General features: G+C 30.2%; 15 protein-coding genes and 1 non-coding gene across 27 annotated transcripts; 11 read left to right on the top strand and 5 right to left on the bottom strand.

The window, feature by feature from the left end:
- Positions 1-265: 265 nt before the first annotated feature.
- Positions 266-4,306, top strand: LOC8277469 (COP9 signalosome complex subunit 7). Its single transcript, XM_015727315.3, has 9 exons — positions 266-644; positions 769-844; positions 1,036-1,124; positions 1,477-1,566; positions 1,655-1,699; positions 1,797-1,867; positions 2,626-2,764; positions 3,406-3,506; positions 4,021-4,306. Exons 1-9 carry the CDS (start codon positions 483-485, stop codon positions 4,061-4,063), a joined length of 816 nt encoding a protein of 271 aa, XP_015582801.2. The 5' UTR covers positions 266-482; the 3' UTR covers positions 4,064-4,306.
- Positions 4,307-7,598: 3,292 nt separating this feature from the next.
- Positions 7,599-8,742, bottom strand: LOC8277470 (ethylene-responsive transcription factor 2). Its single transcript, XM_002532315.4, has one exon. The coding sequence runs from the start codon at positions 8,630-8,632 to the stop codon at positions 7,778-7,780; it is 855 nt and encodes a 284-aa protein (XP_002532361.3). The 5' UTR covers positions 8,633-8,742; the 3' UTR covers positions 7,599-7,777.
- An 11,765-nt stretch (positions 8,743-20,507) lies between these two features.
- Positions 20,508-27,516, bottom strand: LOC125369996. The gene is made up of 2 exons (XM_048373545.1): positions 25,278-27,516; positions 20,508-20,698 (listed from the first exon to the last, which is right to left on the bottom strand). Exons 1-2 carry the CDS (start codon positions 27,514-27,516, stop codon positions 20,508-20,510), a joined length of 2,430 nt encoding a protein of 809 aa, XP_048229502.1.
- Positions 26,885-26,991, top strand: LOC112537002. Its single transcript, XR_003080923.1, has one exon. It is a non-coding gene; the product is annotated as a small nucleolar RNA R71 (small nucleolar RNA).
- A 16,288-nt stretch (positions 27,517-43,804) lies between the features above and the next one.
- LOC8260991 (ethylene-responsive transcription factor 5) lies at positions 43,805-44,982 on the top strand. Its single transcript, XM_002534344.4, has one exon. The coding sequence runs from the start codon at positions 43,883-43,885 to the stop codon at positions 44,816-44,818; it is 936 nt and encodes a 311-aa protein (XP_002534390.2). The 5' UTR covers positions 43,805-43,882; the 3' UTR covers positions 44,819-44,982.
- Positions 44,983-54,091: 9,109 nt separating this feature from the next.
- On the top strand, positions 54,092-55,140 carry LOC107262234 (ethylene-responsive transcription factor 5-like). The gene has a single exon (XM_015726776.3). The coding sequence runs from the start codon at positions 54,239-54,241 to the stop codon at positions 55,034-55,036; it is 798 nt and encodes a 265-aa protein (XP_015582262.1). The 5' UTR covers positions 54,092-54,238; the 3' UTR covers positions 55,037-55,140.
- A 1,826-nt stretch (positions 55,141-56,966) lies between these two features.
- Positions 56,967-57,928, top strand: LOC8286622 (ethylene-responsive transcription factor 6). The gene has a single exon (XM_002531428.4). It carries the CDS (start codon positions 57,137-57,139, stop codon positions 57,863-57,865), a length of 729 nt encoding a protein of 242 aa, XP_002531474.1. The 5' UTR covers positions 56,967-57,136; the 3' UTR covers positions 57,866-57,928.
- A 5,047-nt stretch (positions 57,929-62,975) lies between these two features.
- On the top strand, positions 62,976-69,639 carry LOC8286621 (plasma membrane ATPase 1). The gene is made up of 21 exons (XM_015726775.3): positions 62,976-63,319; positions 63,931-64,028; positions 64,384-64,503; positions 64,631-64,729; positions 64,823-64,960; positions 65,057-65,191; positions 65,327-65,506; positions 65,673-65,879; positions 65,983-66,102; positions 66,300-66,419; positions 66,647-66,769; positions 66,850-66,954; positions 67,042-67,351; positions 67,432-67,670; positions 67,767-67,799; positions 67,894-67,975; positions 68,049-68,209; positions 68,387-68,599; positions 68,735-68,917; positions 69,023-69,201; positions 69,318-69,639. The coding sequence occupies exons 2-21, from the start codon at positions 63,975-63,977 to the stop codon at positions 69,409-69,411; spliced, it is 2,895 nt and encodes a 964-aa protein (XP_015582261.2). The 5' UTR covers positions 62,976-63,319; positions 63,931-63,974; the 3' UTR covers positions 69,412-69,639.
- Positions 69,640-78,701: 9,062 nt separating this feature from the next.
- On the top strand, positions 78,702-83,048 carry LOC8286619 (nudix hydrolase 8). Its single transcript, XM_002531425.4, has 9 exons — positions 78,702-79,309; positions 79,672-79,952; positions 80,471-80,536; positions 80,727-80,864; positions 81,146-81,223; positions 81,324-81,374; positions 81,510-81,544; positions 81,850-81,958; positions 82,484-83,048. The coding sequence occupies exons 1-9, from the start codon at positions 79,168-79,170 to the stop codon at positions 82,688-82,690; spliced, it is 1,107 nt and encodes a 368-aa protein (XP_002531471.1). The 5' UTR covers positions 78,702-79,167; the 3' UTR covers positions 82,691-83,048.
- Positions 83,049-86,049: 3,001 nt separating this feature from the next.
- LOC8286618 (deSI-like protein At4g17486) lies at positions 86,050-90,757 on the top strand. 11 transcript variants are annotated; one of them, XM_048374726.1, is made up of 6 exons: positions 86,050-86,331; positions 86,416-86,467; positions 86,645-86,880; positions 89,269-89,556; positions 89,912-89,998; positions 90,274-90,757. In XM_048374726.1, the coding sequence occupies exons 3-6, from the start codon at positions 86,718-86,720 to the stop codon at positions 90,417-90,419; spliced, it is 684 nt and encodes a 227-aa protein (XP_048230683.1). In that variant the 5' UTR covers positions 86,050-86,331; positions 86,416-86,467; positions 86,645-86,717; the 3' UTR covers positions 90,420-90,757. The 11 variants fall into 11 exon arrangements, with proteins under 11 accessions (XP_048230683.1, XP_025015268.1, XP_025015267.1 ...); XM_025159500.2 differs by having other exon boundaries at positions 86,051-86,331; positions 86,651-86,880; XM_025159499.2 differs by having other exon boundaries at positions 86,051-86,331; positions 86,627-86,880.
- Positions 90,758-92,144: 1,387 nt separating this feature from the next.
- On the top strand, positions 92,145-93,674 carry LOC8286617 (putative RING-H2 finger protein ATL21A). Its single transcript, XM_002531423.4, has 2 exons — positions 92,145-92,967; positions 93,297-93,674. The coding sequence occupies exons 1-2, from the start codon at positions 92,382-92,384 to the stop codon at positions 93,524-93,526; spliced, it is 816 nt and encodes a 271-aa protein (XP_002531469.1). The 5' UTR covers positions 92,145-92,381; the 3' UTR covers positions 93,527-93,674.
- A 1,426-nt stretch (positions 93,675-95,100) lies between these two features.
- Positions 95,101-100,692, top strand: LOC8286616 (palmitoyl-protein thioesterase 1). Its single transcript, XM_002531422.4, has 12 exons — positions 95,101-95,627; positions 96,846-96,930; positions 97,097-97,148; positions 97,224-97,244; positions 97,334-97,387; positions 98,227-98,277; positions 98,477-98,539; positions 99,148-99,213; positions 99,359-99,397; positions 99,613-99,735; positions 99,845-99,937; positions 100,165-100,692. The coding sequence occupies exons 1-12, from the start codon at positions 95,531-95,533 to the stop codon at positions 100,492-100,494; spliced, it is 1,074 nt and encodes a 357-aa protein (XP_002531468.2). The 5' UTR covers positions 95,101-95,530; the 3' UTR covers positions 100,495-100,692.
- Positions 100,693-101,003: 311 nt separating this feature from the next.
- Positions 101,004-104,465, bottom strand: LOC8286615 (phosphatidylglycerophosphate phosphatase PTPMT1). The gene is made up of 6 exons (XM_002531421.4): positions 103,803-104,465; positions 102,998-103,120; positions 102,684-102,777; positions 102,468-102,550; positions 102,297-102,386; positions 101,004-101,767 (listed from the first exon to the last, which is right to left on the bottom strand). Exons 1-6 carry the CDS (start codon positions 104,025-104,027, stop codon positions 101,381-101,383), a joined length of 1,002 nt encoding a protein of 333 aa, XP_002531467.1. The 5' UTR covers positions 104,028-104,465; the 3' UTR covers positions 101,004-101,380.
- A 2,092-nt stretch (positions 104,466-106,557) lies between these two features.
- LOC8286614 (pentatricopeptide repeat-containing protein At5g47360) lies at positions 106,558-110,983 on the bottom strand. 2 transcript variants are annotated; one of them, XM_048374837.1, is made up of 3 exons: positions 108,595-110,983; positions 107,656-107,785; positions 106,558-106,945 (listed from the first exon to the last, which is right to left on the bottom strand). In XM_048374837.1, the coding sequence occupies exon 1, from the start codon at positions 110,278-110,280 to the stop codon at positions 108,856-108,858; it is 1,425 nt and encodes a 474-aa protein (XP_048230794.1). In that variant the 5' UTR covers positions 110,281-110,983; the 3' UTR covers positions 106,558-106,945; positions 107,656-107,785; positions 108,595-108,855. The 2 variants fall into 2 exon arrangements, with proteins under 2 accessions (XP_048230794.1, XP_048230793.1); XM_048374836.1 differs by lacking the exon at positions 106,558-106,945 and having other exon boundaries at positions 107,352-107,785.
- A 12,079-nt stretch (positions 110,984-123,062) lies between these two features.
- LOC8286613 lies at positions 123,063-125,196 on the top strand. The gene has a single exon (XM_002531419.4). It carries the CDS (start codon positions 123,302-123,304, stop codon positions 124,997-124,999), a length of 1,698 nt encoding a protein of 565 aa, XP_002531465.2. The 5' UTR covers positions 123,063-123,301; the 3' UTR covers positions 125,000-125,196.
- A 12,062-nt stretch (positions 125,197-137,258) lies between these two features.
- On the bottom strand, positions 137,259-139,673 carry LOC8286611 (homeobox-leucine zipper protein HAT4). Its single transcript, XM_048375002.1, has 4 exons — positions 139,202-139,673; positions 138,538-138,857; positions 138,190-138,269; positions 137,259-138,066 (listed from the first exon to the last, which is right to left on the bottom strand). Exons 1-4 carry the CDS (start codon positions 139,365-139,367, stop codon positions 137,694-137,696), a joined length of 939 nt encoding a protein of 312 aa, XP_048230959.1. The 5' UTR covers positions 139,368-139,673; the 3' UTR covers positions 137,259-137,693.
- Positions 139,674-144,179: the final 4,506 nt, after the last annotated feature.

The following is a 144,179-nucleotide window of genomic DNA, read 5'->3' as shown; positions in this document are numbered from 1 at the left end:
ACATATTAAAAGTAATAATTAATAAAATTTATCAAATAATTTAATTTATCAATTGTATCATCCACCACCGATTACGAGTTGTATTGATCAACCAAACCAACGTATCCTTAATTATATAACTATCACAAATTTATCATGAACAAATAAATATTCATGCGGTTAATAATTTAATTTTTAGTTTACCAAATGCCACTTATTCTTAAGAAAGAGATCAGAGTGTTTTTTTTTTTTTCTTTTTTATAAATCCCTAATTATTTCCGACGACAGTCGTTTCCGAATATGCAAATGGAAAAGACTGTACAATTCATCATTATTCATACCACATTACCCCGGTATCACCCAGAAAACATCCCACACAAACAACCCTTACGTATATATATGTAGAAGGAGAAACTTAACACTCTTCTTCTCCTCCGAAAAAAACCCTATTCTATTCTCGGGCTCATTTACTAATTTTGTCAAATTCTGAATCAACAGTGTCAATGGAGATAGAGCAACAACAAATCCAATTAATACAAGAATTAGTTTGCCTAGCATCATCCACTTCAACCGCCTCCTCTCTTACCACTTTCATAACTGAAGCCACTTCTCATCCCTCCCTTTTCTCTTTCTCTGAGATTCTTTCTGTTCCTAATTTCGTTCAGGTTTTAATGATTTTTTTTTTAAAGTTTAATCTTTATTGCGTGTTATGTGCTTTTTCTTGCACAGATTTATTATATTTTAGCTATTTTTTGGGAATTAAAAAAGTGAATATACTTTGTGATGCAGCTTGAAGGGACTGAGAATTCTGGGTATCTTCATTTGCTTAGATTGTTTGCTACTGGAACATGGCGTGATTACAAACGTAAGCACTTTTCTCTTTTGAGGTTTTGAGGATGTCTTCCAGTTACTCCGTTATAGTTATTTAATATATAGTTGTATCCTTGATGCGATTTTATTCTTTTGTTTGTGTTTTTTTTTCTTTTGGATCAATATTTGCTTGTTAATTATTGAATACTTTCTTATGACTTTTAATGGTTGAATTGAATCTATAAGGTAATGCCTCCGCTCTTCCAAAGCTGGTACTTGATCAAGTCCTCAAGCTGAAACAGCTTACTGTGCTCACTCTTGCTCAGGCAAACAAGGTGGCGTGGTGGATTAACATTATATTCCTTGAAATTTTACTGTTAATTGAAACTCTACATATCTCTTTAAATTAACGTCCTACTAGATTTATTGCTGTGACCACAGATAGGGTTTTCTTTATTTTACTTTTTCCAATTTGAGTCGTTTTAGAGTCCTGATGTTTATATCCCTTAAGAGAATTCTTTTTTTTTTTTTTTTTTTTTTAATTCTCAGTGTGTATGGGTGAACGGGCTATAATTTGTGATGCTTCATTTTCTGTGATTTTGGTAGAATCACATAAAAACATAAAAATATTTTTGTTTAAATTTTTAGTGGAAGATGTGATTTTGTTCTTGGTGAACTCTCTACCAGGTTCTCTCCTATGATGTTCTTCTGGAGGAGCTTGAGGTTTCCAATGTGCGTGAACTTGAAGACTTCCTGATAAATGAGTGCATGTATGCGGTACGTCCTATTATGTTTGTAATATTTACTTGGACTATGAATTTATTTGCATGAAAATTATTAATGGATGAGCATGGACTGTTTACAGGGCATAGTCAAAGGAAAGTTGAATCAATTGCGGAGATGTTTCGAGGTTGAATCTTCATCCTTATAAAATATGAAACATCTATTTAATTCTATAAGTTTGCTTCTACAAATTGTTTAATACTCTGATGTTATTCTATTTCTAGGTGCAATTTGCAGCAGGGAGGGATCTGATACAGGGGCAACTTGGAAGTATGATAGAGGCCCTGAATAAATGGTATGCTTTAGTTTGTTCATTTTAGTAATCTTATCCCAGTTCAAGTCAAATAGTTGATGTTCAGGTCATTCACTTTTTCTTATGTCCAAAACTAAACTTCACAAATTGATGTTTTTCTTCGCATTGAGCATATTGTATACATTGCCCAGTTTCTCAGTACCATGTTAGATAGAGGCAGGCATGTTTCTATCTTCTTAAATGTTGCTTGACTATGCAACTGTTTTTGCTTGTGGCTTTATATTGTAAGAGTAAGAAAATACTTTTCGCAATGTGGGTCCCGTAAGAAGTGCCTACACAGGTTGCTGATTAACGATGACACTTACCAAATTATTGAGCGGGTGTTGGCTGTTTCGAGAAGCTCAGAGACATTTATTTGCTCTTCTTTCATGATTAATTCATCTCCTGTAGGAACCTTAAACTATTCTCAAGTTACCCCACCTTTTGATGATGACCTCACAGAGTCTTTTGTTTCTTTTTATTTTTTATGCCTCCCACTGCTGGTTGTATTTTTCTATCTCTCCTGTAACTATAAGAGTTAGTTGATTATTGAATTAGGTACTGCCATCTATCTTCTTGGAACTTTACCTGTCATACAAGTGATTATCACTCTCTAAGTCAGTATATATATATATATATATATATATATATATTGAGAAAAGGTAGAAATGAGCTTCCACTTACCATAAATAGATTGTTTCATTAATCATTCATCTGTTTGATCTGAGGAGTATGACAGTTAAGTCTCCATTAAATTTCAGGCAAGCCACTTCAGAAAATATGCTTTCCTTGATTCAAGAGAAGATTGAATGGGCAAATACAATGTCTCTGCTGGACAGGAATCATCAGAAGGAAGTCCAAGATACAATCAATGAAGTGAAAAGTTCTCTCCGTTCTGAGGTTATTTGAGTTTACCTTTGTAAATTTTTTTTGCTTGCACCAGCTGTGCTTGACTTCTATAAGCTGGCCATTTCAGATCCTTCAAAATATTGGAGCCGTAACCATTTATGCAGGAGGTCTATATGGGTTATAAAGCTAATTGTTTAAGAATAATTAGTTGCATGATAAGCCAAGATAAGAAATCACATTGACCTTACAGGAGCATGGTGGAAACCATTCTGATATGTTCTTATTGGATGCTTCACATGATTGGAATTCTTTTTTCTTTCGTCTTTATCTTCTGTTTCCCTCTCTGATTATAATTCCTTTCGTTACTTCTTCTAGGATATACCTGAAGGTGCATAATTATTCCTAAGAGTGAAGTAACAATCATGGAAAATAGCCAACTATTGCTAATTGCTTATGTGAACTACTAAAATCATCTTTTTCAAATCTGTCAAGCAGATCCATTTCGATACTATATGAATTAGAAATTTTCATTAGAATTCAAGAATACTTTATAATTGGACATTGGGAAAAAGAGATTATGTCGTCCTTTGTGTATCAACCTTTTAAGCAACAATGCTAATTGGCTACATCGTTCATACCAAGAGAGTTCCTCATTAAGTGCTGTTTTAATTTTATATTGCTTCTGCTGGCAGAAGTCACACCATAAGGAGGGCCATCATTTTTTGGCAAATGATGATTTCCTTGATTATGACGGAAGAGTGCTCAATCAAGAGACTTATTTTCGATCTAAGAGGTAGTAATTCCTTTTTTTTTTTTTTTGCATTGCGTTGCAAACTATATTTACTGATTTCATGTCCTAAAACTGCCTTTCATGGTATACTAGACCAGTTGCCATGGGAAGTTCTTCATCAACTAAAGTTGTAGTATTTTAAATCATGTCATGCTGAAATGTTAAGCACTCACTTATTAGTTTCTAAGAAATGGCACTTTCAACCAAACTTGATCAATGGAAATGGTGAAGATGTGGAGAAATCTGTAAATTATAAACGAGTATGGATAGTGCAACTTTAATTTCTTTCTTACCTGGGGGCTTGGGGCTTTATGATTTGATCTAGTCTTTACAATCACCTGATAATTAATATTTGTGCTGATTATACCAGTATTCTTAGATCACATAGGGAATATGGCAATATATCACAGCTTGATCAAATTGTGTTCAGTTTGATTATTTCTGATTAGAGATGAGTTTGGCACGGGGAATGATCAATTGTGTTTCTAATTCAATCTCATGAATTTCCAAATTGCAGGAGACGATCACCAAATTTTTCTAGGCTGGGCAGGGCAGAATAGTTCAATTGTGATGATATCCTACTGGATTTTGTTCATGAAATATTAGAATTAGATGGTATCCAACTTGAGTCGTAGGCTGTGATTATTCTATCCAATTGAATTGAATCATGAAATATCAATTCAGCGTTTTGCTAATATGGCTAGAAATTTATAGAATTTACGATTTACAATAGTAAGCATACTGCAACTTACTGATGATATTACTCTTCTTTTATGTGGTAATGCAGCTTAATTTTCTGATAACCATGTGTTTATTGAATTGTTAGCATGAACATAAACGGGCACATGCTTTGAATATGCTATGTTATGCTATGAAATTTTTGCTCATTGTACCATCTGTTGTGCAATTTTTCTGTTTTATATTTATGATAAAACCACAGGGATTGTTCTACATTATTCTTTGGTTGTGGTCTTGCAAAGTGAACAGATAAGTCTGGGTTCTTTGTATTTGGTTGTGTCTGCGGGTCAGCTGTTGAAAATGACTCCAGTAGGCAGTAGCAAACTCTGAATAGAACATTGATATTTATTGCTCTTTTTTATTTAACTCTTCTAAGTTGTATGATCCCCTCCCCCTTTGACAACAGCTATGGTCCCATATGTTTATGATCAAGACTTTCTCAAATATTATCTTTTGGTACAGGTATCATTTTTAAATGAAAACAGACTGTCAGGATACCCCCTTGACCCTCTTGTATTATTATAAAATAAACATCATATGGTTTGGTTCCATTTTAGGCTATGATAGTGTGAACCAATTAATTAAGGGCCTGGAGAAATGAGAACAAGCAAACAGATAGTAGCAAGGAGTGGGTCAATTGCAAACATCATGTCCCCTTTGAAATTGTTGAAATCTCAAATTTGAAGTTTGAGAAAAGTCTAGAGTCAAAATTTCAAAGTCAGAGGATAAGCCTCCTGCTGCTTGCCTCTGCTCATGCATGGGTCTTTACTTGTGTGCACGTGTGCCTCTTGCGGTTTGCTTTGACGCGACTTGGTTGCTGGTTTGGTGTACTGTAGACCTCCAGCCTCGATCTAAACTATATTATAATAACAAAATAGTGCCCCACAGGCCCCTCAAGTATGGGCCGGGGAATACTTAAGCACTTATCATCTTTTTTGGTTCCACGTAACCCCTTTTCTGTTTCAAATCAGAACATTGAAGCCCTTCTGTTAGTGTCAGTGAAAGCTCAAATAGACGTCTATTTTGCTTTCGTGGACTAATGGGATCCACATCATTTGATGAGTCCGATGCTGACATGTACTCTTGGCCAACTTCCTCTAAATAAAGTGTGATTTTTTTTTTTTTTTTGACTTACGCAGGATTCATTCCTTCAAAAAATACTATAGTTTGAATTATATAAAATCTATCTTTCAAAAATGCCACTATTTGGCTTAAACAAAAAGCATAGTAACTAAAGTAGGGATATAAATTAACCATGAAAGGACACTTAGTTTGACGGCAATATTCAAGAATCAGAAAAAAAAAAAAAAAAGAATTCTTTTATGTACATTGAAATTGCAATTGTAAATTTTTGATATTGTTGATAGTTGTTTGGGATTTGAAGAATATTATGACTTGCAATGATTAGGAAAGGCTGTTTACGACTTTGCCGAAGTTGAGACCTATAATGTAGGTGGTAGTTCAGCATTGAGATTTAGCTTGAATTGTTGCTCTTGTATTGCCATGGTGGGAGCTAAAGAGTACACGTCTGCATTACTCATTAAATGATGTGAATCCTATTAGTCCATTTAAGCAAAGTCGACGTCTGTTTAAGCTTTAACTAATAGAAGGCTTTCAATGTGCTGATTTTTGAAGCAAAAAGGGCTACTGAGAACAAAAAAGAAACAATAAGTGCTTAAGTAGCCCCCAGCTCATACTTTAGGGGCCTGTCTGGCTCTTATTCCTAAATAAAAAGTGTGATACATATACATTGATATTTTGGTAATGCCAAATTGGCGGATTCGGTGAACATATGAACAAGCTTTCCAATTAATTGATTTTATTTACTAATTGAAAATACATATTGGATTATATAATAAGAGTAACGAGTCACTTATATTTGTTAAAGGTCCTATAAATTATGAATTACTCAATAAAGGTAGTTAGAGTATTTTTAATACAAATTTTATATATGTCGAATTCTATATTATAAAAGCTCATTCTATAAAATAAGATTTTATTAAATTTTTTTATTTTTTAAATATAAAATAAAGAGTTGGTTTGACTCTCTACAAATTTCATTCTTTATTTTAGTTTTAATAAATGCATTAGAAATTTTATAAATATTTAATAATAAAAATCAAAAGAGAAAAAAAATGAAAAAAATGAGACCATCAATATTTATAAAGGAAATATAATATAGAAATAAATATAAAAAAATTATTGAACTTAAATAATTCTTTCTTTACTTTCTGTGTTTAAATACATTTAAAGATATTTTTTAGACATGATTCTCTCTAAAATGAAAAAAAAAAAAATCATTGAAATGCTCTTAACTATTTATATTGGTCATAAAGTAATAAATTTATATTAATATTAAGAAGTGTGATAATTCTTTTCTATTTTAAATAAATGAGAATAGTAATTATGACACTTCCATTATGAGCAACTAAATAACTTTAGGCCAAATCTGAGGGGTCCCATCTGATCTGAGAATCAATACTTTTTTTCATAAATTAAACTAGTGGATAGTTTTTTCTGTGACATACATTTGTACGCCGTGATTACTCGAAACTTTCGACAAATAAGCCATGTGATTAAATAGTATATTCGATTCATCTGCAAACGTTAACATATTCTAATTCCAAACTCTACTCATCATTCATTGGAATATCGAAACCTAACAAATTGAGTGAGGAAATGTGGGCTAAATTGACAGTTACAATTGTTATTGTTGGCTTCAATTAATAATGGATAAAGATTGCATCACTTATAATAATTTTCAAAAGGAAGACGGAATTGTCTACTTGTTACTGTATCTTAATTTAAAAAGTTCATTATATAAGATTAACACTATTCAAACTTGTTACTGAAAATCCAATCTGCCGCAAAATTAAAAGGAAGAAACCATGGCTGCAGTCAAGGTTACAGGGTATGAACAGTCCAATCATCCTTTTATAAAATTATGCATTAAAGTGCTGAAAATTCTTCTTTTTAAGCTTTGAATTTTGTCTTTTTCACCCAAGTTTCTGCCAATATGATCTTAGTGATTAGCTTTAAGAGACCCATGTGTATTTTCAAGAGAAATAAATGGTTGTAGTCCAAGTTTGATGGCATAAATTACTTAATTACATCTTACATTGCCATGACAAACAACATATTAAACTACAACCTAACATGAATTCAATAAATTCTTTTTATCAATAATAGAAATAATCTTGTCCTTAGAGATGTGTTTTAAACTTGCAAAAAATTATTTGGTTCGGCTCTTGTAAGTAGTTAACTTTTTTTAATAAATTAGAGAATGTAGTATAAGATGTATTTTTTCAGAACTAATTAAATGACAATAAATGTGCTTGAATAAGATGACAAATGATGTACCCAAGATAAAGAATAAACTATTTGCATTCAGGAAAAGGACAAACCCATTAAACAAACACCAAATCTTATATATTCACAAACCAAATTAAAACTCTCTTTCCTTTCTTTTTTTTTTTTTTTTTTGACATTTTCCCTCCCTCAATAACTTCAAAACTTTTCTTTTTTAACTTGCATTGTTATTGGCTAACCAATTGCTGCTCACCATGTGTGCCATTAGCCACTTGTTGGCATCTAGCAACATTCCCCAATTGCACTCCAGCTTGAGCCTTGACTGAAACAGCGGCCTTCTTTCGCCGCTTGGGCGAGCCACTCTCCGAAGAAGAAGAAGAGGGTTCGGGTGAGGACCTTTTGGAAGTGACTCTCACAGGGTCAGGCTCACCATTATTAACTCTCAAAGGAAAATTCAATAAAGCTCTGGACCCACGCATTCTATAAGCCGCTCTATCATAAGCCAAAGCCGCATCTTCAGCCGTCTCGAATGTTCCTAACCAAACCCTCGCTCCGTTCTTCGCCGGATCACGAATCTCCGCCGCAAACTTCCCCCACGGCCTCTGCCTAACTCCTCTATAATGCTTCCCTTTCGCCACGGCCGGAGAAGCCACCGGCGGAGACGGTTGAGCAGTTACCACCGGAGGAGGTGTAAAAATCTCCTCGGGCATCGGCGGAGGAAGAGGAAGAGAAGAGAGAGGGAAATTGTCTAGTGGTTCTGATTTGACAAGGGGAAAATTGTCTTGTGGGACCCAGCCAACGGTGAGAGCGTCGCGGAGGACACCGTAAAGAAGCATATCTTCATAATCGTCGGCTTTGAGAGGTAAATCACCCCAATTTTCTGAAAGACAAGGGTACAAGCTGCTAAAGCTTGAGCTCCTGCAATACACTGGTTTTGGACCAGTAGTAGCAACAGCAGGAGTCGTATTACTAATATTACTACTAAAAGATGACATGATCGATTCTCCTCCTTCCAGTAAGTGCCTGCGAACCGATTCAATAGCAGCATAATTACTGTCGCCTGTGGCCTGTTCGCACATCATATTTCTTGAAAGATTGAAGAGAAGATGGAGATCTCTTTCCTGAAGGTATGTGTTTTCTTTTGTTGTTTCTTTTTCTTTTTCTTTTTTTTTTCTCTGGCTGAGTGGATATTCTGGAGGCATTTATAGGGGAAATGGTGCATGCACTTGTTATTAAATTAAAAGGTGGGCCTTGTTTTTTAATTATTTATATTATTTGTGACTGGGGGTTGCCTTGAAGTTTCATTTGTTTAAAAAAACACGTGCCAAAATTGGTGCAATTTGTTGATGTTGTATTTTGATGTACACTCTCCACTGCTGTTGAAAGGGAAATGTTAGTGACGTCATGAGTCTGAGGGCAGCAATTTGTTGTTTGTTTTCTTTCTTTTGTCTATGCTCTCTATCTCTAACTTTGATCGCCGATTATTTCTTATTTATTTTCTTCCTTTAATTACTAATCTTGAAGTTTAGGCCTTTTCTTTTCTCTAATAGAATCACACCATCACCTTCTAGCATTATCTCACGGGGTGGAAGATTTTAATTAGATTGAGAAAGAAAAAAAGGGTACTTTTAGATTAATGGGTTAAATTAGGTTAATTTTTAAAAAAAATATAAAAATAAAATTATTAAATAAAGAGTGCGTAAATAAAACGGTGACGATCTATTCTAATTTAATAAAAAATCTGAGTTAATATATCAAATATGCATCAACATTAAAACTTTTTAAAATAGTGTTTTATTATTCGCTGAAATTTTGTCATACATCTTCTAAATTACTAAATAAATAAGTTAAGAATTTATTTGAGTTATTTATTTATACACTCCAAAAAAGTATCCCATTGAATATCTAATTAAAAGTCGAAATCAAGTTTGTTCATTTTAAGTTAGATGTTGTTTATAAACTACTTTGGTTAACCATTTTGTTTCAAGTTTAATAATAACACTTTGAAAAGAATGGAACCTTGAAGACTTTAGTTAATTGCAGCATTGTTCATGTTTGTTCTCACACAATTAGAAGAAGAAAATACTTACTATGAGTGTTAATAATTAGTAAGTAACAATATGAAAGTTGCATTTTCATCTTTATTCTCATATTGTTAACTCAATTGATAAGTGGACTAACTCATGATTAAAAGCAGTATTTTCATTTATAAATTCTTAATTATTTTTTTTAAAACAGTTAATATATTATTAAACCATCACTATTGAGATCTCTACAATAAAAGATAAGAGATCTCTATAATAATATTTGCACTATCAATTTTGTATATAATTAATAAATCTCTTCATAAAAATTTCAAGATATTTCATATTTATTACATTAATAAAATTTTAAAATATAAGATTTTTTATTAATGGCTTAAAATAATTTTCTAAGAATGTAAAAAATAATTATAAAATATTAAAATATTACAATATTTATAAGATATTAAAAATGTGATAAATAATTAAATGTTATTTATAAACTTATTTATATGTTTGTAAATAATTATAACAACAGTTTCACAACGTGTGGATAAACTATTATATTGGATTTAAAGTTTGAAAAAGCAATATAACTTAAGATTAATTTGATATTATTGTGGAGTACCAACTTTTGAGATTTCAATTTTTATTTAAAATTTTTTATTTCTTATATTTGTATTTCCCAATTTACTTTAGCATTTTTTATTATATTTCTCTAAAAAAATCATATTTCGAAAGTAGTAATAAAGAAATTATAATTAAAAGTAAAAAGTGTTAAAAATTGAAAGCAAATGGCAAAACTCCCCTTGTACAGAAAATCTAAATTTAACTAAATTAATGCTTTATCTACGCATTATATGGCTCGACTGTATTATTGTTTATAAATATTTTATAATTATTTATAATATCTTAAGATATAATAATTAATTAAATACTTTTAAATGTTAGTTTCAGAAAATTTACATTTTAAATTTAATTATAACAACAGTATAAATATTTCTAAAAATGTTTATTAATTGATTTATAATATATATATAACTAATATTAATAATATATTTAATATTTACTATTTTTAAAATAAAAATTATAAAAAACCTAACTTATTAGTTTATAAAATATCAAAAATATAATTTAAAATATTATATTCTAGAATTAGAATTATTATCTTATCAAAAATTAATTTATTAGTTAATATAACATCAAATTTAAAATATTATTAGAATCATCATTTAAATAAAAATATAATTTATTAAATAATAAATTAATAATAATTATAAAATTATATATAAATTTAAATTCTATATTTAAACTCTATACAGTAAAAACAAGTACACATGTAAACTAAAAATTTTATATATTAAAATATTAATACAAATTAGAATTATTTTTAGATCTCAGAATTTAATATACAGTAAAACTCTTATATAGCGATATTCTATATCATAATAAAAAATTTATGGTCTCAGTTTAGACCAGTTATAAATAGAGATAAAATATCTATTATAATAAATTATAAATATTTTATATTCTACTCTAAAAAAATATTTCTCTATAGTTTTGTCTCATCAATGTTATTTATGTAATATAAGGAAATATTTACATATTTTATCTCTGGCATTCATTATTTTTTAAATAATATTAAATATTAAATCTAAATAAAAAATTCTAGTACTTATATTTTTATTAAATTATAATATTTTTATAGTTATAAATTTTATTTGGTCTGAAATAAATTACTATAAAAAGATTTTATTGAATGTATGGATATTATATAGAATCAGGGTAGAGACGTGGATAGAGATAGAACACCTTGGAATTCTGTTGTATGTTTCTTAAAATCTAAACTAATAAACTTAATATCATAAGTAAAATAGACTATGATATCTAGGCAAAGTATATATGTGATATTGGCGTGATGTAGGGTTTAGATTAAAATCCTTATAAAAAATAATAAAAAATCAAAAAGTATTTTTGATTGAGAAAGCCAAGGATATAATCGGGAAGCCTGACGGAGAAAAAAAAAAGGAAGCGAAGAAAGCGAAATGTTGTTGGAAGCAATAAGGATACATCGGCTCTAGACACATCGTAAATTTGTGGATAAGTCTCCATAAAAGTCAATCTCCCATTAAACAATATGCCACGTGGGGCCACTCCCGCAACTACACCCACCCTCTCCTCTCTTCTCTCTTCTCTTTTCTTTCTCAAGTTGCCTGCCTTCTTTTTGTCACCTTCACGGAAGGTTACTCCTATTACAATGACACTCTCTTTCTTTATACCCTTTCTTCTTTCCCCATTATAAATTTGGATTTTGCCTGATAAATTCTTGATTTTAATATAATCTACATCTAATTATAATTTAGGGATGTAATCAACTCACGTCGAACCCAGTCGAGTCCAACTATGTTGAATTTGAATGTAAAATTTAGAGTTCGATTTAATAATATATTTAATATATTCACATTCGGTTCAGTTTAATTCGGTTACTTTTTTAAAATAATAAAATAATAAAAATTTGAATTTAGTTAGATTTTATTTACAGGTTTGATATGCTCAAAATCTACCCACTGAGTACAGAAATAATAAAATTAAAATTAATTAAGCACATAAATCAGTCGAAAATAAATCAAGATTGTTAGAATCAATTAATACCAAATCAATTTTTAGTATTTTTTAAGTAGATTTGGACTAATTTTCTATTGGACCCTATTGTATTAAGGCATCATGTGGAAGCAACCCTCCAAATCCAGAAAAAAAAACTCAAGTTCGTAGGTGATGTTTCAAAAGCTCAATTTGCGGGTAATGTTTCAATAATAATTATATATTTCTATGGTTTCTAACTTATCGCCGCATATTTAGAGTTCATATTACAACTCCATTTGATTCTGTGTTAAATTTTAATCATGAAAAAGAGTTGTTAGCGATTAAATTCAAGATGTTTAGTATAAAGCCAAGATTTTGGGTAAGATTTTATGTCTAATTATCTTGTTTAATATCTAATCAGCACAATTAATAAAATATTTATAAAGATAGTGAGCTTATTGGTTGAATGAAAATGATATATAGCCACTTGTGGCCAATCGTTCTCATCTTATGAACATTTGCGGCCTTATTTTAATAAATATTATTTATGGATATCATTCTCATGATTACTACTTGGTAGAAAGATATTAATATATTTAGAGTTTGTCATATGAATGTAAACCTTGCCTCATCTAAAATGAATTAATTAGTCAGAGCCATACATATTTTAAATGAAGCATTTTTTTCTTATTTGAAATTTAATTTTCTTTTTACTTATTATCTACAGAAAGGGATTTATAAATGTGTCTGTATATATATAATTACTAAAATCAGTACTTTGAATAAAAACTTATATGTTATAATTGAAATGCATGGTAATATTTTCGTGCTGTTATCAAAGTTTTTAGTCTTTAATGCACTCAGAAATCCTGATGCAGAAGGTTTTCTTTTCATATAATATTTGATATTTATTAAAACGCCGCCATCTACATTTTTATTCTTTATATTATTGGACAAATTACCTTATCCTTAAATCTCAGCGCATTTAACACTTTCATCCTTGCAACTTTAAAATGCTACATCTAACTCCTTTAGCAAATATCATGACTATAACTATTAGTGAAGGCTATCAGTAAATCAAAAAATTACTACGACACGTCAACATCGGACTGTGAAAAAACAAATGTTACACTAACAGTAAAGTTGTTTAATAACAAAAAGATTAAATTATTGTCTTTGTGTATTATTTGAATATCTGGGACTATAAGGTAAAGTTTTTTCAGAACAAAAGGAAAATAGGGATTAAAAATATTGAAAATGTGGTGTGTAATTATTCTTGTACGAATTTCCCTGATAATTAAAGAAAATGGCACATTCTTTAAGAAAATGGCTAGCAAAAGGAAAACAGAAAGTTTGAAGCTGACTGCATCTTCTGTTCCCGCTCCGGGTCAAATTAGACTCGGACCAAAGAATTTTCCAAGTTTCAGTTTCCATTATTAGAAACTATCTTTCCACGTGCCACCCACCAGCACGTGCCGTTGGCTCAAAGATTCCTCTCTAAACGACAAACTATATATATATATATATATATATATATATTACGATTATTTTTTGTTGGTAGAAATTCAAACTTGTCTAACTTATATTCATAAATATATAACAAATTTTCACTCGTGCTTTATTAGGATGTTGCATGGATATTTCTGCAGACTAGTTTAATTTGCGATGAGTGTCACAACAGCTTCTACCAGTAAATTATTTGTTTATTAACAACAATAATTATTGTAAACTTTAATTTTTTGTCGTATTATTAGATATTAAAAGAAAGCTGTTGAATGGAATGGAAAATCTAATCAAAAATATTGGCTATATAAAAATGTATGAATTTTCTTTTATTCAAACAAGTTGTTTTGTTGTTTTCTTCAGCTACTTTACGACATTCAATAATTTAATTTGGGAAGATAAAAATATCAATTTGTTTATAACTTATCGACTGCATTTTATATATTAATATATATTGTTAAAAGGTATAGCGAAATTTGAGCCTTTTATATAGAAAAATGAATTTCATTTCATACAAAGATTTGGTAAAATGTCTGCGCACATTAACTATTTTTATTTTTTATTTAGGTTTGTGTTTGTTCTTTAAACTAATTATTAGATGTGCGGCCGTGTTAGGCTATAATTCAATGGATGTCATTAAAATTCCATTAATTATCTAATTAATTATTAATACATCGGTGATATAAGTTTTCTAATTTTTATAAGTGAAAAGAGTATTTGCATAAATACTTCATGTACTAGTTGTAAAGAAGTGATGATTCATTTAAATTGTCAGACTAACCCATTGAGACTTATGATGCACCAATTGATCCATAAAAGGATTCATAGGTCAGACCGTATATAATGATTACAAAAAATAGAAAAAGAAAAGAATCTTATTTGATGACATAAAAATATAAATGTAATTAAGGACGCCGAGATTTTATTTTATTTAGCAAATAAAAAAAGTCTAACTATGAGATTATATAATATACTTTGTCAAATCTAAGATTTGACGAATAATCAATCTTCAGGTCAAAGAAAACTTATTCTATATGGATTCAAAGGGCAAACGAAGAAAATGTCAGCTTCAAAGATTCAGTAGGGTGCTTGTTAAAAGAACAAAGAACAAAAGGCTTTGGTAGAGTGCATTGGATCGAGTCTGACGTATTGCTTTAATTACAGGTATGGTGTTTCTATGTTATGAATTAATGGTTTTAATCCAAAAATGTGTAAGATTTATTCTAATTTAATTAAGATTTTAAGTTTAAATTTTAAACATGCAGTCTGATACGCTCTAAATTAATTTTAGATATATATATATATTAATAAATTAATAATTTTATTTATTTATTTTATCCTCTTTCTAACAATAAATTCATCGCATTAAATAAAAAGTATATGACACCTTATAGCCCGTAAAAGGTAACATATAAACAAGATATATATAAGAAAAAGGCTCTTAATTTTGATGAAAAGTAGAAAAAAGTGAAGAAAATTATACTTGCGTGTTTGTGTTTTTAGGGTTTGAGAGCGTTTAAAGTGACAAAATAAAATAATGACGACGAGGACACTAAGTTGCAAATACTTTCTCATTATAGATTATTTTAATATAAACTTTGCTATAATTAATTAAGTAATTTAGAGAATTGAGCTAGAATGCTCGATGCATTTTCATTTTGTTAACGAAGTTATAATACATTATGTGTTTATCCGTATGTTTTATGATCATTATTATTATTTTAATTATAAAATTATATTGATATATATAACATAAAAAATTTTAATATTTAATATTAACTAGTCGTTTACTCGTGCATTGCATGACTCATATTATTATTTCGATTATTATAAAATTACGTTGATAAATAAAATTTAATAAAATTTTTAATATTTATTTATTTATAATATTTAAAAAATAATAGTAAAATAATTATTTTAAAATATTTATTTAATTTTCTAATTTTTAAATTTTATTGATACAATAATATACAATTATTTTAAAAGCTTTTAAATTAATTTTAGTATTATATGACTTGATACTATAACTGATATAAATATTTTTTAAGGCTAAAAATTATTATATAACTAAAAATTAATTTATTGTTGAATATAATATTAAAAATATTATTTAAATATTATTTTCTAAGACTAGAATTATTATCTAATTAAAAAATTAATTTATTAGTTAATATAATATTATAATATAATTAATATGCTATTTTTTTAGAATAAAATTAGTATGCTATTTTTTATTGTTGAAATAATAAAAATTATTTTAAAGATATTTAATAATTAATTTTAATATTATATAAATTAATACTATCAATATAATTATATTATTATTTGTAAAATTAAAAATTTTATTATAATTAAAAATATAATTTATTATTAAATAAAATATTAAAAATATAATTTAAGATGTTATTTTTAAAATTAAAATTACTATTTAATTATTATTAATTAATCTAATATTAAAATATAATTAATATGTTATTTCTTAGTATAAAATTAGTATATTATTATATGATTAGAAATCTATTTATTAGTTAATATAATATATTATTTCTTATTATTAGAATCAGTGATCAATTAGAAATATGACTTATTAATTAGTTAGTTAATATAATATTAAAATATAATAATATATTCTTTATTATGATAGAATTAGTAAAATTATCCAATTACGAAACTATTTATTAATTAATATATTATTTGTTATGATTGTAGTAAGTATTTAATTAGATATATTACTTATTAATTAATAAATTAATAGAAAAAGTTATAAAAATTACATATAAGCGTTAATTTGATGTATCAAATGTCAAAATAAAAATCTTATATATTAAAAATAAAACATTCATATCAAAAATTTTACATCTCATAAATTTATATATATAGATTCGTGCTCTGAAAAAGAAACAAATATAAACACATATATTGTGATTGTTGATATATCAATAATTAGATAAATTTACTAAAAATATTTTACTAACTTTTATAGTTAATTCAATTAATTTAGCCATTCATCAGTTTAATTTCATAACATATATATAATATTTTTAATTAATAATTTTAAAATTCTAACTATATTAAAATATTATATTTTAATTTTAAATATAGCATATTAACTAAATTTTTAATATTTTTAAATATTTATTTTAATATTATATTAATTAATAAATTAGATTTTTGATTATATAATAATTTTTAATCATAAATAATAGCATGTTAACTATATTTTAATATTAATATGATAAGTAAAAATTAAAATAACATACTAGAATAACAACAACAATAAAGAAATAATATTTTATAAAGACAATTTATATAATTTTTACATGTAAACTTATAAATATTTATAATTTATTATAATAAAAATAAAACAAGTATGTCAAGATGATACCATAGATCTATAACATAAATTAATAGTAAAAGAAGTTCATTAAAGAAGCTAAATGCATTATCAATAAAAACTGAGTATTAATATATTATTATAGCTTTATTATGGAAACACAAAATAATAATAGTAATAATAATAATAATAATAATAATAATAATAATAATAATAATAATAGTTGTCTAATTAAATTTTATTAACTCGGTGGTTAATTAATTTATCTAATACTAATTTTAATTAAAATATATAATAATAATAAAAAATTAATAACTAATCTAATTCAATTTTAATTCTATCATAAATTCATATTCATTTTTAATTTTATAAATAATTGATTATATCATCCTATATATATCTATGAAAAAAGTCAAAAAGTTCAATACAAACTTTTATAGAAACTGAAGATAATAGATAAAGAAAGATAAAGAATTAAAATATTTTTAATTTTATTTATTTACATACATTAATTCATATATTTATTATTATAATACTTCATTAACATAATCAATTCAAGTGATTTAATATATTTTTATTATTTTTTAATTTTAATTTATTATATAATAATTTTATAAATATGATGTAATTAATAATATTAGGATTATGTAATTTTAATATGCTATAATTTTGATGTCCTTCTTTTTAGTTTATATTTACTGAGTTTGATTTTAAAGATTAATTATGTTTAACAAATTATTTACAAGTTTGTCAAAAACAAAGATTAATTTCGTCATGTTATCAGAAATCCGAACTCGCATCATATACTTGAAATATCAATATCACTTCTAAATAGTTTGAATCATTAATCAATGGAAATATGGCTCATCTTTTGTTTACTCAATATATTATAAAATTGGTTAATCAAAACACTTCTCTATTGTAACTTCCTTTTTTAGACATTTAATAATCTTGCATAATGTGTTTACAGCGAAAAATGTGAACTTTTTTCAATAAAATATATTAATAATTAATTAATTAATTAATATTATTAATAAACCTATATAAATTAGTATTAGAAATAATTATTATTTTTTATATTATTTCATATTATACTAGTTATCTTTTAATATTTAAATATTATATTTTTTTCATCATTCTATTATGTAATTTTATAATAAAAACTCTTTCTATCATTTTGTCCCCTAATCTTTGATGTAATACATAATTTATCTCGTATAGTTACACTAGATATTCCTTGTTTAATTTTTGTACAAACATAAATTTTATTCTCTATATAAAAATAATTAACTTGTATTCTTTGATTACTCTAATTCTATAATAGATAAATTCCAATAAAATATTTATATTTATCAAAATATTAAAAATTTATTTAATTTAACTATAATTTGTTAAAATAAAAAAGATATTATTCTTATTTTAAATTTTATTACATTAGAATTGTAATTTTGATAAAAAAATTTTGAGCATCAATATTTTTTTATTAATTTATAATTGTATCGATTTTTCAAACATGAAAAGATTTTAATACAATAAATAAAACATTAGAGGTCATTTATATATTAAATAAAATATTAAAAATAAATAGTATAAAAAATTAAACTCAATTAGCAATTGTTATATTATAAAATCATAAAATAAAAAAATAAATTTTTTAAATATAATATGAAAAAATAATGGAGATATATAGTACCCTTAATATTAACCTCCTAAAATGCCCAAGATTGTAAGCTGAATTATCGATAGATGGAATATATGACTAAAACAACGTTATTAGTTGGAGATTTGATTAAAGTGAAAAACATGACAAAAAATTAGAAAAATGAAGTAAAATGGAGATAAAGGAATTTTGAATAAATATTTATCAGAAATTAATATTTAGATTAAAATAAATCTATCTATAAATATATATATATATATATATATATAAGTAAATTTTTCAACTTACTTTTCTTTCCGTGCTTGTTAAGTTTTTTTTATGATTTTTATATATTTTAGTGAATTAATTTAAAATTAAAATACTTAAATAAAAGAATTATATAACTCTTTATTAACTATTATTTAATAACCATAATCTCAATTATCTATTGTAATTTATTTTGTTATTAAATATTCCAATAATGGTTAAAAGAATATTTACATGATCGATTATATAACTCTTTATTTGAAATATTTTCTCTTCTAAAAAGATGAATGATTTTTTAAAAATATATTTCTATTAATACTCGTAAAAATCTTTTTTCTTTCCTATTATGTTTTTAATTTAGTTTTTCTATGAATTCTCTAAAAATATTTAAATCTATAAATTAGATAATCTTTTATTAACCATCAAATAATAACTATTTATTTTGGTCTATTTAAATGTACTTTATTTTTAAATACTCTAATAAGAATGAAAAAAATATTTACATTGTTAACTATATATAACTTTTTATTTGAAGTTTTTTCTCTATAAGATAAAATATATATTTTTTCTTTGTATTCTTATCAATGCTTATAAAGCTTTACATATATATAGACACATACTCACAACTATTGTAAATCATTACTTCTATTTAAAAAATGGAAATGATATATTTATCGAATTTTTTATCAAATCAAAATCAAATAGAGTAATTATTATTATTGTTATTATTAATTTAGTTAAATTACTTTACCTACGACTCCATTTATTTATACTTATTTACACGATATGTATATAAATTTTTAAATTGCTTATCATTTGAAGTAGTTAAATAATATTAATTAATTAAAATTATTTTAGTTAATAGATATTTATTTATTATATTTAAATCAATAAAATTAATAATTAGCAAAAAATATAAATCTCTCTATATATATAGTATATTATTTTCATTTGATGTCTTAAAATTATACATATATTTTATCATTGAATGTGAAGAATGACGTAATACTCTTGATTTTTAAATTTATTTTTTTTTATTTTTTAGGGGCAGTTTGATAAATTAATAAGTTCCACGGGCAAGCGAGCATCATTTAATTTAATTTAATATTACCCTATTAATAATTCAAGTATATTGATTTTGGTAAATCTTAAATTTAGATTTGCGGTTTTAAAAGAGTAGTCAATTTTATTTACATTTATATTAACTTTATTTATAATGCTTGTTGTCTATTTAATCGGATTTAATCTTATACTAACTATTAATGGTTTATATATTTTATAAGCTACTGTTACTATTGCAAGTGGAAGTCTAATTAGTGCCAATTTATGAGAGTAGTGGTTGAGTGAGAGTATAAGTATATATATATTTGAGATGTTACTGTAGCTACTTTAGCGGGGGCCTAAATATATATTTTCTCAGCTTTGGAGAATTGCAAAGAGACCCTTGTGCACTCCTCTCCTTCCTTCCCCTTCTTCCACTCTGCTACCCTCTCTTCCTCCCCATTTTTCACCATTTCTGATCACAACCCCGCTGCCCAGTCACCAAGCTTCCCTCCCCCTTCCTTCTTTTCACCGACAGCTCTCTTTTCCCCTTCCCTCTCGTCATCTCCTCACCGCAGCAAGGAGAAGAAGTTGCCTCCCACGCTGCCACCGCCGATGTCCCTTCGCCGATCTGATGCTGGAAATGGATTCCTGGACGCCAAAAACACCAAGGCAGCCCTTCTTTCCCGTTTTTCCCCCGCCGGCAATGGTGTGTGAGCCTTTCTGGAGCTGAAACTTTTCGGCCTCGATCCAGTGGCTTCTAGCAAGTTTCCGGCATAAGCAATTGCATATTCAGACTCCCCGCAGCTCAAGTAGGCGTCTTCGGATTAGAATTCCGACACTATTGACGGTACCGGCTTTCGAACCCGTGTTTTCTAGACTCAAATTTTATTTGGACCTTAAGATTATTTTAGAATTTTAGAATATATTAATTCTTAATTATAACTAATTTAATTTAATTAGATTTAATTAATTGATAATTTAATTATAAATATTAGGAACTAATTATTATGATAAGTTATTATTTGGTTTTATGATCATTATGGTTGCAAGTAATTAAATCAGATACTATAATTTATTTGTGAGTTGATTGTGAAATAATGTTAATATCGGATTGTCTGTTACTAATTGAGATATGTGATGTATTATGGAGTCAGAAAAATAATATAGTTTTAGGTGACCTGACTTCTAATAATTATGTAATGAATATTTGAAGTGTTTTTAGCAGGTTTTTGGACCCATTTTACGGGAGGTAAACTTCCACATTCTAAGGGAGGTTTTGCCAAATTTTCGGTAAAATTTCTGAATCGATACTAATCGAAATTTCTTTAGGCGGTATAATCTAGGAGTCTAGGCCTAGAAAAATTTATGAGATATTTTATTAATTTAATTATTTTCGTGAATAAATAATCCGTCAGTCCAGCAAGCTCCACCCAAGGCATAGGAGCTGAACGGGTTGTCGAAGCCCTTCAAAATAAATTACTGATTTTCCTAAACTAACTTGTAGAAATAGTGAAACCAGGTCGAATCCCAAGGGAACCAATGTGGATAGCTTCTCAAAGTAAAATAAAAGAGGGGGAGAGAGGGGTTTTGAATGTTTGAATCAAAATTATAAATAAGCAGAAAATAATGAAGGCTGAATAGTAAATAAAAATCAATCTTAACAAATTTCCAATTCAAGAGTGCTAATTCTATCCAATTGTAATCATGATCATAGGCTAAAATATTAATTCTTCTATTCAAGTACTTAGTCTACTTATTCGAAAAAGCCGCAACAAGTGTAATTCTCCTAATATGATTGACTCGAACCTAACATCCAAATCAAAACTTACCATTAGTCAACTGGGCATGATAGCGTTCCATATCAACTTAATGATAGCATTAAGAATAATGAGAATGACTAAACCAACATTAATTTAATTGAGATAACTGCAATTGAAATAACCTTGTTCCTTTATTTCCCTAGAGCCTATCATGCAAGCTATGTAATTCGAATAAGCCGTAATCACACATATATGAGCCAGCTCCTTGCTACTTGTGTCAATCGTTCATGACAATTACGGATCACAAACTCAAAGTTTAGCAATAGAAAAATCAATATCAAAGTTGAGTCGTCAGTTCAATCAATATCAATAATTCATAAATAATAAGAACAAGAAATAAAGAATACTTGAATTAAAGAAGAATTCTGTTAAGCTCAAAGCCTCACAAAATCACAATTGGAATTTATTCACTCTTGAATTAGAAACTAAAAACTTAGCTACTCATAGTGGAGTAAGAATTCACAAGAATTGTAGAGAGTATAAGAAGAATAAGAATATGAATATGAATTTGAATTTGAATCTGAATCTGAATCTGAATCTAAATCTGAATATCTCTGCTCAAAGTATCTAGCTGTCCTTATATAGGAAGTAAAACCCTAAACCCTAATAGAATCCTTATCAAAAAGAAATAAGCTTCCTATTTAATCTTATCCTTACAAGAAAGGATAAGATTAAAAGTGATCTAAATAAATTAAAACCCTAAATACATGGAAGAAAGTTCTATTAATCCAACACTTCCAAAAATAGGAGGAGATTAACTAGGGATAGGTCCACCACAATGAAAACTCTGAAAATTTCGAAGCTCTCCTTAGCATCTTTTAGCAGCTCGTAGGGTGCAAGGCGTGGTCACGCCTTGCTGACAGTAGTTTTCTGCACAGATTTTTGCGGAGCTTATGGGCTGTAAGGCGTGGTCACGCCTTGTCGACAGTGATCTTCTGTGCAGATTTCTGCACTTCCTCCAAAAGACTTGGTTTCTGATAAATGATGACTTAAAACATGTCTTTAGGCTGGATTTTGCTCCATCCTTGATATTGCATCACCTAAGTCAGAATAAATATAATTTCCATAATTAAGTACATTATTCAACCAAATTGCAAGGAAACTCAACACGACAAATATAACTATTTGTGACTTATCAAATTCCCCCACATTTAATTTATGCTTGTCCTCAAGCATACCTCAATTCAACATACCAATTCTCCTTTTAACCTTCCTTTCATCTCTTTCAATCTCCTCAAATTCTAAATAAATTAAACATACATTAATGAGCTGAATAATAATGACAATCAAGAGATTAGCATTCATAGTATAAATTTTATAAAAAGAACAAGCATCTCAATAATTCATCAAAATCAAAGCAACGAGACTTAACACCCTTACATAGTTTCACTCAATACTCTCAAAGTGTTTAGGGTGCATTTACTCTCGGAATCAAAACAAATCATGTTATTACCATAAGCTTGCTAATGAATCAAGTCTCCACCACTACACATGAATTATATGCAAAAATCAAAGGGACTTTACAAAGGTTGTAATGGGGCTTAGAAAAGGGTGTGATAAAGGAAGAGCTGAGATGTTTCATAATTAAGACAAAAAGATTAGATTCTTGCATGGTAACTTATGCCACATCCACGAAACATATTACAAAAACTTTGAGATTTATTCCCACATTTTATATTAGCACTAAAAATCTTGGAGAAATAACATGTAATAATTCAATTCAATATATTTGATGAATACTTCTCCAATTATCCTCTTTCATGAAAGGAATAAATATCAACTTCCTTTCCCCATTTTTTTCTTTTCTTTCTCTTTTTTTTTGTTGTTGTTGTTGTTATTTCATTTGTACCATGCAACACTTCCCTTTTTGCCTTGACAAGGGTAGAAAAATAGAGGTAGCAAACGAAAGGTCTTGGGTTAAACAACATGTGTTAAAAATAACAAAGAAAATGGAAAATAGGCTCAAGGTGGCTAACTAAAAAGGAAATCAACACGGTAGGTATTTTAAGAGTCTAAGAATAGGTTAATCCTAGTTGGCCTTATCATATTAAAGCATCAATCCAAAAAATGTGGTCTCAATATGAATTCAGAAGCAAGTTATAGAATAATCATACTAGTTTGATAACACTCAATATCAAAAATAATTAGAGCAAAACATATTGAACTGCTCTTTGGCTCAAAAGCTCACTTGAATGTTTACATTTGTATCAAGTCTTGTGCATTTTTCAATCAATAAACTAATGAGATACCTTCGGATAGTTTTAAAGAAATACTAATCATGCTTATCCCCTTTCATGCATTGAAATTCAAACCAAAAATGTATTTCTAACTTACATGGTATTCCAGGTTATCAAAATAAAACTCAAGGTTGCAAAAGAAGAATTAGAACATATGAATTAAAGCATACCTAATTATAAGCATAAAAAAAAATATTTTGAAAAAGAAAAGGAAATCATGTAATTATCATATTCCTCCCCCACACCTAAACTATATATTGTCCTCAATGTATCAAAAAGAAAATGGCTCACAAAAGAAATGAAAAGAAATATGAAACTCCCCTGATTTGCGAGCAATTCATACTGAATAGTGAGTGGTGATGGTGGGAAAGGAAGTAGAACCGCCTAGTAAAAATAGAAAGTTTTGGTGATGGCTGCTGCAAAAGAAAATAAAACGTTGGTGGCTATGGCAAAATAAAACGTTCTCTTTTTTTTTAAGCACAAAAATAAATAATAAAAATTAAAAATTAAAAATAAATTAAATTAAATTAAATTAAATAATAAAAAATTAAATAAATTAAATAAAAATAATACAAATAATAATAAAACAAAAACAAAATAATAATAAAAAACAAAAAGAACAAAAAAAAAAGTGGTTTAAAGTAAGGCGTGGTCACGCCTTATAAGAAGTGAGCTTCTGTAATTTTTTGGTGCAGTTTTTCAAAACAAAATAGAAGACAGCTTGGAACAAGGCGTGGTCACGCCTTGTAAAAAGCGAGCTTCTGTAATTTTTTGGTGCAGTTTGTCAAGACAAAACAGAAGACAACTTGGAACAAGGCGTGGTCACGCCTTGTAAGAAGCGAGCTTCTGTAATTTTTTGAATTTTTTTTTGTGCAGTTTTGCAAAACAAAACAGAAGACAGCTTGGAACAAGGCGTGGTCACGCCTTGTAAGAAGCGAGCTTCTGTAATAATTTTTTTTTTAAAAAGAAATTAAAAACTAAAAACAAAATAAACTAAGTGAAAGAAAAATAATAATAAAAATAATAAAAATAAAGCAAGTATTTGGGTTGCCTCCCAATAGCGCAATTGTTTAACATCGTTATGCTCGACGGAATGATAAAATATTTGAGTCATCCAAATAAGTGAAGTGATCCAAAGGAAAACTAATGGAACATAAAGCAATTTCACCCTCATGGAAGATCTTTAATCTATGACCATTCAGTTTGAAAATTTTATCCGAATCCAAGCTTTTAATTTCCACTTCTAAATTAGATTGTGCATCTAATTCTTGCTCATTACTAATATTTTCTTTTGCAAATACTTCCTGCACAATTGGATTAATTACATCAATATGGCAAAGAGAATGTAAATTATTAGGATATTTCATTGCATCGAAAATATTAAATTTAACAATCTCTCCATCAAACTCTACGGAGAGAGTACCCTCATCTACATTAATCTTTGTCTTAGCAGTTTTCATGAATGGTCGTCCTAATAAAATCGAAGCTGATTTTAATGAGGAATTACCATCCATTTCCAAAATGTAAAAGTCGACAGGAAATATGAGCCCATTAACCTGCACCAAAACATCTTCAACAACTCCAAGGGGATGAATATAAGAGTGATCAGCTAATTGAATCATTACACCAGTCTTTTGCAAGTTATTTAGTTTCAATTCTTGATAGATAGAAAATGGCATGACATTAATGGAAGCTCCTAAATCTAACATGGCACGCTCAATTTTTGTATTACCAATAACACAAGGTAATGAAAACATACCTGGATCCTTGCATTTTTCGGGCATATTCTTTTGCAAGATGGCCGACACATTCTTACTTACCACCACTTTCTCCTTTTCCTTCATCCTTCTTTTGTTTGTGAATAATTCCTTCAAGAACTTTGCATATTTAGGAATTTTCTTGATAGCATCCAATAATGGGATATTTATCTCCACCTTCCTAAATGTATCCAGGATCTCCTTTTCTTGCTCATCTTCTTTTGGCTTAGCTAATCTGCTAGGAAAAGGAGGTAATGGAGTGTGAGATGAAAGAGATAGAGGAGGATCGAATTTCACCCCACGTGATGCTTTAGAGGAAGCTTCTTCTTCTTCCTTTTCCTTGCTCGGTTCACTTTTCTTAAGTGGAATCGACCCTGAAGAAATATCCTTTCCACTTCTAAGAAAAATTGCACTAACATTCTCCTTTGGATTTATCTCTGGTTGTGAAGGTAGTTTTCCAAAATTTTGAGCCTCCAATTTACTAATCGACGTAGCCAGTTGAGTAATTTGATTGCCTAAACTCTGAATGCTTGACCTTGTTTCCTGTTGAAATTGAAGAGCATTGTTAGCAAGATTTTGAACAATATCTTCCAAGGACATACCTGAATTAGAAGCTTGAGGTTGTCTATTGAAATTCTGGGAAGGATACTTTTGTTGTCCTCCTTGGTTCCCATAGCTCAAATTCGGGTGATCTCTCCATCCAGGATTGTAATGATTAGAAAAGGGGTCATACTTCCTTTGAGATTGACCAGTAAATCCGCCTAGAGCGTTAGCTTCTTGCATGGAGTCTTGTTGCAATGTTGGACACATATCGGTGGGATGTCCTTGCAACGAACATATTCCACAGACTTTTGCCATTTGTAATTGCCCTACAGCCATTTGACGAACCAAAGCAGTTAAATCAGAAATTTGATTTTCAAGATTTTTAGTGCTAACCTCATTAACTCGCCTTGTAGCTCCATCAGCCCTTGTACCAAATTGCTGAGAATTTTCGGCCATATTTGAAATTAATTGCTTGGCTTCTTCAGGCGTCTTATCTACCAAAGCTCCACCACTTGCTGCATCAATCATACTCCTATCCATTGGCAATAATCCTTCATAGAAATATTGGATTAGGAGTTGCGGAGAGATTTGATGATGTGGGCATTTAGCACACAGTTGCTTGAACCTTTCCCAATACTCATACAACGTTTCTCCAGTGAACTGTGTTATGCCACAAATTTCTTTTCTGATGTTGGCAGCTCTTGTTGCAGGGAAAAACTTGTCTAGTAACAATCTTTTCATCTCGTTCCATGTTGTTATTGAACCGGAAGGTAGATAATAGAGCCAATCATTTGCTTTATCCTTCAAAGAAAAGGGAAAAGCTCTAAGATTTATTTGCTCTTCGGTCACACCATGTGGTTTCATTCCGGAGCATACAATATGGAATTCTTTTAAGTGTTTATGAGGATCTTCACCTGCACATCCACGAAAAGAAGAGAGTAAGTGAATTAAACCACATTTTAATTCAAAATCAACTGCAATATTAGGAAATGTAATGCATAAAGGTTGTTGATTTAAATCCGGTGCAGCTAGCTCTTTGAGAGTTCTGTTCGCCATGTTTTCTGTAACTTCTTGAAAAATAGATACGTCGCCAATAGCTATATCTATTTCCTCTATGAGACAATTTTTTCTTTGCTTAGTCTCCTTTCTTAATTGGCGCGCCGTCTTCTCAATTTCAAGATTAAACTGCAAATCAATATCTTGAGAAGAACGAGTCATAAACAAATAAATTAATCAATGAGAAACTAAAATAGGTTCCCCGGCAACGGCGCCAAATTTGAACGGGTTGTCGAAGCCCTTCAAAATAAATTACTGATTTTCCTAAACTAACTTGTAGAAATAGTGAAACCAGGTCGAATCCCAAGGGAACCGATGTGGATAGCTTCTCAAAGTAAAATAAAAGGGGGGGTTTTTGAATGTTTGAATCAAAATTATAAATAAGCAGAAAATAATGAAGGCTGAATAGTAAATAAAAATCAATCTTAACAAATTTCCAATTCAAGAGTGCTAATTTCATCCAATTGTAATCATGATCATAGGCTAAAATATTAATTCTTCTATTCAAGTACCTAGTCTACTTATTCGAAAAAGCCGCAACAAGTGTAATTCTCCTAATATAATTGACTCGAACCTAACATCCAAATCAAAACTTACCATTAGTCAACTGGGCACGATAGCGTTCCATATCAACTTAATGATAGCATTAAGAATAATGAGAATGACTAAACCAATATTATTTTAATTGAGATAACTGCAATTGAAATAACCTTGTTCCTTTATTTCCCTAGAGCCTATCATGCAAGCTATGTAATTCGAATAAACCGTAATCACACACACATGAGCCAGCTCCTTGCTACTTGTGTCAATCGTTCATGACAATTACGGATCACAAACTCAAAGTTTAGCAATAGAAAAATCAATATCAAAGTTGAGTCTTCAGTTCAATCAATATCAATAATTCATAAATAATAAGAACAAGAAATAAAGAATACTTGAATTAAAGAAGAATTCTGTTAAGCTCAAAGCCTCACAAAATCACAATTGGAATTTATTAACTCTTGAATTAGAAACTAAGAACTTAGCCACTCATGGTGGAGTAAGAATTCACAAGAATTGTAGAGAGTAGAAGAAGAATAAGAATATGAATATGAATTTGAATCTGAATCTGAATCTGAATCTGAATATCTCTACTCAAAGTATCTAGCCGTCCTTATATAGGAAGTAAAACCCTAAACCCTAATAGAATCCTTATCAAAAAGAAATAAGCTTCCTATTTAATCTTATCCCTATAAGAAAGGATAAGATTAAAAGTGATCTAAATAAATTAAAATCCTAAATACATGGAAGAAAGTCCTATTAATCCAACACTTCCAAAAATAGAGGAGATTAACTAGGGATAGGTCCACCACAATGAAAACTCTGAAAATTTTGAAGCTCTCCTTAGCATCTTTTAGCAGCTCGTGGGGTGCAAGGCGTGGTCACGCCTTGACGATGAGTCTTCGCATTCTGCGGAGCTTATGGGTCAGGCGTGGTCACGCCTGTCGACAAGTGATCTTCATGCGATTTCGCACTTCCTCCAAAAGACTTGGTTTCTGATAAATGATGACTTAAAACATGTCTTTAGGCTGGATTTTGCTCAATCCTTGATATTGCATCACCTAAGTCAGAATAAACATAATTTCCATAATTAAGTACATTATTCAACCAAATTGCAAGGAAATTCAACACGATAAATATAACTATTTGTGACTTATCAGGAGCACACAACGGAACTCCACAGAACTGTAAGTTAAAGTCATATATTCTATTGCATATGCCAAATCTGAACCTAAATGAAGTTATTAAATGAGTAATTAGTATGGTTATTGTTAATAGTATACATAATATTAAATTTATTTTCTTCACTATTTGTACTATTATTATTATTATTATGTAGGCCATTATCTTTATTATTATCATTATTATTATTATTGTCATTGTTCAACTATTATTATTATTATTATTATGAATATTGTAATTATTAAATTATGTCATTACATCTTTTGTAAATTAATCTTAGTACCATATTACATATTTTTATCGAGGCTAATGTATATTATGGCTCGAGATGAGATAACAGTAAAACGTGCCATCTAATGGGTTGCATCAGGACCATGTGCGCATCAGTGGAAGTCTGAGTTAGGTATGGTCGAGCACAATAGGCTTATAAGATTTTAATTTGCCGGAGAAAGATCCGTGGTCAAGCGTTGCTCTCTGAGCGTCGGCCATATTGAAGATTAAGTGTTTAGGCTGAATTTAAGGATCTTGATTGAGCTTCGCTCTCTGGGCGCCAGTCTTATTGGAATAAAAGAGCCGAAATGCTGCTAGAATTGAGAGTTTAAGATTCTACTGAAGTACTTGTTTCGTATGTGCTAAAAATTACAATTTTCTAAATTACGATCTGACATGTATTTATTATTTTGTGATATTATATACTATTAAATAATTATTTTATATTTATGGCTGTTTTAATATGAGTATATGATTTTAATTCACTTTTGTGACTGACAGTCTTAATTTTAATTTTTCAGGTAACAACTAGGTTCTATGCCGACTTTTTTTGGACAACCCAACTTTTTTTTTTTTTTAGGTTTATTATAATTAAATTCCATCTTTTGTATTTTAAATTATTTAAAAAATCTAGATCCTTCACACTAGTGGTTCTGAAATATTAACATTTCTTTTTGGCCTGTTTAAACTATGAAAATTATCAAATAATGTTGTTGACGGATTTAATTAACTGTGTTGAAATTATGTGAATGAGTTGGTGGCATGTCCAAGAATAAGTTATATTCTTTTAAATATTCAATTTTTGGATACTGCATTATTTTTAAATTAAAGAATTAATCATTTACAATTTCAATAACAATAAGAAAATTGTTCTGACTAACTGTACTTGTCAATCTAATAAAAACTACTTATAAAATACTGAGTTAACAAAATTTTAAATACAATATACTTTAAATTTATGAGCTTAAAAATATAAGAAAACGAGTCATATATAATACGAAACAACCAAATAACTGTTAGGAGAATAAATATATAAAGTAATAAATATACTGAAATTACATAATAAGATTTATAGATGGTTTAAGTAGCAATTTGCCACAGGTCCAAATCACCTTAAAGTTAATTTCTTAGTCCAATTGATCCATATATTTAATAAATAGGTCAATTTACTCTAAATTTAAGAGAGCAGAGTTCACACACATTTGTAATAAAACAAGATACATTAACAAACATAAAATAATACTAATTTCAAATTTTTTCCATCTTTAATCTTTTTAATTTTAAATTTTTTTTCATTTCTTGATGAAAAATCTTTTCTTAAAAAATTCAAAATCATTTATCTACAAACCTATAATAAAATTGGATCATAGACAATTTGATTAATATTTTTACAAATATACAAAGAAAATAAAAAATTTAGTAAAATAATTGCAGAATTTCTTTCAAAAAGATTTGTACAATTAAAACACAAATCAATAGCAACAAAAAAAAATTAAATTCAACAACGGTAACAACAAAAACAAAAATCAATGACAACAAAACACAACCACCGCCACCTACGTCCTCGACAGACATTGAAACATCGGAGAACTAACAATAACAACGTGCCTTTTTCTCTTCTTCTTCTTACACAGTGTCCTTCTAGCTTTAGCCTACGCTTTTTCACCTACCAAAGCAGAAATTCAGAACATTGATGCACAAAATTTCATTATTATTTTTCTATAGGTAGAAATTTTAAAAAAATTAATATTATTAATGTTTATGGAAATAAAGACACTTCTTATTAAATAAAAAAATTCTTTAAAATAGAAATTACTATTAAAGATGCTTGCTTACTATATGTTTAATATACTCTTATTTAAATAAGTAGAAGTCGGCTAATGAATGTATTTTACTTAGATATCTAAAAAATTAATACTAATTTTATTATAGACTTTATAGTTTTTTTACAGTACATATAATAAAATAATAAAATTTTCATTTTTTAAAAAGTCAAACTATATATAATATCTAACACTTCTGATTTTTAAGAATAACCTTTTTTAAAAATATTACCTCTCATAAAGTATGTACACCAAATAAGGCCTTAAGTATCTTTCATAATTTCCTTGCATTCTCCATTTTGACATTTTTTTTAGTGACAGAATTAGTTGCTCAATATATTTCCACAATCCCTATAACGTCTACGTATCTGCTTCAACAAATTGGCCATCAAAATCCAATATATATGTCAGGACTTTTAATCCATTACAGATTAGAAAAGCGATGTTCATGTGGAAAAGGAAAATGAAATTCCAAGAAAATGCATGAAGGAGACCATAATCTACAACTAATTATTCATAATGTGAAAAGCTGAAGTCCTGCTGATGTATACTAGTCAAATGCATGAACCTTATTAAGTCATGATTTTACTCATGGATGCATATTTTCTGATTGTTCGAGTTTAATTTTCTGAGAGAAAAATCTGATTTTTCTCAACAAAACATTATGTGCCATGCATGTGTTTTCCATGCTATATCATGTTCACTCATTTACTTTTCTTTTAAACTGCTCTATTACTTTTCTCCCCTTCAACTCTCTCTTGTTCCATGTTCATTGCAAAAGATTCTAACAACATCAACATATATTCAACTGCCATCTCAGAATTTTAATTCAAACTCAAATAAAAACGATATATATATTTGTCACATTAAGTTCAGGATAATAATATAAATAATTATTAAATTTTATATTTAATTTTATTTTGATTACAAAATTTTAATTTATTTTGTTTCAACCATTTTTTTTAATTTGATTACAATTTAGTCACTTTATAAATAAGAAATTGATATGTAAGATTTCTTTTTTTTTATTATTATTTTTTTTCTTGTTAACTATTCTTTTTAGATGTCAATCTTTCATTTATGAAGCGGCTAATCGAAACATAATTAAAATTGAAAGATTAAAATAAAATAAATAGAAAAATCTATTATCATTTCTAATATTTTGTCGACTAAGTTGTTTGTCCCGAGGTTACAAATCATCTATCAGTCTTCTTTGATTATTTATTTATTAAGGCAAAATAGGTATAAGATGATTATTTGTTTATTTAATTATAACATGATATAATTAGGACCCTTTGCCCACATAAAAAGGCAAGAGAAGTAATTTTTTTTAAAAAGGGCATGATAAGTAATTAAACTTCAAATTTTATGTCTATATTGGCGGACCTTATTCTTACGCTCTATATATCCAATATGTTTACTAAGACTTATTCATTTCCATACAAGTTCTTGAAATTTTTACGAAAATCTAGTCATTTTTAAAATCTAAACATACATTCACTATATATAAAAGAAATAGTTGGTTAGATGATGTAATATTTATATATATAATTTAAAAAATTAAAAAATTAATTTTACTTTTGATCAGTATTTATAACTGCATATTCTAATATTAAACTTTTCCTTATTGTGACTTCTGTCAATTTCTGATTGTATCTTGTCCAAAAAGGATACCTCAACTTGAATGGAAAGCGCTTATGTTTCCTTACTAGCCTTATTCTTTTGTTTACATCCTCCATTTCTGACTCTGACTCTTCATTTATTCTAGATTATATATAGATGAGCATCGATAAGAAAGTGTTAAAAATATTTTACACAGAGTTAAAGAGCATTTTATTAAATAATGATGAATATTAAACATAGAGTTAATGAACATTTAACATTTATGTAATGAACATTTATGACAGAATGGATGAACATTACAGATATGATTAATGAATAATCATGACAGAGTAAATAAACATTACAGAGATGATTAATGAATAAATTTTTAAATTTTAATGATCATACTCATTAGAGATTTTTCTATCTTCAGCAGATTATTTTTCAGCAGTTGGTATTTGTGGTTCATCAACTCTTACTTGTGGTGGATCTTGTGCTTCCGAAGGTTCTTGAACATCAGAAAATGCTGCATTATTGAATATTTCAACATCTTCTTCATTCGGTTGATTTTCTCCACTCTCTATATGTGGCGTAATTCTCAATGAAAATGTAGGTCGGTCAACAATAATTCTCAATGAAAATGTAGGTCGGTCAACAACTTTTATCAATTTCATAATTGCATTTTCAATCTCTGCTGCTGCTTCAAGAAATTTTGGATCACTGAAGAAATCATCATCTTGATCTTGATTTCTTGAAGCAATTAGATTTTCTTTCTGGGAGCTTGTCAAGTTATTGTACATTTCTGAAACAAAATTGAAAATCTTCTTGAGAATATCATTTCCTAGTTCCACCCTCCTGCTTCTGCCATAGCTTCTCTAAACTCTACTATTGCACTTTCATTTTCTTTAATGCAGTAGCAACTTTGTCCACAGACTTCTATAGATAAATTTTCTGTTAATGAATATTTATTCTATAACATATGAATACTATTATATCTAAGTAATGAAAATTTACTTTTCTGACATTATCTACAGTTTTTTTTTGTTCTTGATCAATGTTATCATCAGCAACAATATTATCTTCAATCTTTTCTTTTTTCAAAGATTTTTTAAAGGCTCTTACAACCTTTCCTTTTTCAAAAGAGCATTCTTCCATTTCTTTTTCACTCTCTTTAAAACAGCTTTTAATCCCAATTCATCAGTACTGAAAATTTTCTATCATCTTTTCCTTTGAATTCTACTCTGTCTAGGTAAGATAACTGTTTATTGAAAAAATAATACAGGAAAAATATATTATTATACTAATGAACATTTAACATATTTATAATGAACATTAAACATATATGATATAAATATTTTTTTGATAGATAAATGAACATGAAAAATAGTGTGTATGTACATTTAAGAACAAGTTAAGGAATATTTATGGACGTGTTAATGAACATTCAAACACTATAAATATAAATACTATCACAATATACCGCGAAAGATAAGCTAAGGAATGTTTCTTTGATAGATAAATGAACATGAAAGACAATGTGTTTGCACATTTCAGAACATGTTAATGAACATTTATGGAGGTGTTAATAAACATTTAAATGTTATAAATATAAATTTCATCACAATACAACAAAAAAATAAGCTAATGGGCATTTATTTTGATAGATAAATGAACATGAAAAATAGTGTGTATGTACATTTAAGAACAAGTTAAGGAATATTTATGGACGTGTTAATGAACATTCAAACACTATAAATATAAATACTATCACAATATACCGCGAAAGATAAGCTAAGGAATGTTTCTTTGATAGATAAATGAACATGAAAGACAATGTGTTTGCACATTTCAGAACATGTTAATGAACATTTATGGAGGTGTTAATAAACATTTAAATGTTATAAATATAAATTTCATCACAATACAACAAAAAAATAAGCTAATGGGCATTTATTTTGATAGATAAATGAACATGAAAGATAGTGTGTATGCACATTTCAGAACATGTTAATGGACATTTATGGAGGTGTTAATGAACATTCAAACATTATAGATATAAATATCATCACAACACACAACAAAAGATAAGCAAATGAATAATGTTGTTTAAACTATTGAACATTTTAACTTTTGAGAATGAATAATAATAATAAAATAATTTTTACCAGTAAGAAAGTGATAGGTCCACAAAAGAAAGATGTTGGGTTCTTCTTCCAACATTTTACAGAATGCACCAGGCTGTTTATGATGTAACGATACAAATTCATCTATTTTATTTTGAGAGAGTACAAGATCTTGAAATTATATTGCCTGTTTTGGAACCCCTTTATCATAGAAGAGACAATGAAAATAATGAAGTCTCGTTTGAATTCATCTTCTTAATCTCCTCTGTTTATTATTTCTTTTGATATTTTACTTATGATAGGACCTCCGGTTGTCACATTCCATATTAATCTCCAATTTTCTAGTAGCTAATTGTAACTTTTACTTTTTACCATCTTGCTTGCTTTAAGAACTGTTATATTTCCACGATGAAGACTCATTGTAGACACAACATCTTCTTCGTTCAATGCAAGCTCACCTTTTTATAATTTTATTACGCATATGCAATTGTTGGAATTTTAAATGAGAAATTTAGTTATTTCACATCACATTCTGATAGTTTCATGTCCAGCAAACTTTCAAACCTAATTTGTTGAACAACCTCTTTTTGTTTTGTGAACAGTCTCTCAATCAATTTTATCAAACCTGCTGGTGACATTCTAGTAATAAAATCTGGTTTGGTATACTCCTTTTTTATTTCTTTCTTCTCACCAACAGCAGCATCATCCATACTTCTATTTTCATTTGAAAAGTTATTCTCTTATTGTTCATGTTGTTCTTCTCTTTGTGGTTGTAGGATTATGTTTACTCATATATTTTGAAAGCGGTTCATTCCATGTGACACTAGTTTCAGTTGGAGAAGCTTTCTTTTATTTTCTTTTGCACATAATGTATTCTCTTCTTCTCTTATTTTTTTTCTCTTTAGTTTAGGAGTATGCTTTATTTGCATTTATTTTAGTCATGATTTGCATTTAAATAAAAATCATTATACTAAATTGTAATTATTTAGAACAAAAATCAAATAGGAAAATGTTCATCCAATGTATAATAATCATTATGCTATACTGTAATATTCATTATGCATAATATAAATGTTCATTTTAGATTTTGCAGTACGATGAATGTTCATTGCATAAATATACAATGTTCATACAATAATAATAGTAATGTTCATTTAAAATCTATAAAATGCTAAACAAAATTAATACAAACTTGTTAATTTGAGAAGATAATAACCCAAATAGCATGAATGATTACATTCATACATAAATGAATATTAGTGATTCAGTAATGTTCATATTAAATAACGGTAATATTCATTATAAATGCATAAAATCTTCAAAGAAAATTATACAAATTTGTATACAGATACAAATTTTTCCCTAATTTAAAGTTTCATCTTTATAATCCCCTATCTCATTTCAGGAGACGATAATCCAAATAACATGAATAAATATAAAAATATAAAATAATCATAATCATTAGTTTTTTAAATCATATAATGAAAACCCAAACAACATATTCAAATGAATATTAGTGATTCAGGAGATGTATTTTTCATAATAACAGAAAACCTTAAAATTATGAAACTTACTTCTTATCTATTACTAAATAGACTTCTCTAAGTATTGAATTTTAATGAATAGAACAACTCTTGATCTGAGAGAGGATTATATAGTATTATTTGAATTATGAATTTGAATCAATTGCCATTAGTGGAAAGGAAAGTGGGTGTATGCACCGATGAAATAGGAAGTGATGTTTGAGGAGATCGTGGTTTCTATTACAAAGCTATGTTCATTTATTTTTTAAAAATTTAAAGTTAAATTTTTGTATTTTTGGATGGTGAAAAGTTATTGATATAAGACACATAAAATATGCTGGTTTTTTTGACTGAAAGTGTGTGACTCTTTCTATTTTTCTACTTTCTGTTTCAAAACGCAAGAAGATGTTGCGTTTGTTCATTTAATGAAACTCACATTTTGAAACTTTTCCTCTCACACATGTTTATGGACCTTGGATCCATAAAGCTACATGGAGCAGAGTCCATGTTATAACACTTGAATAAAATTAGCAATGGGTGTGTTCTGATTCTCTTGTTTTTTTCTTTTCTTAACCTTCACCTAATTTATATACTTTTGATGAACTTATTTTAGGTAATTTCCTGGAGCTTGGAAAATCAAGAGTTGGTTAGCTTATAGAAGATGGAAGTGAAACCAAAATTAGAGAATTGAATTCCATTATTTAAGTAGAAAATTGCTATATAAGTCGCTTTTATAATAAGATGCCATAAAAGTTAGGTAAATTTCATCACCGTTTACTACGAGAGGATTGAAGGTTCCACCTCTGCATCACATGCCTCCACTATCAATATATAAAATTTATGGCTTATTTCTTTGTATCAACTGTTTTGCGTCACACCCCATAATCCAAATTCATAACAATTTCTAGTTTTTTATTTTTTGTTTCATCCACTTTTTTTGGTAATTTATTCTAAAGATTTTGGGGTTGAAAAACGTCAGCTCAAGATTTTTGGTAGAGATATTCATTGAATAGGAGTTACTTTTGTTTTCATTATGTCAAAGCTTAAGTTATTTATTTTCTTGATCTAAGAAATAAATACGTTAGCCTAAGTCGCATGTAATTAATTAGCCATCTTATATGAACTTTGTCTTTTTCTTTTAATAATTAAGATTAATTTTATAAAATAGAACGGTGAAAATATGAAATTATCCATAGTCAGAAAGCTATTTCAGTACACTCGAACTGATTTCTTAAATAACTTAATTTCATGTGAAAAGATTCAACAGATTAAAAAGTACAAAAAGAGCATATTATAACAACAAGGTATGACTCTTGTATTTAATCAATAAAACACACTTCTTGCTTACCAAATAAATAAATAAATAACAACAAGGTACAAACAAGAAAAATACCTTAAAAACTGGCTTGGAGGCAAATAAGCAGACATACATGAATATGACCATAAAGAGAACAATAAGCTCAAAAGCAGCCCCTCCATGCATGGATTGCAGCAGCAACATCCAATGATGATATATCTTGTAATGAATGCTTGTTCTTTTTTACAATTTTCTATTGCTTTCAATTATTATTTATTGATTAGCCACCAATGATTTTATTTGAGGTAATACATTTATAAGGTTGAATTATTAGATACATTATCTATAGTTTAATGTTGATTTGAAGTTAATAATTGTTTCATTGCATTGAGCAGTTAGGTTTGGTAAACAATTGCATTCATAGTTCTTTACTTAATTTCCTTGGGAGAGTGTAAGTACAAGGTGGACAGCGAAACTAAATACTGTTTGCATCCATATCAAGTCAATTTAAGTAATTTTCATCCATTTGCATCTGTGTTTTTAACTAAGCTCTCTTAATTTAGTTAATTAATCTAACAAAACCTAAATCATTGATGAGAATGTTTACATTTAATTTGATAGTTGATAACTAATTAGAAGAAATTTGTGTTTATATAAACTCTTTTTAAGATCGAGCACGTTGTGACTTATTGCTAACCTTCTATATATATAGTTCGTTACTTACGACAATTACCAGACTTATAGAATTTATTAAGCTAAATACATCATGGTTAATCAAGCAAAGAATTAGGGTTAAAAGACAATGATTTGCTAGCTATTTTAGATTTAATTAGGAATGGTAACAAAAAATCAAGTCAAGCTTATGCTAAAGTATTTAGCCTATATTTGCCTTTAATATTTTACTCTTTCTTTTTTCTTTTTGATGATGATTATTATATCAATAAGGCATAGAAAAAGTATAAATCGATCCCAAGCATCATAAATTGACATTGTAACCTGAGATTTGATAACTTTCCGTCACTCTTTCCTTATTCTTGAAATTTTTTATTTGGATGATTAGTATGTTAATCAAACTAGCGGAAGACCAAACTTTGATTACAATTCTTTAAAAGGAAAAACAAAAAAGAATTTCCAAACCAAAAACAGGAATCTTACATTCCCAAGTCACAATTGTTTAAACTTTCAACAAATGTTGCAGCATGCACTGAGGGAGAATAGGGCATGGGACAAAAAGAGTACAGCATCAAATTAGATATACAGGCATATAATAGCTTGAATTATAATTAGTTTAATTTTCTCTAGTTTTTACAACCTAAATCAGATGAGTACCAAAGTAAGAACATAATAAAGAACAATAATAGGTTGTATTGGTAGGGTAAATTACACTAAGATGTATAATGAAAATCCATTTTAAAGAGTGAACTTTACATGGTTAAGAGTCGAGTCCTTGTGCACCAAAATTGCCCAGTAAGATCACTGCACCTTACTACACGTCAACATGAAATTCCTTGCTGCTTTGATTTTTTTTTTTTTAATCCAGTCGAACGAGACTGTGCTATATAATAGGAGTAGTCATTTCCTTATATTCACTATAAATCGAACTCTCACAATTGGAGGCTTAAATTCAAAACCTCTAACTCTCAAGAACAATCAATCTTGCCATTTGAATTATATCTCAAATGTCTTAATTATCTGATTAAATGAAGAAAATTCTCATAAATCAAAGACTTTTTTTTTTCATTTTAGACAAATTAATAAAATTTATAATTTATATAAATTGAGATAAATAATATTTTTACAAATCAAACATAATTAATACATTTGGAAAATTTGTTTACATAGTATTTGAAATAATATATTTTGCCACTTGAAATAGTGAGACATAAAATTAATTAATTTCTTTTTGCCAAGAGAAGATATAAAAAATAAAAATAAAAATTGTTCCCCTACTGTCCCAATATTTGAAATAGTGGAAATTTACATTTCCTTACCACATGAGCTAAAATCACTCTAACTTGATAAGATTTTTATAAATCATGCTAAATTAGAAATCACCTTTAAAACTACCTAAATTGATAAGTACCCTAAAATTGAGAAACAGTTCAAAGTATCAGGTTGCATAATATCCATCGACTTCTTTGGTTCTAACAGAAGACATCCCACAGAAGGGTATCAAAATGTATGAAGTTTAAACGGTGCAAAATAACACTGCAAAAGATTCATGAATTTCAAGTCGCCAGAATGCATACAGAGCCTCAGACTGAGATCATCATGAATTGTGTTTAGTAGCCCTCATCAAGAAGAATATAGCAGAGCAATTCCCTGAGCTTCTTTACATCGAATAAGGTACTGTTTGTCAGTAACAATGTCAGACGAGTTGACATGATATTGTAATAAAGGCCAGATCCTTGAGAAATAAACAGTTGCCCATCCAAATCTAAGAGTTCGCATCTTACGTTGTCCATCCCAAAGCCGGGTGGCCTTTGAGATAACTGAGGGCTGAGGCAGCTGCCTCAAATCCCCAGAAAATTAATACATTTTAAATACATTAAAAGAATAATAATTTATATTAATACATTTTTTTATAATCATAATTGAACCGTTTCAATTGACAAATTGTACAATCACTATGTTTAAATCTCTAAATTTTTGCCTTGGAGTTATAATCGCTCGATCTGCCCTGGGTCCATCCAGTTGCAAGACAATAACAGACCCTCTGTTGTACCATGTCAACTCTTTACAATTTTACCCTTTCATTTTGATGATATCATTAGCCTGATTCCAATCATAGAATATCTCCAGGAAAATTGCTTAGCAATCGCAATTTCTGATTTCAGCTTTTGTAGTTCCTCTTTTCTTAGGTTGCGCAGAAACAAAATCGAGAAACGCGATAGAACACGAGGATATGAAATTTTTAAAAAACTAGCAAAAAAATTAAGAAAACATTATATATATATAATAAACTAATATCTAGAAGTCATGTTAATATTCTTAATAAAACTTAAATAAATAATTATTTATTTATAAAAATTAAAATAATACTGAATAATTATTTTAAATTTTTTTACTGCATTATTATCTTTATCATCATACAAGATACAAATTAGATACAATTAATATAATTAATATAATAGGTCATGTTGGTATCCAATAAATATTATATTGTGTGATTTGTCCATTAAATTACTAGCTAATATTTATTAAATTTTAAAAAATAAATACTATGAACCAAGAAAAAATAATGTTTAAAAAAAATTATGTATATTTATAATTTTTTAAATGTAAAATAATTAAGAATTAAGAATATTAATATAATAAAACTTATTAATAGAAAAAAGTTAAAAATCATCTACAGTAGAAAGAAAAATAAATAGAAAAAATTAAAAGTCTTTCTTAAAATAAAAAAATCCCAATTAAATAGATAATATTTTTTTATGTTTTTTTAGAATTTTTAAAAATTAAAAAAATATAGCAAATAATAGAAAATGATATTTAAAGTTTCTAAAACATATCTCAATAGAATCGATGTCCGAAACGTTCTGACACAGAAACGTAACTCATTTTAGAGTTTCCATACAACCTAGCTGCTCCCTATTGGAGAAAGCAATGATTCCTGGAAAAATAGTGCCTGTGGGATTGTGTAGCAGGCCTCACACAAAAGAAGGAAGAAGATGCAGCCGCAAAGTAAGCCTTTTGAATCATAAATCCAGGCTCACTTCAATTTATTTTCCTAAGAAGCTATCACTCAAATTATTTTATCAATTAATCTCTGTAAAAGATAGTTTTTAGGTTCTATTTCTTATCCTGCTTTTCTTGAATTACTTAAACCCACTTTAAGGATCCCCAAGCAAACTTGTAAACTTGAACGGAATATCATTGTTCTAAAAATTCTGTCTTTTCCTCTAATCTAAAAACCCATGTACAAATTTCAGAAGTAGCTCCGTCTTGCCAATCCCACAGCGCATATGCAAAATAAACAAATAAATAATAGATTGCCTAAGATGGCGGCAGAACCTATCCACCACTAAAACCCAATACCTCCAAGAAAATCCAGCGCCTTGCAGCTCCTTCATTTTCCCAAGCACCAACTCTTTTCCTTCCAACTTCTAGTGACTAGTGCTAATAACTGAATTCTAGCTAGGTTTATAGTTCATTCATGGAATCGTCACATTCTTTCACCTGGTTGCTATGCATGCATTTCAGCAGGTTCTGTCAGGAGTATCAATAACTTTGCCAAGAACAATACATTCTACAGTGGTATTCATCCTGTGCGAAATCCCTAATTTGCATGCAAAGTTGCAATATTCTGTTCAAGTTATTTCACTATCCAAATCTCAGCACCTATCAGGAAATATGAATACAGACCATTGTCAACTACTTCTTCTGTGTGGTTACAGGCTGGATTGGTAAACTATGTTTTCTCACATAGCAGAGCGGTGATAAAAACTCACGAAAGTAAACTCAGTCAACAGGTTTAAAAAAAATAAATAACAATCCATATATATCTTTCCCACCTATCAGAAATGAACTGCATGCTTTTAATTTCTTTTGTTTATCTTAATGAAAGAAAAATGATCTCGGACTTAGTTCAAGCTTCTTTTTTTTCTTTTTCTTTTTCTCCTGGAGATAAAGATGCTTCCTGACTATTCTGTTTTCATAAAATAATGAGAGTGGTTGAGGCTGTCTGGCGTCTAAGGACGTTGAATAATTAAACCAAATACAGCAATTGACTGCTTCCTATATTTTTTGGTTATATTCATTGGCCCTACGAATTTAGGCATAAACAAGTTTTTGCCAGTTCCATAACTGGCGACTAACTTGCACCATAACCGGATATAATTAATGTATGTCTAACATGTTAATGAGAAACTCCCATCATAAAAAGAAAACAACAAAAAGGAAGTAATCATAGAATTAACTTGTTCTTGGAATTTATATCAGGATGCTTGTTAGCCATCTTCTGATCTTATATTCAAATGAATTGAGGACAATAATAGAAATTTTTGTTTACATTTTTAATAAACAAAGTATGAAAAACCCATCAGCATCAGCAATTCTTCCTCTATTTTACACAAATATTGAGAAACCTATATCAAGACAGTGATGTTAGACCAAATTAACATGATCTAACCCACGAAGAGCCAAGTTTGTCTTATGACATAAATTAGTCGAAAACACTATTGAAATCTTTAATAGATTCCATCTCAGAACCTTTTTCCATTAAACAATCCCACAATTTGCTTAAACTTAAAATACATCTTTTTTAACTTTCCAGAATAAGAATCTTTCGATAACTATAATCTTCTGATCAGAGGAGAATGCTTACCCTTTAATCTAAAACTATCTGACCACTTCTAAGGAACCGTTTCCTAGTGCAATGTACTTACAGTAACCCCGTACTTTAATACATTACTTAAATTAATTATTTAAAATACACTCTTTAAATAAAATTTATAATTTTTAGTATTAATATTAATATACAAAATTAGCCTGAGACTCCGTATTTAAAAAGCTAAATTATTATTAAATTAAGCGCTTTTGCTGCTGATACGTTGGATGCAAACGTGCGAGGCAGCCTGGAAGAGTTGAATTAAATCCGAAACAGTAAATAAACAACTAAACAAACAAGAATGGCTGCAGAAAACGACATATCAAAGACATAATAATAATAAACTAAGTTACCTTTAGCAGCCATCCAATTCATTTCTTCAACGTTATCCAACCCTGTGATAAAAAGGTATTACTCTTGAAATAACCATTCTCTCAATAAATAAACTCAACTCTTAAATTTTTCAATTTAAGTTTTTAATTTTTATTTTTACCTAGATTAAAAATTTATCATACATAATTAATTATAAGTTTATTCATATTAATTCATTTATTTTATATTATTAAAGATTATTGTTGACAATTTAGTAAAATGAAAATTCAATAAAATAATATAAAAATAAAAATAAAACAGAATGTTCAGGAATATATTTGGAAATGGAGAGAGAGAGGATGCTTCCTCGTTGGGTCAAAAGAGCTACTTTGAATAGTCGCAGATCAGCTTACAGATACCTTTCCTTATCCTATATATATATATATATATATAACCATTTCAACTCCATCTTCCACTCTCATCTATCCTTCCACAACATTTCAAAAACTCCAATTCCTTAAACAGCAATGGCAGCGCAATCTGAAGTTGCATCTGCTTTAAATCATATCAAACAGCATTTACTCGGTGATCTTCTTTCACCTGTTGCTGCTGCTACCTCATCTTCTACTTCTAATTTACACCTATCCTCTACCTCTCAATCCGACTCTAATTGCTCTTCCGCCATTGACTCTGTCATCCCCATTAATATTATCGATGATGATTTTTTCGAATTTGAAGCTAAACCTCAGATAATCAGTCTTGCTACTTCAAATTCAAGCGACTCATCCACCAGTTTTGAATTTAACTCTAAGCCTTCACTTCTCGAATTCGAATCAAAACCTCAATTCGTTCCTCAATCGAGTAACGAAAACTTCTTCGGCTTCGAATCAACCATCCGTAACAATTTATTCCATTTCGAAACAAAGCCTAAGATTAATAGAAAGCCATCACTTCAAATCTCGCTACCTAAAAAGACCGAATGGATTCAATTTGGTAAACCGAATCAGCAACCGGCAATTCAAAGCAATGACGAAGAGAAAAAGCATTACAGAGGAGTGCGACAAAGACCGTGGGGTAAATATGCAGCGGAGATCCGCGACCCTAATCGGAAAGGAACTCGGTTGTGGCTCGGGACTTTTGACACGGCTATTGAAGCTGCCAAAGCATATGATCGGGCCGCGTTTAAGCTGCGTGGCTCCAGAGCTATTTTAAACTTTCCTTTGGAAGCTGGAAAGTGCAGTACACGCCCTGACGACGGAAGCGAAAGGAAACGAATGAGAGAGAGTGAGGTTGAGGAGAGAGAAGTGAAGAAGGTTGTGAAAATTGAGCAAGTTGAAACGGAGACGGATCTTGCGTTGACACCGTCGAGTTGGACGGCGTTGAATGAGATTTTTAATGTTTCGCCGTTGTCTCCCTTATCTCCTCATCCTCCCTTAGGATATCCTCAGCTTATGGTTTTATGACCAGCTGCTGCTTTTGTTCATTTTTTTTTCTTTTTTTCATTCTTGAATTTGATCTTTCGAGCTTGTACAGTAATGGTATTAAAATTTCGGATCCAGTTTTCTTTCTCTGCCCAATGTACTTTTTCATGCATTTACCAGAAATAAACCTAAAACAATTTAGATAACTTTTGCTTCTTCTCGATAGGCTTAATTGTTAAAAAGGATTTTATATTTCTCATATAATTTTTAAATTTTTAATTTCAGTATTATATTTTAAAATTAATTTTAATAAAATTATCTGTTATAGAGTATGAATTTCAGTAATGACTATATCATTATTAAAATATTATCGTTCAAACATATAAATTATTTTTTTTATTTTAAAATTTCATTAATTTTATATGTTTAAAGAGTAATATTTATTTATTCAATTATTTTTTTGTCACAATTTACATCCGATCAAAAATTTAGTTGATAATATTATTGGCAGTTATAATTAAAATTAATATTAAAATATAATATTTAAAAGTAACATACTAAATTTGATAATAAATATGAACTATAAATTCTTTTCGCAATTAAACTATTTTAATATTATTTTATTCATTAGAATTTAATGAGGCAAAAGATAAAGATAACTCTTTGAATTTTTAGTTAGGATATAATTAAATTTTAAAATTTCAAAATAGCTTAATTATACTTTTAAAGTCTAAAATATAAAATAATTATATCTTTTAAGCGAATTCGATCTATCTTGGATGCTAAAAAAATTATTTTAACTCTCTAAATTATCTTTTTGATGTGTGATGAAATGTTAGTTATAGGATTACAAAATTATAAAATAATAATTTCTCTTTCATTTTGATTAAAAAATCAACATTATTATCTTTAGTTAAGCTCTAAGAATATAATCGTTATATTTATCAATTTGTATAGATATAATTAAGCTACTGTAGAGTCTAAGAAATTGTTGTTTGGAGACTTATCCATACCTTATGCTTTAATGACTGTAATTTTATTGGATATATTTCTACTAAGTGAACAGATGATAATAGATATTTGGATTTAATAAAAGTAAATATCTTTTTATAAATAAAGATATTAAATAGATTACTTTCATTAAGGCTCTACTTTAAATAATTGTAGTTTCAAGTTTCATTTTTTTTTTAATGATCATGTATACTTAAAATAAAATTTAAGTATATATTAAATTAAATTAAAAATTATATTCATTTAATACGTCTAAATATATTATATAAAAGTGTTTAAATGTTATTAAATAAATAAAATTTAAGTATATGTTAAGTTAAATTGAAAGTTATAGATATTAAAAAAAAAAGTAAAATTTAAATATATGTTAGATTAACTAAGAAATTAAAGTGCCAAAAGTGGCTAATCCATACAAATTCAATAACATAAATATGCATTTAGGCCATTGATTGAATCACACTCGATGTGTTTTGAATTTATCATGTGGATTAGAATTTAGAAATGCTACTGAAATTCATTGTCAGCTGGTCCTTGTATAACTTAGTTTTCTAAAATCAGAACTCGTGCAAGTATACATCGTAAATATTGAAAGAAGGTCATTCAAGTGGAGACAAAAATTGAGTCGTATATTAAAATAAGGAGGACAGAAATTAATTGCGTACTTGATTTGGTCACCTAAAATGGAACTTAGGGTTCACACTTATTAATTTTTTATTAGAAAAATAATAAAAATCAAATTGAATGAAGAAAGCACACGTGATGATGAAGCCTGCCTTTCTTTTTTATTCGATTTTATAAGATATGATGAAGTTTACTTGGAACCGAGAGAAACGGTAACTTTTTTACTGTTTGTTAATGGCTGGTAGCGATTCACCTCATGGAAACGCAGGCATTACGTAAATATATATTAATCTGTTCCCACTCAGAACAAGAAAATGAAAACGACTCCTTCCTAATAAAAATAACCTATTCACTGACTTTCCCTTATGTCAATTGCTGAACACTTCATCAATTTATTTGATATCCGCGTCCACATTGTTGAAAATCAAAAGGGTTTTCTTTCGTCGTTACAAATATATTATGTTTAATTAATCGTGCTAATACAAAATATTATTAAAAAAAATCACATTATATTCATTTTGAATATTTAATTTCACATCAAAAGTAAACTTTATTTTAATTTCATATCGCATCATTTAAACCCGTCATGTAACCGCCACCATGATTTTATTATATGATTAAATAGATTTAATTTGAATAAACAAAAATGGGCACTTGGTTTTCAACTATCATCATCAACCCTAAATTAAATTAAATTTCAAGCCGTAAATTTCTTGTGATCGATGTTCAAAGTTTGTTCAAAGCCGTAATTTCACTTGGCTTCTTTTTTAAAATTAAATCAAGAGCTTTCGTTTAGAGATTGATACACATACTTTTCTTTTTTTGAAATACTTCTATCTGACTAAGCATGTAACAACATTTGTTTTGTTTTTTCTTCTTAATGTATAACATGAAGTTGACGACTTCTGTATCTAAAGAATGGTAGCAGTTCCCAAGAACAAATAAATAATCAGTAAGAGTCTTTTTTATATTAATTAAAATTTTAAATTTAAATTTTAGATATGCAGTTATATTTAAATTTTTTAAAAAAATATTTTAACATTTATAAAAATTCTAAATTAATTTTAAATAAACATATATAAAAAAATAAAATGGTAACAGTATATATATATACGTAGACGTAGAACTTATTTGTATCTAGTGATTCTAAAATTTATGGATTTAGCTAGAAGATTTATAAATTTTAGAAATATTTTTCTTTAAATTAAATATAAAAATAAAGATTCTACCATTTCTTTGAAATAGTGAATTTTTTTAAATTTTTCACCTCTTGTTGGGAAATTAAATCCTGAAAAATGATTGATTTTGGAGAAGAAAAATGTTAAACATTCCATCTTTTTTTGTCTTTCCTCTTGTTTACATGATATGGCATCCACTATTTTTTTTAAAATTTCAAAATACCATAAAATCAACAAATATATTATTTTTACTATGCAAACTTTTTTTTTAAAATAAAATTTATGGTACAATTGTTTTTCTGTTATTTTTCAATTGTTCTTTAGTTATTTTATGGTTGTTTTACCCAAAAACAATATACAAAAATAAAAAATAAAACCATAGTTTTTTAAAAGAAAAATAAAAAAACATACATTTATACTTTAACACAGTAAAAATAAAAAAAAATACTATGAATTTGTTAAAAAAAATTAAAATAGTATTTTTTTATATTCCATATTTTTATAAAAATAGGATATCAAAAAATTATTTTATAAAAATATTAGATGTCACATCATATGGATAAAATGAGGTAAAGCAAAAAGGCTATGTAGTAATACTCTTTAAAGAATAAGAAATTTGTTACAATCTTAATAGATTTAGATATTTTTATTTGCCAAGATAATAAATTTAAGTTAAATTCATAAATTTTACAAAATTGATCCTTTAAAATTCGTCAATTCAAACCATTTCATAATATTTTCTTTCAAATATGATGTATTTGACTTTTATACCATTCCTTTTATTTTTAATATAAAAAAAATGGTTTATAGTGTGAAATTCCTGAATTGATCGCATAATTAGCATATTAACTTATTTAATTGAAATGACATATAATATTACGAATGCGACTTTGTTTTGAAGCTTCGACTTACAAATTTGAGTTTTTATTAGGAGTTAAGTAGTCAATATTAGTGCAAATATATATATAATTAATTAATTTAGAAGCTTTGAGACGTGCCTAAGTAGAAAGCTTTTTCTTCTTTGAAAAGAAAGCCCAGTTTCTTATGTTATCTTCTAAAACAATCATCGGTGATCTTCAGGAAGAATTATATCCGAATAAACCAATTAAGTCAACTCCAAATAGTCAAAGAAAACACAAGCATGTGTTTATTAATTTGACTGATGATATTAGCATCTTATAGTCTAGAAAAACCCTAAGCAGTTTTTTGGTTCACAAAATAAAATGGGATTAAAATAGAATTATAAGCAAGCAATACTCGTTAGTATTAGTACTTAGTTCGTTCAAAATTATTTTAAAATTAAAATTAAAATTTGTTCATAAATGAGAATCAAATATTCTCATCGCTATGAGATAATGTACTTTTCACTCTCATAAAAAATCAAATCAAATGAGTATAAATAGTTAAACAATAATTTTATTTATTTATTTTATCTTTATATATTTAATGCATAAAAAATAATGATTTTCATTCTCATTTTTTGTTATTTTCATTTTTATTTCTATTTATAAGCCAAATAAATCCTCAGTTATTTAATTAATTAATGAACAACTAGTTTTGGATTAGACGTCGGGTCAATTGATCTACACATTCTTCACTTTACCTAATCTTAAAAATAGTTAAGTAATCAAAAGTAATTTTGGTAGAACTAGAATCACCCCAACCCCCGGTTCTCTTCACATTTATTATAGCTATAGGGAAAAATGACTATTTCTTTGGCAAATATTAAACAATGCAAATATAATTAAGTTGAATCAAAAGACGCAGTATGAATAAACATTATAACAATTCCCATCCCAACAGTCAAAGTCTTGCGGGCTATCCCAAACAACTATCATAAGAAAACAAATGAATAGATCTTCCATTAAAATCACTACTTATCTATCTCCATATGTGTAAACTCTTCAATGAGAAAAAGATGGGATTATCTGAAAAAAAATTCTTAGTCTACCGTGTCATTTATAGAAAAAACTAATTACATATTGATAATGGTATATTATTTATTCAGTATAGCATTTCTCTTGGCTGAGCGGTAATATTAAGTAACTCAACCAATAAATTTATAATCATAAAATCATAACATATATAAAAGTGCGAAAAGAGAGAGAATATATAGTAATATTCTTATTGATTATTTAGTTAATTAAATTAATTAGGTTATTTATTAATTAATTTTATTAAGTATAAGTCTAACTCAATTTTGTTAAACTTTCAGCAATATTTATATCTATTTTATTTTAAAACGAATTTTTTATTATAAAGATTTCGACCTTTTATTTCATAAGTATCCAATTCAATTAAATTATCCTGAACTAATTTTCTAATTTAGTTCACACGTATCTATTCATTTTTCAGGACAATATCACAAGGAATGATTCTACTAGAAATCACCGGAAAAAGCACGAAGGAAATTGCTCAAGATATTGGTTATCAGGTAATTAATCAATTAAACAACAATCCTTCTTAAACTTCAATCTACCGGATCTTAGCATGGATAAAAAAATCTAGAAATGAACTGCTGCAAAGAAAGGCATGATTTATTTAATTCAGGTGGTGAAAACTAAATGTTCAGGCAGTTCTGGTAAATGTTACAAAACAATTTCGTCGGTTTGCATAGAGCATTTCTTGCATGTATGTATGGATTTACAAATTAATTAGTATATATAGTCATGTATATTCTATTATCAAAAATATAATATTTATATATTAAATTTCTTATTTTAAATTAAATATTTAATAATATAATTTAGAAATTTATGAATGTAACGAGTCATGCAGTACATAAAATGTATATTAATTTATATCAAGTAAACAATTTAAATTTTATTAGATGAATAATGAGCTTGATTATTCATAACTATATGCGGTTATGTGAGACAATAAAAGAAATTAATTTAAAATCTATAAAAAAATATACAATTAGTAAAATATACTGATGCCAACAAAATTCAAATAAATTCATTAATTATTTAATATTGATCATTTAAAATACAATCTGATTATATTTAACTTATTAAATCATTATTTTATAATTATTTTTATTAAATTAATATACTTTTATAGTATATGTAGATTTTAAATTTTTTATAATATATGAAATTTATTTATTATTAGATATAAAAATAAATTAATATAAATTTTATAAGTTATAAATTGATTCATCTGTAGATGAACTTACTGTAATAAAAATATATTTTGTTATTATTTTAACACTATATATATTTATGATGCTAAATATAAAATATAATATTATTTTATTTTTGAGTGATAACGAGTTAAATATAATATTCATATGTAACGACAATCAATAAATAAACTAATATATATAACTACTATGCCTAATAAATAATGTCAAATTCTTAATATGTAATTAATTTTACTTACGAAATATGATAAATCAAATCTACCGAATTTTTTTTCAATTATTAATTATTTTATTTTTTAATAATATTTAAACACTTTTAAATGTTGCATATTGAGTATTGAAGAAAGCTACCTATTAGAAATGTGTGTAGATATTATAAAAGAATAAATATATTTATTAAAATATAAAAAAAAAATTAAGGTATTAAAAATAACTAAATAAATAAAATGTAAATATAAAAACATGACATATGCCCTAATAATATTGACTTGTGATTTGTGTATAAGAGAAAGAGAAGATTTAATATGGTTTGTGGCTTTTAAACTTTCATTGCCGTTTTGACTTGCAAATGTTTAGGTTTGAACTTTTAAATTGATAATTTCAAATGTTTTTAGATGAAGATAATGTCAAAATGTTGAAGAACTCTTTGCTTCCATGTTAATTTGACCAAAGGCCACACACCAATTGCTGTCTTTGAATTCGTAGAGTAGTGAATATAACTGTTGGGACACGTGACCATATGCCAGCTCAATGCTTACATACTGGGACATATAAAGACGGATGTGTATTGATTTTTTCTTTTTTAATAACTTTTTTTAATTTAATATATTATTTTTAAACCAAATAATAATCTTAATTTTGAAATAATAGATATTAATTAATAAATTATTTTTCTCATTAAATAATAACTTTTACTTTAAAAAAAATATCAATTATAAAAATATTTAAATATTTAAATTTAACATAATTTATAAATTAGAAAGCCAATAACAAACTGCCAGCTTTTCTTGGACTCTAATAGTATAACTCCCTTAAAGATTAGATGATTGAAATATTATTAAAGGATGAGAGATTACTTTGAGACCATGTCATCTTTTAGATACTGTGTTAGGTTTTTTTTTTTTTATTATAAATATCAAGCTTCCATTCATAAATACTTTATGTATAATTTCTGAAAATTATTTATATTTATCGTAGGTAACTTGATAATTTAAAATTATTTTCCAACTTTACAATATTATTACAGCATAATTTTAAAATATTAAATAAAAATAATATGCTATATATAGAGATTTATTTTCTAATTTAAATATTAATTAAACTAATTTTAGTTAGTTGATATAATTGGAATACTTTGATCAATAATATTAATTAAAAATCACGATATAAGACAATCAAATTGATATAAAAGAATATATTATATAAAAGTAAAATATAGTATGTTCTTAAAAAGTTCTAAATAAAAAAAAAAGAATATGGTACTCTATTGATATAAAAGAAGTATGTATTTATCTTTTTAAATATAAAATATCAAACCATAAAATAATTATATATATATATATATTATCCTTTAAATATAAAAATATCAAACCATAAAGTGATTTTTTAAATTTAAATTATTAAAATATAAAGTGCAATAGAAGTAATAAAATAATTTTAAATATATTTTACCAACTATGACACCGCAGTTTTTGTTAAGTTATAAGAGATTAATCCATCACTAAATTTAGAAGTGCGGAATGGAGTGGCTGCTTGAATAAAAGCTTAAAATACTTTTTATAAAATCTTATGGCAATTTAAATTCTTTTAGAAAATCGATTACCACATCCAAACATCTCAATTTGAAAATCAACTTTTTTAGTTTTCTATTTTAATGTTTATTTTTTTTATTTAACAATTTATGGCATTGTAAAGGCAACGCCATACAATTATTATAACATTCAATCACTCATAGTATCTAAAAAGCTCACAGGGTAAAACATACACCTTTAATTTATTTTATGCATTCCTATATTTTCTTCAATCTCAATCATTTTATAATATTTGATCAATTTTAATAATAAAAAAAAATAAATCAGTCAACCACATTTTTTTATTATATTAATATTCTTTTAAATTTTAATAAAACTAATTGCTACTCATTTCATTTAGTCGAAGGAGTAAACTAGTAATTTAAAATTATAATTTGATTCTTGAATTTATTATCAAGTATCAAACTCGTCCAAAATTAATTTTATTATCAAATTAAAATAAAATTTTATTTTTAACATAAGTTAATTTTAGTATCTAATTAAATAATAAATTTTACTTGTTTATATCTTTTATTTCTTTTAGTATAATCTAATTCTTAGAAAATTTAAACGTATTAAAATATTTATTTTTTATTTAATATTATTAAATTACTATATGATTTAATTTTAAATTTTTAAATAAAATAAATTATTATAAATTATTATTTTTACTAGACACTAAAATTAAATTATAATAAAAATAAAATTTTTATTCGTATTAATCTCATTTGAATAGTTGATAAAAAATCTCATTTTTAACATACAAAATTAACACAATCTCTTCATTGATAAAGAATTTATCACTTATTTAGTGTTTAGATTATTTTACTAGATTAAGACATAATTATTTAATTTAATTTATACTTTTAATATAATTTAACAATAATATATAATAAAAACAGCAATAAAATAGTATTTTTTAATAGAAATATTTATTTTATATTAATAACTAAAACTAAATTATATAGTAATTTACTAATATTATTATAAATATAAGTAGTTTTAAAATATTTTAATTTCTTGAATTAAATTGTATTAAACATAAAAAATTAAAGTAAAAAAATAATATTAAATTTATTATTTTAATTAAACACTATAATTAATTTGTGCTAAAAATAAGATTTTATTCTAATTTGATAATGAATCAATTTTGAACGTTTTGATTATTTGATAATAAGTTTAAAGATTAAATTGTAATATTAAATTATTAATTTAATTATTCGACTAACAAAAAAAATAATAATTAATTTTATTAAAATTTAAAAAATAATTAATATAATAGAAAAAATACAGAAACCAACTCATATTTTATGCCAAAACACATCAGCATATTACGCCATTTCATCTCTAAATTGTTAGTTCATTTACTTTTTGTTGTCGTTTGGACTTTTCTACTTGGGCTATTGGTCGTTTTGATTTTAGAGCATTGGCTAAGGTGAGGTGATGCGTGAATGACCGAAGGGAAAGAGAGACGAAAGTGGAGGCAGAGGATGCATCCTTCCTTGTTTGTTTTGGGATAAAAAAGAAAAGGCTCCTTTGAAAAGTCAACTGTTCTTGTTTTCCTTTCCTCTCTCTATATATACCCTCCTCACTCCATCTTCCACTCTCATCTTCTTCAATAATTCATTTCGCTCTGTGTTTTTGCAAGGATTCACAAAAGTTCCAAAGTCAAACGCTTCAGCTCCTCCATTTTCTCTTATTCTTGAAAAGGATTCTAATGGCAGCAGAAGCTGAATTAGCATCTGCCTTAGATTTCATCAATCAGCATTTACTCGGCGATCTTCTTTCACCTCTTCCATCTTCATTTTCCACTTCCAATTTGGACCTTTGCAGTTCTAACTATGACACCAGCTCAACATCTGATTACTTCAACCCTATTGATGATGATTTCTTCGAATTCGAATCTAATCCTTCATATTCTAATCCCACAACCGATTTTGAATTTCATTCCACCAGTACCGGACTTTCTGAATTCGAATCAAGAATAAGTTCAAACCGCAAGCCATCTCTCCAAATCTCACTACCTAACAAAACCGAATGGATTCGCTTCACTAAACCGGACGACCAAAAACCGGTTCAAAGAGAAGAGAAAAAGCATTACAGAGGAGTCCGACAAAGACCGTGGGGCAAATATGCAGCGGAGATCCGAGACCCGACCCGGAAAGGCACACGTCTGTGGCTAGGGACTTTTGACTCGGCCATTGAAGCTGCTCAAGCTTACGACAGAGCTGCATTCAGGCTGCGCGGTTCTAAAGCTATTCTTAATTTTCCATTGGAAGCTGGGAAGTCGAATACACGCGCTGAGAAGGGCAGCGAACGGAAAAGAATGAGAGAGAGTGAGATTGAAGAAAAAGATGCGAAGAAGAAGGTAGCGGTGAAAAGAGAGGAAGCCGAAAGTGATTTTGCATTGACGCCGTCGAGCTGGACGGTGTTGCATGAGATTTTCAAGGTTCCGTCGTCGTCTCCGTTATCTCCCCATCCATCGTTAGGATATCATCAGCTTACGGTTATTTGAGAAGTAGCAGTTGGAATCATCTGTAATTTTGTTTTGTTTGTACAAATGGTGGCTGTATTTGGAAGATCTGTAAATGCATACATAATTATAGTACCCTTTTCCAAGTGATAAAATTTATTTATTTTCATAAAACATAATAATGGGAATGGCCCTTTTTAAATGATTAATCTTAAGGCAAGGTGTTGTTGGATTCGGAGTGGGACATAACAAAAGCTATAACGGTGTATTCCTGTTCTTTTCTATATTATGTTCTTACATAAAAGTGCCTAATATTTAGGAAATACAGTCACCATTGCAATCATACTCGGAAGCGAGTGATGCTGAGGATATCTCTTTTCTTTCTTGCTCCTTCCATTTCTTCTTTGCTAGTAGAAGCTGGGTTTTCTTTCTTAAGTCTCTTTGTTTGCTTAGTCTAGGAGAGTTCTCTCATCAATTTGTTGTTTTTGAACAAGTTATATTTTTCCCTCGATGTAATAATATGAATAATATTGCTCATCCCCCAAAGAAAAAATTGACTTGCTCTGTTCTCGCCAATGCCATAACTCATCATCGCCTACAATTGCAGAATGTATTACTTCTTTCGTCGATTTTAAAAGAAGTAAGAGTTTTCTATAAACTCTGCAATTAATTGGAACACAAACAATCCTACATCTCACGTATGCGGGTTGTTGTGGAGGAATTCCAGTTGGCAGTGGCAGGCAACGAGGGTTTGCAAAACAGAGGTTAATTGGCACAAATCTTATGTGGGGTCAACTGTCTTGTTTACAAAATAATATTAATACCAGAGATAAGCTTCTGAAGTGGAGGAGAAGATTGTAGATGATGACAGAAATATCTGTTACGTGTGGCCTCTCCCCAAAATCTATCCCACATCTTCTAATTAAGAAATATTTCAATATGAAATTAGAACAAATTAATAAATTTTATTCTATACGTACAGAATATGTGCTGCTGCCTATGGCACTAAGCGACCCTCAACCGCAGAACAAATGCTCCGTTTCTTTGGTTTTGAAAAATATTTTCCATCGCAAACAAGCAGAGCCAAAATCTAATAGTCAATTTTTTAAAATATTTTATTTATTTATAATAATTGATGTAAAAATTAAATATTAAAAAATGTTAAATTTATTTTTTTAATATCATCAGTAGTCAAAATTCGATAATTAATGCATCGGTCATTAAAACTTAGTCATCGGTCATCTAAATTTTATTGATTGAAAATATTTAAATAATATTAATAAAAAATATATAAATTAAATATATGAATAAATTATAATTACATAATTTTATTCTTATTAAGTATCACATTAAATTAATAATATTTAATTTAGATAATATATTTATTATTATATTATATCAATAAATTATTAATAAATAAATAAAGAATATATATTATATAATATTCATAAAAAAATTCTGCATGTTCATTTATAGTAAGTTAATTTTCAACGTTAGATTTCATTCATGTGTTTCATTTTATCTATGAAAATTGATTTTAGTGCACATCCAAATTGTATTGACTTGCCTTATATATAGTAATTATATCAATTATTAAGTTTATTTATTTTTCATCAAATTAAAAGAACAAATTGGAATGACCGAACATATTTAAATAATTTTATTTCAACTCAAGCATAAGTATAATTTTTCTTCATACACCAATCTGGGTCACTTATTTTTAAACAAGAATGTTTATGTTTCTTTTAATTATTTAACCATATTACTTTCTAATTTGTGTTTTCATCACATCGTCAGCAGTGACTGAGGTTATAACTGATGTTTAATTTAATAATTGTTTTTAAAACCTTTTGCTATGGGGGCGGGCTTTTGTCGTTTATTAATTTAGAGCGTTATTATTTGTTTGGATAAGATGGTGCATAAACGAGAGACAGAGATGAAGCAGGCAAAGGGAAAGAGAGGCGAACCGACAGGGAGAGGATTTAGTTCCTTCCTCATTTGGGTCAAAGAACCACCTTGGAAAAGTCATTATTATTATTCCTCCTCTTTTCTTTCCTTTCCTTTATATATACCCTCCTCCTCTGCCTCCTCACTCCATCTCCCACTCACTCTCATCCTATCAGAACAAATAAGTTAAAACAAATGGCAACGGAATCTCAATTAGCATCTGCTTTACATTTTATCAAACAACATCTACTTGGCGATCTTCTTTCACCTGCACTTCCATCCTCATTGCCCCCTTCAAATTTCAATACCAATATCGATGATGATTTCTTCGAATTCGACCCTATACCTCAAATCATCCATCCCACCGCTACAGAATCTATGATTACCCGGTTTTCCAAACCCGAACCAGAGATGCCCTCGAACCGAAAGCCATCGCTCCAAATATCACTGCCTGAAAAAACCAAATGGACTCACTTCGCTAATCCGGACCAGCAACCAGTTCAAGCTGAAGAGAAAAAACATTACAGGGGAGTCCGACAGAGGCCGTGGGGCAAATATGCAGCGGAGATCCGAGACCCGGCGCGGAAAGGTGCGCGTCTGTGGCTAGGGACTTTTGACTCAGCTATTGAAGCTGCTCGAGCTTATGACAGAGCTGCATTCAGGCTGCGTGGTTCTAAAGCTATTCTTAACTTTCCTTTGGATGCTGGAAAGTCGAACACACGCGCTGACAAGGGAAGTGAACGGAAAAGAATGAGAGAGTGTGAGGTTGAAGAGAGAGATGCGAAGAAGAAGGTAGTGGTGAAAACTAAGGAAGTCGAAAGTGATTTTGCATTGACGCCGTCGAGCTGGACGGTGCTGCATGACATTTTTAACGTTCCGTTATCTTCTCCATCGTTAGGATATCATCAGCTTATGGTTATTTAAGAACTGTATAGTTTTGTTTCTGTAGCTGTATATATATAAACGGTGACAATTTTTGGAAGACAATGCGAATCAAGTAGTACATATAATTGATTAATACTTCTTTGAGTAATAACATTTATTTTCTAAAAACATAATGCGAATTGGCCTTTTAGATAATGCATCTAAATATTAATTTAAGTTTCCAAGCTAATGTTGAAGATAATTACTTTTGAAATTGTATATTACAAGTAATTAAGCTTCAACATGAATCAATCACATCATTTGAAATGCATACCCAGATAAGTTTTGCAGAGTACAAATTAATATAATTATTTGAAATCATCAATCTATTTAAATATTTAAAATAAAAAATAAAATAAATATAAATATAAATATAAATTTTCTCTTAAAAACGTACTCTTAAGAGAAAAAATTTAAAAAAAATAACAGAAAAAATTATATTTAAGAATCATTTTCTTTCTGTTTAAATTTAAAGAGACAGAATATAGCTTTTAGATTATTTTAGAAAATACCGGATGAATTAGGAGTCTCTTCCATTAGGAATGCTCTTAAAGCTAGCTATAATTATTGATTTCATTAGAACATCCCAACAAACTTTTAAGTTATGCTTATTTTTTATAATTATAGAGAACATATGAAAAATATTAAACTTCTAAGAGACTCGCTAGTTTATTATTCTTTTCTAAAATGATTTAAAAATTATTATTTTTTTTCATTTTTTTTTAAAATAAGTCATATTCTCTTCCATTAAATTTAAAGAGGGAGAAAGTTGCTCTTAAATGATTCTTAAGCATATTTTATTATTTCTATTTCTTACTTTTTTTTTAAGAGTTATATTCTCTCTTTACTTATTTCTTTTTTTTTATTAATAAAAAAATTAACTAGAAAGAAGTATTATAACACATACATATTTCAAGATAAATTAAAATAGAGAGTTAATCATTTATAATATCATCAATCTTTTTAGTCTTATATTTTGAATATTAAAATTATTTTTAAAATTACAGATAAGTTAATATTCTATTAAAAAAAGTTTGTAAGAAAAACAGTTTATATAAAAAAAAAAAAAGAAATTAAAACTTATGTTTTAATATCTAACGGCAATTCCAAACATAGTTTTGAAAGTTTCAAAAGTAAGGCAGGTAACAATCTGATATTTGTAAAGTAATTAATGAATGAATGTGAAATAAGTAAATCTTTTGAATGAATCCAAGAAGTAATAAATGAAATGGTGTAGCAGATTAAGAAACTCACATCGGAATAGTAAAAGTCTTGCTACATCAAACAAACAAGTCTTTGCTCAATGACTTGTTCTTGTCTCCCTATCCATCCATCTAATTTGTTCGTTGAAATTTTTAACTGACTTTATCATCACATAAACGAAGATTAATTAATTAAATTAAATTTTAAAAAATAACTCTAAAAATAAAATTATTTTAATTTTCAAACCACGGAATTAAACTACTGTAATTTTCAATGTTTACCCAAGGATAACATCAAGCAAAACCTGCAATACTACGTACTTTGGCTGCCAGTTTGCACTTTCTATTTTGAGTCAGGAATTTGATGGATTGTCAAATGTTGAGAATAAAAGCTCACCACTTTTCTTTTTTTAAAGTTTGGTTGACCAAGCCTGCAGATTGGGCATATCTTTGACTTTGTATATAGCCAGGCTGATAAATGTCAATCCTTGAACATGTAACATTGGGACATGACCATGTGACCTAGTGAAGACTTAATTAATTACACAGGCATGTGGGCAATTATATATGTAAGAAAATTAAATGCTGCATTAATTAGTTGTTCTTTGCTTAGACATTTAGAATACAATTTAAAGCCGTGGACTTAGATAATTATTTTTGCCCCTTTAAGTCATTTGATTTGCGGTTTCTCAAATCTATACATAATCATTAATTTAAAAAAATTTAAAACACTCATATATATTCGCTTATTTATTTTAGTATATACATCTAATATGTAATATGAATAACTGATTTTCAAACAATGAAGCATCATTTTTGACTTTGGAGACAAAGACCGACACTTGATGTTTGAATGATAGGAACAGCAGTTACTTAGTCAAAGATCAGATAAACTTTTTATAACTTCTCCAAAATGTTCCATGAGTAGAAAACTAGATTTTGGATAGAAACTTAGAAAACTGATTCCATGAATCCATTGAAAAACTTTTCACTTGTAAAACGTACAATAGACAAAAAAGAAAAGAAAAAGAAAATACAAACTCACATGTTCCTCGATGGATTGACACTAGACAAGTTGTTGCATGTAATTAATTTTCTGAACACCAATTCTTCCTTGGGAAGTGTTGTAGCATGGTAACGATTAATTCCTAAGGTGGGCTCTTTCAACAAGTAGTTTGAAGTTGATATAGATTAACAAAAAGATGGTTTGAATATTTCACTTGGTTTTTGCAGGCATTCTCTAGCTTGTGTTTATAGGGATTACATAATTTGATAGCTATGCCTTTTATTGTTAGGTAGGTGAGATTCAAACACAACCTGTTACCTGACAAGTTCCTAAAAAATTTTGAATCAACGATTTTGTCCTTTAATTAAGTAGTTTGAATTGTTTTGAAAAATCAAAATGAAAAGCATGGCTTTAAGCTTTCAAACCCAAAAAAAGAAAAGAGAAAAGAACATTCGTTTGTATGATTATAGTCCAAAACTGGCCCCCTTCACTAAATAAATTAGCAAAGACAATACAGAGTGTGGATTAAATACCTCCACGAACACCATTCCACCGCCATTCGATGATCACCCACCAATTTATTCTTTTTTTTTTCTTCCCCAAATTCTAAGAGATAATCCAGTTTTATGGTATTTAAATAACTTCTCGAATAACATATATTTTCATTTATCATCTCCTCTGAATTTTAACTTTTTTTTTTTTTTTACTTTTTGGATGTCACATTTCTCTTCCTCAACAAGAAATTGAATTGATTGGAAACCAACGAGGCCCATATTTTCCATCTGGGCCTACTCTAATCCAACATCTTCTGCTTGGACTGAATAGCCCCACTTTGCTTATGATATGTTAAAATTCAAGAAGAATTTTCAATGAAAGCCTAAAACTCCCATAACATGAAATGGAGATATAACTAAGCCAGTATATTAAAAAAGTAAAATTCAACTAAGATACATGTAAGGAACAATCAGGATATCCCTCAATGGCCTAATCCTGTTTTTCTTTTTTCTTTTTCTTGGTTATTCTTGTGTTCTTGTTTGGATCCTGTTAAATTTTAATTTTGCTTCTTCTCCTAGGCTGTGTTCTTATTTGCAATGGCAGGAAGCTTAAAGCCAGTCACTAGTGTTAAAACCTTTAATTGTTAGCTAAATGCCCACATCCACATGCCTCTTAACAATTCTAGCATACTATTAAGTATTGATGATGGAGTGCTATGAATTTGTATTTACCTTATTGTCATTATAAAGCTTTACAACCCTGACCTATTTCATTCATAACTAGTAGCCTTAGGACAAAAGGACATAGAAATCTACAAGAAATTCAGAAAATAATGATTTCTCCAATGTTATCAGCTTAATTCCATGCTTTTTAATTCTTTTCGAACAGTGGCTGCATTGGTTGGACACGTCGAATATCAACAAGTGAATTTAATTTTACAAGTAGTGGGGTGAAAAAGAAAACAAAAGAAATCATCTCATGTGCTTCAGGATCGTTGTATACGTTCCAATGAATCCAACAAGGCAACAATGAATGAGCCCAACTGGGTAATAATATTCCAAAACATGAAATTTAAATAAGATGATTTTGATTTTAGATGTCATGGCCGGTACTGATACATATTCCTTTTTATATATGTACTAGCAAAATACAAGAATCTAAAAAGCATATGTACGGCTAGGGTATTATTATCTCCTTGTCTTAGAATAATTACCTATATGTATATTCAAAATTAAGCTTGCAGAAGATGCCTCTGTGAGTAAATTTATAGCCTTGCCAAATTTCTGGGGCACTGAATTTCAAGGAAAACAAAATACAAACAAAAAGAACAGGCCATGGGTATGTTTTGTTTAACATAAAACAAAGAATCCAGCAAAAATAAGACCAAAAACTGCATCTTAATATGCATCATTGGAAACACCATTTCTGTGAAATACTGACCTTGGTGCTTATATAATTAAAGTAGTGCTGGAGGCGGAATTACATAAGCTTAGGTTGTCTTGTTGTACCCAAATGGCATGCATGTGCATCCTACATTGTATCTCTGTCTCTTTTTCATGTTTTTCTTTTCTTGCTTCTTGTTCATTGAGTTGCGTTGTCTCTCTTCTGTCAGTGTTGCGTGGGATTGTTTTTAACGTGTTCTAAGCTTAGTATATGGCTATAGCTGGGAAAATTATCCACTTTGGTACTGAAATTATGTTCTATCTTTTTATCTCATACCTATTTTCTTAATTTATTTTGTTTATACTTCACATTTTATTTTTGTTTAAATATTCGGTCAATTTAAAATGACATAATTACTCGAGCTTTATATACTTTAATTAATATATACGATTTTTAAACTCAACTCGATTCAACTTAAATCTTAATTCTACTCGGTGTCATATATTATAACAACCATTTTCTTTTAATATCTCATATTCAATGATTTAATAATTGATTTTAATTTAGTAACTTTAAAAATATAAATTTTAATTATTTGACTTGTTTTTTTTTATAAAATAAAAAAATAATTATTAAATTTAGCATCATAAAAATAATCTATGAATGAACTATGGAAGTGGCAAAAATTAAAAAACGTAAAGTGTATTGAGGGGTGTTTTCTTTTCATTTTCATTTCTTCTTTCTAATATCTTTTAACCTCTTCTTTGATTTTTCTACTTGATTTCTTTTCACCCTTTTTATACTGGATTCCATATTCTTATTCCTCTGAAAATTGAAGAAATCTGCACAGGGTTATTACAGTAATATAAAATATACATATAATTTCAAATCAGGTTTAGTTTTTCCTAAAATTACAATGTATGATAAATAACCTCATAGGTATTAATACTTTGCCTGCATTTTATTCTGATACCAAATCTTAATCTTTTTCCCTTTTGTTACTGTTAACGTGGCACCTGAGTTGGTAAATATATGTGATGTGGCAATTAAATTGTTAACTTATTTAAGAATCTGGTTGGGACATCATCTTAAATTGATAGACTATCTAATAAGTAACTTGATTTGAAAAAAAAGAATAAAAATATGAGATACTAAAAAGAAACAAATTAGCTATTTGATATCAAAAAAGAAATAAATAGAATAATTTTAGTACCAACAGATATAGCTTATATATACATGTTCATTTCATGTTTATTTGACACTAATCTCTCTTTTACTCTATTCCGCAACTCCTTTTATATTTATAGCTTTCATCAATCAGTAGCTCCTCTTGCATGAGAAAGAATTGCATTCTCTCAATTTCAGGAGGTACGTTATTCTTTCTTTTTCTTTTTCTTTCTCTTTTTTTAGTATCTCACAACTGATCACTCCATCACTGAGCTACTAACTTACTAAGTCATGACATGTCAAATAATTATTAAAACAGTATTGGATTTTACATTAATGTCGTTCACATATAAGAATGTGTAATAGGTATAAATGTGAAACTTTTTTTATAGTTTTTTTTTTTCTTTCAGGAAAAATGAACATTTAGAGTAAGCATATATAAACGAGTCATTAATGGCGAACTCCTTACTAGTTGAAAAAGGAATAATAGAAATTGCATGCAGAAAAGAAATGCAATAATCCTTTTACACCTTACCTTTGGTGGAAATGAATTTCAATGCTGTTCTCTTTGATTTTGAACTTCATCATTTTGTATATACTAACTAGTGGCCATCACCCGTACGAACAGTTGTCATTCTGTTTGATAATTTAAGAAGTATACAATTGTTAAATTGCTTGTCATAAAATATAAGGAGGTACTAATTAATGTTCTTATTTAATGCATTCATATGTTAGTTTATTTGTTTTCTTTTAAATCTTTCTTTACGCTTTTGATGTAATATTTTATTCCTGGTTTCTAAATTTGAACATAGTTCTACCTTGAACTGAGGGTGGGAGCTGAAGTAGGATTGCTGCAATGGACAAGACAACAATTGCCCTTGAAGCTATTAGCAAGGAAACTGTTGATCTGGTACAGATTTATGAGTAATCTACTTGTTTTTGTTGTTTGAGGAACCTATTACTATTAGCATCAGAATCGAAACTCTAACATGTTAATGCAGATACATTACTAATGCCAAGTCCTCTGCTCTATATAAATAGTTTATACCCTCATATATGCAATATTATCCATGTCATAATCTGGAAATTCAGAAATGTATTCTAAAACTGTAGTCTGCTTATAGTTATTACAGTGCTCATAGCACAAAAGAAGTAGTAACCAGAGGAAAGAAACAAGAATAACTAATGAATATCATCAATGATTTGTTTTCTACATCAAAGCCATAATCTTTTGAATTTAATGATCTGTAATTGGGTTCTGACAGGAGAGCATTCCCGTTGAAGAAGTTTTTGAGAAGCTGAAATGCACAACAAATGGTCTCAGTTCTGATGAGGTTCAACAGCGCTTGTCAGTATTCGGATACAACAAGCTTGAAGAGAAAAAGGTCTCTTAGGACTAGTTTTAGCTATTGTTCTTCTTCTTTCACATCAGTTATCTCATTATCCGTAAATAATTTCGGTACTTAATAACATATCTTTATGTTAAATTTAGTCGTTTCATCTGATTTTTAGGAAAGTAAAATACTCAAGTTTTTGGGCTTTATGTGGAATCCTTTATCATGGGTTATGGAAGCTGCAGCAATTATGGCCATCTCTCTTGCACATGGAGGCGTAAGTTTATGGATAGTCATCTTATCTTCAACTTGAAAGATCTCCAGTCTAAGACATGGACTGATGCAATGGATATTGCAAATCATTGTGCAGGGAGAAGGAATAGATTATCATGATTTTATTGGAATTTTAACACTGCTGATTATCAATTCAACCATCAGCTTTATAGAGGAAAACAATGCTGGAAATGCAGCTGCAGCGTTAATGGCTCGGCTGGCACCAAAAGCAAAGGTTTACCTCATTCTTTACAAGTCTGTTCTTTGGGTTCTTTCCCCTTTTCTGTTTGGATTACTTTGTATTCCACCATATTTCAATTGTCTTTGACAGGTTTTGCGCGACGGGAGCTGGGTAGAAGTAGATGCTGCTGTATTAGTTCCTGGAGACATCATTAGTATCAAACTAGGAGATATTATTCCTGCTGATGCTCGATTGCTTGAAGGAGATCCTCTGAAAATTGATCAGGTTCCTGTTTGTTCATCAAGAACTATGAAATCAATAGTATAATTGTTTAATAATCAAGTTGTAAATTACTGCTCATGAAGTGTTGAAATATTAAATCACATCAAAGATAATCTTATAATGTTTCTGTTTCTCTAGTCTGCTCTTACAGGAGAGTCACTTCCAGTAACTAAATGTCCTGGTGATGGAGTTTACTCTGGTTCGACATGCAAGCAAGGTGAAATTGAAGCAGTTGTTATTGCTACTGGAGTACATACCTTCTTTGGAAAGGCAGCTCATCTTGTCGAATCCACTACACATGTTGGGCATTTTCAGAAGGTTCATCCAGAACTCCTTGAGCTCCTCTAACATATTAATAAATGATACAACTAGATGGTAAAAAGCTAATAGCAGATTAGACATGCACAGACATTACTTACGCAAGCCTCTGATTGAACAATTACAATTTATGAATGTTGTGAATTAATTTTCTTCATTCTTTCAGGTCCTGACAGCAATTGGAAACTTCTGTATTTGCTCTATTGCCATTGGCATGGTGGTTGAAATCATCGTGATATATGGAATTCAAAAAAGGGAGTACCGTGTCGGCATAGATAACCTTCTTGTTTTGCTTATTGGTGGTATCCCCATTGCTATGCCGACAGTACTTTCTGTTACTATGGCAATAGGTTCCCATCGCTTGTCTCAGCAGGTACTTGAAGCTGTACCTAGTTAAAGTCATGAACCTAAAAATACTACCTTAACTACATTAATCTCTTGTGTGAATTATTGAAAATTACTCAATTTGTCATCAGGGTGCCATAACAAAGAGAATGACAGCTATAGAGGAAATGGCTGGGATGGATGTGCTCTGCAGTGATAAAACAGGAACTTTAACTCTTAACAAACTTACTGTCGACAAAGCTATGATAGAGGTGCTACTTTTTTTCGTTGCAGTTTCCTGAGTATTTTGACTTGCTTATTGGGAGTTTGGGACTTAAATGCCCTGAATTTCTATTTGTTTCTTTTCATAATAAATAATCGAGATATGACAGAAATCTCTTATAGTAAAAGCGATCACTGTGTTTGAATCTGTCATGCAAGACAGCTGATTTCATCCATTTCATAATAGATTTTTGCCAAGGGTGTTGACAAAGACATGGTTGTGTTGATGGCCGCAAGAGCTTCAAGATTGGAAAATCAAGACGCAATTGATACAGCTATTGTTTCAATGCTGGCTGATCCTAAAGAGGTATGCCATCTTCTTAGTTACATAGTGAACAAATCTGTATTCATTTTGTCCTGTTATCATATAATCTATAAGCTGAGATGTATGCTTCAAATCAGTACTCCAGTTTCCAGGAAATGTAATGATTTCACATAGCAGTAGCTATTGAATTAGATGCTTCGGATACTGCCCACAAGTTTTACTACGTTTCTGATGAACTGAGTTGAATATATTGTTTCATTAATTGTTAGGCTCGAGCTGGAATTACCGAAGTTCACTTTCTTCCATTCAATCCAACTGATAAGAGAACAGCACTTACTTACCTAGACAGTGCAGGCAAGATGCATAGAGCGAGCAAAGGAGCACCAGAGCAGGTTTGTAGTTTCAATCTTATAGTTTCTGATATCTTCAGTATATGCCATAGCCTAACATTCTTGTTATGTGGCAATTCCAGATTCTCAATTTGGCATGGAATAAATCTGATATTGCAAAAAAAGTACACACAATAATTGATAAGTTTGCTGAGCGTGGACTTCGATCCCTTGCAGTTGCCCGACAGGTAGAAGCTTTACTTCACTATTCAGTCTTCTGGAATTTTTTTTTCTCTTTAATACTTCTACATAAAAAGACTGATATTTTTTTACAGGAAGTACCTGCTGGTACCAAAGATAGTCCTGGTGGACCTTGGGAATTTGTTGGTCTTCTTCCTCTTTTTGATCCACCACGCCATGACAGTGCTGAAACTATCAGAAGAGCTCTTGACCTTGGTGTTGGAGTCAAAATGATTACAGGTGATCAACTAGCAATCGCAAAAGAGACAGGGAGACGGCTTGGAATGGGCTCAAACATGTACCCTTCATCCTCTTTACTTGGTGAAAACAAGGATGGAGAAATTGGAGTTTTACCAATTGATGAGCTCATTGAAAATGCTGATGGTTTTGCTGGTGTTTTCCCTGGTAATTATGTTCAATCCTTTGTTGCAACTTAGTGAATCTTCTCCTGGTTAGTCCCATTGACTTTATATTTCTTTTTACAGAGCATAAGTTTGAGATTGTGAAACGATTGCAAGCTAAAAAACATATAGTTGGAATGACCGGTGATGGAGTTAATGATGCACCTGCATTGAAGGTTGCAGACATAGGAATTGCTGTAGCAGATTCAACAGATGCTGCTCGTAGTGCTTCTGATATAGTCCTGACAGAACCTGGGCTGAGTGTAATCATTAGCGCTGTTTTAACAAGCCGTGCAATCTTTCAAAGAATGAAGAACTACACTGTAATATGATGTTGATAAATCTTGAATCTAGTGACTAAAAATGTTTAAAATTCCTTGATACTCATCTGTTCTTTGTTATTCTTTTTTCTTCCACAGATATATGCAGTGTCCATCACCATACGTATTGTGGTGGGTTCTCTATTCCTTTTGTTTTTTCCATTTCCTGAAAGTATATTGCCAATGGAAACTGTAATTCTCAATGGCAACTGCATTTGTTCAACAGATGGGATTTATGCTGCTCACTTGTTTCTGGAAGTTCAATTTTCCTCCTTTTATGGTTCTGATTATTGCCATTCTAAATGATGGTAAGATCCCTATAGACTCTTCTTCTACACATGAGAATGTATCTGAGTCACACTTTTCGGGATATGTTTCCAGGTACTATCATGACCATATCCAAAGACAGAGTTAAGCCATCCCCAATACCAGACAGCTGGAAGCTCAGTGAAATTTTTGCAACTGGGATTGTAATAGGTGCATACCTTGCCATAATGACAGTTGTGTTCTTCTGGGGAGCTTATGAGACCAATTTCTTTACGGTAAAAGCACCTAATTACTTCATCAAATTTAAGTTTTCTTCATGTCTTCTTTACTTTTTCAGGATAAACAGAAAGCAAGTTCTGTTTCTTTAGCTAGAAATGCTGTGAGGCATCAGGACAAAGCATTTTCTGATTTATTCTGCCATTTCATAATCTCGATCTTCTTAATTTTTACAGAAACATTTTCACGTTCATAGCCTCCAGAAGAGTGATTACAACATCTCGGATGAAAATATTGCCAAGGAACTGAATGGACAGCTAGCATCAGCTGTGTACCTTCAAGTTAGCACCATCAGTCAGGCTTTGATCTTTGTGACTCGATCTAGAAGCTGGTCATTCACAGAGAGACCCGGTCTTCTTCTCGTTATCGCTTTCGTCATTGCTCAACTGGTAAATGGTTTTCTTGCATTCTTGATATTGAACTTTGGCAGTGTAAATGGTTTTCAACTGCCAATTCATAATCTCGTTATTTCACTAATAGGTTTACAATCCTGAGTTCTAAACTAACAATGTTGATCCACACAGATGGCGACAGTAGTATCAGCTACAGCGACATGGGGTTTTGCTGGAATTAGTAAGATTGGCTGGAAATGGACTGGAGCTATATGGATATACAACATTGTAACCTATATGCTGCTTGATCCTATCAAGTTTGCTGTTAGATATGCATTGAGTGGTAGAGCCTGGAGTCTGGTCTACAATCAAAGAGTGAGTGAAAAATCATAGTTCATCTTATTCTGTTCTATTATTCATTGATATTGATTAGTTCTGTCATCTATATCTTTGAGAACTAAGTCTCGTTGATTTTCGCAGACGGCAATGACCACCCAAAAAGATTTTGGAAAGGAAGCTCGTGAAGCGGCATGGGCGGCGGAGCAGCGAACTCTTCATGGCCTGCAATCTGCGGAATCAAAGATATTCTCTGAAAAGCATACTTTCAGAGACATCAGCATCATGGCTGAAGAAGCTAGAAGACGCGCAGAGATTGCAAGGTTTGTTTCTCTTGCTTGAAATTGTTCTAACCTTGAGCGCAAATGCTCAAAACAAGAACCTTTTTTACTAATGCCTGGTGCAAATTGAAGATATTTTCTTTCATGGAATGCTGCAGATTAAGGGAGCTCCACACTCTAAAAGGCAAAGTAGAATCCTTTGCCAGGTTGAAGGGTTTAGATATTGATGTCAACCCACATTATACAGTCTAAAAGAATCTGCTTAACCAGGAGAGTCTTGGGAGCTGGGAAAGTCGAATGCCAAGTCTCCTCTTGTTCCTGTTCTCATTTTCTTTTCCTTTTTCCTACCATTGCTATGTGCCTAATGCTCAATTATCCAATGTGAGCTATCAATAAAAGCTGTTTATTGTCAATTTCATCATCTGTGCCTTCACCAACACAGAAAGCTTATATTAAATTATAGTTATACCTCTTTCTTTTTCTTCTTCTTTTTTTTTTTTTTTTCGTTTTTGTCCTTCCCCTGCATACCAACAAATTTTCCACTGTGGATGAATGAAATAAGGATTAAGCTTCATCATTCACAAACGAAAGAGTCGGTTGCTTTGTTTCTGTCTAAAAATAAAGCTCCAAAATATATTTAATCTAAATTTTTAGCAGCCTTATGCAAAACCATCCTTATGAACCCTACTTGGGTATCCATTATTTTATGAATTATCAAAGTTCTTTTCTGCATTGGAGACACTGTAATGAACCCACTAATTTGTAAGAGAAGCCAATCATATTAGTAATTATTCCCCACATTCATATGGTTTCTAACAAATGATGTAAGGTATTTAGTGAGAACTGACATTCATTCTTTCAAATATTCCCCGCTGCAATTATAAAGTCACAACATAAATTAATTTGTCAGGAGCTCTACATATCTGGAATATTCAAGCCCATAACAAAGAAACAAATAAACAATAGCATAAAAGTATAATATGTGCACATACCAAAAAACGTGCTAAAAATATGATCCTATGTGTTTTGTCGTTTTGGATATTGTCTTAATAATCCTACTGCAAGGGATTTTATTGCGAGTTCAGATTTCTGTTTTCTGTTTTCTGTCTCCCCAAATATGCCTCTGGTCTACTGACGTGTCACAATAACATTATCTTTTAGAAGTGGGAGAAAAATTCCATGCACACATTCAAGGAAAGATAAAATTAGGTTGTAATATCCCTATCATTTACAAAAAAAAAAAAAAAAATTAGAAAATACATTAGCACATTTTAATTTATAACAATTTTGCTCTTATATATTATAGCATGAAAAATGTATGTGAAACTGTATTTCCATAAAAATAAAAGCTAATCTTCGTTTAAGTCCTTAAATAATAATTAACAAGTTCTATCAGAGAAGCTTAATTCAAATATAGCCAATTAATTTTTGATTGATAGCAAATTCATAAGGTTTAGGATATGATAAATATATAGGGTCTGTGACTACCAATCCTTTGATCCCATCTCTTCTTTTCTTTTATATATATATATATATATATATATATATATATATATATATATATATATATTTTATTTTATTTTTTTAAAAATTTTTTTGTTATTTATTGTGTCGCTTAAACTTTAACTATTTAATAATTTTAATATTTTAATTTTAAATTTAACTTAATAAATATTTAAATTTTATTTTATAATTTTTAAATATTTTAATTTTTATTCTAATCTAATAGACACCTGAGTTTAGTTTAATAATAACATTAAAACACCTAAACATATTACACATTGATATACTAATGAGATCACATGTCAAAAAATATTTAAAAATATTATAAATATATAAATTGAAGTGTTTATCATATTATATTGAAAGTTAAAGTATTAATTTAACCAAATAATTAAAATTTAAGTGTGCATTTACTTTTCTTGTTAGTTTCCTTAGTTTTCCTTTAAGATATGCTCCTGGTTTGTTGGTATTTATTTTTTTCAGGCAAAGAATTCAATAATGACATAATTCGTGAGTTGCCTTTGTTTTTTTTTTTTTAAGGCAAATCCAAAAGCATTTGCATTGCAAGGCCCTAAAGGGCATCAGAGTACAAAATCTCCCCCAATTCTTTTGGAGGCACTGACAACCATAAATTTGAACAAGCAGAAGAAAAACAAGATTGTTCAAGCCAATCAGCTGCAGTATTAGCTTTCATGTTTATATAATCTATTGTAGCTGCTTCGAAAGAGGCCAAAACTCGTTGGATATCAGAAATAATAGAATCTAAGTCCCATCTGATCGGCATATCTACCATCTTGATAGCATCGGTTACAACCTTTGAGTCTGTTTCAAAAGATACCTTCACACCTCCTATCCTGATAGCGAAGTAGCATGCCTCTCTCAATACGTAAGCTTCCCCCATAGCAGCATTATCACAGGTGAAGTTGAACACATGATCATCTACTAGTATACCTCTCTCATTCCTGAAATAAAGGCTCCCCTGGCCGACTTATCCCTTTGCTCCAGGCAACATCAGTATTACGTTTGAGGAATCCTTTTAGCAGCTTGATCCATCTAGTAAGCACCTTGGAAATATGATCTATCTAGGGTTCATCATCCTCTAGAGCGTTGTCCGTCGACATATCAAAAAATTGGATCTCATGGCGAATACTGGCCAGAGTATCTTGAGGACAAGGAGTCTTTTGTCAGAAAATCGCTATGCTCCTTGATTTCCAAATACCAGCAGGTGAAAACAATAACAGATATGAAGTTGTTTTCCACTTGATTGCCAAAAGTATCATGTATACCACACCACCATGCTGCAAATGAAGAGAAGCCAACGGACATAGAAACCATGTTTCTAAGGCATGAGAACAGAAAAAGAGCATTTGCTCAACTGTTTCCTCGTCTTGGCCACAAATCTGACATTGAGGGGAAGAGGCTGCCTTTCTTTTGAAGAGATTGTGTTGCACTGGTAGCTGTTGGGTTCCCATCAGTAGCGAGTTGGTAGCTGCTCTCCGTAGAAAGTTCCTTATCATTGGAGGAGCCTTTGAATTCCAAATGTATTTGCACAGATTTTGATTGGAGGAAGATGAAGACTGAGGATGACTCGACCAGGGGCTCTCAAGCACCTGTACCCGGATTTTACAGTATAATTACCATTTGGACAAAAAAACCTTCTCTACCTGTTCTTGATATAGGAATAGCCAGTATTGCTTTAGATTCTAGCTCCGAGAATAGGTAGCTCACATTCATCCTATCCCAGGCCTTGTTACTAGCATCCATGAGATCACACACCCTAACAACTTCAAGATTATCGGTTTTGGGGGTTGAGATACTAAAACCAGGCAGGCTCGGGATCCATTTCTCTTCCCAAATCCAAGTTATTTGGCCGTTCTCAATATTTTTCCTCAGCCCAATCTGCAACATGTCCTTACCCACTAACAGACTATTCCATAACCAAGAACAACTGGCCTTTTCTTTAGCTGACATGATGTCCTCAAATGGAAAGTGGATGGCTTTTAACAATTTCACTCAAGGTTTATCTGGGTTATGCAGTAGGCACCAACACTGTTTAGCAAGACAAGCTTTATTAAAGTCCTCAAAACATCGAGATCCATGCCTCCAAAAGCTTTATTAAGCTTGCCCCATCCCTTCTAATCAATCTTACACTTCTCAGGACTACCATCCCACCAAAACCTTGAGAGAAAACGGTTGAGCTTCTTGCAGAACGATTTGGGGAATTTGAGAGTACCCACATAACCAGGTATAGCTGTAAGGACTGATTTGATGAGGATTTCACGACCAGCCTGTGATAGGAATTTGTGTTTCCATCCATGCGTTTTTTGAATGATTCGGTCCTCTATGAATCTCAGAGTTTGGGTTCTTGATATGGTCCAAAGAGCCGGGACCCCAAATACTTCTCATCATTTTCCATTTCGCCCCTACCTAGCTCTCTCGTAACACCCGCTTTCACCTTTTCATCCATTCCTTTGGTTTATGCATTAGAAGCTTTGATGATTTGATATTTGAATATGGGTTGGAGGAGTTTGCTTATGACTCTAGGGAGAGTTTTCTAATCCTACCTCGTCATGTGGGGAGATTTTGTATGGGACTGTGTCTAGTGTTGAAAAAATAGATTTAAATTTTTTTTAATTTGATATATTAATTTTTTTAAAATATAAATTAGTTATATAAAATTTATTTTTGAAAAATTTACTAATTTATCTAGTTTTATAAAAATAGTTTTTGAAATTTAAAAAATAAAATAAAATATAAATTAAGGTCAACTGTTGTATATTCTTCCTACTTTATTGGGTTTGGACTTCTAATGCAAAAGCGTTTACTGTTAAGAAAAATAGGATAGAAATGCCTCGTGCAATTGGGATGCAACCGGTAGAAATCATAAAATCAAGATTGGGGATGGGGAAGGGGTCACACGTGGACTCTGGCAAGACAAAGCTCTTATTGATCTCCCCGTCCAATAATAAAATAAAAATAATGTATAAATTTATTAAAATTTGATAATCAAATATTTAAATTCTTAAAAATTATAATTTAGTACGTGAAACCGAAAATTATTAATATTTAAGCATATGAAATTGATATAGTATATAAAAAAAGCTGAATAATTATAAAAATTATATATAAACTTGTTAAAATTTATAATTTTATGTGTAAATTTAGTAAATAATTACAATTCGATGTATATAGCAGGTTAATAATAATTACAGACTTGTAATTTTAAAATGCATATTATCCGCTTGATATATTAAAAAAAAATATCAAAAAAGTCTTTAAAAAGTATATACTTTTAATGCATTAATACATTATTTTTATTACTACCATCATTACCCTCTTATCACTATATTTTTATCAATTTTTTAAGGAAACTTTTATCCAATTTTAAGCGACACTTTGTCTTCTTTAATCCATCACTGTAAACATCTAAAACAAAATCGATTATTATTGAGAATGACAGTCTTAACTATAATATTAATTACTAAAATACATCTTCTCATGACATGTATAGTATTTATTTATATATTTTTATCAATCTTTGTAATTTTTATTGTTTACATAAAAGATTTACTCTCTTTCATGTAAATATTATTTTTTGCTATGAAAATATAATAGTTTCATTTGTCTATAATAGATTATATATATATATATATATATATGTGTGTAATGATTGGTTTTACATACTCAAATATTAATAATTTTTATTTTTATACATTAAATTGTAACTTTTAAAAGTTTAAACACTTAATTATTAAATCTTAACAAATTAACGCACTATTTTATAATAAGCTAATATTGATAATCTGTATCTTGTTGTTGACGTGCTATATACATTCAATTGTAATTTTTGAATAGGTACGTACACTAAATTATAACTTTTAAAAATTTAAACACTTAATTATTAAATTTTAATAAATTTAAATACTATTTTTATAATTATCTCTAATAAAATATCAGTATCCATGTCACTAGTCTTGTTGGCTTCCTCTCATTAGCCATTCCATGGAATTGATCGAATGTCCACTGCCCATAAAAAAAATCTAAGAAAACGAATTTACAATGAATATCTAACCTTAATTTACAAATAAATATATTATCCTAAATAATATATGATTCTTCGTTTCCTTCCAAAACTGAACAACAAGCTAGAGTTTGAATAAATATCCATTTGAAGTGACGGAAGATAGTGACATTGCTAAACAACGTTACAATTTACAATGTATTAGAAGCATCATGAGCTCGAAATTAATTTATTGTATTAAGAATTTTAAATTTTTAAAATAATATTATTATTATTTGATACACTTTAAAATATTATATATTAAATAAAAAATTTAATATATTGAGATAGCTTTTAAACTGATATAATGAGATGGGAATTAAATTACTAAATTATTCATGGATGTTAAGAAAAAGATTTTTTTTTAATAAAATTATGATTTTATTATTTATTAATTAGAACTGGAGCTAGGAAGGTTATTTATTTATTTCATAAGTTACCTATATATAGACATGTTTTAATTTAAGTTAAAATTTAAAAATCGAGTTTTGTTATAATATTAACAATAATTAATCTAGTCAAGTTTGATTTAGAATTCAGGCGTTTTTAATCTTATATGTGTCGGATATAAAACCATAGTTTAGAGATTGAATTATTTTTGTTATTAGCACATTTTAGTTGATTCCCTAAATACAGCAATTGAATTGATAATCAACTTTTTTAATAAAAAAACTTGATAAAGACTCTTCCTTGCTTGCAAATAATTAATTATGTTAAATTAATAAGCCTGTAGAGAATGATAAGGCTATGAATGGGTGGATTTGCAAGCATAATGTGTATGGATAGTGGAATCCAACAAGAGAATAAACATATAAAAAACTGGAAAGATTTAGGGTTTTGGCTTAGTTCAGAAAACGTTATTAAAAAAATAAAGACTAATGTCTGATAAAAGATTCGGATTCTCTTAAAGATGGGGATGCATTGTAGACGATGATTTCACTGCTTCTCTGTACAGACCAACATTTCTCTCAGAACGCTCAAAAAAGCCACATAACCAACATCTCCAAGTCACGTGATGTAATATCGTCCACGCATTTCCGGTCAATTAACAAAGAAAATCTCGATTTTTCTCACGCGCCCATGCTTTGGCGTAAGCCACGTCGCGGTAAAAAACAATTTCTTTTTTAATATTTAATTTTTAATTATACTAAGTTCAACGTCTGATCTTGTGCTTTGGGGCTCTAATCCTCTTAAGCATGTATTCTCTAATTAATTTATTTTAATGAAGTATCTGTTTGTTTATTTCTTTTTAAAGACAGTTATAATATATTCAAATTATCTTTTAAGCACATTAAAAGAGAGTAATCTCTTTATTAGATACCTCAATTATACTCTCACTATTTTGCGGATAATATTTACCACACTTGTAATAGTTTAGCTGATAACTTTTGTAAGTATATATATAATATCTTTTAAATAATGCAACCTCAATACTTGTTCCATTTCTACGTTAATTTCACTTCATATAATTTACCTTGTATGGTTGAAAAGAAAAATCGTTAATTTAATTTAAATTCTATTTTTGCATAGTTCAGATATTTGTTTAATAGTTACTCAATTAGTTTTTAAAAAATAATAATAGATTATTATTTTTGAGAGCCACAAAAATCATTAACTTTATTTTTAAAAATTAGTAATATTGTATTTTTAGAAAATAAATAAATTTTCAGAAAGTAAAAGATTTAGCGGAAGTTAATGAGTTATCTTGTTAAAATAATGAAATAGTGTTTATAAGGTAAGTATATTTGTTTATATGTATTGTGAGCTATTAAAAAAAAAATGTAATTTGATTGTGGGTCTAATGTAATTTATAGGGAATGATAATATAATGAGAGGGGGTTAAAGTGATGATATGACATATAAATTATACTTTTTACTTTGTAAACCATTGTGAATGTCTTAAAAAAATAAGGGCGAAATTGCAAATTTATGAGAAGTACTATAGATCTTTATATTCAAATTAGTGGATTCTTTTTATAAGGAATGACAACAACTAATACCAAAATGTAGTTGTTTCTATATTTTCCTTTTTTTTTTTTTTCAAAAGGAACTAATTGGGTGCTTCAACTTCAGATTCTGCTAATATTACGAAAACAACAAATTAAGTTCTAAAACTAGAAGAAATAAACACATCTTTTGTTAAGCCTTTCTCCAAATTAAGAAAATGGTAGTCAAAAAATAACATTTTAGCTTCCCAATTTTATCTCTGCACCATTAGCTTTCTAAGCTGCCAGCAAAACATTGTTAAAAGCCCTTACAAAAACCACCAATCTTGCAGGCATTCCTTCTTGACATTACCCTGTGCAACAAAATAATACCTCCTCTTCCAACCCCATTCAATTGAACCAAATAAAACATAAAAACATATGGCAAGAAGCAAAATCACCAAAACGGTCCTCATTGCAATGCTTGTCATGTTTGTATGTTTTAAGGTTGGAGAAGCCTGGGGTTGGCCCTGGCAAGTGGCTAGCACCGAGTCAGTGGCGGAGAGCTCTTGCTATGGAGATTGCTATGGGAGATGCTCAAAATTCAGTGCAAATTCAGACACTGCCTCCTTTGACAATTGCAAGGAGATGTGCTTAGCTGCATGCATTGCTTATTCTGGAGCTGAGGACTCTGCAATTGGGAATAATAGTTAATTTCGCAAGAACAAACCGGCAGTCAAAGCTCTAATTAGTAAAAAGATGAGATAAAATCAGCGCTCTAAATTAATGTTATGAAAGAGAGATGAAATATTTAAAATTTTCTTTTTAAAAAAAAAAATTAATTCGTCATTTTTATCATCTGATCATAATTCAGAATAAAAATTTATATGTACATCTCAATGACTTTCATATTGTGTTATTTAAATTTCAAATGAGATGTTATTTTATTTTATCTTTTTGATACAGAAATGAGAGTGTAGTTTTGGCTATCATATTTTTAGTGTATTTAAATTATAATTCTATTATAATTCATATGTTCTTATTATATTTGAAAGAATTATGGGACTGATACTAATATATCATTGCTTCAAAAATATTACGAAGAGATATCCTATTTATGAGGTAAAATATTTTTAGAAGTTTTGTATAATTTTATATCGTAGAATTCATAAACAGTGGATTTGCTTGTACTGGATTACAAAAACTTTAGCCCATCAGAAAAAAAACATGATCTTAGCGTTAGTTCTGTATGATTGAACATAAGGAAATAGCAGAGAAGAAGAAGAAATTTTTATGAACTTTTCTTCTATATTATAATAAAAAAATTGAAAAAAATATAATAATTAAAAAACATCCTAAATATGACCATTAAGATCCTCAAAGATGGGAATTCGAAAGCAATTACAGGGGTGTTCATGGATCTGAATTCACTAAACAACAGAGTGATGGTGTCAAAACATTGAAAGAGAAAGCAACAATCCTGGCAATTAAGACATCACTGGAGACAAATTAACCTTAACCATATCTAAGATCTTAATGGGAATATGCTTAGATGCGAGCCCTAGACAAGATTTCAAATTTTATTAAAACCGAAGATGCTAGCATTATATAATAGTTTATCCTTTTGATTACACCTCTAATCTGTAAATGGTTCTGAATTTGTTGCCAAATTTAAGTGCATGAAAAATACCTATATATATATATATATAAATAAAAAATAAATATTTATTTATTTTAAAATAATTAATTATGCAATCTCAAAGTCTAAATATTTATAGACAAGTATCACTGTTGCAGTGTGTTTAATTGTTTTGAATCATTTATATGTGAATGGATCAACAGGCTCCAACCCACGCTATCATAAAAGGCGCGTAACAAAACCATGTCCCAACCAATTTTGAAACAGACAACTGTCCTCCTCTTACACGCATGACATGACTCACTGCACCTAATCGGCAGATTTACCTCGTTTCCTTCATTTAGCTAGACAAAGAAATAAATCAATAGAAAAAAGGAGATTTTTCTTTTCCTTTTTCAAGCATCTTCCTGCATTATTTGTCTGTTGTAACCTCACTCACCACCCATTTCTGACCACATATTAAAACCTTAAGTTCGGTTGATCCCACTAGTTTTAATTTTTGTGTTTTTCTACAATATACACTTGTACTTTAGTTCAAAAATCATGTGTTTTTAACTTGTTACCACGTAGAAAGAATTTTCTTTTTCTTTTTCTTTTCCTTTTTTTTTTTTTTGAAACTTCTATCGGTGTCACTTATTTTTGCTCGTTATAATGTCCAATGGAAAATAAGATTTTCGCTTAGTCATGCAATTGCAAACTCTAGTTTGACTCTAAATGACGATTAATCCCATAACATTTTCTTGTTGGAATCATCATTTTTTCCATTAGTGGATATACAAATTTATTCTTTGCCACTGGATATATAAATTCTCTACTGGGGTTGTGACTTGTGGATAGTGTTAATTAAGGTGGTTGGGATTTTTTAAATACTGCAGTCACTAATGGAGCTGAAGTTTCTTGATTCTAAATCTGTGTCTTCATCTGAGATAGCTCTCATGGCAACGACACGTTCCAGTCCTTGTCCAAGTTTAAGGCATGTGGGTGGTGTTAGATTATCTCCAGAGTTTATTTGGTCTTGCAGAGGTTAGTGTTAGCCCTTGAATTAGTTTTGTTGGGTTACGTTTTCTTGTCTACTTTTCTTTTATGTTCTTGCCAATCAAACAAAGCGTTAATTCATAATTTTTTTTTTTACATGGAAATGTTCTGTTTTGGTCTGTGTTGGGACGTTTAGGTCTAGTTTCGTTTGCTGTTCTGGTCGGTTTCTATGTTAATTAGTTCTTAAATTTATAGCTTGCATTCATCTATTAATGGCCGTATATATGGCTTGTATGGGTAAAAGGGTAACTCAAGAACTGGCATTTCATTATAGAGAAATTTTTTATTTCAAGTTTTTCTGTTTGATGGTTTCTTGTTTGTCTACTTAATCTTTAATTTCTTATGTTTAGGGGTATTTCTGAAGGTTTCTTGTTCAAGTTCTTCAAATGGTACTTATCTGTCAAAGAAACATATCTCAGCTGGCCAAGAAAATATTGTTGCAGAGAACTATCTGTATCGGACTAATGGGACAAATGGTGCTAATTCAACTCTATTTTCTGGAAATGCGAAAATTCTTGATGCATTTGATGATGAGTATGGAGGAGTTGTTGTTGATTCAAATAGATTACCTAAGAACTCAGATGATTTCGCATCTTCCCTTCATCTTTCTCTTTCTCATTGGAAAATAACGGTGAGTTTTGTCACTATCCGAATACCATTTCTTCGTGTAATTTTATTGCTTTGTCATATGTTTGAAAGAAAACCAATCTAAGCAATCTTGTTACCGTTAACTCCTTCACCCCACCTTTTAATGTTCTGTGGTTATGCATTTACGTTGAACTTCATTGCCTACTCATGCGTAGGGGAAAGATTTTGGATATATTAAGTGTCTCTCAGATAAAGACTAGGAAAGACTAGTGTTGATTGTTGATTGCCTGGATTCAGAACTACAAATTTTCTTGCTTGTTAGGTGCCTTCGACTTTTCTGCTTCTTCACACCGAAAAAACTTTTTATATTGTTTGTATAGTCGCAATCATATAAGATCTTGTAGCATGTATAGAATGGTTTTGGATATGGACATGATTTAAATATTCTCCTTTTCCTTTGAATTCCTTTGCTTCTATATATTTCTTGAAATATAGAGCGACAATCTACAGAAAACCTATAATTTCATTAAATTCACAGTTTATTGTATCACTTAACTGCAGGGAAAGAAGGGAATTTGGCTTAAGTTGCCATTGGAACGATCAGAGCTTGTTCCCATTGCCGTAAAGGTATCTTCTATCCTTGAATTTTCAGCATACTGAATTGAAAGTTGGAAGACAACCTACATTTTGATCCTCTTGGGATTGTGTAAAGTTCGTCAAATGACTTCAGAAGCTAGATGATTCCTTAATGGTGATCCTGCTAATTAATGTACTATTTGATAATCCATATATCCCTAAGATGAAAAACTCATTACAGGAAGGCTTCCAGTATCACCATGCAGAACCAGGATATGTCATGTTGACTTACTGGCTTCCTGAGGGACCTTGTATGCTTCCTGCTAATGCTACACATCAAGTAGGGGTTGGGGGATTTGTTATCAATGACAAGAATGAGGTATCTTTAATAACAGTTAGAAAGCAATATCATTGTTGACTGTCTGAGCTCAAGTTAGATGAATAAAGAGCATCTCTTACGCTTGATATTACATTTGTTTAAAGTTTGTCTGACTTTTTCTGTGCAGTGTTTGTTTTAGCGTAGACATGTTCTGCACTTCATATGTTGCAGTTCTTGCTCTTTCTTTGGAATCTCGTTTTACAGTATCTTCATTTGCAATGCAACATCTTGGGTGCATTTTTTTTGTATGCTTATGCCGATCTTTTGCTTCCCACTTTCAGGTTCTCGTAGTACAGGAGACATTCTGTGCTCCGTCCTTTCTTGGTCTCTGGAAAATCCCAACTGGTTTCATTCATGAGGTAACAAAACCATGACCATACCAATTTTGGAAATTAAAATGAACAAAAAGAAATAACAATTCACTTTGTTTAATTTTAATTGTGTTGTATGCTATATCAGTCAGAGGAGATTTATACTGGAGCTATGAGAGAGGTGAAGGAGGAAACTGGTGTAAGAATTTCTTACTTCACTTATTTTCTCTAAAATTTATATTAACTACCATGAATATTACTGTCTATCACAAGCCTTTGAAAAAATTAGACTGCTTAATGATGTTGATTAGCTGCCTGTTGTTTTACATTGCAGATTGATACAGAGTTCCTAGAAGTTGTCGCATTCAGGTAATTACGACGACACAAAAGGACTTGGAGATGTAACAATCATTGCTTCTAGTGGGAATTAATGCTATTAATATAACCTCAATATGTGCTCTAATTAAAAGAATCATGATAATGGCATGATAATTTCCCATTTGGAGCATCATTTCTTGAGGACTAAATGTTATGTATGGTTTAGCTAATAGTTCATTTACACAAGCAATGATTTTCAAGTATCTAGTACTGACCTCTAAAAACCAAGGTATAGACGGTAGCTATACTTTGCTTCTACATTGTGTTTATTAAATGTCTCCTGCTCTCCATTTCAGGCATGCGCACAATTTGGCATTTGATAAATCAGATTTGTTCTTTGTCTGCATGTTGAAACCTTTATCAACTCAGATAATTGTCGATGATCTTGAAATTCAAGCAGCCAAGGTAAATAGCCTGCTTCACAGTTTTGTCAGGCTAGCTTTACACGGTTCATATTTCCATAATATTTCCTCTTTGCAAAATGATACTTTCTTTTCTCTTGCATATGAGTCTTAAGTGGACTTTAGGATATATCTTTCTATAGCTCCTGTTTACGTGTTAGTGTTTTCTATCTCTTCTGTGGATAACAAAATGAAACAGAATATAAAATTTGATTGAAACAATAAAATTAAGGACATTCCAAGGGCTTTTAGATCATTGTCTAGATGTTAAGCATTGGTTGTTCTCATAGTGAATCAGTGATCTTTAAGTCACAGTCAAATATTGGTATTAAAGGTGCAGAATGAGTGGATACATTGCCGGTTTTATAATCTTCTTTTCTTTGAACCATATGCATTAATCTCATCATAAGATTGCACGCAAGGATCAACAAAGATCAATGGACATTAAGCCTGAGTTATTTTATCTGCATAATCATTTGGAATCACAGCTAATCTCTAACTCCTGAGCCTTTCTGTTCCCTTCTTGAAGTGGATGCCTTTAGTTGAGTTTGTGAAGCAACCATTAATTCAAGGAGACAGCATGTTCAAGAAAATTATAGATATTTGCATTGCTCGTTTGGGGAAACGTTACTGCGGATTATCTGCTCATAAGTTAGTCTCCAAGTTTGATGGAAGGCTATCCTGCCTGTACTATAATGTGGTCGACAACGAAAATATCAACTGCACTGTCAATTGAAGCCATCTAAGCAGTCCTTTATTCAAAATGCTTACCATCACTTTCTTGTTGTGGAATGCATCTGTTGTTTTCCACTTGGCGTGTTCAAGAATAGTGCAAGAACATGAGATTAACAGTGTAAGAGTAAATATTATGTTTTCCGGATGTTACAGCTGATATATAACATGTACTCTCGTTGGTTCACTGGGTGCGGATTAGTTTATAACATGTAAAATCTAAAGTTTCTTTCAATGTAAATATTCTTAGTTCTATTGATAGAATGTGACTATTGTATAAGTTAGCACAATCACAATTTCTTCTGTTACTAATATATATACATATAATTTTCTTCTGCAAATAAAGTTAGAACTTTGGCACTTGTTTAGAATGCAAAACTTTCTGCCTCAACGGGGCCAATCCATTAGTTGTCAAAACTAGAGCTGGACTTTCGTCTACTGGTCACGTCTCCTTAAGACTGGAGGAATTGGGTTCGAGTTATTGACCGATGGTTGTGCGGCTCTGCTCACTTTTCCATTTTCTCTAGATTTGGTTAGAGTTGGTTCATTATATTTTACTTTGTGACCACTACGTATAATTTGTGATATTATACCTGTTAATAAGTTATAATTAAAATTTGATTTGCTAATTCATGTACTCATGGTTTGTGAAAAAGAAAATAAAATTTTTAGAATTGATATTTTTCTAAGATAGTTTAAAGCTAAAAATATATTTTGAAGTGTTTATGTATTAGAGGGCTAAACTTACTGTTTAGCATGTCTTATTTCAGATTAGGCAGTAATTATTCAATTATTCTGTATTTTGCCGATACAAAGTGTCCATGTAATTACTGTAATGTTTGCTATTTATTTTCCTGTTACAAATATCATGAAATTAAAATAAATACAGCCACTATTGGGGGAATATTTCTGCTGTAGCCTCTCCTCTTATTCTCAAGTGCATTTGCTGCAATTCTCTCATTACTGTTGTAGAATTTCTGCTGTACATTTGCCAGTCATTTGTCATCCTGATTTGCTGAAAACGAACAGCAGTATCAGAGCCTTCTTTTTAAGGGGCTGTGAGATTCAAGATGAAAATTTGAGGTGAGTGTTCCAGAGTTTAAACACGTTTGAGAGATTTGATGACTTCAGGAAGCTTTAATGTTGTTCCTCAAATTTCTGGAAAAATTATCAGATTTGGGTTGTGAAGATGAAGTCCTATTTGAAGTTCTTGGGTTTAGGGGCTATTGTAGAGCATGACCGAGAGCTTCCCAACTTAGAGCTAATCCAATTTTAGCTCAGATTAAGCAACACGAGGAGGAGAAAAAAAAGAGAGGTAAGGCTGTCACCTGCACTCATTCAGCCTTATCTGGTCCTGTTTCACAAGGATCATGCATCTTGCTACTACAAAGCAAGTGAGGGACAAATCGAAGGAGGAACTTGAAGAAGTCACAGAGTTAAATCAGTAAAGACATTGACTCTCAAAAGAGAGTTTGTAATGCTAAAATGAAAGAGAGCTAATGTGTCACAAATTACTCCTCAAATTTGCTAAAACTGTTAAACCAAATAAGACTGTATGGTGAATCAGTTGATGACTACAAAGTAGTTAAGAAGATATTGATCAACTTAGCTGAGAAGTTTGAGGCTAAGGTACCTGCCATTGAAGAGTCTTGTGATTTAAAGAAATTGACAGTTGCTGAAATGATCAGCAAGCTGCAAGCTCATTTTGCTGAAAGCTCTTCCATTCTAAGTTTCTTGTTCTAAAGGAAAAAGTAGGAGTCTCTAAGAAAAATCTCAAGGAGGAGCCTTAGAATTGAGATTTTCCTAAGATAATTCAAAGCTAAGGATATATTTTCAAATGTTGATGTATTAAGTATATGTATCTTTATTTGAGGGTATTAGTGGCTAAAACTTACTGTTTAACAACTCAATTACTCTGTATTTTGCAGATACAAAATGTCTAGTAATGATTGTAATTTTTGCTTTTTCGTTCTCTCTTGTAAACATCAATGAAATGAAAAGAAATAGACATTATTAGGGGGATACTTCTGCTGTTTCATTTCCTCTTATTTTCAAGTGCATTTGCTGCAACCTCATAGCTGCTGTATATTTGCTAGTCATTTGTCCGTCCTTATTTGCTGAGAACTAACAAAAATCCTTCATTCTTCCACCAGCATGTCAGGGTCATAGGCAAAGGATAGACAACACCATGTGATATCCTCATGCCAATCAATAATGGTCCCATTATGTCTGCACAGCCCATTTTCTCTGATAATAGAATTTGTGGTCATGCTATACTGGACATCTTCTTTCTCAATTATAAAGTGATCATTCAGCAAGTGACTTGGCCAACTAGTCATTTCCTGACTTAGAATAGAGCTGCAGTGCAGGTTTCTATTTCTAAATCATATTTTGCAAAACTCTATACTACTAACTTTTGTTTAAGATGCTGTCCTGGATTTTTAAGCGACAGAATATATCATATCAGGTCTTGAAACTTTCCCTGAAATGCTTGCTTTTCCAGGAAAACTTTATTTAAGCTGTCCCAGAAGTACAAGAGTTATCTGGGCTGAGATGGCTCATTGAATTAATCATGTCATATTATGCATTTTATCTTTTGTTCTAGGAGATGGACAATATGAAGGGAAGTACTTGAATAAGATCATAAAGCTAATCCAAAATGGTCACTATCTTTGTAATAAGGTCCTAATTCAGCAGTCCTTACACTTATTTTACAATGTAATTCAACTATGCCTTTTTGTAAAATAAATTATAAAGTACTTAACACTAATTCACTGATAAAAAGGTAAATAAAAATATACATATATTTGCTCAATGCATACCAACAGAAAGGAACAATGGAGCATGCAGAAATAACTTTCAAGTCAATTTGCTCCAGTTAATTTGTAATGGCACGTTACCTCCTTATGAAGGAAAGAGTTAATAATTTATATACTTTTTTTTTGGTTGATATTTATCAGTTCCCATGCATGATAAAATAACTTAAATTAAATGACATAGATATTCTTAGTATACAGTTTAAGTATATAGTTAATATAACGGCCAATTTAATAGCCCTCACATTTTATTTTAATTTTGAGTTTTGGTATAAGCATGAATTAATTTTCTTCTCTAATTTATTTTTTTATATTATTAGAGTATTACTTCTAAAATTTTAATAACCACAATCAAACAATTTTAGCATATTTGTTCATAGTCTAAAATACTCTATGATAAGCTTTAAGCATATAAATTCGATATACAACAAAAAAAAAAAAAAAAAAAAAAACTTTTTTGAAAAAAGTCTGAAATACAAAGGAAAGAAGAAGACATCAACATAGTGAAGGAATGCTTTTATTTAAATAAATTGTTTTCTTTGAGAAAATTAATTATTGTTTTAATAGTAATAGAAAATTGAAATTATTTTTATTTGAAAAGAAATCAATGATTAATGGAGAAGAAATAAAGGTTCCCTTTATATATTTTATTCACTTATTTACACAATCCTCAAGTTTCATGTCATCTCTCTTTTCTTTTTCCCTTTCTAAAAACATCATTACACCAGAAAAGTTCTTTAATTCCCTCTTTTAACTCTTACCGATCTGGAACACTTAAAAGTTTCTTAAATTCACAACAAAATAAACCCCAATAAAGATTGAATCTTTGGTAAGTTTTTTCTCTACCCATTTAATTTTCTTTTCTGCTTCTTTTTTGCCTTCTATTTCTTTGTTTAATTTGTCAGCTATTTAGGGTTTTCTTGCTTCAATTTCTTCGGGAAATTCTGTTCCTTTTGATTCAATTGGTAAGTTCAATTATGTTGTATAACTCTGTTTGGTCCTCCAGAAAGAAATTGCAAGAATGTAATTGCAGGAATAAAGATATCTTCTTCTTCTTCTTTTTTTTTTTTTTATTTAATCTATAGTTTTGCCTTTTCTAGTTTTAATTTTGCTTAAACTGTTAGGTTTTTTTTTTTTTGGAGTGGAAGATGGTGAGGTTGTGATAAAGAATAGGACCGGGAATTGAAGAATTGCTGTTGATTAGGAGGGGAAACAATGCGGTTGTTTCCATTGAGCTCCAGTTTGAGTTCAAGTTCAACCTCTGATAAGGAGCAGCAGGGTAATGGTGCCTTGTTGTATCTAAACATTTATGATCTTACTCCTGTTAATAACTACCTTTATTGGTTCGGCCTTGGGGTCTTCCATTCTGGCATTGAAGGTAAATGTGCAGATTTTTGTGTATTTTATGGTGTTTGATGCTATAACTTTTCTGTTTCCTACTTAATTTAGTTTAGTTTGATAATAGCATTGCTCATCAACTTGAATGTCAGTATTTCCTTGGTAAAGCTTTTAGCTTTTAGATCTTTTTTTTTTTTCCCCTTTTGTGTTTGATTGAGATTCCATAGTAAGAGAACCATACTTTGATCTGTTTAGAATGAGAAACATAGGTTTACGATTCGGTTGAGTGTCACTTAAGCACTAGGGGCAATAATAATAGCTATAATAAAGCTTAATTGATAGAGAATGTGGATATTGCTCAAAGATACAATTATGGATACTAAATCCATAGTGAGGTTGCAATAAGGGCCTATTTAGAATTTTCGGGTGTTAGAAAAGCAGGCTTAAAATCATAAATTTACCTACATCTCTGTTTTGAAGGTAATTTTCAAAACTCAAAAGGTTAAATTTTCTTTTTTTTTCAAAAAGCGCTTTTGCCAAACATTATCTTAAACAGACAGTAAATTTGCAAGAGCTATGCTAGAGAATCACTTTTTATTGCCATGGAAAGGCTGGAAATTTTATGCTTCTGCATAGATACACAAGCAGTTCTAAGCTTAATCTTTCATTATTGAATCCATTATTTGGGAGAGTATCAAACACCCATATCCATATCCAACTGAGCAAGATGATAACTATACCGTATTGAGCTTAAAGCTCATTATGTACATCATGGAGCATGACTAGCATTATTTATCATGATAGTTGATATCATTAGATTTTTTCTATCCTAATTTCTTGAAGATTTATGTTTATTCTCGGTGTAACAATAAATAATGTTCCTATTGATGCACAACTTCACCTGATCAATGTTTCCGTGTTTCAGATTCATTTTGGAAATAAAACCTCCAATAAACTTGCCGAAATGCTTTGGACCCATTCTTGTATTAAATTAAAATCGGAAACGTGTTTCCGCAAAGAGGAGAAAAAAGGAAGAAAAAGGAAGGAATCAAACATAAAATTACTATGGTGTTTGTACTAAACCATGGTGTTTGTACTATGGTGTTTGTACTAAACCATTAGTGTTAAAAAAAGACTCATCAAATTTCTACAGAAAATAACCGTATCAAAAGGAAGTGCCATTGAGTGCACTATTTTCTTTTCATTTTTCATATGAATTACTATTAAGAACTTATAAACATGTCATTTACTTTTTAGTGTACATATTTCTATAACATCACTATGGAAAGGAATCGGAACATTACAAAATTCTCTTAGTTTTTACATATTTAGTTAAAGAATAGGCTTGTTTAAAAGAAGTGGAGGAACAAATTACTCCAACAATCTTGTAAATACTAAACTTGATCTTCCTATTAGGGCATCTGGGTAAAAGAACTGTTTAGATCCAAAGATCTTTTTTATTTTGTACATTCTTTGAAGTCAACGAATGGCTGCCAGTTCCTGAGTGACTGAATTTAAATATGAGACAGGTTAGAAATGTTATTCAATAACTTGGTTGATTGGTATAGGACTTCAAATTGACCTCAGGTTTAGGTGGTCAGAAGAAACAAAATTGCCAACGCTTGCGTGTCGGTTAGCTACTTAGTTTTGTACTTTTCTTTTATACTCAGGTATATACAAATTTTTTGCTTTTACTAGAAATCAGATGTAATTTTAAGAATTTATACTAATAATATATGAATTTTTTTATGCAAAATAAAGAAAGAAGGCAATTACAGCTAGAGATTAACTTTTTCTTTTATTAAAAAGTATTAATTACTCTATAAGTATTGCCATATGTTGTCTAACCGAACATATAATTTATTTTATACTTTTCATTTACTTTCCAACTTTGTAAATTTTAATCTTTGAGTTATCATTTACTTAACAGAAAATAGCTACACAACAAAATGGAGGCTAAGAGCTTGTTTGGTACAAAAGATTTGCATTAATGGTTTTTTGGAATTAATTTATGAGCTCATACTTTTTCGGAATGCTTAAAAGAGCTTTTTGTGGTTTCACATATTTAGTCCAAATTGGCTATACTTGAGTCAAATTCTACCGACGTGAATGCAACTTGCATATGAATTCTAAACTAGTAAGACCACAAACTGGAAATCTTATAAAATTCAAATAAATTTCATATTAGATAAATAAAATACCAAACTTGGAAACTCATTGACAATTAAAACCTGTTATGAGATTTATTTGTGAACATATATGCCGAGCATCATCCATGGTTCAACTTCCAATCCACCCTTCCTACTCTCTCTCGGTTTATTTATTTTCTTTGTATGTATCATACTTCTACACGTGCTTATTTGCTCTAGATCTTTAGTTCCCAACTTTTATTGTTCATTAACACGGCATGTACCTGGCCTGTAATCAGTGCATGGTATGGAATTTGGCTTTGGAGCCCACGAATACTCTAGCAGCGGGGTATTTGAGGTGGAGCCAAAAAATTGTCCAGGCTTCATCTACCGGCGTTCGTTGTTACTGGGCAGCACCTGCTTATCTCGTTCAGAAGTTCGGTCGTTCATGGAACATCTTTCTGCAAAATATCACGGGGACACTTATCATTTGATTGCCAAGAATTGCAACCATTTTACTGATGAAGTCTGTATGCAACTAACTGGAAAGCCTATTCCTGGATGGGTAAATCGGCTGGCTCGGGTAGGTGAGTTGCATTTATACATTACATGAGAAGCTATAATGGAGTTCACTAAGCAGCATTTAGATCTGGCACTCTCTATCCTATTCATCCAATTCTGCGTGTTTCTCATTGTTAGAAGTTAGAATTATTTTTAACCTACTACTGTATCAATAACTGTTTTTATTTCAGTCGTTACTTTTTATTTACTTGCAATCTCATATCATAAGAAGGTCAATTTCTGCAAATAGTTTGAAATATTTATGGAATGGCTAATACAGTTAAATTGTGGCAGCAATGTTTGTTAAAACTCCTTAGCTTTATCGTGGTGCACTTATTTCTTATGAGCTTTTGTATCTGATCAAGGAGCTTTGATTTCAAGTTTCAGGTTCTTTCTGTAATTGTTTACTTCCCGAAAGCATTCAGATAACAGCTGTTAGACATCTCCCCGATCATCCAGCATATTCTGGTAAGCTTGGTTTATTGATGGTTTCCCTCTGGCTGTGAGAATTTCTTATAGTAAGGCTTAAATTTTCTCATGGTCGTTCAACTTGTCACGGTAGTTCAGCCCGCATTATATATTTCAGTTTCTATTAGCAAATAGCAAAGATGAAGCCTGCTTGTATAAATGTATTCTTCTATGAAGAAGATTATGTATTATTTGGTAACTTTATGTCTCACATCATGGATTAAGTGGAAATCCACAGTATACTTGATTCTTACATCAGCATTATACTATTACAGATGATGATGGGTTGGAATCTATGGGATCATCTATGTCACTGGAGAGTGAAGGAGAGGATTCAGATCATCATCTGCTGACCGTGCCCAACGGTGATGTTGCATTTTTAAAGGAAAAACCAGTAAAGCTAGCAAGGGAACTCATGTAGAATTTTCCTGCATTTCCTATTCTTTCCATCCTGGGGTCTTTTCTGTTGTTTCTACTTTTAGTATATGCTCTTTAGTGTATCAGCGAGCACGTCTATGGTCTAATTATTTGAATCCTGTAGCATTTGTTCTGCAGCGCCATGATCTGGCCTACTTCTCTCATGCTTACAGTTTTTTCTTCTAAGTGTATGATTTTACTTGAGCTACTTAAGCTCGGTCCTGTATCCAAAATCTGTACAAGTCATAGTACATAACCCTTTCTGGCTTCTTGATAGATTTCTATCAAATTTGAGGAATGTGATTTATTAGTAATATATAAACCGTGAGTGTTCGAATCCAATTTGTTTTTATTTTGTTCTTGGATTTGCAACATTTCTGAATTCAGATTGAATGATGAAGAAGCCATGATTAAGCTGTAAGATCATGTTGGCTGTTCCATTTGTTAAAACTGAACGCTATAATTATAAGTCTGTTTATATTTTATAAATGATCTTTGATTCTATTTTACTGTTTCTCACTCGTGTGCGTCTGCTTTTTTTTTTTTTTTTTTTCTCTTTATGTTCTTTAGTTTTCGCAAGGGGAGCTGTATCATTTGGTTGAGGGGAGAGGACAAAGAAAGGTCTTAATTTCCCTTTTTTATTTTTATTTTTTTATTATTATCAAATTATCGGTCCAAATAGCAACGGAAACCACTTCTTTCTCCTCCTGCAAATTGACCAAATAAATAAAGTCTTGGATAATTAATTGGCAAGTCTTGTTGAAAGGGTCAGGGAGAAGAGTCCAAGTAAATTAAAATTAAAATTGCAAACATAATTGACTGCACTGGAAGGGGAAAAAGGTCATTTTCTGCTCATAATATTTGGGTCGAAAAACAAATATGCCCAAGTAAACTTTACTTTCGATTCAGATATTAGAGGGCCGAAATGAGTCTTGTTTTAACTGGAAAAAATGAGCCCATCACTCTCAACCTCTTTCTCCAACTCAAATTTTCTTTCTCCAATCTGAATGGCTCAGAAAAGAACAAAAGAAGTATCTGTATCCCAACATATTTAAAATAAAATTATTCGATCTGTTTTAAATTTACTTTTATTATATATATTTATCTCAAATTCTGCTAGTACTTTAAATTTGATTATTTTTTATATTTATAAATATATTTTACGAGTATTAATTGAGTAACAAATATTTTACCCACTAAATAAATAAATTTTAATAATAAAATATATAGCTACTTAATAAACTACTAATGTATAAATATTAATAAATTTAAGATCACAAATTAAATTAATAAAATAACATGAAATAAAAATACTAATTAGACAAAGGAGAAGTCAAGTAAATTATTAATATTAAATAGGTATCTGCGAATATAAAATCTAAATCTTGCCGAATTTGTCACGAATTTTAAAAATTAAATTTGGATCCACAAAAATTAATTGGCAAGATCTTTATTTCTTTGGAAAAAATTAAATTTTAAATTGGAATCTCAATTTTCAACAGTACCATTGAGGTAAAGCTAATTGAATTTTGATGTATTTCATTCTTTATTAGCAAAAATGGAAGACCACCAAAGCAAAATAAACTAACCCAAACAATTAAGTATATGATGGTCATATTACTTCAGGGCGGCTTGAAAGCTTTCGTAAATTTGACCTGGCCTAGTCGTCTTAAACACTCTTGACTGGTGAAGCTCTCCTTTTCACTTTTGCTTTCAAATGCTTAACTTAATGTTCTTTGTTTGCCGAGGAAGTTTACCTACAAAGGTGCCTTCTTGGTATTAACAGTAAAGTGAGTGCAAGTCTTGAGGGCTAAACAAATTAATTTTCCTAATCTTGGTGAGAAAATAGAGAAATCATCCACACCCTCCCTCTCTCTCTCTCTCTCTCTCTCTCTCTCTCTGTATATATTTGTAACATTTTAGAAAAGGAAATAGAAGTGATAGTCTTAATTTGGTACTCCAACAAATGGATTCTGCTATCTTTCTTTTCCTTTCTACCATGTTTCTTAGCATTAAGGGTCTTGAAGCCAACTGCCAAACTCTCAAGTGCGCTGATGCTGCTCCTGATATTCTTTTCCCTTTCCAAGAATCAAGCCAGCAGCAACCCCACTGCGGCCTCCCTGGTTTTGAACTTTCTTGCAGAGTTAACACAACCATGATTCACTTCCCCAATTATGGAAAATTGGTTGTGAAGTCCATCTCCTATGATATCAGGAAACTTGATCTTCTTGATCCCAAGAATTGTGTCCACGAAGTTTTTCTTAATCTCAACCTTTCAGTTACCCCATTTCAGTATTACTATACTGTCAAGAACTACACATATCTCAATTGCTCAACTCAGCTTTCCTCTTCTTTTGCAGAGATTCCATGCTTAAGTGGTTTTAAGCATCATGTTTACACTGTTGAATCTTCTTTACCTGTTATTCCTGTTTCTTGCATACCAATTAAAACTGTTGCTATTCCATTTTCATTTAGTCCTTATCTTGCTGATAACAGTTTTGGCCTTGGATTAACTTGGAGCTTGCCTCAATATGAAGATTCTGAAATTCCAGGTAATTTCCATTCGTAATCTTGTTTTCTTTCCATGTTTCATTCTTTTAGATACTGGTTTCCATATAATTCATTTATAATTGTTTTCAGTTTTAATAATTCATCGAATATTTTATAAGACTTACAAGCATAGAAACATCTCTCTGCCTTAACGTCTAAGAATAGAATTTTCTTAAAGTATACCATTATTGACAATGATCCAGAACTGGAAAAAAGATTAAATAAAAGAAGACTGAGAAACTTCCCGTTTTATTTTCTTTCTTTCTAGCTTATCAGAACTAGCAGAATTACTCAGCAAATTGGCTGATATTCAGTCTAATTTCTTGTGCAGATTCTTCAATCAAGAACTCAATTATAGGTGATGTTTCTGCCGAATTCTTGAAGGTCCTATTATGTATTTTGGCAGTGGCAATGCTGGTAATCATAAAGATGTATCAGGCAAAGACACTGGATGTACAGATTGAAAATGAGAATCTAAATGAGGTTTTAACGTACTGCAAAACTCAAGAAAACAGGCAATCATCAAGAAGTATGCAATCAGCAGAGGAGAGAAGAGTCTAATACTGTCATCAATTTCAAACAAATCCACTTTGTAGTTATCCATCACAAATAATAGCTTAGGTTTGCTATAATGTGTGTTTGACATGAACTCGTCTGCAGTTTTAATGTTGTATACAGCTAAAATTGAATGACGGAAAATTGGCATTAACTTGGGCTCTCACTGTTCCAACTCCTAACCTTACAAGTGATTAGCCTAGTAAATACAGCAGTACCAAGCCATTCTTCACATCTGATATGCTTATCCTTCCTTGGAAACCCAGTAACACTGCTACTCTTGATTTAGGAAAAAGGTTATAGAAGAAGGCCTATTGAAACTAACCATTGATGGATTTTCTCCCTTCTTAACATTATCTCCGTGTCTACTTTGAACAGTAACTTTTCAGTATTCTGAAAATCGCTAAACCTTGTACTTCTGTTATAGAAATGTGATTCCTGTGAGCAACTACTCCGTCATACAAAATACCATCCTCTTTTCCATGATCAATTTCTTTACATATGATTCCTGCTGTAAGAAGATTTTCTGTCAGGCTTTGCATGTATCAGATTGTTGTTTCACTCTCCATTTTGGCAGTGACCTGCCTGTCTATTGAGAAAGCATACATGATTTAGAAATGAAATGATGATGGTCATAACTCATAACTCATGACTCGTAGCACAGTTTTGAGAATGATTGACAGTCTATAATTTATGTAATGTCTTATATTGTTACCTCAAAAAATAGGCGTTGCAATATGTTTATGTAAATAGATTAATATGAAAGATTATACTTCAAATCCTGGAATCAAATTAGGAGTCAAAACAGATACCTCTTGACCCTTGAATTCATATAAAAGAAAATACAACTAAAAGTGACTATCCAATCAATGGAACAACCTGAGAATAAGCAAGCCAAAAACAATAAAGAATCAAATTTGTTTTCACATTCTTTTTCTCCTCCTTGCCCACAATCTGGCACTCTCAGCACTAGAAAATGCCAAAATGAATATGATGACTTGCTTATTGCCATCTAAATGGGGAAAAAATATTTAAGAAAGCTTTTAACAAATTGGTAAGGAACTAAACTTTTTTTTTTTCGCTAAGGAAATTATTAAATAAAGAATACATAAAATTTTATAAACAAAAGTGTCTATCAACAAGAACTTTTAAGATTTTTACATTTTTTCAGTAAAAGAAATTAATTAATTAATTGCAGGATTCTTTTATCACTTATTTTAGATTTTCCTTTATCCTATGGTGATAGCAACGTGCTGTTTCTATTCAAATATTTTAGAGAGAGAAAGAAGCTTAATCATATCCCATTATTATAGAAGAATAATACTTAGATTCGTAAAACAAGTCTTCTTTTTTTGGTTACAAAATAAGTCTTCTTTAAATGTGAGATATCAAGTTAATAGTTTAATGACTGAGTAATATTTGTTAATAAAAAAATCAAATATTTAAACTTCCATAGCTTTCTCTTTTGCAAAAATTTCTAAACATTTCTTCACATGAAAAAAAAGCAAGACAATATTGAATTGAAATATATTACATCATTTTCAACTAATTTCCAACAACCTGAAAATTGAAGTAGTTAGTTGCCAACCACAAAAGAATCCATTACTGAAAAGCCCATGGACCTCATCATCCGTTGTAGAATGAAAAAGAAGACACTGAACAAACAATCAACCAATAATGGAGGAAGTTTCTCATCCTACAACTACACACACTATCATTGGTGACTTGAACAAGGAAAAGCTCACCTCAAATTACTGCTTACTTCTTTTGGTTGATTTGATTGATCAGATCAACCAGTTTGTCAACTTATAATGCCTTACCCTCTACTTTGATTCATCATCATTATATTCTTGTCTTCTTGCATTTAGCTTTTCCTTCACTAATCACTCGTCGCCTCTCTCATTCTTTATTTGTTTAAGTTCTTGGAAACTAACTAAAATACATACCCAGAGTTTGCATTTAGTTTCTCAGTGCAACAATTATCAGAAAGATCCAAACTTTATATAATTCATGGCTTTCCATTCTCCATCTATTGTATTAATTTTTGTTCTTTTGACCTTTTCTATTACACCATTTTCACGTTCCATACCCTTTATAGTTCTTCATGGTAGTTATTTTCTTATCTCTTACTATTGATTTTTATTCCTTTAGTTTAAAGTTTGATGTTTGTTTAGTGATATGTTGCTGTTGTGGATGTTTTATTCTTCTTTTTCCTTTCTGGGTAATGTTAATTTAAGGGATTACTGTTCTTGAGAAGACATGATACCAGTTGATTGTTAAAGATTGTGAAGTGATTGTGTCAAATATTTATGCTTTTCTTTTTCCTCATGTGGTGTGGTTTGATGATTGTGTTGGAATAGTACTTGTTTTGATATTATAACAACTAATTTATACACGAATTTAAGTTGCTTGTGGATTAATCCAAGCAGTGAAATTAAGGTAATATTTTGATAAACTGCCTATGTAGCATCTCTTTTCCTTAAATTTAGTGTGTTATGCAAAGAATTCTCCAGTGAAATTTTATAGGTATCCTCTATAAGCTGCAGACTAGGATAAAGTTGCTTATAATTAGAATTACAGACTTGTATTGTAGTCCTTGTGTATCTTGTATCATATGGTTTATCCTTAATGTTCATCAAAAAATCATTAGAAGGCATCATTAATATACAAATTTTGTTGTTAAATTGTTTTGCTAAGGGAAAGGACAGTGTTATGAAATATAATTTCACATGAGAGAGGGTGCTCGTATAGAGAAGGGTGCAGCTTATGTATTAGTTGTGGCAGGATGAGATGAGTTACTTGTCCTTTTCTTTTTAAGGTGTACCCGGTTTCCTATATAGAGTTGAATCAGACATGAATTAAAAGTCATTATACGTATACAAATTTCTTGTTAAATGATATTGCCAAGGGAAAGGACAGTGTTATGGAGTATGATTCCACATGAGATAGGGCCCTTGCACGGAAAAGGGTGTGGCTTATGTTTAGATGTGGCAGGATAAGCCGAATTGGTTGTCCTTTTCCTTTTAAGGTGTAACCAGTTTTCTATATTTAGTTAAATCCGGCATGAATTAAAAGGCAATACTATAAAGAATTTGTTGCTAAATGAATTTTCAAGGGAAAAGACAGTATATGGAGTATAATTGCACATGAGAGAGGATCCTTATATAGAAAAAGGATGCAGCTTATGTATTAGTGTAGCATGCTAAGCAGAGTTAGTTGTCCTTTTCTTTGAAGAAAGTGTACCCCTTTTTCTATATTTGATACAATCATATATGAATTAATGGGAATTAGTTCTGTTGTCATTTGATTCTTCCTTTTATGCCAGGTATTGGAGATCAATGCAAGAATCGAGGAGTAAAAGAGTTCACTGATTTACTGACTAACTTTTCTGGTTCTCCAGGGTTTTGCCTGTATGTTAACTTAGTTTCTTAAGTTTGTTTCATTGAAGTATCCTACTGGTCTACATTTGTTATCTGCTACTTATGCATCAAACTATGTATTTGAATTATCATTAATTATCATTATTTTTCAAATATGGGGGCTGTGGGCCTGCATTGATCCTTTTCTTTTTTGCAGCGAAATTGGGGATGGAACGTGGGATTCCTGGTTTCTGCCTCTGGAAAAACAGGTAAAAATTATTAGAGTTACTTAGATGACATGTTCCAGTGTCTCATGTGATCTAAATGATGGCTCATGTTTGCAGACGGAAATTGTTTGTGACAAGGTGGGAAAGCTCTCTGGGTAATTTTAATTATCCATATTTTGTTCTTGAATTTTATGCTCCCATTAAGATGCTCACTATCATACCTACAGGTGAAGGAAATGAAAGAATTGAGCAATGGTTATAACATTGTTGGACTCTCACAGGTGATCTGTATTGATTTTATTATTTCCGCATGGCATAATTCTGCTCTGGAAACATGGTTCCTATCTCTGTTTTTATTTTGCTGGCACAATTATTGTATTTTGCCATTCCTGATTCATTTAGTTCAACAACCTTGTTCAGGTAAAGTACTAGTTCTTAGACATAATGATCATTATAATGCAATCCCAATGCCCTACAAGAAAGATAATCATTTTGCTGACTGCAGAATCCAACATAGGATCTCTTCATATAGTTATACTTTTCCTCAAGTTAAGTGATTTTTCCAATAGCACAATGGCTAAAATTGAATAGACTATCCCACATCTACTTTGCAGTAAATAATAATGATGTTTACCAGTAAACTTGTTTCCTAGTTAAGTCCCAAAAGTTGAAGTCGGTTCTACTTTTTCTTCTTTCATGCTATTCAGTTATATATGATATTTTAAGCTTCAAATGTATGATTTCAGCCTTTTCTCTTCCTGTTAGCCCAACCTCTCTGTTTTGTTTTCTGGCAAGGTTTCTGGGTTCCTAGAAGATGGTTTTCTCTTATCCTTTCCCCTCTATGCTTCAACAGAATCACTCTTCATGGTTTAACCTTTTTCATTCTCCTGTTAATTGCTCTCTCTCATATGAGTTGTTTGCCATGTGATTGGAAGGATATGCCATTGCAGTAGTCCATAAATAAAATCAGGAAGGATGTCACTCTAATCTGCATTATGTCTGATGCAGTAGACCTTTTTGTTGGCTATCTGAAAACCAGTTTCCTGTTTCTAAAATTGACACCTAAGCAAATCTCTTTTAGTTCGTAAATTTTTTATTTTCTCCTGTTTTTGTGTAACAGGGGAACTTAATTGGTCGAGGTGTGCTAGAGTTTTGCGAGGGCGCACCTCCTGTAAGAACCAGCTCTTTATTAACTTTCTTTTATTACAGTGTCGATTCTCTTTTGTATCAAGTTGCTAAATCCTTTGATGGATTCTTCATTTTGTTGCATTTCCACACTTTTTAGTCATAAGATTTTGAACATTTCCTGTAACCTTATACTCTCATTTAACAAGGACCATCAGTAATTTGTTTTTTCAATATCAAAACAGGTAAAGAACTTTATTTCTTTAGGGGGACCTCATGCTGGTACTGCTTCTGTGCCTCTTTGTGGTGTAAGTACTACCTATTGCAATTCTTCCAGTTATGCTTCATCTTGACAATCTCTGATTTAGTCTAAAAAATGGGAAAACTATTATTAAGCCCCTGAAATTTTTCAGTTTTATTTTATTGAGCTCTTGTATTTTTATTTTATTCTATTAAGTCTTTCTATTTATATTTTGCTTGGATTAGGGATTTTTTACGCATGCTTCATGAGGTTTTTATTTGTTCTATTGAGCTCTTATATTCTTTTTGGCTTTGATTAATGACCCAATGTCATTAACTAAAGCAAAATTCAAAATACAAAGACTCAATAAAACAAAATAGAAATTAAGAGACTAAATAAAATAAAAATGAAAAATTTAGGGGCTTTAATAGTGCATTTTAAATGCAAAGGCCTACGCAGGGATTAGTAGAATATCATGAACTAGACATTTTCCTTTCCTCTTATAACCACTAAGAATGGCCCAAAAAGTTCTTCAAATTTATAATTCTACTACGGAGAATACTATAAATAAAAGGCGAAATTTTTTGTAAATTTAATGACTACATGTTCCGCAAAATATTTTATCATTCGTTTGAAGTTCTGATTGAATCTTTTGAAACTGGTTTCCTTTTGCAGTCTGGTATTTTTTGCATAATTGCAGATAACCTAATTAAGGGAGAGATCTATAGTGACTTTATCCAGGTATGCCTTTATCTTTAATCTTTCTTCAATTTGGCAGCACCATAATGATCATATATTTTCAAAATTATGATTAGTGATGCCACGTATTTCATTTTAATGTTTCTAACAAGGCTTAGCAATTGAATATTGGCATGTGAAATTGCAGGATCACTTGGCTCCCGCTGGCTATCTTAAACTCCCTAATGTGAGTGGTATATGCTACTAGAACAAACATGTTATAATTAGGTTCTGTTCTACTGCATAATCCTTCTTGTTCAATAACCATCACAATCTTTCATTCTTGAAGTAAATCATTAGAAAGTTTCCTTAAGTAGATTTCCTATTACAAAAACTTTAGACTTTAATAGCTAACTAAAGGTTGGCATTTTCTTTTGATGAAAATCCTTTTCCGATTATTAGGATATCCCTCATTACTTGGACAAATGTAAGTTCCTTCCAAAGCTCAACAATGAAATTCCTGATGAGAGGAACTCAACTTATAAGGAAAGATTCACAAGCTTGGAGAATTTGGTCCTTATTATGGTGAGAAAGATAATTCCTATTTTCTTGTTATAATACTACTCACTTGACATTTAGTTTTCCGTTTCGCTTTGAGTTGCACTGATCTTTGCTTGCTGCATGTCATTCATAGTCCGAGGATGACAACGTTTTGATACCTAAAGAAACGTCTTGGTTCGGTTATTATCCAGATGGGTCCTTCAAGACAATTTTGCCTGTACAACAGGTATGATTCTCGTTTTGAAACAGATTGCTGAATCCAGATTTCTATATTTGCATAGAACTTGCTCTTTTTTTATTATATGTTGTTGTGCTTAGCAGCCTAAACTTTCCTTTAACTTAGAAAGTCAGAGGTGTAATGTCTTTCTTCCTGATTAGGAATAGTTGCTAAATAAATCAGTAACCGGATCTTTTCCTTCATTTCAAATTTTTTTTTTTTATTTAATGGTGCAGACGAAGCTTTATGTTGAGGACTGGATTGGTCTGAAAACCTTAGATGAAGCTGGAAGGGTTCATTTTGTAAATGTATCAGGAGGCCATCTAGGGATCTCAAGAAGTGATATGGAAAAGCATGTTGTGCCTTTCTTGGTGGATAGCAAAGCTAGGCTGCATGCACTTCCTCGCAAAATAGTACCAAAGCACCAGAAAGAACAAGTTGCGGATAGATTAAGTGACACAACATCATCTAAAACTGAAAGGATATCAGACGGATCTTCGTCTTTTCAATGGCCACTCTCAGTAAAAGGTTTTCTCAGGGAACTTGTTGGGTTGAGAGGAGAATGATTCAGACTAACATGTGAATTGGAATGGGAACACTTTGAATGGGAATTAATGTGCATTTATAGTGAAACCCCATATTCTTCATTTTGCCCTTTGATAAGGATGAAACCGTATGGCTGCCACGCATTGTTATAGAAATCTATATAAATATAATACAAACACAATATGTTTCTAAATCTAAAGTAAACAAAATTTCTTGGATATAGTCAGGTTTCTAACTGTCTCTTCCTCCCTGTCTCTCTCAGTTTTTTTCAAATTTCTTTTTCAATTTTGATGATTAGTCACGGAAGCAGTCGGCATTGATGAGTATTGGAGTTGCATATCTACTGTTCTCTTTTGTACACAAATGTTAGGCAAACATGACTGCAATTGCAAAAACAAAACGAACAGGTTCTTCAACCTGGTCCAGTACTCATGGTTATCGAACCTATTAGGAGAAAAGGACACAGTATTGATATTGCAAGCTCTGACATATTCTTCAATATATTCATAAAGTTAAAAATAAAATAAAATAAAGGAAACTTGGACTTCATCAAATAAGTGATTAGCCACTCAACTGACGTTTATCGAACAAAGAAACATAACAGTAGCCCATCATTGAGTTGTCTAACGTCCAGTTTTCAAGCTGCAACATCCACTTTCTAACTCCTAACTGATGGCAAATCCAGTACGCTCTGAAATATAGCCAACTTATAAAAATGTGAGTTTCATTAGATGGACCATCATGGTCGTTTCTCTTACACCTTAACTCAGGACAGACAACTCAATTTACAAAGGGTTATGGAATCCAAGTTCGGGCAATGCTCAAACTTATTCATTACTTATATACTGAAATGAAAATTTGAAGGAAAAGCTTGTTAAACCACTTATGTGCAATATCTGTAGCCTCTCAGTACACATGGATGTCTACACTAATACCACCCAAGTGATTGGCCCTGATTGAGTAACTGTCCTCTGTACTTGATTGCTTTCCCAAAATCTTCTGGTTAGTCTGGCATCTGAACCACAGACAGGAGATTCTCGCCAGAGCTGCCTGACCAGCAACTCGAACACGATAAACCACACTTAAATCAGCCCATATTTCTCTTCCCACGGCATCTGATCCACGACTTGTGTCATACCCATGAAGATCTGCTTCTGTAACAACAACTACGGATCCATCATCAAAAGCCACAATATCTGATGAAGGTTCTATCTTTGGGGTTCTCAAGACAAGATCACTTCTGTTAATGCGAGCACAACTTTTCACCATTAGATTATAGTATTCCTGAACAGCCTGCAATCACAACTAATAGTTAGCATCATTCAATAATTAGATATGCAGCTGTCACTGCCATAAGTAACAAACATGATTATAAACAATTGTTTGGTAAAAAAAAAGACATGGTGATAAACATGCCGCAAGAACAGAAAACTCTCAAAAGTCCTATTATCTGTTGATTATCTACATCTAAAGGATTTGGCAAAAGAACATGGCAAAAGGGTGACAAATCGTCTAGGTCCAGCTCAGCAAAAGAATTCCTAAAATCCCCAATATTGCAGAAAATGACAACACAGGGGTTAACCTCAAAAACAATCCACGCCTAGCTGGGTCGGTAAGGGCTCTTGTCCTTGGAGGTAGAGGTCTTGAGTTCGAGACCCCCTTCCACCTCTAGTGGGGTTAATTCCCCATAAGAGTGAAAAACTAGGAAAAAGTGTGGGATCCATAGCAGCCCACCCAAAAATCCCCATTCCCTCTAACAACTAAAAACTAACATATACTAATCATATCTCTGGTTAAAAAAAAAAAACTCAAAAAAAAGTACCTGCCACTGAGCAGATGCTAGAAGGACCCTTGGCCTGATTGATCTGACATATCCATATGCAGCATCTGGGGTCATATGCCTATGTTGCACCTGCATACAGGGAAAGGAAAAATTATATAGAAATTGGATTGCCAGAAACTAAAACAACGTTAAGTTCATTTAAACACTGACGAGGTAGCATATAACAATGGTGGTGCTGCGGCCCCGGCCAGCCTTACAATGAACATAAGTCGTCCATCCTTGCAACACATTCTCTACATGCAAAGAAAGTACCGAAAATGAGTACAGGTAGAATAGCGTTTTTGACTCCATATAAATATTTACAGGCTTGCTAAAAATAAAAATTTCTTGTGTTTACTACAAATAAACAACACTTGGAGAACTTACCATGAATGAAATCCACTGCTAGACAAATATCACTCAAGGATGGAGCAAAGCAATAGTCTCTTGTAGGGATGACCAAATGATCAATGCCATGCGCCTATCAAAATTAATAACAGTGTCAAAAATGAATGAAACAGCATAGAATTCAAGGACTGTGACCAATGATATTCTAGGGTGCCAAGCAAAAAAGGTAAATAGTAATTTACGGATGACTTTTTCAAGTAACTTCTACTAGACTCATGAAAAGAGTTCACAACACCACATAACCCACCCCAACCCACCAAAAAAGTACTTTTCTCTTGTGTATCAGTACTCACCTGATATAGAGATGTTGAGACCAAGGTTTCATATGGTTCATTCAATGTGATCACTCCATTAACACCAAGCTCCTTTAGGCGTGGAACATCCGTAGGGAATGGAACAGCGCCTAACAAAATAAACTGCAAAGAATTAAGAAAAAGTATGAAGATTAGCTGCCATGCTATCAAGGGTAATCAGGAAAAATTCATTAAGCAGAAGCTCAATATACTTCAAAAAGTTCAGATGATTCCTATAATCTTGAACCTAAAGCTACAAGCATTATGATACGGTAACCTAATCATAGATACTTGAACATGTTCCTGATTGACAGAAAAACACAGAAAGAGGAATACAACTAGCTCATGAACAAAACTAGAAAGAACATTTTTCTTTACTCAGAAGAACTCTACACTAAACCTCAGCTCTAGAAAGCAAGGTCTCGATACAATTCAATGAATTTTAGGACTCGTGTGGCTCACCTCAACAATGTCAACATCCAAAAGCACTTCACAAGTATCAATAATATAAGATATTTTAACATAATAAAATGGAAGAGAGCCTACGGAAGTTCTAAAAGCACTTCACAAGTATCAGTAATATCGGAAAGAAAGGTATTAATGCACTCTTATTTCTGTCTTGACTACAAGAAACAGATAGAGAAAAAGAGAAACATACCAAAACATAATCAGAAGCAAAGTTAGTATTTCTAGACAAGAATTAGTACTACGCACATGATCATAAAATAAACAAAACCCAACTCGTAATTCATCTAGACATGGTAATTTATCAATAGATCATACGAAACTGCAAACAAAAATATACCTGATCAACTCTATCCCACCAACGAAACTCGGCCTGCATCTTGTTTCTAACAACATTATAAAGTAAAGTAGGGTAAAATAAAGCCCTCGCCCCTGCTCCAATCAAAACCCTCTTCGTATCCCACACAACATCACTACTGCTGCTTTCATTGACAATTGGCACACACGCTTTCTCCTCTTCCCCTCTCTCCACCTCACCACCACCCTTCAATTCCTCAATAATCATAATAAATAGTCAACCACGGAAACACAAAAAATCAAAACCCACCTCAATAAGCCTAAATTTAATAGTATATGAATTGAAAAAAGAAAAAAAAAAAAAAGCAAATCTTTCACATTACGGAAAATACATACACCCTAAATATATATATCTATCTAGACGGGAATGATAGACAAAGACAGGAACTTTCGTGACAAAGAATTGGATTTGAACAAACTGAATAGTGATTTCTAGGGGATATCACCATCCGATGATCGGAAGCAACCGGTGACCGGAGATCGGGTGATTTGTAATTGAAAGAATTTGTGGGAACTCTTAACCTAAGGTATTGTGATTGCCTGGATTCTACTCTTCTAAAATTTAGCACTTTTTTTTTTCAGAATGATGAAACAAACTCGAACAGAAAGAAAGAGAGAGAATTTGAGGGATAATGGGGATTGTGGAGAAAGGATAAAATGACGTGGCGGAGTTGAAAAGAAGAGGTCACAGTTAGATGAGTGGATGACACGTGGCAATTTAGTTTGATGTGGAATTTTAGGTGCGAGTTTTAGGAGTAGTTGGACAAAAAGACGTGGAGATAACCGACGTTTTTATGGGTGACGGTTGGATTAAATAGCCTTTTTAGCTTCATTTACTTTGATTTAATTTTCCTCTTTCCTTATATTTTTCTTTTTTATCAATTTAGAATTTTTCCTTGTTTTAATTTTTTTAAAATATTTCTTCAGAAAGATGTATGGAGGAAATAAACAGAGTTTTCCTTAGATGTATAATCTTTTCATTTTCAGAAAACTGTTTAATACAAAATAAAAAGAGAGAAAATATGTGATTGATGACCTCAAAGAAAAAGAAAGGAGGAACCACTAGAAGTAATCTTTAATAAGATGTTGACCATTAGGTTTAAATTATACAAAGTTGAGTTTAATTTTCTTTTTTGTGGATATGCAAGCATGTGGTTTTAGCAAAGCACCATGCATGTCAAACAGCTAAATTGTCCATATATATATATTCAATTCCGATGAATACTTTCTTTTTTCTGGTCAAATAATAAAAATACATACTTTCTCTTTTTAATTTGCATTATTAGCATATAAAGTAACTGCCCCCACATACAGTAACTCGGAATTCACAAGCACAGCACACAATTCTTGCGCCCCTTTACGTAGAAACAGGATTTCTGATCATGAAAATAGTCATTTCCGATAAAAAATACATTATCTTGACATGATTAAATAATAATAATAAATGACATTATCCTTTCTCAGACTCTTTTCTTACATATAGATGTCTCTATCATCCATCTCATCCCAACCATATGTCTAGCAACCAAGGAAGGTGGGTTCTTAAGCTTTTATTCAGAATCAGTCCACCCTCCAATGCCTTGTATTGCCAATGCAGCTAACTGGGCAGGGAAGCCATTAGCAAGAGATTAACGATATATTTGCCTCGTAATGCAACATATTAAGGGTTCAAACAAACTCTATCAGTCCCTTGCTTAAAGTCCCAAAATACCAAAAAGGAAAAAAAGAGAGGATATTATAGAATATACTCTGTATCAAACAGTGTAACCGCACGATCTTTCAGAACCAAGAAGGAACTATTGGTAGTAATGAAAGAAAATTGGGTGGCTAAAAAAGTTCCCCGTTCCCTGCATTATTATTATTACCCTGTTGTCTTATATGTGTACACCTTTCTCTATGTAACACTAGTGAGCGGAATAAGAAAATGCGTTACATATGCATAAGACGCAGCTTCTAATGGGGGACATAGAGATGACATCATGTAAAATCGGTTGTAGCATTCGCATGTGTAGTAGAAAAGATTTAGAGTGAATAATATTGCAAGGAAAAAGACTGGATGGAAGTCTTTCGGGATTAGGGAAACACTGTGATGAATGACCGAATGAATGAAGGTATCCCTGCCAGCCATTTGGAATCAAGGTTAGAGTTTGTTATACCCAGAATTCTAAAACACCCCCTAAATGAGTGCATAAAACGGTACAAATTTTGCATCTTGCTAAATTCTCACCGTAAGGGTTCTCTGAGTTGCTACCACAATTACTGAAACAGCAACACTGGAGAAAAATTGCTCTGACAATATTTGTCACATGAATGATACAAGTTCATTAGCATTTCATGTACTTTTCATTCAAAATAAAAGTGAAAAAATATGGTCTCTTACAAGGTGTGATCCTCGTTGTATATTCTTACAAGATGTGATCCTTGTATATTCTTACATGAACAAGGAAGAGAAAACAAAAGAAAAGGGACAAAAGATGACAGACACTTGAGGACATTTTGCTACGCACATCACATCCTGGAATATGAGTAGAAAATCCATTGAGGTCACAACAAAAAAAAAGGGTAGATACGGATTGCTGTTAATGCATTGTCTCGTAATTGATCTAATCATACCCAGGCTGAAACTGAGATAATCGATGCAATAAATAAAATAAAGTTCAACTTTACAAGCTGCAATGAAATCTGAAACAACAATATTACTGCATTTGGTAGGAACTTTCATGTATTCATTTCTAATGTGAAAACTGATTGACGATGGCTATATGGTATTCAATTGATGCATCCCTCAAAGAACCTCAACCAGCAAAGTAAGAAAATACACAGAATTCAACCTCTCCACAATAAGGATTTTGAATTCACACCAGAACTCAAACCTCAAGTGAGATCTGCAATGATGTGACAAATATAAACCTCACTCTGATCAAGCATCTTCAGCATCTATTTACAAAGAAGAGAATAAGACAATGAGATGCAGGTAATTTAAGTTCCCTACATGTCCTATTAAGAGTGATTCCTGATAGTTCCATCAATGGAATTCCAGAGGAAGCAGGGCCGGAGAGATTTAGATTTTTAGATCTTCCATCACAAGAAATTCGAATAAGATCTATTAATGGAAAAAGAAAACCCCTGCAGGGACAATAAAATTTCCCATATTACAAAGAGACGTGTAATTCAAGAAGAAGAGCTACTTAGAAGTGCTTTCAAATGAATGCACATGGTATGGCTATACCATCTGTTGAGGTGAAACTATGGTTAAATTATCAACTTAAAGAAGTCAAAGTAAAGCTGTCTTTTCTTTAATTATAAAAGGAAATTTAAAGTTTAACAATGAAAAATACAAATTGTGATATGAATTTATTATCAAGATGGAACAAGCTCCTAATCATTAAAAGCATCCTCTACAAATTCATATCAACTTGAAAAATTAAACCCCACAAAACTGATAAGGTATCACTTCTCATTGAATATATCATTCATTGATTGATTCATAGAACTGATTGAAAAAGTGAACAACCCAAGAACTCAGAAAGCAGAAAACCAAGTAAAAATTGATATGTGCAAATATAGAAGAGTAAGATTCTTTCCTGCTATTTAGAGGATATACATCTTACTAAATGATGTCTGTGAAATAACATAAAAATGAAAGGTATAACATACTCGAATCCTATCAAAAACTCTTTCTCTCTAAATTGCAGACCGCTGTATTTGTTTGAACAACTTTGGGCTTCATGAATGAAATGAATAGTTCACTAACATTGTTTCATATTTTCTCACCATTTTAATAAAATCAAAGCTGATTTGACAGTTATCCATAGGACATCAATGGTTTAATGTACCTTGAGTCCCAGCATTCATGAGCTCTTGCTCTCAATAACAGATTCACAATTTCATCATCCTTGTAACTAGACAGCAATGATACAAGCTGCAAACAGAACCCCTTCACCGTGTCCCTAGCACAGTCAGATTCTGTGGAATCAATGGAAAAAAAAAAAAAAAAAGACACCCTTAATCCTCTGCATAATGGCTAATGTTCATCCATAAAAACAAAATCAGCTCCAACTTAGTCAAAATATAAAAGATAGAAAGCCATTTATATATTTTCATGCGATTGAGTAGGATACAATATATTTTAACAAGCAAAAGTACAAAAAGGTCCAGACAAGATTTCTTCTCCCAAGTTATTGCAAGCTAGCATGGGTGGGAGAAGCCAACATATCTATGTTGTTTGTTTAAGCCAGATTACTTAAATTTCATGAACTTTGAAATTTCTTGCACTTTTAGCCAAGCCTTACGTTTAACATAACAAACCATGAACTTGAATGAGTAATACAATTATGGCCAACAATGAGCTATGGAGCAGCATTCCCTTCATTTCTAGCATATTGAAGCTTATGTTCACCATTCACCTGTAATTCGAAAACTTTGTGTTTGAAAACTACCTTCTGGAAAATATGTGATCCCAGCATTGCATACCCTTAATGGATATTCACACTGAAGTCCAAGTAACAGAGAGCTTCAGAAACTCCAAAGGGAGCAAGAGTATGCCTGTTTCTACAACAAATACTACTGCACTGTAGCCTCAATGAAAACAATAACTTATTAGATGGCCATTAATTGAGGTCATATTGTCTCTATACTTTCACATATTATGGATGCCATATGATACATAGTAGTATAATTCCTACAAACTTTACATGCCAACTAAAAGGAAGGGGAGAAAGGGCAGTAAGAGTGAGTCACTAGACAATCATTTAGAATCTGATACAAATGTATACCTGCTGGCAGAGAACAGTGAGAACAACAACTGGCCCCACAGCATACTCCTTTTCTTTTACAATCAAGCTTATTGCGTGCTTCTGATTGAGTAAAAGAACTAGTAACAACTGCCAAACTTCCCAGATCCCACATTTTGAATTCGAGTGATTATCTTATATGTTTCTTCAAATTAGGAAATTACTGACTATGTAGCTAAGATCCTGCCCAGAAAATATAATCCGAGAGTCTTCACTGGAAATCAGTTCATCTTCTCCTCAGCATTACCTTCCAATGCTAGCTAATTCTGTCACTAGGTCTGTGACTCCAAATTTCTTCATGTATTCAACTACTTTATCAACATAAGGGTGTTTTAGATGTATTCTCTTTTCAATCAGTGACCTTGCAAGTTTAGCAGCTTCCAATGAGTAGCCTTGTTGACAAAGCCCAACTAAAAGAACAGAATAGGTATCAGAATCAATGGTGGACAAAGATCCTATCTTTTCAATTTCATCATGTAAGCAATACCCATCAAGCACCCGGTTCACAAAACAAAGCTCCTTAATCATTAGACTACATGCCAAGCCATCAGGTTTAACTCCACTAACTACAGCCCTCCTAAACAGCTTCTCGGCCTCCTCAACTTTCTTAATCCTTATCAAACACACAACAATAGGACTATAGCAATCACAAGATGAAACACTACCTCCAGCAACAACTCTATCAATCAACTTATAGGCTTCCTCTAGATGCCCATCCATACAAAGCCGTTTGAGCAAAGTACTAACTGTGACACGATTAGGAGCACAACCACAAGCCTCCATTCTATCCAAAACTGCAAATGCGTCCATTGTCCTACCCTTCTCACATAAACCCTGAATCACAGAGGTATACGTAAGAACATTTGGATTACAATCTCCACCCTCCTTCTCCATCCCCCCTAACAACTCCAGTGCCCTCTCCACACTACCAAATCTACAAATTCCATCAACAAGCGTTGAATATACCACCACATTAGGCACACAACCATGTGCTCTCATTTCCTTAACCAGCCTACAAGCCTCCTCCAGTCTGCCTATATCACAAAATCCTTTTATTATTGATACATACGTAACCATATCAGGATAAAGATCATTGAAGCTCATCTCTCCCATCAATTTTTGAGCCATGTCCATATCACCTTTATCGCAAAACAACCTAATAACAATAGTATAAGCTTTAGTATCCGCATGTATATCAAATTCCTGCATTTTCCTCAACACCAAAAAGGCCTCGTTAGCAAGCGTGCCCTCTTTACACAAATTCAAAACTACCTTAAACGTCTTGAGATTAACCACACACTTCTCCGCTCTATAAAACTCAAATAAATCAAGAACAGCTTGCGGGTTTTGCTTAATATTAAACAATTTACAAGCTTTACTATATAAAAAAGAACTATGCCTGTAATTTGACTGGTAACCAGCCCAGACAAAAAACCTAAGACCAATCTGAGAGTTATTAAGGGAGCATTTATGTAAAACCTCGGTGACACATCTGGTATCCAATTTAGGTTTGATTGAATTCAAGGATTTTTCAACATTGTTAGGATTATTTTGCAAGTGTGTATAAAGCTTATCTGCTAGTGAAGTAGTGAAGTGTAAAGTTGAGATTTTTGAGGTTTTAGGCGTGATTGAGAGAGAAAGAAATCGAGGTAGTGAAGAGAATGACATTGATGTTGTGATTTCTGATATTTAGTTTGGCAAGACAAAAGAAAGAAGGATACAAAACTTAAAGCTAAAACCTGGATTACAGAAGAAGAGCGGGGGATATGGGCAATACTTGGAAATTAGGGATTTGGAGAAAGAAATCAGAGTCATATCCGAGTCAACAAATCATGAACTCGAACGAATCTGATACATAATCCGGCCGTACACATGTTCTAAACCTATAAATTGTTGAGGAAATTTTACAAAATACGGTCACTGAAAAAAAAAATATTTTACTGTAGCTTTTTTATTTTTTTTATGTTGTCAGTTTTTTAATATTATTTTAAATTTTTTGTTTCTATTTTACGGTTTACATCCATTTCTCTGATTTTTATGCACGATTTCCTCATTCCAAGCTCTACTTTTTTCATATTTGTAATTTTCTCTATTTTTTTATTTTTGGTGCATGAGTGATTTGATTTTATTTAAAAGTATTTTTTGTGACAATTTTTTTTAGTAATTGGTTTGTACTCGTTCAATTAAATTTCCAAGACCTAAAATGCTTTTCAAATCTTGAAAAATTGAAATTCTCAACTGCTAAAAACGGTATTTCAATTCATTGCAATGAAATGGGTAAGAAACATTGTACTAGTGCTTCAAATAAGGCATATGATAAAAGTTTTAAAGAGTATAGAAGATATTAAATATCCTCAAAAGAAAGACATTACTTTTTCTTTTTCTATTGATAAATCTCAAAAAAAAAATGTCTTCTAGGAAAAGATTTTCCTACTTCTCCTTTTATTATTCGTACAAGTTCGAAAAGAAATAAAATTGATGTTAGAAAAAAAGAAAAAAAAAAGTAGCTTTGAGGTAATTAAGAGTAGGACTATAAATGAGCCGAGTCATCTATAAGCTACTTAGAATTTAACCGAATAAAAATTTATTTATTAAATGAGATGAATTAAAATTATTGAAAGTTTCGCTTATTAGACTTGTAATTGTTTGTTTATAAATTCAAAAGCTAACTCATAGGTTAAAATATTAATAGTTGAATACTAAAATATAAAATCTATGGGCTTTTACTTATAATAGTTACAGATAAATTTGTTTAAGTTTTATTAAATATATGATAATTTTTATAATAAATATGTTAATTTTTAATAGATTGACCAATAATTTTCAATTTATTATTTTGACTTCTTCCATCACAAGAAATTCGAATAAGATCTATTAATGGAAAACAAAACCTCTACAGGGACAATAAAATTTCTCATATTACAAAGAGATGTGTAATTCAAGAAGAATGGCTACTTAAAATGAACAAGAATAATATTAATCAATCTAGTAATATCAGTATTGTCTTATTGTTTAAAAATAGTACTTCATCAATTCTTTTGGTTGATTTTTGCATGCGTTTCGGTTGTGTCCAAACTGCTTTCATTTTTCACATTTGTTTTAAATTTTGATCTCCCATGCAGCTTTAATTCTTCTTTTCTTAGATCTTTCAACTTTAGTTCCTCCTTTGGGTAGTAGAACAAGTACTTCTTTCACCTCAATTAGTATATCTCATGTGCTTTAGTTCCTTATTGGATATACTATTGCTTCATATGTGTCTATCAATTTCTTTTTCTTATAAAAATCTGAACAATATTCATAAGGGCCTTGATTCATTCTCGTCAATATTGCAACAACATATGGACATCCATTTGAAACTTATTGCATGTGTAACTTCTTTCTCTCATGTTTACTATGAATATCTTTTCATTATTATTAACATTGAATAATTCATCATTTTTTGGTTTTGTCACGACCCCACCCGTAAAGTAGGCGTAAGGCCACCGAAACCCGTAGTAAGCCCCGACACTCAACGACTTAAACAAATCTCATCTCAAATTAATATTATTAAAAACCACAAATTATCTTAATAGTTACACTTTACAAAATTACTTCGGTCTACCAGAAAAACTAAGCGAGACCCGAAGCTCAGAAAAATTTACAACTGATACATTTACTATTACTACTGCGGAGAATCTAAGATTTACCAATTTACATACCAAATCAAATACATCACCCGATGATGAAGGAGTCGGGTTACTTGAATAAGAGTCGCGAGAGGACTATGATCACGAATCGAAAAAAGAAATGGAGTACCGGTCGAGAGTGAGTTAAAATCAAATAATCTAGGGACTATTGCTTCTTCTCGGAAAACATAGATTATTCAAATCGATATCAAACCATACTATAATCATACCCTACTATTTCCTTCACATAAAATATTAATCATTCGAATCAAAATATCAACCATGCACGTAAATACAATCCATATTATAATCATACCACAATAAATTAATAAATGAATAAATAAAAATATATTTTTACTTTCTTTGGACGAGTGGCTCGGTAGAACCCTAAACCCCAAAATCTAGTAGCCACTCGGCTCTCTTAATCCAATAAGACTGGCGCCAAGGCAATGCTCGACCGGGACCTTACCTCCGGTCAGTCACTTAAATATCCAAATAAGAAATCTAGTAGCCATTCGGCTCTCTTAATCCAATAAGATCGGCGCCCAGGAGAGCAATGCTCGACCATGGACCTTACCTCCGGTCACTTCAAGATCCAAATAAGCCGGCCTTGAGAGCAATGCTCGACCAAGGACCTTACCTCCGGCAATTTACACAAATCAGCCCAGAGAGCCATGCTCAACCAGGGCAAACCCATGAAAATCTTATTACATGTCCATGATCATTACCGGTGCGCACGCGGTCCTGATGTAACCCATCAGGCGGCATGTTCTACAAGCCACGTTTCCCAAGACACAATCATCACATATAATAAATATCATTATCTGATGAACTCAACCAACACATATCGAAATAAAGATTAAAGATTTAAGGTAAAACAACGTGCAATTTGTGAGAGAAAAAAATAATAACGTTTATCTTATTATAACATACTAATAATAATATTTATATTATTTCAAATATTAATAATCAAGTGAAATCATTTATTTTGCGATACTAATAATCATATTAAGCACAAATTCTAAATAGCATATTAAAATCAGACTAGCAATAGCGCAAAGATTAAATGACTTTAACTCACAGGATTGGGCGACCTCCTAGCTCTGCTCCGGTGCCTCGGTTGGAGTTAGCCGAACAGACAGATCACCTAATCACGGAAAATAATTTATCAAAACGCTGAAACAATCGATCATTAATCCTAGGTCTAGACTCACCTCTAAGAATCTCGACTCGGGAAAATTCTACCAAAATCCGTGAACCTCCCTACAACACGAACATTACCCCCCGTAAAAACGGGTCTAGGACTGCCGGAAAAACACTCCAAATATCCAACAATTTAAACAACGGAGTCGGGTCTCCAAACTTCACTATTTCCGACTCGCCACACAAAGACAAAATACTATGGCAGCCAACTGACAGACAAATATTTTTGACTCACAAAAATCATCAAATACTCAATATAATCCAATAGACACAAATTTAAAATCAAGGATTTCTAAGATCAACGGCCAGAGAAAATTACCGAGACGCTCGGTCGACTCGCCTCCGGTCGCCGGAGTCCGATCAACGATCTGGACACACCATCGGACTCACAACGACGCGCTGATGACGATCCCCGCTTCCGATTTTTCGATCTGACACCCGATCATCCGGAGAAATTTGCGGACGATCTCGACCGTCGATTTGCAAACGAAGCCCGATCGCCACGAAACCAGTGCCATCGCGAAGCTTGAGCTGAGGAGAGTCGGGATACATCCTCCAATCATCCATCCTCCGCCGGAGCTCGTCGGAAAAGCCCAAAAACACGGCTGCCACCACTTCGCGAACTCTCCTCCGGCCACTAAACCGACGCCGCCGCCAAAGGAAGCTCTCCAAGGGGAGCTGATCGCCACCGGATCGGCCGGAAGGCCGTCGAAGCCGAACGACGCCGCCGCCACACGTCCGCGCGATTCCGCCGCCCGACGCCGCCACCGCCACCATCGTGCTCGCTGCGGCGCTTCCTTCCGACGTCCAACACCGCCTCGGCGGCCTCCCACCATGGCTCTCTCTCTCCCTTTCTTCTTCCTTCTTTCTTTTCTCTCTCCCCGATTTCCATTCCTTTCAATATCGACATTTGACCCTGAACTTTTTCTTATTACAATTTGGTCCCTCAACTTCCTTAATTACTTACAATTTCATGCATCAAAATTCCAATTTAACCCCCAAACTTTCCTTTAGCCTTTCAATTAAGCCCTTAACTATTTAATTTGGGCCAAAACCGAATTATTGAAAATACACAATTATAAAAATACCCCTGACCGACATATTTATTTACAAAAATACCAAGCTCACAAATTTCCATTAAAACTCCATAAAAATAACATTATACTTTCAATCCTTATTCCAAAATAAATTTCCAATTTAGTCCTAACACACAATTAAATTAAATAATCAATTTCCAACTTAAAATTTAATACTACTAATCAATTATAATACCAATTTTTCCAAAATTCTTTTATAAAAACATCCTTTATAATTTCTTCCAAAATTTTTCAATATATAATTTTACTTATATAAATATGCATTTGGAAAAATTTTGAATAACCAAAATATAATCATTTCTCAAATAGTTTACTTGAATAAAAATAAAGCTAAAATTAACTTAAATAAAAACTCACTATTAAATATATAAAAAAAAATTCCGGGTGTTACAGGTTTAACCTATATAAAATAGTAAACGAACAATTAATAAAAAAAAAGATAAAATAACTTTTTTATTTTGAAATTATATAAATATATAAATCATAGCATTTGTTGTTGTGTTTTTATTTTTTTATTTCATATTGTCCTTCTATTTTTAATATTATATTTTTATTTTATTTTATGTAGCAATCAACCAAAAAAATAAAAAGCAACTAAAAAACAATATTCTGGAATTTAATCAAATTGATGAAAAAATAATGTACAAATTAAAAATCAATCATAATTACCTTTAGCTTTAATGATTGAATGTAGTTGTCTCTCAGTATAGCTTCAGTTTTTCTGAAAGCTGGGTGAATGTTGATTTTGTACTATTTATATTTGAACAACTCCTCTTGTATTAAAGCATTTAAGTACTTAAGTAATGTCATAATAGGTAGCTTTCTAGTTGCTTGTTAACTTTTGAGTGATTCAATATTTGATGTCATACTTGCGTATCTATTATTGATAGAGAATACTCTAGACTATCTATTGTAGCCGATATTGTTCAAATAAGATTTAAGCTGTTAATCAACTTTATCTAACTCATTCAGGTGATATTTAAATTTTTCTTCAATATATGCTTTTGTTGTTTCAAGAAATGGCTCTTTAATCCTTCTTGGATTTTTTTTTTTTTTTTTACTTTGCCTTTAGGTTGTTCAATAAATGGTAGATGCAAAATCCATGACTAACTTTAGAGTATATCTTTTTTATCGTTATTTCTATGCTTTCATGTCTGTTAGAAATTATACACATACTTTCTCCATAGCCGAATATATTTCTTATTCTTATAAAGAACCATTCCTATGATGCATTATTCTCAGAGTCAACTATGCAAAAATACGAGAGAAAAGATCTTACCAACACCATCTTGTATTATTACCAAAAGAAGTGTTTCTCCATATTTTGCTTTCAAAAGAATCTCATCAACTACCATAATAGGTCTGCAGTGTATTTAGCCTTTTATCAAAGCATCAAGAGCAACAAATGCATATAGAAAAGTACTATCGTCTTTTATTTTTAGCTCAACAACTGATCTAGGGTTTTTTCTTCATTAATATATATAAAAAACTCGAAACTATTGAATAAGAATCTAATTTACCTTTTATTTCCTCCATAGCTTTCTCCTTCGCTCTTCATGCTTGTACATAATTCAAAGTGACACTATGCTCTTCTTTCATATCTCTAACAATGTCTGATGGAGTGTATATGGTTTTTATACAGAGATATTTTATCTTGATATAATTTGTGATAACACTTGAAGTTGCTTGAGGGTTGTTGCTCATCGTAATTTCTAGAGGACAACTATGACTTTTATTGAATTTTCTAATTACAAATATGTTTGTCCTACTATTTCTTAATACTCTCAAGTACCAGCTGCAATCTTGATCAACACATTTTGCAACATACTCCAATTGATATGATTTCTTTATCTTGAATTGAAAATAATTGTTTAGAGTATAGAGACTCAATACCTTTTTGAAAGTTTCCTTACTTTTGTAGATATGTCCTTCTTTGGTTTATATATACATTGTGTTGCATATTGTAGAAAATTCTGTAGTTTCAGATTCTTGTTCTTCTTCTTCTTCAGTTTTATTACTTTGTTGAATTATGCTTTTACATACAAGATTCACAAAATCAACAAAATCTTTAATTACATTTTCTTCATACACAACTATTGAATTTTGTTCACTTATAGGGATTGAAATTTTTATAGTTACTTCAGTTCTTGTAATTTCTCTATTTGACTTTGAATATGATCCAAACTATGTATCTTACAATATTTTATCTAAAATAGTAATGCAAAGAGGATACTTTGTGAAATCTATTTTTGTCTTCTTTAACTCCAAATAAAATTGTAGATTTGCATCATCTTCTATATTTAATAGCAGATAACCATTTTTAACTTGATATTGAATTTACAACATCTTATCTTCTCTTATAATTTTGAGTTGATTTGATATCATATCTAGTAAATTTTCAAAACTGTAATCCCTTTGTATAAGAATACCGTTGACTTCAAAGTCCATAAAATTCATACTTTGATTCCATCTTCATTGTGTTGAATGAACATTGGTATTGTCTCCATATTTCCTGAAAAAAGTAAAATTCAATTTACAATTTAATTCAATATACATTTTTCATTGTTATGTTGCTTTTTGGTTTACTTTTGGTTTTTTTAATATTAGATCAATATTTTTTATAGTTTTGTTGTTTATCTTGTTTTTCAAATTTGATTTTTTAAAATCAACTTTATAGTCCTCGTAATAATGGTTATTTCATTAATTCCAGCTTTAAATCAATTAAAATATAAGAATAATTTATTTACAAAAGACATATATATATATTATATTTGTCATGTTAGTATTTTTTTTTTCAATACTTAGACTATTGTTTTAACAAGTAAATATTTTTTTTTTATTTTCTCTCATGTTATCATATGTTTTTGTAGTATGTTGTTCTTTGGTTTACTTTTGGTTTTATGGTTTACTTTTGGTTTTTTTGTATGACGGATCAACAAAATTTCTAGGTTTGTTCTTTACCTTTTTTTCAGATTTGATCTTCTTAAATCAACTTGGATCCAGTAATTAGCTTCCAAACTCCTATAAATATGTCAATTTCATTGATATTAGTATGAAAGCGGTCAAAACAAATAAAAATTTCAAGAGAGATAAAGCAACATTATGAGATTTATAATTTTATTTTTGCTAAAATTTATATTTTTTTTGGTTTTTTTGAATATAGTTGCCGATTTTGGATTCACGATCATGTTCTAAATTAATGTTGCATCGATCAATTTATTTTTTATTTATTTTTATTGGATCTTTATTGATTTCTTCTTTGTATTGAAAATTTTGTTACAGAAGAGAAAGTTGATATTTCTGAAATTTCTTTTATGAATGTCGATATTTTTGAATTAAACTTTAAGACACTATATAATTGATATTAAGTGTACTATTTCTATTATTTGTGAGATTTTCTCTGAATTCTAATATGAGAAATAGTTGCGTTTATTTACTAGCCTAAGGCCCAAATACAATACTTTTAGACCATTCCCTCAATAGATAGACCAGTTCGGCTCACAATATTGTTATATTTCAATATGGTCTCAACTCATTTTTCTTAAAAGAAAAAAACTCGTTATATAATTTTATTGGTAAAAGATACAAATAAGTATGAATATTTGGTCAAAGTATACTTAAGCATTTAAACATTAAAAGTACATCTCTAAAGTTTAAAATACAAAATAATTATATCCTTAGATATAAGTTTACTTTTAACTAATAATAATATTGTTGATTTTCCATTAATCAAAGTAAATAAAAAATTATCATTTTATAATTTAATCTACTAAAAGACAGAGCTAATACTTTTTTTCATACAAATACGTGAGTCGGAATGAATTGAATTTTTTTAAAAAAATTTAAAACTAATAGTCTCATACACATTACATTGTGAAATAAATAATATTAACTTCAATAAGATGATTATTATGATTTTTAAACTTTAAGAGTATAATTTAGCTACTGTAAAATTTAATTGCATTTCAGCCGAGAATTTAGAGACTTATACCTTTTGCCAAATTCATTTGTGTCAATGGACAAAGCAGCCAAATTTTGTAAATGAATAATAGACTCTATAAAGGTCCTAAACCTATATCTTAACACGTGTTTTTCTTTTGATTTTTAGTTTTATTTTCAACCATATTCTGTTTTATAACAACTAAAGTGCCGTTAAAAATGAAAAATATAAGACTAGTATTATTGTATTCTTAGGTTTCCTTTTCTATTTATTAGCCTTAAATAACATCCATTTTCTTATTTTCAACATAAGAAACTGATGAATGATGAATAAAAATATTGAAATCGAAAACGAAATCAAAAGCTCATTAGTCCTTACGACTAAAAAAACTAACCAGATCAGTCTTTTATCTACGTTATATTCCTAAATTTATCAATAGAAATAAAGTACTAACATTAAAAGATGCTCAAACCCAAAAAGAAGACATGACCCAAGGTCCAGCAAAGAAAACATCCATAACGGGCATATAGCTTTCTGAAATAGTCAAAAAAGGCAAACCACCCCTTGAGAAATCAGCCTATAGGCAACAGTCATCTTCAACCTTTGCATCACCGGAAACCAGAGGGTAACAGTCCAGACAGCAGCCACAGTCGAGCACGAGGGATTAATAGCTAGGCCAGCCCACATTTAAAAGAATTTACCGTTGAGCTTCAATTAGACCTCGCCACCAAAGTAAGTAAAAGTCTGTTAAGGCTCAATATCGAGGAGGTATACATTCTCCATCGAAGAACAAGGTCCAGCCATATCCCACAACACACACGCAAAGCTAAAGTTCCGCGGCAACTCAAGCTGGGATTTGAAGCCAAGACTATTTTTCTATACTCAAGAAATCCCTTGCGCTTAGAACTAGAACTAAAACGTGAGGTATGGTAATGGCGCATTCAATAAGAAAAATAGAGGAACGATATTTGCCCTTTATTATTTCTACCATAAAAAGGCGAAAATGAGCTAGACCTTTTCCTTTCTCCCCATCAACACTTCCAACGCTAGCTCCCATCACTCCCTCCTACCAGTCACCGTAAAAGAATGGCGCTCCATAGAACTCAGACTGGCGAGTAAAAATTACCAAATAAACATAAAAACAGTAAACTAAGGAACAAAGTTGGGTCAGCTTCCGATGGAAGAGGCCACCTGAAACTGCCTCTGACAAGACACCTAAGCTAAGAGTACTGTTAATGACTTGCTTCTAGAAAAAGAAATTCTAGAGAGACAAGTCAAATTTGTCTCTTGATTCGACTAATTTTAAGATTTTATGTGGAGTAAAAAGCCACCCTCAAAATCATGGAATCTAATCCATTATTGCAATGTTCCCCACATTAGATAGCTTTTGGCCACAAAAAGAAGCCATATATTATGCCTTAGTTATCAGCCTAGTTACATCTAGTCACCATTATCCTACTTCTCCTGTTCTTTGTTTATTTTTCATCCTTAAAGCTGATTGTAGTTAACAACGAAACATTAGTTAGGTAATAATTAGCAGCATTGGTAACATAAATCCTCATAAAAGATATAAATTATATCCTAATAAAATGATGGTAGAAGTGTGACTCAACTCTTCATGGGCATGCATACTTCACCCATGAAATTTTTATTTGATAGGTCACTTATTTATAGTCTTCCCAAACTTATACTGTGTATACATTATGAAGTTGAAGATGGTATGCATAAACCATTTTTTATGTTTAATTATAAATTTTAGCTTAACGATATTAAAGTGATGTATAGCACTATAGTAATTGTATATTATCAACCTTCAGTTAAAGCTCGATTATCAAATATTAGCGATTTTATATTGCAAAACCAACATTGGATCCCACTGAAGTTCTTACAAATATGAGTTCAACAAAATACTTTTGTCTTCTTTGTTTTTCTATTTAGATAAGAAGAAAGATATTTGAACTTCTTCTCTAGAAAAAGGAAATTCCTATCATGAATTATACTTTGAAAGATTTACCCATGATAATTGGGAGTAGGACTATAAATGAGCTACTTAGAATTTATTTATTAAATTTATTAAATGAGATGAATTAAAATTATTAAAGATTTCGCTTATTAGACTTGCAATTGTTTATTTATAAATTCAAAAGCTAACTCATAATTAAAATATTAATAGTTTAATATTTAAATATAAAATTTATGGGATTTTACTTATAATAGTTATAGATAAATTTGTTTAAGTTTTATTAAATATATAATAATTTTTATAAAAAAAATATGTTAATTTTTAATAGATTGACCAATAGTTTTCAATTTTCAATTTATATTTATTAAACTCGTTTAACTTCATAAGCTATGAAAAGATTTGTTTATTTCAATAATCAACAAGTCAAATCCAAATTGATTTGGCCTGGCATGATCGAATCCATAGACTTGGATTATACATATTAAAAATATTTAATATTAATTAGATAATTAACTTATCATAATTATTTAATAAAAAGAATATAAAATGCACATCTAATTTCACATATAATTAGAAAAATTTAAAAAGGTACAAAATGAATAAAAATAATTATATAATTATCGGCTTGACATATAATTAAAAAAATAAACCACCTGATATGGTGGCTTGATGGTTAGAATGCTTTGCATACGCACTGCAATGTTAAATCCTCAGTGTTTAATCAATGCCTACAGTCATGCATGGTGCAACATGGGCAAAAATGACCCTATTTTGTGGCTTTAATGAGACCTTTAGAAAACTTAAGAAGTGGATTCCAACTAAAATTTATATAAGAGTGAACAAATACTTGGAGCGTAGGTATCTATTTTCCCATAAGGAGAATTTCTTCTCCTGTGATCATAACCTGAGTAGGTGCCTGATTAAGTTATCACACGTTCAAGATGCTAACAAGAAAGTAACACAAATTCTTGGTGGAGAACCATTATTGCATAAATGCTATTCCCATTTCCCATAACAGCTTATACTTTCACCTGAAAAGGATTCAGATATTCTGAAAATTCTATTGCCACACGACTCCACATTTCTACACTATTTCTCCAAGTAATCAAGACCCACCCATCAAAGCAGCTTGCATCGTTGGCACAGGTCAGTCCAATCAAAGGAAAACTCACAGATGGTAATAGTTGGTTGTTTCAAACAAGGCAGATTCTTGGTCAGTCTCTCTGTTCGGAAAAGAACATGTATATTATATTCAGACAAGCACTTAATGCTCATGCTTAATTTCTAATCCATTTCTATGGCATAAAAATAAAAGACAGCAGATATTCCTAGCAATTATGGACTAGAAGGGTTGCAAAATTCATTAATCATTCATGGGAAGTGCAAGTTATGGAATATTGAATTCTCAAAAGAAAAATACTTTACCTCCTGAAATAAATTAAGCATGAGAATATAATAAAGCCGCATGTTGAGCAATTCGACAGTAATATATACAATAAAACATGAATCTCTCTTGGTCAGAAAATTAAATAAAATTATCGTAATCTTCCATCTCTGCTAATTAATGATGCAGAAATGACTAGGAGAGAATGTACTTTCTTGCTCCTTTACCTCTCTAAATTAATAAAATAAAAAAGATTAACTTTGTTTCTAAATTAAGAATTGTCCAAGTCAGTTACTGCGTGAGCTTTAAGAGCATCTAACATCAGCTTCAGAAATTTAGGTACTAAAGATTGGTGAAGAGGGAAGATGAAGAAAAGAATTCTTCTCCAAAGTTGCAAACACAACTCTTTCTTCTTTTCTTTTTCTTTTTTTAGGGTATTTTATAGCCTCCACAAAAAAGCTAGCGTACGCAGTCCAAAAGAAGAATCCTAACACCATTCCCACGCAACCAATTTGCCCCTTGCATTACCCATATTTTCTCTAGAATACCTCAAATCAAATATTCTTTCTCCAATTTGTAATGAGATTTAGTATGCCATTCGCCATTGAAATCTTTCATACTGTTCAGTCTGTCCAGAAAAAAATGTAGAATATAGTTAAGCTCTTATTCAGTCAAGTTAGCTTGTGCATGAGGCTACTCAAACATTTGCTGTAAAATAATTTATATTTTGCATTTTTTGTTTTGATAAAAAATATTAACTATTCAACCAGTTCTAAAATAAAGATAATAAATGATGATAGGTGGTGATCAACCAAACATAAATAAGAGAGGATTTGATTCCAAAAATGGTAATCCACTAGTACTGCTATATCTGATAGTGTCATCAGGATTCATAGCCTATTTCTTCTCCAATATTCTGATTACTTCAAATTACATCTCCAAGAACCCAAAAATAGAAGTCTTATAAGAATTATCAGGTTTGGTTTGCCATTTTAATGCATGGTAATAGCTATTTGGTTTCGTACAATCAAGATAAAGATTAAGAGAAACACATTATTATTTTTTCTTAATTAAATTAAGCCCTTTTTGTAAAAAACACAAAGAAACAAAATGGGAAAAGCAAAAGAAGCAAAGGCATAACTGTGAGTCAACAAAATGCTATATGCTCTAAATAAGAATAAAAGATTGAGAGAGGAGCCATTAGTAAAGCAAAACATATGCAAATCTTGAAATTTGCTCACATCTTCCCAGAACTTTTCTCTCCACTGTCTCACCTCTTCTTTGCTTTTCTTTTCTTTTTTCTTCCCTTCTGCTATACTTTTCCTTAATCTCTAAGTCTTCTCTATTTTTCTCTTTCTTTCTTTTCCTCTTCTTGTGCTCTTTAATTATCGCTATCATACAGTCATCAGAAGATCTTCTCTCTTTCTTTCCTCTTCAATGGCAGATAACACAACCTACTACACCAAACACCAACAGCAGAACCAAGCAAATAACAATAATAATCCAAGTAAGTTCTACTCTCATTTTCTCTACAAAGCTCTTATAGTTACCATCTTTTTAGTTATACTCCCTCTCTTTCCTTCACAAGCTCCTGAGTTCATCAACCAAACACTAAACACTAGAGGCTGGGAATTTCTTCACCTTATTTTTGTTGGAATAGCTGTTTCTTACGGTCTTTTTAGCCGCAGAAATGATGAAACGGAAAAGGATAATAGCAGCAATTCTAAATTTGATAATGCTCAATCATATGTCTCTAGATTCCTTCAAGTTTCATCGGTTTTCGATGATGATGCTGATAGCCCTTCCAAGTCTGATGTGAGCAACAGTACTAGTGTTCAGACATGGAATAATCAGTACTACAGGAATGAGCCTGTGGTTGTTGTAGCTGAAGAACAACATCCTGCTTTTGACCAAGAACAGAGAAGTACTGGCTCAAGAATCGGCGAGAAACCACTCTTGTTGCCTATTAGGAGCTTAAAATCGCGTGTTTTGGACGCGGATGGTAACGAAATTAGTAAAGAATCAATTTCTAGTGTTTCTGCTTCTATTAGTAGGACTAATTCTAACTTAGGTTCTAAAAGATTCTCAAGTAAAAGCAGAAATGGTGAATTTGGTGGGTTACAACATCAAGATTTGGAAGATAAGATTAAGGATAATGTAGTGCTTCCTTCTCCAATTCCGTGGAGATCAAGATCTGGCAGAATGGAAATGAAGGAAGCTAAAGAAGAAACTGATAGTCCTCCTTTGTACACTCTGCCTCCTTCCATGGAAGAATCTGAATTCAACAGGTTTTTCAGAAGCCAAGTGTCTCGATCACCACGATCCAATTCAACAGCTTCTTCTCCGAAACTGTCCCCTTCACCTTCCATGTCTTCGCCGAAGAAGTTATCGCCTCCACCTTCTTTCTCTGCAGAGACACAAGCCAAAAGTGCAGAGGATTTTGTCAGGAGGAAAAGCTTTCACAGGTCTCCGCCTCCCCCTCCACCTCCTCCACCACCTTTTCCCCAACTGATTCGAAAGTCAAGGTCAATGAAACCGGGTTCTAGTGAAATTGGTAATAGAGATTCTGTTGGAAGAGATTTCAAACGGAGTTTCACAAGTGAGCCTAAAGAAATGAATTGGGTTGGTAATTCATCAATGAAAAAATCAATTAGGACAACTAGAAGCAATGATTCTTTTGCTATGGCAAGCAAGGAGAAAGAATTTGATGATGTAATCAACAGCAAGACAGAGAAGAAATTTGATCAAGCAGCATTCAAGACGAATCGCGACAGAGTAACTTTTATGCCACAGCCAACTTACATGGAGTATCCGAAGGAAGAGAAAGAAGAATTTGTTGAGAAATTAGTCTTGGAATCTGACGAGGACTTGGAGGAGACTGAGGATGATCTCGATGGTGCTGCTGATGATAATGATAATGATAATGATGACATTGCAGGAAATTCTTTTGTTGCGAGCACTTCAGCGAGCACAAATAATGAAGAACCCAATTCTGGCAATGTAAGTGATGGAGGACCCGACGTGGATAAGAAAGCTGATGAGTTCATAGCCAAATTCAGAGAGCAGATCAGGCTTCAAAGAATAGAATCTATCAAGAAATCAAGTGGACAGATACATAGAAAGGCTTCAAGGTAAATTTTAAAAGATATATCATTTTAGAAATTAAACAGGATGAACTTTGGATCGGTAATCAAACTTTTGTTTCCTTCAATATGCCTATAGTGTTACTTGTTATCAAGAATTTTTAGCACATAATCTCATGGTATACAAGAATGAATTGCTTGGTTTAGTTTTATGCGAACAGCAACCTAATTGACGAAATGTTTTCTTAATCTTGTGATTGTTAGTACTTTTCTTGAATTGTTGAATTGATTAGATGTGAACTTTCCCACAAATGTCATTTGTGATTCTCTTCTTTTCTCCATAACATTTGTGATTCTGTTTTCCATGAAAGCCATTCATGGAAAGAAGGTTTTGTTTTGGTGCAAGATAACATGATCAAATTAAAAATATCCGATAATATGGTTGTACGAATCATATAAAATGCATATTGTAAAAAAGACTTGTTAAGAGTTTGAATTGTCCGTGGTGATTAAGGGTGTTAAAGCTTATTCATTCTTTATTCTTGGGGTTATTCTTTTTCGTCCTCCCTCTAGGCTCTAGTTGCAAGGGAGCATCAAACTTGGTTAAGTTTCTTAATCTTGAGAAATTACATCCTGCGTAAATAAAATTAAATTTAAATTATTGATATATGATATTATTTATAATATCTAGCGTTTATATTAGTTGACTTATTTATTATTAAAAATTATTCAATACAAATATAAAAATTAATAAATAATATCACGCATTATTACGTAAAACGTGATAAATTATATCTATTTGAGAGTTTTATCATAATTCATCCAACAACTAGTTCACGAAGGAGGCTTGACTTAGAGCCTCTAGTTCAAATGATCAGTGAAATTGATAGTTGAGAGTTAACAGTGGATATCTGATAGCTGATTGATCCAAGTATTTGATAAATATTTATGAGTTGTTATTTTTAGTATGTAAAATTATCAAATATAGATATAATTTATATTCAATTTATATTGTGTTTTATTCATATAAAAGTACAAAGTATAAAAAATTATTTAAAATAACAATAATGATTCATAAATTATTTATTGACAAATAATTAATTGGTACCAAAAATCTAAAACCGTTAGCTTCATTTATAAGAATGAGCGCTACTGTATTGTAAACATGTCTATTTAACATAAAGATTACACGGAAAGCAAATATATACATCTAACTTATCACCAAATAAACAAGGCAAAACCCATCTTTGGGTCCCTGAACTTTGTTTGTATGATTGGTTCGGTTCGTCCCTATATTTTAATTTCATTTTAAAGAATTTTCTAACTTTTATTTTTGTCATCATTAAATCCTTTTTTAACAGCTGTTAAGCGATCTCCGTTAAATGAGAGTTTATTTTAAAAAGTTTAAATATAAGAAAATTAAATAATAAAAAATAGAAATAAAACGACCTCCTCAACCACAGCCGCACCGTACCCACAACCACTAGTTTTAAGCTGTAAAATTATCAGTCTTCTTCTTCAAACCTCCCAGAGGAGCGTTGAGTTGGACTGGCAATGGTAAGTTCTTTGCCTCCTTGAAGTAGAGGTCCAACAATTATATTTTTTTAGATAAATTCTTCCATGTAAATAATTTCATGCTTACCCAGAATCTACAATCGTGAGTTTATAGGATGAAAGCACTTATCTTCATCAGCAAATAGATCCCAAAAGATCAATATAACCAATTGAAAACACATCTGGGCAACAATCACGATTCACTTTTCGATGGCCCCTCTTGCAAATCAATTCGGACACTCTTTAAATTAGGGTACCTAAAACAATTCAAAGGCTTACAATGATTAACATAATAAATTGTGTGTTTCTTCTATCCCATGTACTAGCTTTTATTTGTTGATAACCAAAATCATTAACACTAGCACATATAGTATACTCTTATTCGTTAAATTTTTTAATTTATGAAGAAAAGCTAATTGTTAGTTTGCTAATTACAACGACAAAGATAATTATTCCAGAAAATTCATATGATAATCAAAAACATATGAGCATATACTATAAGTAAAATAACAATCAATGAGAGAATTTGGAGTTTTATGCGTCGGGACAAAGATTGCACCAAGACTAATCAGTGGGAGTGAGATTTGAAAAAGAATAATAAATGTGTTATATATAAAATAAAGATGACGTGTAGTTTAAAGAGAACAGTTTTAAGAATTAATAATAATAATAAAAAGTAGTATAGTATTATATGAAAGTATTTTATCAATTATCGGCCAAAAGCTTCTAAGAGGAGCTACCACCGGGTGTTCTTAAAATCTCACCAAATAAGACAGGTGCATATATTTTTTAAAAATATGAATCAGACATGATCATATTTTTAATCAAGTTTCTTTTTATGTTTAAGTTCAATAAAATGTATACATGGTGCCTGGATTATTAATTACGGACTTTTATTAACGAATGAAATTGCAAGCCATAGTATAAACCAAATATTTTATATTGGTTTTAAATTTCATTCTATTATTAATGTATAATGCATTTGTATTGATTAGAAAAAAGTTGAACCATCCAAATAATATTTAATGTATTAGAAAGAATCATAAAATTATGTGAGGCATATTTAATCTTTTTGGATTGATTACAGTAAATTATACGTGATGGTACATTCTTTTAATCAATTGAACTTTGATTCAATTAAACTATTTTTGAAAGTGCTAAATCATGTCTTATGATATTTTACTCTTAGGTTTAATTACTTCATCATTTTTTATTGAATTGACTTATTTTTTAAAGTAGTAGATCATGTTCTATAAAAAATTTACTCTTAAATTTTGATAAATCATTGTTTTGTTATTCAATTGAACTATTATTGAAAACACTAGATCATATTTTATGAAAATTTACTCTTAGATTTTGATCATTTCTTCATTTTTTATTCAATTGACCTTCTCTTAAAAATGCAAGTTCATGTTCTATGATAGTTTACTATTAGGTTTAGATCAATTTAACATTTTTTATTCAATTTTTCTAATTAAAAAAATGATATATCATATTCCATAATAACATATTCTTAGGTTTTAATCAATTTTTTATTTTTTATGGAATTAATAAACTATTTTTATAAGTACTAATTCTTGTTTCATGATAATTTATTTTTAGTTTTTGATCGATCCATTAATTTTTTATTTAACTGATCTACTTTTAAATATTTGCTTGGTCATGTTTTATGTTTTGATCAATTTATTATTTATACTTTAAAAAAAAATTGAGCTACTTCCACAAACGTTAGGTCTTGTTTCATGATAGTCTACTCGACCTATTTTGATTTAATTTGAATTATACTAATAGCGCTAATATGTATCACCTAAGATATAATTTTTAATTAATAAAACTTTGATTAAAATTGAGCTTATATCAATAATGCTATAAAAAAATTCTAAAAAATATAAATACCAAACATAAATATGATAAGTTTACCTCACTTGTCTGATTTTACAATGATACAAGTTAAATTTATTTGGTATCATTGAGAAATACTTTTAATATTTTTTGATAAATTTCTAAATAATAAAAAAATTATATAAATTAAAATTTAAAAAAAAATCATAAAGAAAATAATTTTAAGAAAGTCATAGAAATAATAAATAAATAAAAATAGTTTCCCATAAAATTTCTTCTTTAAGTATTACCCACCGGACTCGTAAAGATCAACATCACCCAAAATTAAAGATGAACTTTCAAAAAGAAAAAACAGAACATCAAATATATGGCAAGGGCCCAGTAGAGCCTGTGAACCCAAGCCGTGAAACGATCACCCCGCAACCACAAGGCCTTCAACGTGGACCGATAGAGTATCGGAGGAGCTGGGACCGATGCAAGTTGTATTGCCCAAATCCAAATCACTTAATTGAAAGCCTAAATCCTCAAGTAAAGCAGTATGACCAAACCTTGACATTATTACCAGAACAGAACCTTCCACTCGGGACCTTTGAAAATCAGAACACACCCCCTAAACCTTAGCACTTCTTCTTATCCAATGACAACTTGTGCCGTCAATCTTAATGGGCCCAAGTTAGTTTATATAGACTTGGCAGACCAATAAATCAAAGGAAGATGAAGATGAAGATGGAGGAAAGTAGGGAAGCAATCTTAGAATCATTATGTGAATAGATCAGCTAATGGTGTAAGGGGAAACTCCAAGAGAGACATAGTAGAGCTCCAACAGGCCTTCTTTTTTTTTTTTCCTTTTATTGTATAACCTAGTGAGAAAGAGAGGATTAGTAGTGAAAAAAGGAAAGAAAGAAAATATAAGCCAATTTTGGTACAAAATGAGCCCATCAATATTAGAAAGAAAAGTCGCAGTTAGGGTTTAAATTCTTAATATTTTTTGATAAAATCTTTGAAGATATAAAATAACAAAAGAAAATGTTAAAATCACAATTCTCCCAAATTATCGGGTTAAATCCTCTTAAATTCAATTATAAGTCTATATTAATATTTCATGGTGGGATATTTAGCATTTTTTTTTAAATTCTCGTATTATTTCACTTGTGACCCAAAAACATAGGGTTAACTTCTTATGGACGTTAATGAAATTGCCAAGGAATGCTTCCTACTCTATCTAGTTCGGCCCCCAAATAAAATTTTAAAAAATAAATTATAATAATTACTATAAAAATAATCATTTCGGCAAGTCCTTATCTGGAAAAAGAAAAAAGAGAAAGATGGAAGTAAATATGCTTTTCAATTCATTCGTGCATGCATGTGTACATATATGAAATGTATGTGTATATATATATATATATATATATGCACGTGCAAAACTTGAATGTTCCAAGCTTTGTTAATGTAATGTAAGAGGCAGTGATGTTATATATATATATATATATAGTGAATCACGGGTGATAAGAAAGACAGCTACATTCCTGAAGATGGTGTGTTTTTGTTTTAATCAGCTTTTTATTTGCTCATCTTGTCTGCCCTCCTTCTACTACTGCTACAGGATCATCCTCAACTTGTTAGGTTCTTGTCATTTTTGATAACTTTCTTGATTGGATTATTACTTTATGGATACCAATTTTGAACATCTTCTATCAATTGAAAGGAAAAGCCACCATTATGAATTGTATGCCTCTAGTGTAGTTTTTTATTTTTTCTTTTCCTATTTCCGCCCTAAATTCTGCGAGTGGTTTTACTTTTTATTTTAAGAAAAGTGCATGGGAATATATTTGTTGCAAATCTCCAAAATGGTTTTCGAATATGTTATTTTCATTATCATTATTATTAACAAATTGTACAAAATGTCATTTTCATTAAAATTCACAACTTTCACAATATAATTGCTAAACTTTGAATTCTGATGATTTCCACGGATGAATCAGAAACCCCAACAACACACTGGTGGTGACCTTGGACCTGACTCCACCAAAATTTCCGATAGGAGAAAAATAATCATAACAATAATCTATATCTCTAGTAATGATGAAATTAATGTATAAAAATGAGAAAGAGGAGGGACATACAAAAATTTGTTTAATTAATTGTATTTCTTTAATTATTTATTTAAATTTATTAATAATTAATATTGAGTATATGTCTAATTCTAAGAGTCTATCTCTATTAGAAGTTTTACTATCAACTATATTGTATCCATAATTATATATTTTATTTTCTGTTACTAGTTGCTCTTATAAATATTTTTTTGAGGAAATCCTCTTATAAAATTTTTGAACGAATACTAGAGCATAATTTTAGCAAATTGAAGTGTAATATTCATGGACTTATATTTTGACCATTCATTGCTTTATTTCTTAATTTTATATTTCCATGCATGAAATAAAAAAAAAATTGATTTACACATAACTAATTAATTATGGATGCCAAAAATAGTTTGGCAAGTGGTTCTAATATGACTTTTCATTTCATGTTCGGTCTTTCAATAAGTAATCAGTTGTCATACTGGATGCTTAATTTGCTTATGCAGGGTAAGAAAAATAATTTTTTTATAAAATAATTAATTTTTTGAATTAGATGTTTTAGAAATTATACATAACTATATATAGAAATAAAACAACAAATATAATTTATATGGGTGAATGATTAATATTAATATGATATATGAAAGTATAAATAGGAAAAAGGGAAAGGACAAATAAATTTAGCAAAATGTTTGTGCCAATATTTCTATAACAATGAGTTAATTTAGTTTCTTTAAATAAATAATGAGTAATTTAATAATTAATATGTACAAATTAATCAATAATATTGTTTAGATTTAATAATAGTTTTACTTAATAAAAATGGTAAAAAATAATAAGGTGAAGTGTTATTAGTTTAAAAAACTGAAAATGATAGGATTTTCACAAAATTTGGTCTATTCCAACGTTTATAAAAGAGCATACAACAAGATGAATTTGTTAGAATATTATGTTTAAATAAATAATAATAAATTAGCAATAACTAATTTAAAATAATGAGTGATAATATTATCCACTAAAAATCGATTTCATATTTAATAGTTTGGATATAAATATAACCTCTTATATAGTGCTGGTCTATTCAAATCGAATAGTATTAGTGTTAATTGGTTAAGTAAATATTTTTAATTTTTAAGTAAAGATATTTATAGTATTAGAAACCTTTTAAATAAAATCTCAACTCTATTACTTTTTTGGTCTCATTTTAATACATTTTGTATCCATCCCAAAATATAGTTTATTTTTAATAATTAATTTCATTGTTAATTATCAAAAATATGTTTACTTAGTGATTCTAAACGACATTAACAAAGTATATATTGGATTGTAACTCATTTAATTAAAAAAAAATGTAATAAGAGTCTTTTAGAAAAAAAATGAAACAAAGAAATGACCAAAATTTAATTTAATAACTAGTCGCTTATCCAATTATATTAGTTGTTATTATTATTTCGATTATAAAATTAAGTTGATAGATGTAATTTGATAAAAATTTTAATATTTAATATTAATTTATAACATTTTAATCAAACTAACTATTTTTTAAAATTTTATTAATGTAATAATATTAAAATTATCTTAAAATATTTATTAATTAGTTTTAATATTATATAAATTAATACTATCAAAATAATTGATTTTACTATTTTTAAAAATAAAAATTTATTATATAATTATTAAAAATATAAATTAAAATATTATTTTTAAAATAAAAAAAAATTATTTAATTAAAAATTAATTAATTAGTTAATATAATATTAAAATAGTGGAATATCAAAATTAACAAATAATATCCATATTCATCGTATGGGAGTAAAAGAAAAAAAAGCGATTTATATATAAATGGATGTCTCTGGATGTTCTAATAATTTTAACATCCATAACTGAGTAATGGTAATATCATTTATGGCGTAACTCCTTTATTTAAGAAGAGACAAATAACCGCTTAGACACAAGAGGAAACGGTCTTGTTTTGTGGATGGGATGGACGAATCTTTAAAATGGGTAACATCATCACTTTGAAACCCTATAAAGGATTATGAAGTTTTGGTCCCAAACAGGAACTGAAATTCTAATATAATAGTAATAAATTAATTGACCATAGGAATGGTAATAATCTCCATATTATTAGTGTGGAGAAGAGGACAAATATATAGAAATAGAAAATCTTGTAAGAAGCAAGGAAATCTTATCTTTTACCCGAATGGTGTTCCTCTTTCTCTGCTTTTATGTGGGTTCCTAATAAAGGCCTATTCAAGTCAAATCTCAAAAGTTGCATATGTTCCCTGAAATTATCACACTGCTTTGAAAACAAACTCCTTACCATCATGAAGAGTAGCAGTGGGATCATTATTACTTCCATCAAATTATTGCCAATAACTGTTTTTATACTCGTAAACTGCATAAATAAATAGCATTATTCTTCTTAGCTACAATCTACCCAAGCTAGCAGTCTCTATTTTGGTAATTTCCAATATATTAAGAAAGGTGGTAATATCATTTTGTTTTATTTTTTTTATATTTTATAGACACTATTACACCATTTACTTTATCAATACAAGTTTAGTTAAAATGTATATTTAATTCTCTCACTTCATTTAAATTATATTTTATTTAATATTACAACTGTGGCCATATTAATATTGTCCGTTAAGGAATATATTAATGGGGATTGAATCGATATAATAGTTAGGAAAAAGAAAATTTATTAATTGATGTAGATTAATAAACTTAGAGAAGTAAGAAAAAGATAAAATAGAAAATATATGACATTAACCAAATACTTAATAAAGAAGTAGTAAATATGAACTTTGCACTACATTCGGATTGACCAATAGTTTCCAAGTCTTATTAAGACCTACTTGAATAGTAGGCTAATGCCTAATCTTTGCTTTGAATATTTATTTATATATTAGATAATTTTAGATAATCTATTTTTTATAAAAGAATGACATTAAATGAAAATCAAATCAAAATTTTCAAATTTGTTCATCTTGTTCTTGATTTCTATTGATTAGAATAAAGAAAGAAAAAAAATGGTAGTATGATCAAATTATAAAAATTTATTTTTTTCTTTGTTCTTTGTTCGTTGTTTATATGTTTGAAGAATCAATTGTTTATTAGGGCAGATTTTTATTTGTTTGATTATTGAGAAACAAGAGGAAACTGCACGAAAGAAAAGAAAATTTTATTTATTTTAAGTTACTTTTTCTATGATTTGTAAGTATTTTATTGAAATTGTGGTGAGTTTAAGAATTTATATGACAAAAAACTACTAAAAGATAATAATTGTATGGATATTAAAGAAGGCATTAACTATTATAGGAAGATAAATATTAATTAGTATTAAAAGTATTATAATTTTATACTTAATCATTTAATTAATTTAAATTATTTTCCTCACTCTTTCACCGTAGGAATTATTCTAAAATTTTTAATCCATTTCTTATAATTGTAAATTTTATCTAATTTTTCTCTTCTCTATTTAATTACTTCAAAGTCTTTTACTTACTTTCTTTCATAAGAATTATACTAGAATTTTTAATATATTTCTTAATTTAATTTGTATATATTTCTTGTTCGATTTCATAAAAAAAAACTTTAATTTTATATTTTAATATAAAGATTTGTATATGTATCTAAATAACTTATGCTTAATAAACCACTATATCCATATTAATGTCTAATTCACATAAATACTTTATTACTAAATACATAAATGGATCTTTGAACTTATTCCGTTTTTGCAATTGGCCATCCAAAATTAATTTTGATTCAATTGGACTTCTCAACTTTATGTGTTGTTACTTTTATCCCTCCACTACCGGTAGTAATAAAAAATTAATATTCTTACTAACAACGTTACTTATAATAGACAAAATGCATAATTAAATTATTGAATTTATCTTATTTTCATAATTGGCCCCCTAAACTCAACTTTGATGCAATTGCGCATATGAACTTCACGAGTTGTTATATTTAAATCCTTCACATATGGAAGTTAAGCGCTCTGGATTAACATCTTGTAAAAAGTGTGTTCCATTAATTCTAATATACTATTTATTGTATATTAAAATTATTTTGTTAATTTATTAAATAAAATAAAAAAAATATTTTTCAAAGGACTAAAATAAACCCTGTAATCTTTCAATTTTTCTGTCATCAAATTAGTCTTTTTATTCTCACAGGCTATACCCACACCAGTAGCCATAACAATGAAATATTTAAGAAATATCAAAAAATGATAAGTTTTGTCTGAGAGCTAAAACTCATTGTTTTACTTTTTTATTTTATTTACTTATTTTATATTTTAAATATATTATTATTTTATTCAAACTCACACGTTTTCTAGAAGGCGTAAAATACACGCCCTTAATGTTTGTGATTGAAGGATTTAAAAGTAACAACCAGTAAAGTTGAGAGATCCAATTGAATCAAAGTTGAATTTTAGGAACCAATTGTAATAATGAGAAAAATTCAATGGGCCATTTATGTAATTAATCATTATTTTATACTTAAATATATTATTATTTTATTCAAACTTACACGTTTTTAGTTGACGTAAAATATACGTGCATAACATATGTGATTGAATGGCTTAAAACTAATAACCCGTAAAGTTGAAAAGTTTAATTGAATTAAAGTTCATATTGTAGGAAGAATTGCAAAAATGAGACAAATTCAGAGACCCATTTATGTATTTAGCCATATTTTATTCGTATAAAATGACTTCCGTCCAAAAAAGGGGCACTAGACTATTTTATTACTGTAATTAATTTATTAATAGTTATTTTTTATTCACATATTCTACTTTCATCTTTAAATATAATTAAAATACAAGTAAAAAAATTTTAAAAAATATAAAGCTTAAAAAATTATTTTAGAATTACATTACAGAATTTATACTTCTTAAATAATAAAAATAATTCATAATCATTTACTTATTCTGATTAAAAATTTAATATCTTTTTATATATTAAAAAGTTAAATTTAATATTTTATATAAATTCATATTTATATCTAAATAATTTATTTTCAATAATATTGTAAATATTTATATTAATTTTAATTTATATAAATATTATATTTATGTAAGATGACTTCCTTTCAATGGATAAGTATTGGGCTGTTTATATTTCAAGAGGGGGACAAATTAATCGATGGCGTTGGAGACTAAATTTTCCTCTTATGAGAATGAGCGTTTATGAGCATTTATCTTATCTTATCCTACCAATCAAATGCAACCTATTTAGCAAAAGTAAAAGCTTACTTTGAAATTTTTACTGCATAGTTACCTTATTCGATAAGGTTTATGGACCAAAGGTCTATGGACCATAATGTGCGCGTTTTTTTAGAGCCTTTTGCGCATATCTATATTTCTATACTTTATTACTATGTTTTTCAAATATATTTTTATGACTGTTAAATAACTTTTTTAATTTTACTTTTATTATATTTTTATATTTTTTAAACTGTATTTAGTATATTATGGTATTATTTTATAAAATATATATTTTTATATCATTAAAATAAACTAATTGCTGTAAAAAAAATATAAAATCATTTAATTCGCAAATACCAAATATAAAAAATATAAAATAAAAATAATAAATCTATTTTATTTGACTGATTTAAAGTAATACAATCTAAAATAATATCATTTAAATATTTTATAGATATACTTTTAATATCTTTTCTCATACGAGATTTTGAAAAAAAAAATCATAATAATACAATTTAAAATAATAAAATTTCGGTAATTTTTAATTATATATTTAGTTTTTTTCTGACGAAATCTACAAGAAATAAAAAAAATATAAAATATAAAATAAAAATTAAATTTATAATAATATAAATTAAAAATAATATTCTTCCAGTATTTTTTAGGTATATTTTAGTATATTCTTTTGAACAAAGTTTTGAAACAAAAATTTATAATAATACAAATTAAAATAAATAAACTTTGAGTATTTTTAGGTATACTTTTAGATTTTTTTCTGATAAATTTAAAAAAAAATAAAAAAGATATAAAATAAAATTTGCTTCATAATAATAAAAATTAATATAATATCTTTTCGGTATCTTTTAAATATATTGTTTGTTTTTTTACGACAAAATAATGAAAAAATATCGTATAAATAAAAAATTTGAGAAAAAGAGAATATATATATATATATATATATATATATTTCACTGTAAAATTAATTTTCTTTTTTTTTTTTAAAGTATTCTTCTTCTCTGTACTCTAGGAAAGAAATCCTCTTATTTTGAACTCTTTTGCTGTTCTAACAAAAATTGGCACATGCGATATGTAAACTTCTCATCTAAAGTCTCCTCCTCTCCTTGACTCTTTAGTACCATAAACTTTTAAGGTGCTTATATATTGAATATGGGTATTTAATACTTGAAAGTTGAAACCTAAGTTGACAAGGAAGCATAAAGCAAGAAATTAAGGAAGTATTTTGTCAAACATGATTATTGCAATATGTAAACAAATCCCACAAATCAGGAAGAGGTCTCATTCTTTGAGTTCAATTTCATGAAACCGCTAAAGTATTTTCTTCAAGTTCATGAGGATATTTTATTTTATTTTATTTTTAAAATACTTTGTTTTCACATCATTGTCACATGGCAAAAATAATACTTGCTTTCATCAAAATGTAATTATTAGGGAATAAATGGTTAATTACACCCAAAACACTTCCAGTAAACTCTATAGTTGTTCCTACCAAACACCACTTCTATGTATAATAAAAATTTCACATAGAAAAAAGAGAGAGAGAGAGACAGAGAGAGAGAGAGAGAGAGAGAGATTCTCACATAAATAATAATTAAACATGGTAGTTAAATTAATAAATTCATTAATTAGAGATTGCACTTTACATTCGAATTCCTCTTTGCTTTTACCCATTCTCAACAAAAGTTGAGAGGTTGGGAAGGGGCTGAAGAGGGATTTAGTATTAATTAGCACTAAAAAAAAATTAAACTAATTATATGTCAACCCTTCTGAAAGGGGAGAGATTGATGGGTCAATAATACAAAACATGAAGACCCACCAAATCACACCTTACAACAACCATATCTTAGACCCTAAAAAATAAAAAATAATAAAGACTTTGAATACAAGAAAATGCAAATTGCTACCCTGTTACAACTCTTCCTTGCCTCCCTTAATATACTACACATTCCAACAACCTTTTCCTAAAATAGGGTCATTCATATTTGATATGTCCCTACAAAATGACCAAAATGACCTTGTTTAGTCGCTTATAATTACGATCGAGGACGTAGGGCATCAAACGGTCCTCCTTGTGCGATGGGGGTAGCTGATGGTGCCCATGGGTTGATGGGCATGGGCCGATGGTGGTGATGGCCGTGGTGGTGATGCTGTGTAGTAGGACCCATCTGATGGTGGGGCCTCGGATGATCTACGGTTGATGATGAAGTTGGTGGGACCGCGACACGCTCACATGAGGGGCACATGGTAAGAGTGGTTGGTGGGGTCATTTGCATGTAGAATTGTGGGGAAAGTTTCAGTGCTCTCAGCTCCTGAACTTCTTTTTGCAACCGTCTGTTTTCTTCTGTTAAATTCTCACAACATCTCTTCAAGAACTCACAGTCAACCTCAGTCTGCTTCAGCTTGGTCCTGTAAAATATATATATATTTTTTTAATTTCAACGTAAGTATAAAACTACCAAAAAAGTTATATTAGGTTTAATTAATCTAGATGAGAAAAATACCCTCAAAATGATAAGAGAAATTTCTCACCTTGCCCTTCTGTTCTGAAACCACACCTCCACTTGTCGTGGCCTCAACCCCAACTGCTTAGCCAATGCCAACTTTTGCTTCTGTAAATGGTAAGAAATCAGACATTTGTTAGTTCAATTACCAAAATACCCTTCCAAGATAGTAACCCAAATCGAGAATTCTCTGTTCACTGTGTGCTTTGCCAAAAGATTAATAATTGCTGTTAACTAGCAGTGAACATGTAGTAACTAAGTTGATATATATACCCACAAGTCAAAGACTCAATTTTCCTAAGCAACCAAACATAAAGATTGAATCTTCACCCGTACCATAAAAGAGAAAAGGTAAGAAAAAATGAGAACAACTTACTGGATTGAGAGTGTTATGCTCCTTAAAGCTTTCTTCCAGAATAGCAGACTGATCTTTAGATAGCCTAAGCTTCTTTCTTGAAGTGTCACCGTCTTCTTCATCGCTGATTCCACGAGAAGAAGCTCTTTCCATGTCATGCTCATGTTCTTCCCCATTAATCCCTTCCCTCTCACTTCTCTTTCCACTTACACTTGATATCGTGCTGTTGGGTGATGATACGCCTGCTTCCTCTTCGCAATCAGCTGTTGCTGGTAGCCTATTCACATCGATTCCTCTCAAGAATGATCTTGTTTCGGCACGGCAAGGATCAGTGCTTGGATCTGCATGATTCTTGAATTGTTAAAAAAACGGATCTTGAGAATAAAAAGATGGGTTTTTATTTTTTTGTAATTTGAAAACGATAGATTAAAAAAAAAAAGCCAGATTTTAATGTGTAAAAGAGATCTAACATGAAAAAGTAAATACAAAAAGAACGCATAATTTATGTTATTTGAAAAAGAAACCTTATTTTAGGGTGTACTGTGTTTGTTTCTTGAGAAAATGATTGATGATAAAAGCAGGAAGAAGGAAAGTGTAGATCTGAAAAAACTTTGAGGCCATGCAGATCTTGAAATGCCTAAAGTAACATAATAAAGAAAAAAAAAAAAAAGAAGAATAAGCATACCTGAAGAAGGAAAGGTCTCATTCCATGATGAAGGCTTTTGAGGATTAAAAGCAGAAGGAGAAGAAGAATTAGCAGAAGAAGGCATGAGATTAAGCTGCAAAGAACTGTAGTTTTGAGGAAAACTCAAGCTTAAGCCCAAACCCAAATCTTCTTTCTCCCCCCTCATCTTCTTTTCTTGCGGAAAAGATACCAACAAGAAACCAATATAACCTAATATGTAGATTTCAGGAACTTCTTTCTTTAAACCTCTCTCTCTATATATACATATATCAGAGAAAGGCTTCTTTCTTGATATTGGACTGGCTTTGAAGAGAGAGAAAGAGAGTATAAGTTTTGAGCTTTAGAGAGGGAAAGAGAAACAAGAAAGAGTTATGAGGATGGGGTGTGGAGTTGAGTAGGGAGGAGATTATATAGAAAGGAAAGAGAGAAAGAAATGAGAGAGTGGGGTGTGTGTGTGTATGTGTGTAATGTGTAAGTTTCAATCATGACTTGGTGTCAGGAGGCCAATTATCTCAATCATGGCTTTTGCCTCCTCAAATAATAATACCTAACTCTAGTTTGTTTCTTTACTTCCTCCAAAACCCATTTTCTTCTTCTGCCTTGTTTTTGTCCCCCCCTCTCTCTCTCTCTCTCTCTCTCTCTCTCTCTCTCTCTCTCTCTCTCTCTCTTTTTCTTCTCTTCCATCTATAACTCTTTTTTAACCATGGTAAATTTCAAGAAAACACTGTTTCAGTTTTGTACATTTTGCGTCTTGTACAGTTTGGCATACCCTGCTGCATGCTCAGTTTGCTTAACTATGTTGTTTGACTGTTGACTGTGCCCAAAAATAAAAGTGACCCATAATAATTATGGAATTATTTTCTACCTCATTATTTACAGATCTCATTATTTTTACGGTGTCGTATCTCTCTCTTATTTGAAATCCCCACATAAACATTATTGATTATGTCCACAATTATACATGAGTACTCCTAAAAATGGATCGAATGGCCATTGTTTATGCTCCTATGGATATCAAACGGACATGTTACCAAACAGAGCAAATTCCACCAACATACATTAGAGTAGACATTCCTAGCATATAACGTTACAGTTTTAATTGATAATTGACCATCCGCTTAAGACTACTTGAATCCCCAAATTCATAAGAAAATATAAATAATTAAATCCCTCTCAAACTCAATGAATACTATCAGCATATTATATGTATCCCCTCCATTGCACAACTTATTCATAAACAAATAGATACTTTAAGGATCCATGTTTATGTCTCAGAAGAAAGAAGATATTAAGTTTTTATTACATAGATTTATTTTCAAATTAATTAAATTTTAGAAGGGATATTTGGAGATGTAAATCTTGACCATTTAGTAATTTTAGATTTTTAATTTTTAATTAAATTTAACATATATCTATATAACTTCTTAAATATTTTTAATTTTTAATTTGATTTGATAGACACATATATAAACTCTACATTGTATAGTGTTTAAATAACTATATACAATAACATAAAGATATTGACTAAATTCATGTTTAAATGTTAAAAGAAAATACATAGTTAGCCATTTATGAACATTGTTATCTTTGAATTTTGGGGGTGGATGATATGTAAATATGAAAGGTGATAAACTCTTTTTGACAATGAATGCATGAGGAATGGCAGTCAGAAACAAAATTATGTATTGGTATCTGCAAGTTACTTTCCTATTCTTAATTATTGATGGTAACCTTTTCTTTGAATTTATCATGCGAAAAAGTATCATGCGCCCTCATAAATTCGTAATACCTTTGATTGGTGCCTTGTTCAAATTCAAATATCATCCCATCTTAAATAGGATCATTGATTATGAGGAAACTAACTCAGTGCAATAAACATGCATGTCAGGCTCCTTAATTCCATTTCCAAATGTGAATCTCCTTTTCTTCATTTTCATCAGAAAGAAAAACAAAAAAAAAAAAAAAAAAAAACAAGGGGGTTTTGCTCTTATTTCATTTTCTAAGAAAAGTCTAAATATTTAATTGTCGGTGAGGTAAGCTTTACAATCAAATTCTTTTTAAAAAATAAATAAATAATTGTCAACAGCATATAACATAATCGCTATTTTCAAATATTCTCTATGTAGCAAAATCAAAGAAAGTTGTCATTTTTACACTGAAAATATTGTAAGAATTTGAGTTTTTTTAGAGAAAAAGAAAAGAACATTAGAGTTGTATTTCATTTGGCCTCTGAATGATTTCCGTGCAGGACAACTAGCATTTTTTCTTTTAAAGAAGAAAAAAATATTACCAAAAACATTAAAAGTGGAAGTCATAAAACAAACATGGGATGTAGCTGAAATAATAAGCTTTTCAAAGGGAAAAACATCGCCAGACCACCAAACCCCTAATCAAATGCAACTAGTTCTATTATTAGAGTTTACACTCAATTTATGTCTCAAAATCCCAACTAAGCAATACCCAAGACGCGCATTACCCATGAATAATAATTAATATACAATTAAACAAAGGTGGGGGCCACAGATATACCTGAAAACATCACCCGAGCGATCAACATTCCCTCGATTCAACACCAACGGTTGTGATTCCATCAAACAAGGGGGGGCCAAGATCAATTTCTAAGGTGTGGTGGTGGGTCCATGATATCCTGTGCCTGCAATATAATTAGGGCCAAAGCCAGTTAAGTCAGACAACCATCAAATCAAGAGTGGATGGTTGATGATTGGAAGCAGACAGATCAACTTTTGTTTTCATCATAAAAATGTGGGTCCCCCACTTCTCCTTATCTTTTTTTTTATTTTCATTTTCTTTTCCGGAAAATCTTTTTCTCATGCGATTGGCACGAGGGGGGAGATGAGGCTTCTCACCGGACAAAAGTGTCGCTTTCTTAAACTTTTTTTCTTTTTCGTTTTCTTTTTTCTTCTTTTTCCTTTGTAATAAAAGAAAGGCTCTTTTCATCTCCTGAGATGGCAACTCTCCGTCTCGGTTAAGACGCGTGTTTTACACATTCAAACGAGTTGAATCAATGAATGATGATGATGCCTTGTGATTTTTATGCTTGTACTGCTGACGAATGGTTATGGAAAAGAGAGTGATGCACGCGCGGGCGACTAACAATTGTGCAAGTCACTAAAATGGGTAGAGCTGAAATGGGGTTCTTTTTAATATTTCTAATGGCTAACATAATTCAAGCGAAAGCATCAAATCTACATACATACATACACACACATATATGTCTCTTGAAAGCAACCAACGTCATACCTTATTCTACTCGAACATGGCCTTATTACTATGATATATTTATTTTATGATTTAAACAACCACTCTTTGGGCCCTTTTACTCATATACCTCTTATATATTTTTTGAATTTTGTATCTCGAAGTTCTAATTTATTTCAATTTTTACTAAAATTATAATGTTAAAAAAATAATAAATTTAAGAATAAAATGAGCAATATTTTAAATATATATCCCAATGGTACTCGATTATCTTTACAATATGATGGCTAATAATCAATGACACGTTAATGTTTGAATTTAATTTTATGCATAAAAAAATGCCATATAAATGTTTTTCTATAAAATAATTATGAATTGAAAATAAATTTAATATTATCCATATATCATTCGGTTTATAAAGATTTCTATTATAAAACAATAAAATTCATTTTATATTATTCTTTTTCTTTATTATAGGAAAAAAAATAAAAGTTTAAATTCGAAATCTTTATGTGAGCTCCGTAAAGTTTTTGTATTTGATGGAAGATTTTGTTGGTTATGTTATATATTTATAAACATGCAAAAATTACTTCCAAGACATTGATATAGAAAATGAAAAGCGCATTTTTTCTTTTAGTAATCTGAAAATTTAGGATATTAACAATTCGAGAGTTGTGGCTCATTTCCTATCAATTCATGTTGGAAATTATGTGAATTTTAAATAAATATTTTTTAGTTTTTTTAATTGTCCCGTATTGATAAAAAAAAACACATAGTTCAATGTGTTTATAATAAGGAGACTTTGCCTATGATTTTGGACCCTAAGAGGTATCTATTTCTGTAGAAGAAAAAAAATATAAATTAATATCAATCAAAGCTCCATAATTTTTTATTAAAGATCAATTATTCTGAACTTTTTTATTTAAAAATTTGTATACTCACAATTGACTCATATTATGAGTTCTTGATATTTGATCAAATTAATTTCTTATACATTAAATTCATCTCTTCTCACCCTCGAATGGTTTACTAGGAAACTTCATATTCTTAAAATTGCAAAATGGTCATTAAGTGTGTCGTTGATTTTTCTTAATTTTCAATCATATATGATCATGTACCAATTTTTCCAGATTATGAATGTTAATTTTATATCAGTCTTGCAAGTTTCAAAGTCGCCATTAATAATATTGTAGAATAATAAAATTTAGACTGCAATGTACTAAAATGTTCAAAAAAAAAAAAGAAGAGGAAGAAAAATTCAAATATAAAATTCATAAATCCTAAGTGAGGGCATTAATGTCAACTTAATTCCGGATAAGAAAAGGGATCTAGTAGCATGCGGCTTGAAGCTAAGCTGAGTTACAAACAGAAACAAACAATAGTAATAAAAGAAAGAAGGATGTATGTAATATGTATGCAGTATTGAAGAGAGAGAGAGAGAGAGAGAGAGAGGAAGCAAAAGGGGACAGGAGAGAGTGGTATTCACATGGGAGGAGAGGGTGCGGGAAATAAGGAAAAGCGTGGGGAAGGAAAAACTCTCCCCTTCCTCTCCCTCTCCCTCTCCCTCCTCCTCCTCTAACTCACGTGGACGAGCATGTCCTGCCTGGAGACACGTGCCCTTCACACCTTTCCTTTTATGGTCCCTACCTACTGTCTTTCTTTCTGTGAATCCCCCACTCCCCTCACCCCTTCTTACACTCCAACAACACAGTCGTGCGTGTCATCTTGTCCCTTCACGCCCCGACCACCCACTTCTTCA

Source organism: Ricinus communis, chromosome 5, assembly GCF_019578655.1.
Source record: "Ricinus communis isolate WT05 ecotype wild-type chromosome 5, ASM1957865v1, whole genome shotgun sequence".
Classification (NCBI taxonomy): domain Eukaryota; kingdom Viridiplantae; phylum Streptophyta; class Magnoliopsida; order Malpighiales; family Euphorbiaceae; genus Ricinus; species Ricinus communis.
This window is presented reverse-complemented; position numbering and strand designations above follow the sequence as displayed.

What these genes read in the sequence shown, in the direction of transcription:
- LOC8286611 (XM_048375002.1), bottom strand. Translation starts at nt 139,367, where the DNA reads ATGAGGGGGGAGAAAGAAGATTTGGGTTTGGGCTTAAGCTTGAGTTTT. An exon ending in TGAGACCTTTCCTTCTTCAG is followed by an intron (nt 138,858 to 139,201) that starts GTATGCTTATTC and finishes AGAATCATGCAG; the next exon opens with ATCCAAGCACTGATCCTTGC. An exon ending in AGCATAACACTCTCAATCCA is followed by an intron (nt 138,270 to 138,537) that starts GTAAGTTGTTCT and finishes TACCATTTACAG; the next exon opens with AAGCAAAAGTTGGCATTGGC.
- LOC8277469 (XM_015727315.3), top strand. Translation starts at nt 483, where the DNA reads ATGGAGATAGAGCAACAACAAATCCAATTAATACAAGAATTAGTTTGC. An exon ending in TAAATGAGTGCATGTATGCG is followed by an intron (nt 1,567 to 1,654) that starts GTACGTCCTATT and finishes GACTGTTTACAG; the next exon opens with GGCATAGTCAAAGGAAAGTT. An exon ending in AAAGTTCTCTCCGTTCTGAG is followed by an intron (nt 2,765 to 3,405) that starts GTTATTTGAGTT and finishes TTCTGCTGGCAG; the next exon opens with AAGTCACACCATAAGGAGGG.
- LOC8286618 (XM_048374726.1), top strand. Translation starts at nt 86,718, where the DNA reads ATGCGGTTGTTTCCATTGAGCTCCAGTTTGAGTTCAAGTTCAACCTCT. An exon ending in AAATCGGCTGGCTCGGGTAG is followed by an intron (nt 89,557 to 89,911) that starts GTGAGTTGCATT and finishes TTTGATTTCAAG; the next exon opens with TTTCAGGTTCTTTCTGTAAT. An exon ending in CGATCATCCAGCATATTCTG is followed by an intron (nt 89,999 to 90,273) that starts GTAAGCTTGGTT and finishes ATACTATTACAG; the next exon opens with ATGATGATGGGTTGGAATCT.
- LOC8286616 (XM_002531422.4), top strand. Translation starts at nt 95,531, where the DNA reads ATGGCTTTCCATTCTCCATCTATTGTATTAATTTTTGTTCTTTTGACC. An exon ending in GGTTCTCCAGGGTTTTGCCT is followed by an intron (nt 96,931 to 97,096) that starts GTATGTTAACTT and finishes TCTTTTTTGCAG; the next exon opens with CGAAATTGGGGATGGAACGT. An exon ending in TTTGCGAGGGCGCACCTCCT is followed by an intron (nt 98,278 to 98,476) that starts GTAAGAACCAGC and finishes ATATCAAAACAG; the next exon opens with GTAAAGAACTTTATTTCTTT.
- LOC125369996 (XM_048373545.1), bottom strand. Translation starts at nt 27,516, where the DNA reads ATGACTCGTTCTTCTCAAGATATTGATTTGCAGTTTAATCTTGAAATT. An exon ending in ATTTGCAAAAGAAAATATTA is followed by an intron (nt 20,699 to 25,277) that starts GTAATGAGCAAG and finishes GAAACTTGCTAG; the next exon opens with AAGCCACTGGATCGAGGCCG.
- LOC8286622 (XM_002531428.4), top strand. Translation starts at nt 57,137, where the DNA reads ATGGCAACGGAATCTCAATTAGCATCTGCTTTACATTTTATCAAACAA.
- LOC8277470 (XM_002532315.4), bottom strand. Translation starts at nt 8,632, where the DNA reads ATGATGTGCGAACAGGCCACAGGCGACAGTAATTATGCTGCTATTGAA.
- LOC8286617 (XM_002531423.4), top strand. Translation starts at nt 92,382, where the DNA reads ATGGATTCTGCTATCTTTCTTTTCCTTTCTACCATGTTTCTTAGCATT. An exon ending in TGAAGATTCTGAAATTCCAG is followed by an intron (nt 92,968 to 93,296) that starts GTAATTTCCATT and finishes TTTCTTGTGCAG; the next exon opens with ATTCTTCAATCAAGAACTCA.
- LOC8286614 (XM_048374837.1), bottom strand. Translation starts at nt 110,280, where the DNA reads ATGTCATTCTCTTCACTACCTCGATTTCTTTCTCTCTCAATCACGCCT.
- LOC8286615 (XM_002531421.4), bottom strand. Translation starts at nt 104,027, where the DNA reads ATGATTATTGAGGAATTGAAGGGTGGTGGTGAGGTGGAGAGAGGGGAA. An exon ending in AGCAGTGGATTTCATTCATG is followed by an intron (nt 102,551 to 102,683) that starts GTAAGTTCTCCA and finishes CTTTGCATGTAG; the next exon opens with AGAATGTGTTGCAAGGATGG. An exon ending in CCATTGTTATATGCTACCTC is followed by an intron (nt 102,387 to 102,467) that starts GTCAGTGTTTAA and finishes CCCTGTATGCAG; the next exon opens with GTGCAACATAGGCATATGAC.
- LOC107262234 (XM_015726776.3), top strand. Translation starts at nt 54,239, where the DNA reads ATGGCAGCAGAAGCTGAATTAGCATCTGCCTTAGATTTCATCAATCAG.
- LOC8286621 (XM_015726775.3), top strand. Translation starts at nt 63,975, where the DNA reads ATGGACAAGACAACAATTGCCCTTGAAGCTATTAGCAAGGAAACTGTT. An exon ending in GCAAGGAAACTGTTGATCTG is followed by an intron (nt 64,029 to 64,383) that starts GTACAGATTTAT and finishes GGGTTCTGACAG; the next exon opens with GAGAGCATTCCCGTTGAAGA. An exon ending in ACAAGCTTGAAGAGAAAAAG is followed by an intron (nt 64,504 to 64,630) that starts GTCTCTTAGGAC and finishes TCTGATTTTTAG; the next exon opens with GAAAGTAAAATACTCAAGTT.
- LOC8286619 (XM_002531425.4), top strand. Translation starts at nt 79,168, where the DNA reads ATGGAGCTGAAGTTTCTTGATTCTAAATCTGTGTCTTCATCTGAGATA. An exon ending in TTATCAATGACAAGAATGAG is followed by an intron (nt 80,865 to 81,145) that starts GTATCTTTAATA and finishes TCCCACTTTCAG; the next exon opens with GTTCTCGTAGTACAGGAGAC. An exon ending in AGGTGAAGGAGGAAACTGGT is followed by an intron (nt 81,375 to 81,509) that starts GTAAGAATTTCT and finishes TTTACATTGCAG; the next exon opens with ATTGATACAGAGTTCCTAGA.
- LOC8260991 (XM_002534344.4), top strand. Translation starts at nt 43,883, where the DNA reads ATGGCAGCGCAATCTGAAGTTGCATCTGCTTTAAATCATATCAAACAG.
- LOC8286613 (XM_002531419.4), top strand. Translation starts at nt 123,302, where the DNA reads ATGGCAGATAACACAACCTACTACACCAAACACCAACAGCAGAACCAA.